Below are 144,179 nucleotides of genomic sequence, written 5' to 3' on the forward strand. Positions count from 1 at the left end.
ACTTTTAATATATGGCTGCTAGAAAATTTTCTCTAAGAACAATAGCCAAGAGAGTGAAGGTGTAGGGCCAGTTCAACTACTACTCCCTATATGACTGCCCTATTTTCAAAGCATCAGAAAATGAGCATAAGGTAGGGAAGAAGGATTTTTTTTAATGTACAGGAAAACATTCACAATATAAAAATATGAAATTATTAAAAAATGGAGCTGCTTCAAACATGCAAGTTATTCAAATTTAGTTTTATAATATGAAAGAAAAATACCAGTTCCTCTAAATGGCAAGCACCTCCTTCAGTAAACCTGACTCTACTGTCTCATCCGTCAGCCTCAGCTCCTGCATGTTTCTCAAGGGTTAACAGCTCACTGCACAGCTGTTCAGTGCACAGGATGATGTCAATCAGGTATTTTGAAATCTATCTACATGTATAAAAAATGTGAGGGAAAGGCATCAAATTATTAGTACAGGGTATTTCTGAATGGTAGAACTATAGATTTCCCTCCTTTTTATTTATTCTATATTCTTCCATTTTTTTCTATTGTAGAGTTTATCTTTTATAATAAAAGTTCTTAACATTTTAAAGATGTGCAGTATAATAGATAACATCAAACTCCACTTCAAATCTGCAACCAAAATGGGCAGCGAATCAGAGGGAAGTTACTATGTACAGTAGGACTCTTTCTACAGACAGCTAGTCCATGAAAATCCAGACCACATAGTCCCACAAGTGATAAGTAGAGAGAAGGTCAGCACTAAAGAGGCTGCAAAGTCCTACAGGATATTGAGCCCTTTACAAAGAACACAAAACATGTCCTTTTCTGGATGACAAGAATTGTTAGACCTCTGGAATGCAAAACTAACAGGACTGCATTTATACAGGTTGCATTTATACCAGGATTCAAATTTTACTTGCAAATGTTTAATTTTTTTAAAAAAGTAAAATAAAATCTAAGTTGATAATTAAAGTTCCACTCCCTAAATTAGGAGCTACTGCATTTGACAAAAAGCTGGTGCTGTTGATGGCGCAATTTACATATTTACTGATGCTATCATTCCACAAGCTGCATTTGTATGGAAAGAAGTATATAGGAAACTATTTCAACTTGCCCTTACACCACACAGAAGAAAAGAGGCTATCAAGGTACAGGTTTCTCTCCTCCCCTTCCTGTTACTTTTAAATTATACTAAAACACTCCTTAAATCTAGAAACCAAAATCCTCTTTTAACTTCAGGACCAACAGTTGAATCGAGACCTGGCAGTCTACCTGAAATATTTAGTTGTGAGGTTTAACATTATAAATGTTGCCAGTCCTCTCAAATGGCAAATGGTAAAAACTCTAGACATATTATTGCAAAAATAATGTTTCCAAGTAAAGAAGAGAACCAGCATTAGGAAAATACTTTTTATTGCTTCTCCAATGCCTTAAATTTTCTTTCACACAAACTCCCACAATTACTCCTACTTCATACCCAAATAAAATTTATAAAAACTGTTGCACACCTAGGAATAAGGCAGTGCTCTCAGCATTTGGAAAATTCAACTCATCATTCCAAAATAATTAAAAAAGCAAGTAAATTATGGCATTTTCCCTTGTAATAACAAAAAAAAAAGTGACTCTACTAATTTTCTACTGAAAATTAGGAGGGAATCCTAACTTTAAACAATGAAAAGTTCTCCTGTCACATAAAGGATTTAAGAGGAAACAATTTTCCTGCTCCTCCATTAACAGAACCAAAGCAGCTCATGGAGCTAGTGGTAGGAGAGTAAGAGGGCAACTTTTCTCTAAAAACTAGAAAAAGAATCTAGTTATTTCAGATGAACCTGTACAAATACACTGGAAAGCTAAAGTCCTTCATCAATATTTAAATGTAGTATTTCTACCACTCTTTACTCATTCTTTTCAACAAACAGGTGACAGTTACTGTGCCTCAGGCATTATTTTAAGTTCCTTTCAAATATTACCTCATTAAAAACCTTCTGAGTTAGGTAGTATCATCCCCACATTACAGGTAAGAAAATGAAGGCCTAAGGGGACAAATTTCCCCACCATCACATAGCTAGTACGTGGCAAAGAAGAGATTCAATCCCGGCAGTCTAAGTCTAGAATCCATGTTAACTGCAACACAACGCTGTCTCAAAAATAAGCTTCGTGAAAGCCTACTGTCTGACTTACAGTTAAGTATTTAATAAAAGTCTGCAAAACAACCAAGAAGGAAAATGGGGATAAGAAAAAGCAGGAAACCTATCATCCACAGTTCCATCACATTCCTGTGCGTGTGATGTGTGAATACACTGGAACACTTCCCATGGATCTTTTCACCTTGTTAACTTAGGGTTTTTTCTCTATCACTCAGTATACATGATTTTCCAGAAAACTAAAAACATCTGAGCTACCAGTCTGTGAGCATTTTTACAGTAACTATTAAAACTGAGTATTTACTTTACATCAAACACTTAAGCGTCATTCCTATAGATTCTCATTTACCTCGCAACCCTAGAAAGTAACCACAAATATTATCACGGTTTATTAGGTTACGTAACGTGTTTAAGTTATTTTTAAAGATTTATAATTACATTTTGTGTATAAATTTAATAACCAAATGAGAGACACGAGTATCTAAGACTACCCTTGAAAAAAGCAGTTTCACGTAAGGAAAAAAGAAAACATGGTCACAGAAGATGGTAAAGTTACTGCTACTTGATTTTATAGGAAACATTTTATTTTAATCCATCTTGAGTCCAATCCCACTCATTGTGAAAAAGTGGCAGTGTTAAAAGTTAAAAGGCCAAGTGCAGCAAAAACCTTCAAGTTCGTTGTGTAGCTTAATAAATAGCCAATGACTATTGTGTAGCTTAATAAATAGCCATTCCCAAGATTTTGCAATGGTGGGGGGCCAAGAGCAGAAGCAACCTGAGAAACATGTCTTTTTGAATAATTTACTAGCGTGGGCATGAAACCGTTACAAATTTCTTAGGGGTTTACATGTAGCTGGCGCATATCTGCTAATAAGCTTCTATAGTATGTTCTGCTGCTGCCATTATCAGGCATTTGCCTTCCACTGCTTCTCGTGTTTTTTTTTTTTTGTTTGTTTGTTTGTTTGTTTGTTTGTTTATACAAGCACTGGGTACAGTCAGAAGCACGGGAGGGTGAGAGAATTCACCAGAGCCAGAGCGGGGAACAGAACAGGCAGACTGAGGAAATACACTGCTGAGGGGAGCAGCGGGTGCGGCAGGAGAGGTCTGCCCGCCATGTGGGACCCTCTCCAGGGGCCGGGGATGGAACCGGCACTGCAGAGGCTGCAGGCAGCTTCGCAGCCCAGAGCTCAACCGCAGCGCCACCAGAGGAGGCCCTGCTTCTCTTGTTAAGACTATAATTTGTCTTATTTGTAAAATTATGGAGGGAGCTTGGCATCTTGCAAACAACAGGAATTGGATAAGTGCATTAAAAATGGATAAGAACGCCACCCATATCTCATTCTCAGCATTCTAGAGAAGGGCTCCTTCTCATCTTTCTGTCTAAAGTGTCCCAGGAGTCAGTCCTTGAGCCTCTTCTCTCACCACACTTGCTCTGCCGCAGTCTTCCCGTGTCAGTTAACGACAACGCCATCCTGCGAGATGCTCAAGCCAAAAACCTTCAAGTCATCCTCGACTCTTCCCACACCCCATCAGCAAACAGAGCAGGATCAAAACACACCCTGTTAAAATCAGAAGTCATCAGGGCCTCCCCGGTGGCGCAGCGGTTGAGCGCTGGGTTGCAAAGCTGCCGGCGACCTCTGCGGCGCCGGTTCGATCCCCGGCTGCTCCCCGGCCACCGAAGGAGGGTCCCACATGGCGCGCAGACCTCTCCTGCCGCCCGCTGCTCCCCTCAGCAGTGTACTTCGGTCCTTCTGCCTGCTCTGCTCCCCACTCTGGCTCTGGTGAATTCTCTCACCCTCCCGCGCTTCTGACTGTACCCAGTGCATGTATAAACAAAGAAACAAAGAAACAAACAAATAAATAAAACATGCCTCTATAAAAAAAAAAAAAAATCAGAAGTCATCTATAGGAATGCATGCCTGTTTTTATACATAGAAATAAATATAGGTGCATCTGGCAACTATATGAATATACATACATCTATTTCCTAGTTCTGTCCACGGAGAACATGCAGAAGCAGTAATACCCCAACTAGCAATGACTTCACCTGCTATCCAGATCTTGGCCTCAAAATACCATTCTCTAAAGAAAGAATCAGGGCGTTTTGGAGAAGTGAGTCTAAGGCTGGGACAAAAAAAAAATACAAAATGAGCCTGAATAGTGCCAGAGACTAAATATACACAAACACAAAAAATACAGAAGATCCCATGAAAGAACAAAGAAATAAACCTAAAAGAGCTCCCAATGACCAAACCTGGAATAATTTGAGCAATAAAATAATGATAGTACTGAATTATCATCCTCAGAATAACATAAATGCCTATCATTGATAGACATTTATGTTATTCTGAGGATGATAATTCAGTACTATCATATAAATACTTCAATAAATATGTTAAAAGACATTAGAAGAGATAAACCTTCCTTAAAGGATTCCATATTAATAAACATAGAGAGGGAAATAAAAATGAAACTTTAGAACATCATAACAATAAATACTAAACGCAAGATTTATTGATGAATGCTGGAATAAGTGAGCAGAAACAAGACACTGGCAAAACCTAAACATATCTTCCTCCAAATACTTATCATTTATTATCCTGGTTTCAACATATGTCCACAAATTCTTTGATACTCCTCCCTCCAGGAAATGGAGTTTAATCTCACCACACTTTAAATGTGGGCTGGACTTAGTAACTTGTTTCTTATAGAACATGGCAAGGGAAAAATAGTAACTTTCCAGTGGAGAAACCTGGCAGCAACCATGTTAACAAGCTGATCACCAGTGAAAAGTCCTGTTTATATCAGTATTTCCTATACAATGTTCTAAGAACATTTCACTTCTTTGGAATTCTGCCCCCCAAATCCATTAACTCCAGTCTAATAAAGAGAAAACCTCAGACAAGCACAAACTGAGGAACATTCTAGAAAATACCCGGCCAGGGCCTCCCTGGTAGCGCAGGGTTTAAAGTCTCAGCGCTATCAAGTTATCGCCCGCCACTGCAACATGAGTTCAATCCCCAGCCAAGGAGCAACCCAAGTGGCGCGGCAGACCTCTCCTGACCTGCCCACTGCTCCCCTCAGCAGTGGAATTCAGCCAGTCTGTTCTGCTCCCCACTCTGTCTCTGGTGAATCCTCTCACCCCCTGCATCTCTGGTCTACACCCCAGTTCTCATATCTTTACATAAAATATACAATATATATAAAGCTTTATATAAGCACTCCAGCTCTAAATCTTAAAAAAAAAAAAAAAAGATCGCTGACCCCTGACCAGTACCCTCTTAAAATAGCAAGGTCATAGAAGAGAGGACCAAGGAACTGTCATACTTTGGAAGAGCTAGAGAAGACCTGACAACTAAAATCAGCATAGTGTTCTGGTTTGGCTGGAATGGTGGGAAGGACATGAATGGAAAAACTGGAACTACACTTAAAATCTGGAGTTTGGTGGAAGCATTACAATAACGTTAGCTTCTGAATGTCATAATGTCAATATACCAGTTATGGAAGATTTTAACCCTGAGGAAATGTATAAAGGGTATGTGACAGTGTCATAGCAGGAACAATTTTGCCCCAGAGGGCACATCTGGCAACGTCTGGAGGACATTTCTGATTGCTACAACTTGGGGGGATGGCACTGACATCTAGTAGATAAGAGGCTACCTGCTTCGTATTGTTGTGGGCAACCGCCCACGGCACTGCCTATGGAACTTCTCTGTAAATCTGAATTTATTTCAAAATTGAAAGTTAAAAATATAAATCCAGAGCCAATCAATTCTCATCAATTCCCTGATCAAAGACACCATCTCTCTCACTGGATCTTTAAAGAGACTCTCCCAAGTTATCCTCCTGCTTTTATTCTTTCCCTCCTCAGAATACTTTCAATGCAGCAGCCAATGGGAAGGTTTTAAAGCATAAATTCAACCATGCCAGTCTTTTGTTCAAAACAGGTAATGGTTTCCATGTCCCAAAGCACACACTCCAGTCCTTAGAATGGCCCGCAGGCTCTATGTGACCCAGCCCCGTCCAGGCATAACTGCACCAGGCACAATCGGGAATGCACCTGCCACACCTCTGTTTGGGGGTCAATGGGAAAATGCTTCCCCTACTGACATGCCCCCCTCCCTCTTTCAAATCCTTGCTTACTTCCCACCAAGACCTTCCCAGACAACCCCTTTAAAAGTTCACAGGCCCCTTGACATTCCCACTCCTCTTGCCTGCTGTAATTCTCCCTAGGGCATTTACCTATTAATACTCTGCAGCAGTAGTGTATTAGACGTTGTTAAGAGACGTTGACTCTTTATGTCAACGTCTGTCTTACTCTCTGGAGAATGTAAGATCCAAGAGGGCAAGGCTTTTTGCCTATTTGGTTCATGACTGTAACTTCCGCACCTAGAACAATGTCTGGCACGCAGTGTTTCACACACACTCGTTAAATGAAATCTTAAGTAATCGGTGTCATTTACCACTTTTCATCATTAGTGTATTTTCCTTTTTCTCTTTAGTTAGAAAAAATGGGTTGGAAAAGAAAGAACACCCTTGGATCCTGTTTCTATGACTTGCTACTGTGTCTCTAGACATGCTGTTTAACAAAACTCTCTAATCCTGTTTCTTCGTGTAAAGAATGACAAAGGGACAAATATGAGGCTAATACTATACTGTAGAGTTTGTATTAGAATTAGAAATAAGGGCCCCCCCCCCCGGTACTGCAAGGGGTTAAGATGCAACCTATGAAGCTCTCCGAAGCTCTTCGCAGCCACTGCAGCAGGAATTTGATCCCTGGCCAGGGAGCTACCCACATGGCACAGCAGACCTCACGGGTCTCGCCTGCTGCTCCCCTCAGCAGTGTATCTCAGTCCCCACTGTGTCTTTGGTGAATCCTCTCAACCCCTGGACCTCTGGCCTACACCCCAGTTCTTGCATGCATAAATAAATCTTTAAAAAAAAATTAGAAATAAGATACTAAAGTGTCCAGCACACAGCAGATAAGCTTAAATAAAAGCCACTATTATAGCTCCCTCCTTACTATCTCTTCAATTTCACACTGATCTCTAGATTTTCATACCCTTCATTTTCTCCCAACCAAATCACCCCTTCCAGGTCTCCTGCTCATGATCGAGCATGGAGCCTACAATTCTTCACTTCAGTCAGTATCATTAATTCCCTCAATAACTGTCCTTCGGGAATCTTTACCAAGCATCTCCAAAGTAGTGGGTAGCTGCCTGGTCTCTGGAACTGAACCACAAGGATTTGAGGCCCAGCTGTTCATACAACAATCAAGGAGAATAACAAGTGCCACTTTATGAGGCACTACTTTTTCATTAACTCTATTTCTTATAACATTAAATAGTTTCTTCAAATGCACTGAGGAATCACTGCAGGGGGGGGATGGTGAATCACACCATATGAATTGTTACCTCTACAAATCCAAAATCTATACCCTCAAATGATTCCTCTAGGCTGTTTAACAGTCCTTCATTTTCCTAGTCAAGTGTCCATCTCAATGTCGGCCCCTCCCCCCAAGCTATTATAAATACACGTAACATTTTAAGAACCCCTTATTTCCCCCTCACTTTTAGCAGGTACTCAAAAATGATAGCTATGTCACCAACTCATTCTCCTACCTGCTCCTGTCAGTCATGAACTTATTTACACTGCCTCCAACTTTACCTCCTTTTCTGCACCCTGGAAAAGGAAAACCACCTCCCACTCAAGGTCAATCTCTCTATCTATGCCTTGGATCCCACCCGCTCCAAATTCTTGCCTCCATCAATCACCTTTCTCCCCCCATTCCCTCGCCCCATCCGATTCCTTCAATTTTCCCCTCCACTGAACACCCAATACTGCCTCAATTTTTAAAGGGAGGAGGGGAGGAGGAAGGGGATAAACTTATAAATTCCCTGAATCTCTCTCCACCTATAATCTTGCCTCTGTCCTTTGTTGAAAGCACTGTATCCTTCTTAATCGGTTATGCTTCTGTCATTCACTCCTCAATCCCCTCAATGCATCGCAATGTAACTACCTACTCTACTTAGTTACAAGTGACATCTTAATCGCCACACCCCAAGTCTCTGAAACCTTATTCTGTCCTTATTTTATTTGGCCTTTCAAGGCAAGATACAGTGTGGGCCATTCTGAGTAAATCCTAGAAATATTCTACTCCCGTCATTTCCCGGAGAAATCTCACTTCCTTTTTTCATTTTTGGTCTGTCTGGCACAGATGGTCCTTCAGTTTCCTGCCCCATTCAGACATCATAAATGTGGAACTCATCCTAAATCTTCAATCTTGCTCAACTCCATAATGCGATGATTTACCCTGTCCCGCTGATAATACTTCCTGACTCTCCTACATGCAGCCCGTGTTCCACAGACCTCCTCATTCTCACCAGGAAAGACTTCCTGGCTGGCCTTGCTTCCACTTTTTGCCCTCCTCTATCCAACATTCACTTCACAGCCAACATGATAGAATCAGATTTGCTTTAGGCCTATCGCAACATACTTTTTTCCCAATAATCTTCACAGTCTTCAGGAAAAAGCTATAGCTCCTGGGCTTGATTAAAAGGCATTCAGAGATTTGGTTTCCTACCATGTCACTGGCCTATGTTCTAAAACTGTGCTGCTGTCCATCTAAGGCTACTGAGTACTTGAATGTGACTAGTCCATGTTGAGATGGCAATAAAAATAAAAAACAGATTCGGAAGATTTAGTATGGAAAAGGGAATGTCAAATATCTCGACACCTTTTTAAGGCTGATTACTTGATCAAATGATAACATTTTGGGTACATCAGGTTACATAAATACATTGATATACTTAACCTCACTTTTTACTTCTTTAATGTGGTTACCAGGAAAATTTACATCTATGTGACTTACATTTGTGCGTTGTATTAGATTTTTATAAGACAATGCCAGTCTAAAAGGATCTTTGCCTCTTTGAACATAGTCAATCCTATCTATTTTTGAAGATTAGTTCAGGTTACCAACTAAGATACATTTCAAGAATCCTCCCCGCCAACCCTCCTCCTCTCTGCTTCCATCCCTAGGAATCTGCTTATACCTCTGTCATACATTACATCACTTTGTAATTATTGGTTATCAACTACGTCTCCTGAACTGTATGTTCCTTACAAAAAGGGAGATCCTTCTACGTACACGCAAGGCCTAGCACCATGCCTTCGACTTAAAAAGCACTCAAAATATTTGTCAAATAAATGTGAACTATTTCTGGCCTGAAAGTTACTAGAATTTCTAGTTCTCCAAGGAAAACAAACCAGCAGTGAAGGAGCCTAGACTTTCCCAGGAACTCTACTAATGAAAGTGAAGGGGTGGGGGGTAAAAATTATAGCAAAGAGAACAGCAATGAAAAGATAAAGCTCGTCACAAACACCTGCCTCTTAGAGTAAAAAACAGGGATCTACTGCAGTGATGGGGATAGCCTACTTGGTATGCTAGGGGCCACAGTTTGGTTCCTAAATTACTTAAACAACCTATCCAACAAGAGTATCATTTGGCAGGTTTCAACACACACAGCTAGAGCCCAGCACCTGTTCCCCTTAAACAGTGCATCGTTACGGTTAAAAACAACAACAAATCTCCCTCACGAAGCAAATGCTAATCTCATGATGCTTCACCATGGAGCAATTTAGAAGAATTATTATATGCAATGTGCCAAAGCATGAATTTATGGTTGATGCTTATTTGGCAAATATGGCTGGCACTGCTAGATGTTGAAAACATGTATGCAAATAAAAGTTTTTAAGCTCTCAGACTTAAATATTTACATTACCATAAATGTACAAAGATAAATGTTTATATGAATATATAAATATAACGCATTCCAGGAACACATTTTTTTTAATGGGATTGTCAGGAACTGTTTTGAAGTTGGCATTACTTCTTTATGGGCCTCAGGGTAGACTCAAAAATAAATCCTGACAGAATGTTAATGGGGTACAAACATATCGAGGAAATTTCTCTGCACTATCACTGAGTAAAAGGAATTGTCACAGAACCATAATAGTTCAAAGCAATCTTATCTTTTCCTCGCACCAAAATACTTTTCCTCTCATGCTGGAACGCAGCCAAACAGAAATGTCAGCCTTGACTGGGGGGCAGGGGTGGGCAGAGGACCACAAATTAAAAAAAAAAAAAACTTAAAATAACGTGGCTTTCCCCCCCCATGTAACAGAATCGTGTTACCAGCTTCCAAAGTAAAGATGTGATAAAATATTTCCCCTTCTTCCCCTCTGACAGGCATGGAAAGATGTTTGTCTTTGCACATAGTTTGCGCGTTGGTCACCGCCAAAGCTCCCAGCGGCGGCATGAATTCCCCTTCCATTGTCGACGGCGGGTCTCGGGGCCAAGGCTGCGCCCCAGGTCCCGGGCGCCCGGAAAGCGGCCTCGACCTGCCAGCGCGGCTCGCCCCCCGGTCCCCGCGGGAGGCGCGGCGCCCCGGCAGGTAGTCGGGCCGGGCGGGGCGCCGCGCCGCGGGGAACACGCCGGCGCCCGGGGACGCCGCGGGGAGCGCGCCCCGAGACCGCTCCCGGAAAGTTGCGCCCTGCGGGCATCAGGAGGCGGCCCCCGGCCACGCACGGCCCCAGCTCGTCCCGCTCCCCGGGGGAGGCGCGGCGGACCCTCAGCAGCAGGAAAGCCCGCGCGGAGCCTTCCCGGCAATGTCACCTCAGGTGCGGAGCGGCGACGCGCACCCCGTCACCTCAAAACCGCCCCTGAGCCGTCTCCGAACATTTCACGTTCCCCCGGGGCCGGCTTCCCGCGCGAGGCCGGGGATGGGTCACAGCCGCGAGCCCCGCTACCCCGGAGCGCCCCGCGCGGCTCCCGAACTCCTGAACTTGGCTCCGAACGCGCCGGGTCGCAGCAGAGCAGCGTCCGGAGGCGGGGGGCGGGGGGCGGGGGGCTCCCTCCCCGGGGCGCCCGCAGCCGCCCCCCGCGCCGCCGGGGAGCCCGGGGAGGACGCCCCGGCCGGTGCCGCGCGGGAGGTCCGGGCCACCGGGGGCAGGAGTCAAGGGGCGACGCGAGGCCGGCCCCGCGAGCGAGCCGGGGTGCCCCGGCCCCCGCGAGCGAGGGGAGGCGCGCGGGTCCCCGGGGTGCGGCGGGGGGACCCGGACCCGGCGCCAGCCGAGCGCGCCCCCCGCAGCCCCCGCGCGCCCGGGCGCCCCGCGCGGGTCCCAACTTTCCCTCCTCCGGGGGGCGCCGGCGGCCGCGCCGCGGGAAGTGGGGGCGCCCGGGGCGCGGCGCCGGCGGAGCCCGGGGGCGGCGGGGCGCCGGGTCGGGCAGCCCGCGCCGGACGCCCGAGCCCCGGCAGGCGCCGCCCAGCCCGGCCCGCCCGGTCCCGCCGCCGCCGCGGGGAGCAGGGCCCGAGGGCCGCGGGGCGCCGGCCCGTTTACCTGAGGGGCGCGCCCGCCGCCGCGGGCACCACCATCGCCGTCGGCCCGTCCCCTCCGGTGACCGCGGCCGCCGCCGCCGCCGAGCCCTGGCGCGGACTGAACAACTCGCGAACTCCTCGCCGCCGCGGCCAGCGCGCGCCCGCCGCCGCCCGGCCCACCCGCCGCCGCCGCCTCCGGCCCGCGCCGCCCGCGCGCCCCCGGACAGCGAGCGCGCGCGCCCGGCCTCGCCTCAGCCGCCGCGGCCGCCTCAGCCGGCGCGGGCCCGCCCCCCGCGCTCCCCGCGGAGGCACCCGGAGGGCGACGGGCCGCCGCGGGGGCGGGGCCGCGCCAGGGGCGGCGCGAGGGGAAAGGGGTTCGCTTAAGCCCCTGAGAGCGAGAGGAATGAAGCGTCGGCCCAGGGGCCGCCGCAGCCCCGAGCCAGCCGGGCCCCCGGAGCATGTTCCCGCGGCCGCGGGCCGCGCTCGGCCGACCTCGGCGCCCGAGCTCGGGCGGCCGCCGGCGCCGGAACTACATCTCCCAGAAGCCCCCGCGCGGCTCACCTTGCGTGACCACGTCGCCCTTCGCCACATTTGAACAAAGTAATCCCCTCATTTTCTGAAGGTATCGGGAATAAAGCGCGTTCTCCCCGCGCCGGGGCGGGGTGACTGTCCCCGAGGCGAGGCCCGCGCCCTGGCGCGAGGGGAGGCGGCGGCTCGAGCCCGGAGGAGCGCGGCCGCCAGACCCGAGCTGCGGAGGAATTCTCGCCCCGCGCGGCGACGGGCGAGCAGCGCGCGGGCGCCCGGGAGGCTCGCGGCTCGCGCTCCGCCGAGGCCCCCGCAGGCGCGGCCCGCCCTGGCCCGCGGCCGGCAGGTCAGTGAGCGGGGCGCCGAGGGTGCGGCGGGGCGCCCTGCGGCCCTCGCGGCCGCCCCCCGCCCCCCGCCCCCGGGTCGTCGCGGTTCGCGGCCTCGGAGCGGGGGGCCGCACTTCCGGCTGGGGGAGGGGAGGCCGCGCGGGGGGCCGGGCAGCACCCACTTCCTGTGGGGGCGGGAGCCCGGGCGCGTCCCGCCCGCGGAGCCGGCCGGCCCGGCGTCGCCGAGGGAGCCCTGCGCCCGGCCGGCCGCGCGCCCCGCGGGCAGGTGTGACGCGAGCAGTGGGGCGGGTCCCCGCGCCGCGCGCCTCGGCGCCCCGCTCTGTGCTGCGTGCGGGGCGGACGGTCTGGCCCCGACGAGGCTCTCCTGACGCGCTCTGGAGAGCGCCTGAGCGCGCGCCGGCCCTCCTGCCTCCCAATTCTGCCCCGCCTGACCGGGGGCGGTGGCGGCTGCCCCCCGACTCCGGATTCCGCGGCGCCTGGCCGCGCGGGAGAGGTGTCGTCGGGGCTTCGACCTGTTGCTGGCAGGCTGCGGGCCGCCCTGCGCCCGAGAGCAGCATTCTCAGCCTTAAGCATCCTTTACCTATGGCTTACCTGTAGCACCTGTGAGTTATGCTTTAGTACATCCGCCCCCCTCCACATCCACACCCCTTTGCAATTTGATGAAATTCAGCATCGATCGAAAAAAATGGTATCAGGTTGTTTTGTGGTTTTTTAAAGCATGCGGCAAGGAACGGAAGATTCAGCTTAAAGATTTATTTATTTTGCATGGAAGAGCCGGGGTACAGGCCAAGGCGCGGGAGGGTGAGAGGATTCACCAGAAACAGAGTGGGAGCAGAACAGGCAGACTGACTGAAATACACTGCTGAGGGGAGCAGCAGCCGAGACAGAAGAGGTCTGCCGTGCCGTGTGGGTAGCTCCCTGGCCGCCCTGGTGGGCCTCCCTCCCTGGTGGAGCAAGGGGTTAAGACACACCCATGAAGCTGTCTGCAGCCTCTGCAACATGAGTTCAATCCTCAGCCAGTCAGTTCAGATTTTAAGAGAGGAAATTGACTCACACACAACAAAGGATGAGTAAGAACCTTGTTTTTCCCATATTGTCAGTGTTGTATAAGAAACTATATGCGTGTAGGTAATAAATACCCAACTATGTTGCCTACCTGACTTCTGTTTTCAAATACCACAGTACTTGAGTGTGACTGTGCACACTGAAGGAACCAATCTATTTGGAACTTAGAAAATCTCAGCAACTTTAACAATTTTAGAATAAATTTTAGAATAATAAGTGAGCTGTAATATCCTCCAATACTTTTATAAAGAATAAAAACCTGTGTGATTTTCCCTTTGGGATTGTTGCCTAATCTCAGAATTTGCTATTTTTTTAAATTTGCAATTATTTTAGTTGTAGTTCTTTTTTAGAGTTTATTATTATATAAAATGTTTTTTAAACTAAAATGTTACAGTAAGGAAAAATGCTTAAACTTATGTAGTCATTAAAAAAAAACTAAGGGCCTCCCTGGTGGTGCAGGGTGTTAAGACGCAACCTATGAAGCTGTCTGCAGCCTCTGCAGCGCAAGTTCCATCCCCGGCCAGGGAGCTACCTACATGGCGCAGCAGACCTCTCCTGACTTGCCCACTGCTCCCCTCAGCTGTGTACTTCGGTCAATCTGCCTGTTCTGTTTCCCACTCTGTCTCTGGTGAATCCTCTCACCCTCCACACCTCTGGCCTGTACCCCAGCTCTTATATGTATAAATAAAATAAATCTTTTTTAAAAAATCTGAGACCCTAAAATGAATGAGTTATCTCTTAAAAGACTAGAGTTTAGGCAGTAGTCAAAAAGGCAAGAAAAAAAATGTTGTTTTCATTAATAGAAGATTAAGGATGCGTAGACTGCCTCAAGCAAGTCTTATTAATTGATTAGAGAGAGAAAGTGTTCTGTATTACTGTAATATAGAACAAAATATGATCACCCTTGCAAATTATTGTGTTAGGAATTATTGAAGTAAGTAAAGAGGTAAGATAGTTACAATATTGATTGTGCTACAGTAACAGTGCCTTTTAAAAGTTGTCTTTGGGAAGCAAAGGAATTTATTACATTGGTCTTTGTGCTGTTCCATGCAAGAAATGTAGTATAGTAGAAATAAAAATTCCTAAAAAAGTCCTCCAGCTGAAGGACTTGAGCAGCTTAAAAAACTATCTGCTCAGAAGAAAATATATAGAGCACATATCAGAAAGATCTTTTATGATAAGTGGCAGTTATTCATTGGTTCCATCAAAGAAAAAATTTTAGAAATGCTTGTGAAAAATAGAGCAAAGTTCCATGGAACCTTCTTTTATTCTCTTTAAAAGTGTTTATGTGGAAAGACTTGCTCATCTCCCAAGATTTTTTTTCTTCTCAGTTCTCTTTGTTGTAGTTTTCTTTGTTCCAATAGAAGTATGCACTCAAACTAGAAAAATAAAAGACTTTTTAAGTATACTTTGTTATTTTGAGTTTAAGATTTTGTTCCATTACTTGCCATCTATAAGAAATTGTCGATTTTTAGAGTGTTTAGATTAAATACCCATTTTCTTTTTCCAAAACGTTCATTGGAGACTCTGCGCAGACCCATTTGTAATATTAAAACAGGAGATCAAAATCCTGGGTTCCACCTCACTGAAATTTTATTATACACAGAGTGCTAGTGCTATGCATAATGCAAAAGTGTCTTTTCACTCTTTTGTTTACCTTGTCTTTGTAAAATCATGCTAATGTTTTATAACTTGATTTTTTTTATATGCTTATGTTTTGGTGGTTGTTTTTGCCAGGTATTGAGTGTTAAGGAGCGTGTCCTAACGTTTGGATGGTTTTTAAACTTACTACTCTGCAGTCTTTACCTCTATTTCAGGGCCTTCAAGAGTGTTCAAATAAGACTTACATGACTGTTCATTGAGTACATCAGGGTGTTTACTCTCTTGTTTTCTAATCAAAACTGGAATTTTGCTCCCTTTGTAGTCTGAAACAAGACCTATGATATGATCATAGTTAAAACTGGGTCAAGAAGGAGCTCTAAACATGATCTTTTTCGGTGTTGATTGGAAACCAAATTTTGATTATTTCAGCTAAATTTTGCTCCAGACCATACAAACCTCTCTGAAATATTCAGCCCTCTTCATTGATGCATTATAACCATCCTGTGATTCTAGCCTTCTTCATATGATAAAACCCAAAATGAACATGGGATCAGTCAGACTGGGTTTTAAACTGGACGTCTGCATTTTATCGGCTGAGCTTATTAGCTGGGTAATTTTCAACAATTTAATTTAACATCTCTGAGCCTCAGTTGCCATAAACCTAAATGGGGTTGTATGAATACTGCATGTAAATTACTTGACACAGGGCCTCCCTGGTGGCGCAGCGGTTGAGTGCGGTGCTGCAAAGCTGTCTGCAGCCTCTGCAGCGCTGGTTCGATTCCCCGCCGGCCAGGGAGAACCCCATATGACACAGCAGACCTCGCCTGCCTCGCCCTCTGTTCCCCTCAGCAGTGTCTTTGGTCCGTCTGCCTGTTCTGCTCCCCGCTCTGGCTCTGGTGAATTCTCTCACCCTCCTGCGCCTCTGACCTGCACCCCAGTCCTTGTATAAAATAAATAAATAAATCTTTAAATTACTTGACACAGTGCCTAATGTTAGGAGCTTAGTGAATGCTATTTATTTTACTCCCAGTCTTGTTTTTGCTATTCTGGCTATTGGGATTTGCATATATGTCTGTTTTTAGTCTTCCACAGACCCAGAAGTATGGGGATACAGCCCTATGTTTACAGAAATTCTGCCTTCCCCCATCTACTTGCTCACTTAGTGGTCAACATTTACATTTTCTTCCTTGTGGGTAAGAGGAATCACTAATTTCCATGCTCTTGCTAGAAAATAGAAAGTTTCAAAAAGAGGTTATAGAATCAGTTCAGTAATTTCAATTGCTATTGGTAGACTTTTGAATCATTTTTCTGAACCCATTTAAATCTAAGATTAACATTCAGGATCCTTCTTCCAATATCCATTTACATTTTCTTAACTGGATTGAAAAAAATTCCTAAGTGTGTTCTCCAGCCTTTCTATATTTGTTCTTGTTATCTTCTGCCCAGAACACTTTCTCTTTCCCTAGGCATCCTTTTAATCAAAATACCACCTTCTTTCAAGACTTGTCTCAAGTAACATCTTTAACTTAACGCAAGTATTCTCTAGTGTCTGTCTCACTTTCCACTCTCCTAACCATATTTTGTTCTGTCCGTTGACCCTCCAGGACATTTTGTATTATTCCTATGGCATTTAATATCCAATGCTGCTGCTGCTGTTGTCATTGTTACATCTTGAGTTTATGTATTGCCTCTTGAAAAGCTAGCCTATATCTTGTTCCTATCTCTGTCTGCTGTCATATCTGGCACAGTGCCATTCACATTGTAAGTATTCAGTAAATATTTGCCGGGTTGAATAGGTCCTTGGCGTATGATGGAACTGTTGATGGATTATTTTTGTCCACTGTTCATACCTAGCATTCAGCACTACAGTCAGTACACAACATTCAAATATCTGCCAAATGAAAGTCATTCTCTCATATGTAGTTATATACCCAAGAAAACTGAAAATATGTTCATACAAAAACTTTGCACAAATGTTCATAGCATTGTTCCTAAGAGCCAAAAAATAGAGACCCAAATACTCATCACTTGATCATTGAATAAATAAAATTAGTACAGCCATACAATGGGATATTATTCAGCAATAAAAAATGAATAAAATATGTAATGTGGATCAACCTTGAAAATAGCACACTAAAGTGAAAGAATTCAGGAACAAAACAACATACTATATGATTCCACTTATGTGTCTGGGATAGACAAATCCATAGAAACAAAGTATGTTAGCAATTGCCAGGGAGATGGGAATGAGAAGTGAATGTGAATGGGTATGGAATGTCTTTGGGCAGTAATGAAACTGTTAGGGTATTAGTGATCATAGCTGCACAATCTTGATGTTAAAATACCTGTATACCAGGAAGCTAAAAACCATTGAGTTGTATACTAAAGAGGTGAATTTTGTGATGTGTAAATACATCAAAAAGGGAAAGATACTTAAACTTGAGTTTAGATTGGATGGGGCTAGAAAAAGGAAGTAAGAGATATGAAACCAAAGAAGAAGTAATTGTTCCTTAGATCCCAGAGGGAAATACAAGTACCTAGTACAAGACTGGAGCTTGAGAATTAGTTGAGGATAGATGTGAAGGTTTCTGGATTATTTTGTCTGAGTAAAGCAAGCAGTGAGATGATGGTTAGACTAGATGGATGTTGACAAAAGAGAAAGACACCTTAGGATCTTAAAGATGCTTCAGATTTCTTTCTGATTAGGTCAAGGATACAGTATTTGATGAACTTTCTTTGTCCTCTGAGTTCAAAGGTGAAAATATCATAGGGTAAGGTAGACTGATAATCAACAGTGAAGTTAGTGGAGAACGTGTGAGAACAGGGACTTGACAATTCTGAAGGTATCCCCAGATGATGAAAATAGATAAATCTTAATGGGAAGGAACCAAGAGCAATGATTTGGAGAAGTAGAAGTAAAGGTTTGCATTTGAGTACCTTTTATGTACCAGGCACTATTAAATAAAACTAAAGCTATTTTCCTTATTTGAGTTATTTTCTTAGAATAGAGTCTTAAAGTGGGATTATTGAGTCTAAGAATGTGAACATTTTACAGTCCTTAACACAATAGCTGTATTTCCCTAAAAGACAGTACTAAATTTTGATGCCACCACCAATATATGAATGTCATTTTCACAGTTTGACCAGTGTTTTTTGGCTAATTAAATAGGCATAAAATTATTCTTCACTTTGGTTATTACTTTTAACTTGACAAGTGTTCCTACGCTATGGAAATGAACAGAAGGAATTCAAAGCCTTTATGTTTGCCCTCTCATCTGGAATGGCTTCTTTGAGGGATATGCATTTTTCAAGACCCTAGAAATCAAATCAGCCTAATTTCAATCAGCTCCAAAACTACCTTTGTACAATGGTGCTTTCCTCATTTTTAATGATACTCACATGCAAGCCACATTGAATCACAATTCCTATTCTATTTGATTAATTCTAAAAATTTGATGTTGTAGGTATTACTAACTTTATTTTACATGTGAGAAATTGAGGCTTAGAGGGTTAGGTCACTATTTTTATGTACATAATGAAGTAGTTAGCAGCGAAGCTGTTGTTTTATTTCGGGGTTTTTGTAGTGGGTTTTTTTTGCATTTTTAAAAACTTGAAATTTTTCTAATTTTAATTTTTTTAAAATATATTGGTTTATAACATTTTATAAGAGTCGTGAATATACCATTGTAATTCAACCCTGTACATATTACATCATGGTTACCAACAAAAGTCTAGTTTCCTTCCACCACCATACAGTTAATCCTCTGCACTCATTTCGCTCACCCCACCCCCAGTACACTTCCCCCTAGTAACCATGGGTTTTTGTCACTAAGCGTTTGTTTTGTTTTTTTGTTCATTTGCTTTGTTTCTGTATATTCCACATGAATGAAATCATACATTTTTTCCTCTTTCTCTTTTTGATTTATTTTAGTTAGCATAATACCCATATATAAGGTTCATCCAGTTTGTAAAAAATGGCAAGTTTTTATCTTTTGTTTATACTCAGTGTGTGTGTGTACAGCATCTTGTTTATCCATTCATCCACTGATTATTTCCTTATCTTGGCTATTATAAATAATGCTGTGTAAATAAGGGTATGGATGTCTTTTTGAATTGATATTTTCGTCTTCCTCAGATAAATACCAAGAAGTTATATGACTGCATTATACCATATTTTTTTTTTTTTTAATACTAAGGGATTTTTTTTTTCCTGGAACTTTTTTTTTTAATTTTATTTTTATATTCCCCATACAATTGCAACCCCCTTATTTTGACCACAGTCCCTCCTTTCCCCGCCCCCCCACCCCCCATAGTGTGTCTCTGGTTCATAGATGTTTGTTGATTTTGATTTTTCCTTTGTTATAGTTATTCTTTTTCCTGCTCCCTTATTTAGGTTTTCTAGATTCCTGCTGTGAGTGAGACCATCCGGTATTTTTCTTTTTCTTTCTGACTTATTTCGCTGAGCATGATCCCTTCCAGCTCCATCCATGTTGCTGCAAACTGCATGTGTTTATCTTTTTTGAATGCTGAGTAATATTCCATGGTGTATATGTACCACATCTTCTTGATCCAGTCATCTATTTTTGGGCATTTGGGTTGTTTCCAAAGCTTAGCTATTGTAAATAGTGCTGCTATAAACATAGGGGTGCAGGTGCTCTTTGGAATTAATATTTCTGTGTCCTTTGGGTAAATACCTAGGAGTGGAATTGCTGCATCATATGGAAGCTCTATCTTTAGTAGGTTGAGGAATCCACGCAGCTCTCCATAGTGGCTGGACCAGTTTGCACTCCCACCAGCAGTGCAGGAGAGTTCCTTTTTCTCCACTTCCTCGCCAACACTTGTTGCTGCTAGTTTTTTTTAATATGTGCCATTCTCACTGGTGTAAGATCCAAAAATAGATGACTGGATGAAGAAGATGTGGTACATATACACAGTGGAATATTACTCAGCAATCAAAAAAGATAAACTCATGCAGTTTGCAGCAACATGGATGGAGCTAGAAGGGATCATGCTCAGCGAAATAAGCCAGAAAGAAAAAAAATACCGGATGGTCTCACTCATAGCAGGAATCTAGAAAACCTAAATAAGGGACCAGGAAAAAGAATAACTATAACAAAGGAAAAATCGAAATCAACAAACAACTATGAACCAGAGACACACTATGGTAGGGGAAAGGAGAGATTGGGGCCAAAATAAGGGGGGTGCAATTTTATGGGAAATATAAAAATTTTTTTAAAAAGTTGCTAACATTAGGGGAAGCTGGGTGGAGGATTTATGGGTACTATCTTTGCAATGCTTCTAAAAGTTAAAGTCATACAAAATAAAAATTTCAGAAATGGTGAAAAAAATAATGTCCGTTTGGCAACGTTAATTCTATTTCTTTGTCCTTCAATTTTTTTCACTTAATACTTTTCAGTGTACAAGTCTTTCATTTCCTTGGTTAATGTATTCCTAGGTATTTTATTCTTTTTTCTGCAGTTGTAAATGGAATTGTGTTGATGTCTCTTTGCTAGCTCGTTGTTTGCATTTAGAAATACAACAGATTTTTGTGTATTGATTTTGATTATTTTTCAAGCAGAAAAAAGATGATCTTGGAAGGAAACTTGAAAGTTCAAAGGGAGGAATATAGAACAACAGAAAAGATAAACACATGGATATGGCTTATTTAATATTAACTGTACAAAATAAAAATGTCTTTAGGGGGGTTAAATATAGAGAGAGAATTAAAATGTGTTATAACAGTAACGCTAAAGGTAGAGTCAGTATAAATTGAGATTAAAAAAAAATAGCAAAGGTCCTAGCCTTGTCTGGGAAGTATTAGAATTACTGAATGCTTTATTAGACTATGCGCCCTGTGGGTCAGCTCCCTGGCCAGCCAGGGATTGAGCTCATGCTGCAGTGGCTATGGATAGCTTTATAGTGCTGCATCTTAACCCCTTGCACCACCAGGGAAGCCCCTGAATCTAAATGTATTTCTAGGGAATGTAGAAACTCTGTCTACAGACAAGTTACTAGAATTAATAAATGAATTAGCAAGACTACTTGATGCAGGGTCAAAATACAGAATCAACTTACGTTTGTATACAACAAAAAAAATAGAAAATGAAATTTCATAAACAATACCATTTCCAAAACCAAATTTATGCTTGTAAGATCTAAGACAGAAGGGGCCTCCAGCATAGGGGTTAAGTCTGAGCACTATCATGCAATTGCCACTGCCACCTGAGGTTGATCCCTGGCCAGGGAGCTCACCTACATGGCATATCACACCTCTCCTGTCTCGCCTGCTGCAGTGTATTTCAGTAAATCTGCCTGTTCTGCTCCCTACTCTGTCTCTGGTGCATCCTCTTACCTTGCTCCCCCTGCACCTCTGGCCTGTATCCTAGTTCTTCTATGCATAAATAAATAAAATCTTTACCAAAAAAAAAAAAAGACCTAAGACAGACAACTGTAAAAAACAATGAGAGAAATTAAGAATTAATAAGTTAGTCATAGATCCAAAGAGTCAATGCTAAAAAGATATCACTTCTACCCAAATCGGTCTGTAGGTTAAATGGAATCCTAATAAAATCTTAGATGGTTGTATGTAGGGTAGAAAAGGGGAAAACAATTTGATTCTAAAATCCATCTGGACTTGTAAAGAACTAAGAACAGTCAAGACAACCTTGATGAAGAACAAAGCTGGGGAACTTTCATTAGCAGATGACTAGGTTTATTAAAAGCTACAGCAATTAACATCATATTCCCACAAGGGTAGACAAATGGATCTGTGGAAAAGAATATAAAACCCAGAAACAGTCCCATGCATGTGAGGTTACTTGATTTATGACCTCGGTGGCAACTACAGTATGGGAAGGGATGGAATTTTCAGTCAGTAGTGCCGTCAAGTAATTCATGTATCCAGTAAAGGACTTGTTGAACTCCTAAAAATCAGTAAGGGAAAGACAAACAAATTTAAAAAGGACAAAAATACTTGAAAAGGTGTTCCACAAAAGAAGCTGTCCAAAGGCTAACAGACATCCAATAATCATTAATTTTCAAATAAATGCAAATTAAAGCCAGAGTGAGATACCACTACGTACCCAATGAAGTGACTTTAAAAAAAAGGACCACCAATAATAAGGATTTGATGGTGTGAAACAGCTAAAATTCTCCTTTGCTAATAGCAGGTTTACAAATTGTTACCACCTTTTTGGAAATCAGTTTGACTATTTTCTAAAGGTGATTGCTGAGATGTTCGTAGGCATACACCCAGTAGAAATCTATGCATGTGTTCACCAAAGCAAAATTGAAGAGGATTCATAGTTGCATTATTTTTAATTGTCTAAATATTCATGAAAGTGAACTGGATAAAGAATTGCTTCTTGTGACAATGTGAATAATCAAGCATAAACCTGAGCAAAAGAAATTAAACACAAGTGAGTACCTGCTATATGAATCATGTTGATAAATCAGTGGCGTGAGAGGTCACACTGGTTGCTGCCATGAGAAGAAGGAATGGGAACAGGGCCTACGGTGGGGAGTTCCTGCCTTGTAATCCTCTTGTTTCCGGGCAGGAGGGAGGGTGACAAATGTATGTACATTTTGTACAAAGTCATACACTTTTTGCAAGCTCTGTATTTTGTGTAACTTTCTTTGTTATAGTTAAGTTTCCTTAATCCTGCCCCCACTCACCAAGTGGCTCTAAAGGCTATTTTTCTAGACATCTCTTCACATGCAAACCACGTAGATGCAATTCTTCTACCCCTACCATTCTGTCGAAAAGACACGTGCTAAATCACTAATATCAGAAAACGTGGATATCTTTCTATATCTTTCTGTATTGTCTGCAATCTCAGCAACATTTGTGTTTACCTTTTTTCTTGAAGTACTTTAACACCACCCACTTCCAGTTCTCTACCTACTTCTGGTCATGTCTTCTGGACATCTTTGCATGAGTTCCTTGCGACTTATCTTAACTCTTCTTTCTATACTCTTCCAAGTCTCCCCTGATGATATCTTATATTCATGACTTAAAATACCAGCTTATCATATATCCTGAAAACTCCTAAATTCCTGTTTGTACCTCAGGCTTCTTTTGTGAGCTCTACACTTAAATATCCAGCTACCAATTTGAAATTTTATCTCAAAGGCATCTTATAATAAAGATGTTCAGTCTTAAACTCTTACTTTTCCCCCTATTTCTTCATATCCAGAATCCCTTCTCTCTATACATCTTACCTCCATGAATCTTATCTCCATAAATCACTATAAAATCTCTTAGACATTTTGGGGTACTTCCTGAGACCTCTCACTACCACACACAAATGTGCATACGTGCGTGTGCGCACACACACACCCATCCTGAGCACTACGAGACTAATGTTCCTACCCTCTAAATTTATCTCCAGCCAAATTTAGATGCCCACATGCGAGGCAGACCTCTCCTGTCTCGCCCGCTGCTCCCCTCAGCAGTGTATTTTCACTCAGTCTGCCTGTTCCTTTCCCGCTCTGTCTCTGGTGAATCCTCTCACCCTCCCGAATATCTGGCCTGTACCCAGTTCTTGTATAAATAAATAAAATCTTTTAAAAAAAAATCACTTTCACGGTAGACTACTGCACTAACTTCCCAACTGGTCTTTCTGGATCCATCCTGCCAATCTATTCTTTCCACTGAAGTTAGAACAATCCTTTAAAATGCATAAGTATCGGATCATGCCCCTCTTTACAGTTCTTCAAAAATTTTTCTCACACTTTGAACAAAACCCAAATCTTTCACCCAAACCCAGGCCCCAAGTCTGCAGAATTGATTCCTGCCAACATCATCTCTTTGCAGCTCTCTCCTGCTCATTTTTTTCTCCCGCCCACTCTAGCCTTCTTTCACATCCTCCAAAGCACCAGATTCTCTCTCACTTCAGTACTTAATAAGCTTAGTACCTCAGCTGTAATGCTCTCACCTCTGAGCTGTCTCATGTCTAAATGATATCTGTTACTCTATAATGTTCTATGATGTTCATAGCATTTTTCACAATTTAAAAATTTTTTGGGTATATTTGCTTAATATCTTTCATCCAAATCATAATTTTCATGAGACTATTAGTTCACCATCATAGTCCTGGTGTCTTCACTAAGTGCCTGGCACATACTTTGTGTTTAGTAGATACATGATGAATGAGAAAATACAGAATGCCTCCTTGATAAACTCTAAACTGGGAACTATTTCAAAGGTATGTCCTGTACCTGGGAGCATGGAGGGATTATTTCCTCTAGTTTCATCCTTTATTCAATAAGAAATTTCTCTCTGAGAAAAGCACCAAGTTATCATTGTAATGAATGGAGACAGTTTTCATGATTAGCCAGTCTTTTCAGTGATGTATATTTTATGTGCTCAGTTAAACTGTCAGTTGTGGGCAGTTTTTGTTTAAGCCCCCACAGAGAAATATACCAATATACCTGCCCAAATTTCTTAGAATGGAGCTTAAGAACTAGAAGGGAGAGCATTCGCAGTGGCAATTTGGGGTAAACAGCTTGGCTTTTCTATAATTTCTCTTTTTTAATATTGGGCCCTACGGAGGAAAGGTAGTTTAATTGCATGTGCTTGCTACTGAGATTGACAGTATTAAGATTATTAACTATTTTAGGCATATAAGTGTAATGCTTCTACATACGTTTATTATATGCCATTTAATCTTAACAAGGCAAAAATGGCCATGTTTCATAATACCATCTTCATATGTTTTATGAGATGAGATATACAGAGCTGTTAAGATTTGATACAAAATATTCTGCATTTTCTTACCTTGTATTCACTTTTCCTTAGACCTAGTTTTTTTAATATATATATTTTTTACATCATTGTTCATTTTTAAACAATGTTTGCTTTTTTAGTTCCTCAGGTGTAGTCCCCATAGAATTTCCTCCACCAGTGCACCCATGCACCATCACCACAGTCCCCTGTGCTCCTCCCTCTCTCCTTCCGATCCCTTTCCCTCCCCTGCAGGATGTCTCTGGTTTATAATTGTCTGGGCTTTTTTGTTGTGTTTTGTATTGTTACTATTTTTTTTCCCCTGATGTTTTATTTGGTTCCCCTACATTCCTCCTATAAGTGAAGCCATTGGATACTTTTCTTTTTCCTTCTCACTTTTCTTTCCTTCACTGAGAATAATTCCTTCTAGCTCCATCCATGTTGCTGCGAATGGCATGAGTTTGTCTTTTGTGATTGCTGAATAGTATTCCACTGTGTATATGTACCACATCTTCTTGACCCACTAATCTATTTTTGGGCATTTGGGTTCTTTCCAGGTTTTACCTATTATAAATAGTGCTTCAATAAACCGGGGTACAGGTATTCTTTTGAATCAATGTTTTTGTGTCCTTTGGGTAAATACCTAGGAGTGGAATTGCTGGATCATATGGAAGCTCCCTCTGTAACAGGTTGAGGAATGTCCACACAGCTCTCCATAGTGGTTGGACCAGTTTGCTCCCCCACCAGCCATGCAGGAGAGTTCCTTTTTCACCACATCCTCACCAACATTTGTTGTTGCTAGTTTTTTTGATACGTGCCATTCACACTGGTGTAAGGTGGTATCTCATTGTGGTTTTGGTTTGCATTTCCCTGATTATAAGGGATTTGAACATTTTTTCATATGTGTGTTGGCCATTTGCATTTCCACTTTGGAGAAGTGTCTTTTAAGTTTCTGCCCATTTCTTGACTGGATTGTTTACTTTGTTTTTGTTGAGTAGTGTGAGTTCTTTGTATGTCTTGTGATCAGTCCCTTATCAGTTGTATGAAGTACAAAGATTTTTTTTTCCCTATCAGTGGGGTATCTCATTGTTTTGGTTAATGTCTCTTGCCATGCAGAAGCTTTTCAGTTTGATATAATCCCAGGTGTTTATCTTTTCCTTCCCCTTCTTTGCTTTGGGTGATGAGTCTGATTTAAAGATGTTACTGAGATGTATGTCCGGTAGTGTTTTTACCTATATTTTCTTCTGTATATTTTATGGTTTCAGGTTAGACCTAGTTTTTAACTTAAACTTTGATTTTTAGCTAATTTCAGCAAAATGAGGTGCTTAATTTAGTAGAAAGTGTAAGTCCTAAAATTTGAAACTGCTTTCAGACCATTAGTATATCCCAAACCCCATGAAAGAAATACCTGTCTGCTACCAATTTTGGACCAAATTTCATTTTGAAGGTGTTGTGGCAAGCATGGGGCCTGGAGGAGGTAGGCAACCAGTACCCCGGAATTCTCCCTACTTTCTGGTTCTCCTCAGTCTTATAGCGTCCTGTCCTCGCTGAGTCCCCACCCTTTTAGCCTCTGCCTCTCAGCACTGGTGTCTGCACTTACGCATGAACCGCCCCTGTTTTCTGGGCCTGGGACATCCTAGGCACATATGCCCCTCCCCCACACCTCCCATCCCCTGGCAGACACCAGGAGGATTGCAAGAGCAAGGGCTGTAGTGGTAAAGACCAACCTTGGGAGAGAGGAAAAGCCTGACATACTTCATTTACCCTACAAAGGGGAATGTTTTAGGAGTTTAAATATAGTATAGTAAATGAGGTATTTTCATTTATTACTTTAGTCTAGATGCCATACTTTGAATTTTCCCACAAACTGGAAAAATATGTGAAATGTTCATTATGCATATTGATAGATTCAGACCACTGTGGGATAAGTGTGCAGGGTAGAATCAAAAGAATGAGAATTTTAACCACATCGAAGAGGCCACATTTCTGATCATTCTATTTTCAGCAAGTGTTAATTCTCTCAGTGAATTTTTTTTAGCTTCATCTATTTATTCATATTTGCAGATTTACCAGACATTGATCGCTGTTCTCAGGTCCATGAAATTGGGAACTTATACGAGTTTATAAATTTTGCCACCATACACCATAGGGCCTCCCCAGTGGCGCAGCAGTTGAGCGCTGGCCTGCGAAGCTGCCCTCAGGCTCTGCAGCGCTGGTTCGATCCCAGGCTGCTGGCAAGGGTCCCACATGGCATGCAGACCTCTCCTGCCACGCCCGTTGCTCCCCTGAGCAGTGTATTTCATCATTCTGCCTGTTCTACTTCCCGCCTGGCTCTGGTGAATTCTCTCATCCTCCCGCGCTTCTGACTGTACCCAGTGTTTGTATAAATAAATAAATAAATCTTAAAAAAAAAATTTGCCACCATATATGACTAAGTTTCTGAATTTCTTAATCCTCTGGGTGCTAATCTAACCTTCTTTTCGCTTTTAAATTGTAAATCATGACTCTAGAGCTAGTGGAAGCCTAAGGAATATTGAAGTTCTACAGGACTGTACAAATGTGATGCATTGTGGTTATAGTCAAGGTAATAAAGACTTAAATTACAGGGAACTCTGCCATATGTAGAAAGTTTTCCTGAGCTATTACTCAGTGTAGAACTATATTTTAAAAACATGGTAGAGTGGTTTTTATGTGTTTCTAAGGAGGGGAAAGAAGCAGTTTTTTTGGAAAGACAATGTCAGCTGCTAGTCATTTATTTCCTAGCCAAGCAAACTACTTAGAAAATTCTAATTGTCAGATTTCTTCTCCCTGGCATTTAATTGAAATCTTCCTCTGGTCATGTGTGATACTGAGGATAGTGTAAGAAATTCATTTATTGTACCAGGAAAGACTTCAAGTCAGCTGTATCTTTCTAGCTTTCAGCCTTTAATTATGTGTTGTCTCTTACTTGTTTAGCAGTTTTATCAAGTATCACCATCATTGGTAAAGAGTAAATGTATTGCTTATAATCTTTCCCTTCTGTGCCTCTACCACCATCATAGAATTATAATTAAGAGTTTAATTTTTATATAGATGAGTAAACCTTATCACACCATAAATTACAACTCAATTTTTGTAGCTTAATATATGTTATGTATTAAAATAATTATGGTACATAGGATTGGAATTGATCTCTCTTTGCATCTGTTATTCCAGCATGCACAGGGCAGATTCACTATCGATTCGGGCAGATGGATAAAGGAGAGCGCTGGAGCCCTCTGTGGCTTTTTCAGGCTTTAATGCTCTTTCTATGACAGTTGTTATGGGGCAAGCCCACAGGCTGGCAAGGCGGGGGGAGGGGGGAGCAGGAGGCTGGTAGACCTCCGAACCTCCCTCTCATCTTTACTCTTTGTCCTTTCTCTGGCATTCTCATGGGCCTGCCTCTCTGTAGTCACTAGTTTTCTCATAACATTTCCACCTTCACTGTGGTTTTCCTCCGTACTTACAGTGTCAGCTTCCAAGCTCAGCTGTGCTCACTCACCCCTGCCCATACTATGCACCATCAGGCAGGCATGTCCTGGGCCCACCTCCCAAGCGCCTCCTGCATGAGCACAATCAAGGCCGCAGGTGATAACCACAGAGGCCACTGGCGTAAAAGCCTGACCAATCTTCATTTACTCTACAATTGCTTTTTTTTATTTCAGACTATCCCCTCTAAAAGGGTAAAGAAAACATGTTAAACTGAGTGTATTCAACTCTAAGCTGGGCTTTAATGATTATTGTTTCAGTACTTAGTAAATATGCATAATGAAAAATAAATTGTAGCTGTAGCTATGAACTTACTTTGCTATGGTCTATAATTATCTGTTCTACACTCTGATCTCTTGGTCTTTGAAGCAAATCACATCACCCAAAACTTACAATCCACTTTACTATGATAGTGCTGGCATGTTTGGGGGCTGGAAGGAAAATTAAATTTTTTTTTTAAGATTGATTTATTTTTATACAAGAACCAGGGTACAGGCCAGATGCGTGGGAGGGTGAGAGGATTCACCAGAGACAGAGAGGGGAGCAGAACAGGCGGAGTGACAAAATACATTGCTGAGGATAGCAGCAGGTGAGACAGGAGAGGTCTGCTTCGCCATGTGGGATTCTCGCAGCTGGCCAGTACCGAACCCGCACTGTAGAGGCTGCAGACAGCTTCACAGTGCGGCACTCAACTGCCTGCGCCACCACAGAGGCCCTGAAGGGAGGTTAAAATTTATTTATTTTATTTTTTTTTACAAACGGATTCTTTTATTGGGTATCAGTGGTATTTGACAAGTAGTAGAGGTTACAAAATGAGTATCTCAGAAAAAGACAAAATCTCATTCTGTGACCTTAAAAATACACATTGAATTGTGCCAGTATTTTTAATAGTTGACTAATGTCCTTTTCACCCACATCAGCAGGATGTGTTACATCTGTCCGTCTATTTTGTACTAATGTTTTTTTTACAGGTTTTTTTTACAGGCTAATATTTTTAATTAGTACTTTTTTTAAAAGTTTTTTAATTAATATTTTATATAATTCTTACATCATTTTTCATTTTTGTGCAACGTATGCATTTTCATTTTGGTTATATTTCCCCATACATTTGCACACACACCCCTTATTTTGACTCTAGTCCTTCCTCTCCCCTTCCCTCCCCCCTCCCCCCATAGTGTGTCTCTGGTTCATAGTTGCTTGTTGATATTGATTTTCACTATGTATTAATTAGTCTTTTTCCTGGTCCCTTATTTAGGTTTTCTAAATTCCTGCTATGAGTGAGACCATCCGGTATTTTCCTTTTTCTTTCTGACTTATTTCGCTGAGCATGATCTCTTCCAGCTCCATCCATGTTGCTGCAAACTGCATGTGTTTATCTTTTTTGGTTGCTGAGCAATATTCCATTGTGTATATGCACCTCATCTTCTTGATCCAGTCATCTATTTTGGGGCATTTGGGTTGTTTCCATAGCTTAGTTATTGCAAATAGTGCTGCTATAAACATAGGCGTGCAGGTGCCCTTTGGAATTAATGTTTCTGTGTCCTTTGGGTAAATACCTAGGAGTGGAATTGCTGGATCGTATGGAAGCTCTATGTTTAGTAGGTCAAGAAATCTCCACACAGCTCTCCATAGTGGTTGGACCAGTTTGCACTCCCACCAACAGTGCAGGAGAGTTCCTTTTTCTCCACATCCTCGCCAACATTTGTTGTTGCTGGTTTTTTTAATATGTGCCATTCTCACTGGTGTGAGATGGTGTCTCATTGTAGTTTTGATTTGCATTTCCCTGATTACAAGTGATGTTGAAGATTTTTTCATGTCTGTTGGCCATTTGCATTTCCTCTTTGGAGAAGCTCTTCTGCCCATTTTTTGACTGGATTATTTACTTTGTTTTTGTTGAGTCTCATCAGCTCTTTGTAGATTTTTGTGATCAGTCCTTTATCATTAGTGTTGTGTGCAAAAATTTTCAGGGAGATTAAAATTTAACTGGCATCGTGGATCTCAGTTTAACTTCTACCTTACTTGATAATGCATATGTAATAATACTTTAGGGCACTCACTCAAGAGGTTTTGGAATTGGTTGCAACAGAAATGAATTGCAGAAGGAAAGATAGATAATGTAATTAAGAGTTATGGAAAAGACTAGAAATTACTCTAATAACCTGCTAATTTGAAGACCTAAACCATGCATTTAAATGTGTACTGTGGGGCCTCCCCGGTGGCGCAGTGGTTGAGCACTGGGTTGCGAAGCTGCACGAGGCCTCTGCGGCGCCGGTTCGATCCCCGGCTGCTCCCCGGCCACCGAAGGAGGGTCCCACATGGCACGCAGACCTCTCCTGCCGCCCGCTGCTCCCCTCAGCAATGTACTTTGGTTCTTCTGCCTGCTCTGCTCCCCGCTCTGGCTCTGGTGAATTCTCTCACCCTCCCGCGCTTCTGACTGTACCCAGTGCATGTATAAACAAAACAAACAAACAAATAAATAAATAAAGCATGCCTCTATTAAAAAAAAAATAAAATTTAAAAAATAAAAAAATAAAAAATAAATGTGTACTGTGGAAAATCATCTTCTGTCTTTGAAAACTAAGACATACATAATTAGTGTTTTACTTTAGACTGATCACTGGCAGCTGTGTTGTGGCGGCAGGAAGGACCAGTAGGAGGCTACTACAGCAGTCAGGTCAAGAAAAATGAAGACTTTAACTGAGATCATAATAACAGGAACACAGAATTAACTGGGCTTGGTAAAGGGTTGAATCTAATGAGAAGGGAAGGCAGGGCAAATGCAAAGAGGACTACCAGGTTTATAGCCTGAGTGAGTTGATTACCCTCAACTGAAATAGAAAACAAGGGAGGTGGAACAGATTTTGAGGGATGATTACATGTCTGGTTTTGTATGTGTTGGGGATATGTATGTTGCACCGAAAAAAAAGATACCTCTTGGTGATTTGAGATGCAAGGCTGGTATTCAGAGTTGGATATAGATGTCATTGATAACCATAGTTGTTAAGCAGAGGGACTGAGCAGTCACTAGGAACACATTTCGAGAAGAGGGCTGAAGGCTGAAAGGGTACTAAAGAGCTAAGGAGAAACACAAGGGTGATTATATAGAAAATTTTGCAAGAAGAGGAATATTTGCAGCATCAACTGCAAGTTAGAAACCAATTGAAATAGGCAATGTAGAAATCACTTGTATCTGGGGATAGTTAGATTGAGTTAGGGACAGAAAAGTAGGTTACTGGGGGTTTCCGATTGAGTGGGTAACCCCAGTTACTAGACTAATCCTTCAAGCAGTTTGATCACAAAGAAAAGGTAAGTGAACAGGCAATGGTTAGAAGGAAAGTAGTAGAAATTGAGGGTTTTGTTATGAATATTGTTTGTTTTCTATTTTAGAAATAGTATATTGGAAGGAAAAAGAAATAGTCATTGTTGCAAAAGAGGTTAAAATGGTAGTAAACCACAGTCAAAGAATGAGGCGGCTATGCAGGGCACATGTCTTCCGTGGAGAAAACAAATACTTACATAAGAAATTGCAGCATGAAGTGGTGAGATTGCTGAGAGCAGAGTTTAAGTGCCTAATGTAAAATGAATAAAAAGAGGGCTCGTAGCTCTAAAGAAGTTGAGAAAAGTTTGATATCAAAAGCTAAACCTCAGTCGACATCCTCCTGCATTTATGTCTCTACTGTGTGAATCAGTGCATCACTGAGAAGTGAAACCTAACAAGCCTTGAGTTCATTATTACTTTCATTGTCTGTAGGATTTCCCTTGTCCAGGCTGATGACCTTGCTGTAGGCGTTTAACCCATCCGTGTTTCTATGCCAACGCCACAGAAATACCAGCTTCATGGCACCTTTTCTCTTAGCACAACCATACAAGAATTTCTCAGATTACAGTAAAACTGCTGTAAATTTTATACTCCTTTACATTCATTTTGTTCTGCCTCAAAACTTCCACATTATTATGAAATAAATGCATTTTAACTTTCATAATTCGTTTTGCAGGTAGTCTAGCTCCAAATAATACTGAGTCTGTCTTGATTATTTTTGTAGTCTTTGAGGCTGTAACAGTATAAGGGCAGTCATAGATACAACTTGATCGTATAGGCAAATGATTAGTGTTTGCCTTATTAAACAGAAGGCCTGAATACTATTAAAATATACTCACATTGCATGTGACCAAAAGAACTCATTCTGGTTTTATATTTATCTCCTAAACTTTGATTCCATCACACTTTTAAATACTTTAAAATACACAATTCCACGAATTCTTCACTTAGCCCTTTGAGGTTAGGGAAATGCTTTTACATTTGTTCATGAAATCCCTTATGAATCATTGCTTTAGGCATAAGCAGTACTTTTCCATGTATTCATCCTTATTCCCAGTGTACAGGTCAGAATGATCACATTTGATTTATTTTTTTGTCTAAGAATACACTTTTCATCTTCCAAAGTCTAAACATCTAGCAGTAAGCATTCTTCAAGTGTGAGTATCTTTCATGAGGAACTCTGGTATTCTAAGGTGTATTGAGAGGTATCCCTTCCTGTTCTCATAAGCATACAGATGTGGCCAGTTGTATTCTGTAAGTATTGGCACACATTTAAAATTCATATCTTGAGTACAAGCTGGATATCCACTCACATTAAAGCATAACTTTAGAAAACTTAAGTTGAAAAAAAGTTCAGCAGAGGTGTAGAGAAAGAGGCCAATGAAAGAAATATGGGCTATTAAAACTTTAGAATCTTATTTTTTTAAAGAGTTGAAAGGAATCTCAGCAGTCATCAGATACATTTTGGGATAACTTAGGCGATATGATATAGAAAAGGAAGCACAGCTGTCCTATATGCCCCCAAAAGAATAGAATAAAATCTAATGGAAGCTTCTTGATCTGTGGTTTGTGATAAAGAAAAATCTTCTAAATGGCCAGAGCTGTTCAGAAATAGGAGTAGACATCCGCCCAGAGACATTCAGGGGCTGAGTCAGATATATAGTTGGACCCAGTAACTTTGGGGGATTTTCCAGTCCTGGCATTCTGATCTTTTAACTTTTTAAAACTGCAGTATAGACAGTGAAGTGCACAGTCTTAAATGTACAGTCAGTGAGTCTTTACATGTGCACCTGTGCTCATTTCCAGCACTTCAGGAGGCTCTCTAGTTCATACCCTCTCACCCCAGCACAGATAACCACGATTCTGATTTCTGTCACCAAAGAGTAGTTCTGCTTGTTCTTAAACGTCACAAAAAGTAGATTCACAGAATATTGACTTTCATGGGTCTGGCTTTTTTTGTTCACCATTATGTCTATGAGATGCATCTGTGTTGCATGCAACAGTAGCCCAATATGTGTAGTAGCCCACTGGTTTCATTGTAGGGCTCTATCATAGTATATCCATGCCACTGTTCATGGACACATGGCTCGGTTCCACTTTGCAGCTGTTATTAAAGGTTCTATGGACATTCTTATATGTGTCTTTTCATGGACATCTGCATTCATTTCTCTAAGATACATTGTTAGGATGTAATGGTATTCCTGGTATTCTTGGGTCATTTGAAAGACTTACTGATATTTTAGCAGTTACTGCGTGAGTGATTGTGCCCATTAAATTTCCACTACCAACATACAAGAATTTCATTTCCTCCTTCCTTGCCAACATTTTGTATAGTCAGGTGGGTTGTTTTGTTTTGTTTTAGCCCTTTAGTATTTTTCTGTGGTTATTGATCATTTGGATAGTTTCCTTTTGTGTAGTAATTGTGTTATTTTTAGCCCTTTAAAAAAATTGGAGTTAACTTACTGGTTTCTAGGAGTTCTTTACATACTCTGAGTATGAGTCTTCAGGGGACTTACTAATTACAAATATAATTTCCCTTTCTATGACTTACTTTTCCAATATTTTAACAGAGCCTTGATGAACAAGATGTTCTTAATTTTAGTGAGCCCCAGTTTATCATTTTTTGCACTGTGGTTTAGTGCTTTTTATATCCTCTTAAGGTTCTTTTTATTTCCTAGCCCTCAATCATGAAAACATTTGGATTAATATTTAAATTGCGATACTAAGTTAGATAATGATAAACTTTCATTGGTTTACACAAACAAAAAGAAATAAATGGATAAAATTCTACTGTTTTCTCCTATAATTTAATTCTTAAATGTTCACCCTTGCCTGTGGATAAGTAGATGGTCGTAATGACACTAAATCTGAAGTTTACTCACTGTGAAGGTGTCGCGATACACTTGGTTATTGCTATGGCAATGTCCGTGGCTTTATTTTTTCCCTAATTCATGCTGCTTGTCTAGAGTAAGTTGACCAGGGGACTATGCTTATTTTTATCGCTTAGGCGACCAGGCTGACCTCAACGTCATTGTAATATATACTTTAATGATCACTGTAGTAGTGGGAGGGGAATGTGGAAAATTTCTTATGCACTCACTCTTAAACTTTCTGTTTAGAAGTGTTATATCTGCCATGAGTTCACTTATGAATTCCATGGGCCTTACCTAATTTTTGTTTGTTTGTTTGTTTGTTTTTAAGATTTATTTATTTATTTATACAAGCACTGGGTACAATCAGAAGCGCAGGAAGGTGAGAGAATTCACCAGAGCCAGAGGGGAGAGCAGAGCAGGCAGAAGGACCGAAGCACACTGCTGAGGGGAGCAGCGGGCGGCAGGAGAGGTCTGCGCACCATGTGGGACCCTCGCTGGTGGCCGGGGATCAAACCAGCGCTGTAGAGGCTGCGGGCTGCTGCACCACCGGGGAGGCCCAAGATTTTTTTTTTTTTTTTAAGATTTATTTATTTTTGCATACAAGAACTGGGGCGTAGACCAGAGGTGCAGGGTGTGAGAGGATTCACCAGAGACAGAGAGGGGAGCAGAACAGGCACACTGACTGAAATACACTGCTGAGGGCAAAGCAGACGAGACAGGAGAGGTCTGCTGCACTGTGTGGGTAGGTCCCTGGCAGGGGATCACATTAGTGCTGCAGTGGCTGAGGATAACTTCATAGTGCTGAGACTTAACCCTTTGCGCCACCAGGGAGGCCCCCCAGCCTTGCCTAATTTTAGAGGCCATGCGGAAATATAATCTTACCATTCCTAAAAGGAGAACTGAAAATATATGTAATGACTGAATGAAAAGAACTGTAATGACTATCACAGTTTACTTAGGCTACTTACCCTCTCCGTGGATCTTTGTTCACTAAAAAATAGAGGCTAATGGTAGCATCTACCTCATCTTGGAAATTAAAGGGGAGACTACATGTAAAACTCGCTACCTGGTACCTAGTAAACCGAACAAGCATTTGCTGCCATTACTGCTATCATTATTGTTATAGGTTCTTACTATATGACTATATGATTAATTCTTCAACTCCTGCAGTAGATACTACTATTATTATTTTGTACAAATGTGAAAACTTGGGTTCAGAGATATGAGCTAACTTGCCCATGCTCCACAACTAAATAATAAAAAGTGGGATTTGAATCCAGGCAGACTGGTTTCAAAACCTTCAGTATTAACCATGACTCCCTCCCAGATAGCAAAGAAATATTAACAAAAGAATCAAGAAATGCAGATAGTATTTAGAGAACTCTCTGCGTGTACATATATGTTAATGGTTATGATCTTATATTGAATTTCTAATATATTCCTGTTTACTTCTAATTTGTAAAAATATTTCTAGTTCATATCCTTTAATTAATTGTACTATTTCATGGTGTTCTGTCATCATCTGACAGCTAAACAGAGTTAGAATTGATTTTGTCCCTATTAACAGATGAAGAAACTTGGGCTAGAGCGATTTAGTGATCCTAGAAGACACAGCTAGTTGCAGAGGAGGCATAGACTGAACTTACAGTCATGCTTTCTACCGTCAGTTCAGAGCACTTCCTGTTACCTCAAATAAGCTGAAGTGCCCTGAAGCTAATTTGAGCTTTATCAAATTCCTTTATCAGAAATTTGAAGTGCTTTAGTGTTTTCCCAAAAATTTTTGAGTGAATTTGTTAAAAAAAAAAAAAAACAAACCTGTAATTGTATTTTTTTCCTCACATTGGTACCTCTTGATTTTAACTTCAACTTTATCTTTTAAATATTCTAACGTTATTAAATGCCCGGAAACAAATTATAATATTTGGAGAGACTTTGTAATAAGAATAAATGCCTCCAGAGAAGACAGAGATGTTTTTACAAATTAGGAAAAATATTGTAGTGATGAGCCTTTTCATCTGAAACCATATTTCTGAAGGGAAACCATATTTCCGTGGAATTAGAAATGGATCAAATATCTTACTTTTGAGATATATCTCAAGATTTATTAACAAAAAAGTAAAATGACAACTTATAAAAAGCTTGTTACTTTCCTACTGGTGACACAAATGTACATTTATAAACCTCAGATATATTATAATTTTCAGAATTAAACCTTTTAAGGAAATGACAAACCATATTAAGCTCTTAGTCATGGTCTGTTTTCCCATAATTAAATGGGGTTTGTGTATGATAATTGCAGTATATTGTCATTTAATTCCATCTGGGGGGGGGGAAAGGATATTAAATTGAATTAACCACATATTTCTAACCAATAATAGGTATTTCTCATTTTCCTGCTTTATAGGAGAGAAGGAACAGGAAGTCACAACACTCCTTTTTCTCTCAGTATCAAAATTTTGTCAGTTTTCTGTCAGAAAGATGAACCTAATTTGGGCTGTGTGGTATTGCACTCAGAAGGAAATATATTATTGTATTGAGAACATATCATACTTCCCCTGGTTGCCTCTAGTCTCAAATGTTCATTTATGTGTTAAAATAAATGTTGTTTTATAAAACCAAATGTGGAATTTAAATTAATTTTTAATATAAAGCACAAAATTTATAAACCATTGCTCTCATACTGTTCCTGCTAGACATGTTACTCTGCTCTGCCTTATAGAGCTAATTCTGATTTGAGAGAGAATAGAATTTATCATTGAAAATTATCTCTAAGCTCCCTTTCAGCAATAAATCAGAAACTCCTCTAATGATGTACTTTCTCTAGAGGGGAAAAGCTTTATGTGGAGTCAAAATATTTAAGAAGAAAATATATTCGTGTGCTGCATGTGCAATTAAAATTTTATTTTACAAAGTATGATTCTTGATGGTTCTGTTAAGTGGTGTGACCATGTTACTGAACATTGGGTTGTTAAAACAAAGTTTATAGAGTAATTACTTATAATTCCACCACCCTAACATAATTTGAAAGTTTGGTGTGTTTCCCTCCAATTTTTTTGTCTAATGTGTCTGTTGTTTTGATATAATCTATGTACTTTCCTGTAGGTATATTTCATTGAAAACATTGCAACATAATTAGCAAAAATAGCCTTCACATTCTTTCATTTTGTTTGCAGTGCATACAGAGAAACATTTATTTAATCCTTCAATACCTTTTTAAGTTAAGTATAAAGGGCATTAGCCCCATTATACATATGAGGGTGTAGAAAGCAGACAAGCATATAATGCCCTTACTTGATGCTGTAGTGTATTTCTGCTCTCTACAGAAGTACTTACTAACTGGGGCAAGTGGGTCTATTTAATGTAGAAAGAAGAGCAAAATAAATCATTCTGCAAATTATTTTTCCTGGTACCTAGTCCTGCCACTGGACAGTGAGTCTTTGAACAGCAATAGAGTTTTAATAAATAAACACCAAGAGTCTTAGGTGATTTAATCTGTTTATTCCTCCGAGTTACAGCTAATAAGGTTTTAAGCTTATTTTTTGTTTCACTGAAAACAAAGAAAACATAAAATCAGTAGTTTATAAACCAGGAAGATTACATCTAACTGCTTGGTCTAAATTGTCTTGGTAGGATGAGAGCCTGGAGGCTCTGTGTATGAGGGAGGGAGCCTTATCACATTGAGTGGGGTATTTAAAAGGAAATGTGTTCCTAGGAAATTGGTCTTCTGGAGCTTTAAATAGGTCAAATTTTAATTCTGTGGCTGTCTGGTTTATTTTCTGCAGTCCTGAGCTTTGTCAGCTTTAGGATCAAGAGCAGAATATAACTAAGTCATTCTGAATTTTAAGTTTTCTCTCAATTTTTTTTTAAAGATTTATTTATTTATTTATTTGTACAAGCACTGGGTACTGTCAGAAGCGCGGGAGGGTGAGAGAATTCACCTGAGCCAGAACGGGGAGCAGAGCAGGCAGAAGGACCGAAGTACACTGCTGAGGGGAGCAGCGGGCGGCAGGGGAGGTCTGCGTGCCATGTGGGACCCTCCTCCGGTGGCCAGGGAACAGCCGGGGATCGAACTGGCGCCGCAGAGGCTGCGGGCAGCTTCGCAACCCAGCGCTCAACCGCTGCGCCACCAGGGAGGCCCTTCTCTCAATTTAAACTGTTCTGTTAAACACATTGAAATGTGCCTATTTGTTTTGTGAGGAAAACTGAATTTCTTTTTCCTGTAGAGAAAACCATTTATTGCTTTGCCTCCCTGTAACTTTTGGCTGAAGAAATTTCCCTGCTACTCAAAGCTGTCGTTTTCTTTTAGAAATTCTTCCATGGAAGAGAATTTAATTTTTAAGTCAGTTGATTGAAATGAAAAAGACTCTGATGGGATCTTTTTCCTTTTATTACACTGTAGTTTTTAGAAATTATCTCCACTTTTCCTTCTTGTGCATGTCATCCTTTACTTTCAGTACTCTTTGCCTTTTGAAAGGTAAAAGGCTTGGAAGTTATTACCCATCACTGAAGTGAACGTTCTTTCCATATCTTCATTGTTTCATAGCTGCAGGTTTGACTGAAGAGAGCAGTGTGAAATCTAAGGAAATGGATGAAACCAGTGAGGACCCTTGTCTTGCAACTGTTAGCTACTAAGTTTTTGTTTGGGTGGGGATTCTAGAGATCTCTGTTGCTCTGCTTTCTCACCTGTTGCTTTCCTCAGACTCTGGGTTTGAATCATGTTGCTCTAGAGCTAACTTAGAAAGGAATTCTGTAACTTCCTAAGGTGAGCCTGGATTCCAAACCTGTGAGTATCTGAACTAAGCATTCTTTCTCAGCTGTTTACTCAGCTGGTGTGTTCTTATTTTCTTCAGATCTCAATTGCATCTGTGAATTTATTATTTTAATTAGTGGTTATCTTAGTTTGCCACCCCATCAGGCCAACTCATCTCACTCTCTTCCCCCTTTTTCTCTTAGATTTATATAAGTAAATAAATACTTTATACACATTAGCCACCTCCACCTTTACATTCTTTTTTTCCATTTGTCCTTCTGATGTCTACTGCAGTGTGACTATAAAAGGATAGGAATTTTGGTTAAATTTATTTACCCTGTGTCTTTGATGTCTAACACAGTGACATATAAGCTGTGAAAAGCATTGTTTTTTTGCTTTTTAAAAGCCTCATTTCCCCTTAATAAGTATAAAGTTACTCTGTTCTGTCCTGCCCTCCATGAGAATCACCAAGGAACAGTTATAAAGTATACATATGTATCTTCATCAGGCAAAAATATTGACTCTCTGTACTTTGTATAATTAATTGCTTCTTTTTTCCCCAAATGTTAAGCTAAATTTTAAGATTGAATATCACTGAAAGTACCTTTTCATTTATCATATGGCCTCCCAGACAGAGTGTGCCCATCTGGCATCTCTCACACCCTCCTGCCTCACACACGCCCACCTTTTTACTGCTTCATAGTACACCAGTGTCCCAGGAAATTGTTTGGGAACGTACACTAAGGAAGTCATGCCAAGTTTTATTTGACTCTTAGTTCAAATGCTGATCTAGAAGTTGTCTTACTTGGGCAGTTATCACCTTGTTTACTAATAATAAAAGTAGTGCTTGAATAGACTGTGAGGAGGGGCAACTTGGGACCCACTGGCACCATGAAAGAGTCAAATAGGTGGACTCTGACCTCAAAAGTCAACACCCACCTTGTAAAATAACAAATTTTGCTTCAGTAGAGAAAAGTGCTTACTATTTTTCCTGTGTTCTCACTGTGCTGCACTACCTGATACAAAACACCATTTCTGGGTATCTGAGGGTTTCCCCACCTCAGAACACACGGTGTGTCCTAGTGATAACAAGTTTCCGTCAGAGGATTCCGTTGAGGGAGAGATGCATATACAGTGGTCACATGATCTAGAAAGATATCTGAACTATGCCCAGTTTCTTTTGATGATACAGTACCTCTGTATTTCTTAGAAAATGACTCGAAGTTTGTAAAACTTTCCCAGAAATCATAAACAAAGATGAACGATATATGTTTGCATCTAACTCGGGCCATTTTTCATTGTTCTTTGAGTACAAGGTCCCTAGACCAGGGAAGCGAACAGTCTTTCAGATTCTGTACAGCAAAGCTACACGCCACTGAACACCAACACAGTCTTGGTCACACAGTAAAGGTGCTCAACAGATGTTTGTTGTTGAAATATAAACTCCATAAATACAAACTGGATTATTTCTTTCTTTGGTTTCTCTCTCAACTCTCTCTCTCTGTCTGTCTGTCTCTCTCTCGTACACACACACATACACACACGGGGTGAGGGGGGATACACACACAAACTTCCAAAACTTAGAAGTATATTGTCAGTATAGCCTACCCTTTATGAAAGCGTTAAACAAGTTCTGAGCCTACAAGTGAAATATATGCAGGCCATGGTTTACAGAGTCCATTCCTGACTTTCTTTTTTTACTTGTTTTTGAAGTTAGAAATTGGCTCCATGTTCAGACCACTGCACACCACCTCCACTGCTACCCTGTGATCCAAGCTGCCATAATCTTTCAGATGGATTTCAGATCCCAGATGTTCTCCTTACTTGCTCCCTGCTTTCCAAACAGCAACCAGAGTAATCCTATAAAAATGTTAGATCTGTGCCATATCTGCTGAAAACCTTCAAGTGGATTCTCATCACAGAGTAAAAGCAAAATCTCTCACTATGACTTACCAAAGCACATATGCTCTGGACTTCATGTACTATTTTGTGAAGCCTTTCCTGACCTCTATTTAAAATGCCCCTGCCCCCACTTCAACCCCAAACCACACAATAGCCCTCCTCTCATACATAACCACCATTTTACTGGTTTTTACTACAGTGTCCCAGGAAATCATTTGGGAAGATACACTAAAGAAGTAATGCCAAGTTTTATTGGATTGCTTTAACTCAGTTCGGGCACTGATCCAGAGCCTGTCTTACTTAAGCAGTTATCTCCTTATTCTTCTTCCCTTGAATGCTTCCATCTCTTTCCTTGCTGGTTTTTTTTTCCCCCTTAGTACTTATCACTATGTAACATTATTCATTTTACTTATTTTATCTTGCTTTTTGTCTGCCCCAGTACCCTGTGAGCTCTATGAGGGCAGGGATTTTTGCCTATTTTGATTATTATCTATATCCCCAGTGCATGGAAAGTACCTAGAAGTTTAGATACTTAGTTTTTATTGAATAAATAAATCAGTTTCCCCATTGTTTAATACCTAGATTAGCCTACCAACATTTTAAAAAATCAGTAACTCATAATTTTAGAAGCCTGGGTTCTATATTCTAGGAATAGAGAGCCAAGTTTTCTGCCCACCCTGTCCAGCAACAGCTAAACACACACCTCCTGTCTTTCTTGTAAAGCACCCTTAAGCCTTATATTCTAATTATCCCCCTCACCCAAATCCCACCCCTTCTAAGTACATAATCACTCCAGAATCACCTATCCTTATTTTTACCTTCTTATCTCCCATATCAAAACATACTGTGTACCAGTTCTTAACTGAATTTTGTTTAAACCCCAGGTAATTTCCTGGAGGGATTAGCTGGTGTTCCTGTTCCTCTGTAAAACATTGATTAATTCCCATATCCTACTGAATGCTTTGAGCTACGTGTTTCAGCTGCTAAGTTTGTGTGACTTTACTTGCTTCGTTTAGATTGTATGTATATCAAAATCAGTTGTATTTATTACTAAACATGTCTGTATTGATTCTGTCTTATAATGAATTATCACCTACTTTTTAAATTAATAAACTTCATTTTTTAAAGCAGTTTTAGGTTCACAGGAAAATCCAGTGGAAAGTACACAGTTTTCTCAATATATCCTTGTTCCCAAACTTGTACAACCTGCCCCACTGTCAGCATCCCCCAGCAGAGTGGTACATTTATTACAGTGAGTGAGCCTACATTGTCTCATCATCCTCTCCTAAAGCTGTAGTTTACATTAGAGTTCTCGCTCAGTGGTGTGCCTTCATGGGATTTGACAAATGTATAATGACACATGTCTACCCGTCTAGTATTGTACAGAGTATTTACATTGCACTAAAAAGCTTTTGTGTTCTGCCTGTTTTCTAACCCCCCCCAACCACTTACCTTTTTACTATCCCAATAATTTTACCATATTCAGATTTTGTAGAATTGGAATCATACAGTGTGTAGCCTTTTCAGATTGACTTCATTCTTTTACTGTTTGCCTCTAAGTTTCTTCCATGTCTCTCCATGTCTTTTTGTTTTTTTCTTTAAAAATTTATTTATTGGGCCTCCCTGGTGGCACAGGAGTTAAAGAAAGTGCTATCAAGCTATCAGCAGCCACTGTAGTTTGAGTTCTATCCTCTGCCCACCAGGAAGTAACCCACATGGCGCAGCAGACCTCTCCTGTCTGGCCCGCTGCTCCCCTTGGCAGTGTATTTCAGTGGATATGCCTGTTCTGCTCTGGTGAGGTGCAGGGGTGGGTGAGAGGATTCACCAGAGAGAGTGGGTTGCTCCCTGGCTGTCCGGGGATCCAAGTCGTGCTGCAGTGGCTGCTAACAGCTTGATAGCCCTTTCTTTAGCCCCTGCACCACCAGGGAGCCCCCCCCCCACGTCTTAATAACTAAATTATTTTAGCTTGAAAAGTATTCCACCATCTAGAGATACCACAATTTATCCACTCAACCTACTAAAGGGCATCTTGGCTGAATCTGACTTTTGACGTTATGAATAAAGCTGCTATAAACACCATGTGCAGGACACCTTGTGTGGACAGAAGTTTTCAACTCCTTTGGGTAAATATTGAAGGACTAGGATCGCTGGTAAGAATATGAATGGTTTCCTAAGAACTTTTCTTTATGTGCAACTATAGTAGCTATGCCATTTTTGCATTTCTTCCCACCAACAGTGAGTGAGAATTATTCCTGTTGTTCCCATATTATGCCAGCATTTGGTGCTTCAGTATTTTGGATTTTAATCATCCGAATAACTGCGTAGTGGTGTCTCATTGTTTTAAATTTTAGTCCCCTAATGACGTTTGGTGCTGAATTATCTTTTCATGTATATTATTTGATGTCTGTATATTATTTGGTGATGTGTCTGTTCAGGTCCTTTACCCATTTTTAAATGGGTAAAATTCATGTTTCATGTTGCATATTTCCACAGGTGCATATTTCCACATGTACCTTTTCTTCACTCACCCTCCACTAAAGTTCCAGCCCAATACCCTATCACCTTCCTCTCCCCATTCTCTTCTCCCTTCCCCCATGCCCTCTAGTAACTAGTATATTTTTTCAGAATATGAGAATTATTTTTGTTGTGTTTTCCTTGGTTATTTAAATTCCCTAAGTGAAACTATCAGTAACTATCTTTCACTTTCTGGCTTATTCCACTTAGTATAATCACCCAAAGAGCCACCCATTTTGTCCCAAAGGGCACTATTGCATCTTGTAGAAACACTAAATAGTATTCCATTGAGTATATGATTCACAATTTCTTTATCCAGTCGTCTGTCATTGAGCACTTAGGTTGGTTCCATGTCTTGGCCATTGTGAATAATGCTAGTATAAACATAAATGTGCATAAATGCTTTCTTATTAATCCTTTTGGTTCATTTGCCAATAGCTATCATTTTTTAGATCTAACTGACACACCTTCAGTTAAATTTCCACTAAAAAATTTCAGGAAGACATCTTCAAAATTGGATTAGGTGGAGGTTAAGTAGGCACAAAAAGGCTAGGGTGGGGCCTCCCCAGTGGCACAGTGGTTGAGCGCTGGGTTGCAAAGCTGCCCGCAGCCTCAGCAGCGCCGGTTCGATCCCTGGCTGCCGGGTGAAGGTCCCACATGGCGCATAGACCTCTCCTGCCGCCCGCTGCTCCCCTCAGCAGTGTACTCCGGTCCTTCTGCCTGCTCTGCTCCCCGCTCTGGCTCTGGTGAATTCTCTCACCCTCCCGCCCTTCTGACTGTACCCAGTGCTTGTATAAATAAATAAATAAATCTTTAAAAAAATAAATTAAAGCATAATTTAAAAAAAAAAAAAAAAGGCTAGGGTGGTGATGGGAGGATGGGAACTGAGCCCCTTCAGGAGTGACTGCCTGGCCCTTGCAGGGGAGATGATGGAGACTGAAGTGTCATTCCCAGAAACCAATTTCTTGCGGGAGAGATGGCAACCATGGTTTCTGGGGATACTCGGGGCCCTCAGGCCCATAGCTTGGGCCAGAACCATGTACTTCCTGGAGTCATTGGACTCACAGACCGTCAGCACCCTGTCCATTGTGGCTGCGACCTCAGTCACTGGTGACATCCTGTAGTCCATCCATTCCTGAGACTCACACTCATCCAGGCAGTGCCCATACCACATCAGGGCATACGCTTGCATCTCAAGGAAACAGAAGAGGAAGGACTTGGTGAGCAAGGTAGAACTGCAGGTCTCCCGAGCCCCAGGTCACCCCAGTGGTGGCTGTCATGCAAACTTTTTTGCCCTCCCCACAGAGGAATCCTGAGATCCTCTAGCTCTCTCTTTTGGTAGGTTCTTGCTGCTGGCCAGCAACTGGTTGTGTTGCCATGGGAATGGATCCCACTCTGAGAAAATTGTTACCAGACATTCATGTTTTCATCCTGACACAGCATCCTCTGCTCTAGCACCTTGGGCTACACTAAATGACTAAAGACACTGGTCCCAGGGTAAATTCCTGGGAGCCTCCTAGGTGTGCCATGTTTTAGTATACTGCCTTCCATAAATCTTTTTGTCTTGGTTTTCATTTTCTTTGGGTAGCTACCTAGCAGTGATATTGCTGGATCATATGGTATTCACTTTTTTTTTTTTTTTAACAATTCTCCATACTGTCTTCCATAGAAGCTGCATCAAGTTACATTTTCACCAATACTGAATGAGTATTCCCCTTTCTCCATGTCCTCACCAACACTTCTTGTTTGCATTCTTCTTGATATAGGCTGTTCTCCCAAGGGTGAAGTGATACGTCATTGTGGATTTGATTTGCATTTCCCTTATAATAAATGACGTTGAACATTTTTTTCATGTGCCTGTATATCATCTGTGTATCTTCTTTGAAGAAATATCTGTGTGCGCCTTTTACCTCTTTTTTATTTGAGTTGTTTGCTTTTTGTTGTTGTTGAGTTGTGAGTTCTTTTTGAATTTTGGAAATCAGCCTTTTGTCACATGCTCAGCTCTCTTCTCCCAGTCCGTGGGTTACCTTTTTTGTTTTTGTAATGGATTCTTTCATGGCACAAAAGCTTTTTAGTTTGATGTAGTGCCATTTTTTTTTTAACTTTTGCTTTATTTGCCATTACACCTGCATCCCCAAATACATGTGGTTGATGTCTAGGAGTGTGTACCTATGTGTATGTAGTTAAGTAATGGTCTAGTTTCATTACTTGGGATGTCACTGTCCTAGTTTCCTCATACCACTTGTTGAAAAGGCTTTCTTTACCCCTTGTACAGTCATGCCTACTTTGTCAAAGACTGTCTATATTTGTCTGAGTTTATTTCTGGGTTCTGTTCTATTCCATTGGTCTGTTTTTCTGGTTTTGTTCCTATGCCATACTGTTTTGATTACTCCTGCTGTTTAGTGTAGTTTAAAGTCCGTGTGATACCACCATTTTCTTCTTTTCTCTCAGGATTTTTTTTATATTAAAAGTCTTTTATGGTTTTATAACTGTTCTATTTCCTTTAAAAATGTCATTGAGATTTTAATAGATACTGTGTTAAATCTGTAACACAGGATATCTTTTCATAGCTTTGTGTTTTGTTTTGACACTGTCTTATACATTTTAGTATATAGATACTTCACCTCCTTTGTTAAATTTACTGACAGGTATTTTATCCTTTCGTCTATGATTGTAAATGGGATTATTTTCTTAATTTTTCTTTATTCTAATTCATTATTTGCATATAGAAATGCAACAGGATTTTGTTTATTGATTTTGCAACTTACCACTTTCCTGTATTTGTTTTTGTTTTGTTGTTGTGTCTTTTATTTATGGAATCTTTTGGGTTTTCTGTATATATTATTATATTATCTGTGAATAGTGGCAGTACTTTTCCAACTAGGATTCCTTTTATGTTCTTTTTTTTCCTACTTGTTCTGACTAGGACTTCCAATATTATGTTGAACAGTAGGGATGAAAGTGGGCATCCTTGTCTTGTTCCTAATCTTAGAGAAAATGCTTTCAATTTTTTATCATTGAGTATGATGTTGGCTGCAGGTTTGTCTTAAGGCCTTTATTATGTTGAGATCTATTCCTTTTACTTCCATTTTATTCAGAGTTGTTATGATAAATGATTGTTGAATCTTGTCAAATGCTTTTCTAGAGTCTAGACTTTTACTAGGGTCTGTTGAAATGATCATATAATTTTCATCTTTTTATTGGTGTGGTGATAGTACATTAATTGATTTGTGTATTTTCTTTTTTTTTTTAAACATTGCTTTTTTTTTTTAATTTTTTTTTTTTAAAGATTTGTTTTTATTTATTTATTTATACAAGCACTGTGTACAGTCAGAAGCACGGGAGGGTGAGAGAATTCTCAGCGCTCAACCGCTGCGCCACCAGGGAGGCCCGATTTGTGTATTTTCAACCAGCCTTGCATCCCTGGAATGAACGCCACTTGATCATGATGGAAGTTCTCTTATTATAAAATCTCTTCAAGATTTTATTGAAGATTTTTGCATCTGTGTTCATCGGCAGTACTGGTCTATTGTTTTCCTTTTTTGTGCTGTCTTTGTTTGGTTTTGGGATCAAGGATAATAATGTTGGCCTTGTAACCTGTGTTTGGAATTTTTCCACCTCTTCAATTTTTTTTTTTTTTCAAGATTTTGAGAGGGAGGCCCTGCCCTGGTGGCGCAGCGGTTGAGCGCTGGGTTGCGAAGCTGCCCGCAGCCTCTGCAGCGCCGGTTCGATCCCTGGCTGCTCCCCGGCCACCAGAGGAGGGTCCCACATGGCGCGCAGACCTCTCCTGCCGCCCGCTGCTCCCCTCAGCAGTGTACATCAGTCTGCCTTTTCTGCTCCCCGCTCTGGCTCTGGTGAATTCTCTCACCCTCCTGCACTTCTGACTGTACCCAGTGCTTGTATAAATGAATAAAAATAAATCTTTAAAAAAAAAAAGATTTTGAGAGGGATAAGCATTAGATCTTGTTTAACATTTTGGTATGATTCTCTAGTAAAGCCATCTGGACCTGGACTTTCATTCTTAGGGAAACTTTTGATTACCCTTTCAATTTTTGTGCTTGTGATTGGACTGATGAAGCTGTCTTATTTCATCTTGGTTCAGTCTTGGAAGTTGTGATTCTACAATTTCGTCCATGTTGTCCAGCTTGTTTGTGTGTAGATGTTCATAGTAGTCTTTTCTGATCCTTTGTATTTCTGCAGTATTTGCTCTGATTTCACATTCTGCTTATTTGGGTTTTCTCACAGTGAACTTATGTAAGGTTTTATCAATTTTGATTATCCTTCAAAAAGAAAACCTCCATTTGGTTTCATTGATCTTTTTGGTTTCTGTTTCATTTATTCCCTCTTTATTATTTTCTACCTTCTACTGACCTATTGTTTCATTTGTTCTTTTTCTGGTTGCTCCAAATGTAGAGTTAGATTGTTTATTTGAGATTTTTCTTGTATATTGTATTTTTCTTGTATATTGCATTTTTGAAAATTGTATTGCTAAAGTACTTCCCTCTTAATACCACCTTTAATGCATCCCATAAAATCTTATGCTTGTATCTTCATTTTCATTGGTCTCCAGATAATTTTTTTTATTTCTCCATTGGTTTCTTCATTGACCCAGGTATTATTCAAAAATATTTTGTTTAGTCTCCATATTTGGATTGCTTCCAGCTTTGTTTCTGTGATTGATTTCTATCTTTATACTGTTGTGATCAGAAAAGATGATTGATATTTCGATTTACGTGTGTTTTGAGACATGTTTGTGTCATAGAACATGATCAATCTATCCTTGAGAATGTTCTGTGTCCACTTGAAAAGAATTTCTTTATTTCATACATTCTGGAAGGCTCTGTAATGTCTATTTAAAGTGCATCTGACCTGTTGCTTCATTGAAGGCTATTATTTCCTTGTTTACTTTCTCTTACATCTATCCATTGATGTATGTGGGGTGATGAAATCCCCTACTATTTTTGTATTACTGTCAGTGTGTTGCTTTATGTCTGTTGATAGTTGTTTTATATATTTGGGTGCTCTTGTGTTGGATGCACAGACACTGATGACAGCTATATATTCTTGATTAATTACTCCATTCATCATTTATGTCTTTGTTTATCACTACCTATTTGCTCTGAATGTCTAATATATCAGATATAAGAATATCAGTTCCTCTTTAATTCAGTGTTTGTCTTTAGATGTGATATGGGACTCTAGTATGCTTTTTTATCTAACTTTGAGTGTTCAACCTGCTGGACATCCATGTTTCATCCTTTCCTTAGGTTTGGGAAGTTCTAAGCTGTAATTTTTTTTTTTAAATAAAGTCTCTGTTCCCAATTCTCTTCACCTCTAGAATACCCATTATCCTTGTTCCTCTTTTTATGAAGTCTGGTATTCCTCGTAGAGTTTCTTCATTTTTCTTAAATCTTATCTCTCTCCTTCAACTTGGGTCATTTGTACATTTGTAACTTCAGTTTACAAAATTCTCTCGTCTGCCAGCTTTTCATTTTTGTTCTTCTCCCATACAGTATCTTTTTGTGTTTTTTTCAATATACTCAGTCTCTGCTGAAAAACTTTTTGTTTTTGTTTTTTAATTTTTTTTTTTATGCATACAAGAACTGGTGTACAGGCCAGAAATGCTGGGGAGGTTAGAGGATTCACCAGAGATAGAGTGGGAAGCAGAACAGGCAGAACCACTGAAATACACTTCTGAGGGGAGCAGCGGGTGAGACAGGAAAGGTCTGCTGCGCCATGTGGGTAGCTCCCTGACCGGTCAGGGATTGAATTCGTGCTGCAGAGGCTGTGGATTGCTTCATAGTGCTGTGCTTAGCCCCTTGCACCACCAGGGAGTCTCCGCAAAAACAGGTCTGCCTGTTCTGTGCCCCACTCTGTCTCTGGTGAATCCGCTCACCACCACCCCTCACCCCCCACACCTCTGGCCTGTACCCCAGCTCTTGTATACATAAATAAATAAATCTTTAAAATAAAATAAAGAGTGTTTTTGCATTCTTCAGGTAGATACTTAGGAGTTGTGGTCATATGGTATGTTCATTTTGAAAAATGTTTTTGTTCCTGAATCTTTTTCCTGAGACTCTGGACCTGCCTTTGTGTTTGACCTCTTTGTCTATTATGGCTTCAAATTCTGTGTCCTTTATATAGGTCTCTGGAATTCTGTTCTCCTTCAGCTGTGCCATCTTGTGTCCTCGTGCTGCTTTTTTCCAGGCATGTGTATTTCATGTGCTTATTCCATGTGGAGCATGGTGGCTTTAATTTTGTTTATCTTCTTTGCTTAATGTGGTAACGTGTGAGGGAGGGGATGCTAAAGTCTACATGTGAGGGAGGGGATGCTAAAGTGTGAGGTAACATGTGAGGGAGGGGATGCTAAAGTCTACAGACCCTGTCTCAGTCTTAATGGAGAGAGATGGTTTTTCCAGGCAGATTTACACCACCTCTTCTTCCCTTGCTCTTCAGAGCAAACTGTTCGCTGCTTTACAAAGTCCAAATACTGGGCCTCCCCGGTGGTGCAGCGGTTGAGCGCTGGGTTGCGAAGCTGCCCGCAGCCTCTGCAGCACTGATTTGATCCCCGGGTGCAACCGGGCAACAGGAGGAGGGTCCCACATGGCGCGCAGACCTCTCCTGCCGCCCGCTGCTCCCCTCAGCAGTGTACTTCGGTCCTTCTCCCTGCTCTGCTCCCCGCTCTAGCTCTGGTGAATTCTCTCACCCTCCCGTGCTTCTGACTGTACCCAGTGCTTGTATAAATAAATAAATAAATCTTTAAAATAAATAAATAAATAAAATGTTTAAGAAAAAAAAAACAAAGTCCAAACACTAGGGCCTGGCCTCATTGCTGTTCTTTCCTTGACACAGCGGGTCTCTCCCATCACCTACATCACCTAGCACTGGGGGAAGGAGGCAGAAGGGTGAATGGGATGGGATGGGACTGTGCCGCCCACGCTCCCAGCAACCAGACTGTCCGCGACTGAATCAACAGTACCATTGCCCGTGTGCATGTAGGTCTCCATTCCCCTATAATGAAAAGATTTGCTGCATACGTTCCTTGTGTCCATCATCTGTGCCCAGACCCAAACTTCTTTGGCTATTTATTAATTGTGGCACTAAGGCTCCTTTTCCCTCTCTCTTTTCCCAGCCCCACAGCAAACCACCAGCCTCAGAGCAAAATATCTGTGGGCTGGTTCCCTGCCACCGGCAGTGATAACCAAAATTTAGTTTTTCCCGCTTGTACTTAAGGGACAGTTTTATCACAGTCCTTATTTTGCCATGGCTTTTCCTTTCATATTGAATTGACTGTTCCGCGTCCTTTGCCATCTGTAAACTTCGAGATCAGTTTATTGATATCCACAAAACGACTTACTTTGATTTATACAGAATTTGAGTTGAATCTGTAGATCAAGTTAGGAAGAACTGACATCATGACAATATTGAGCATTCCTATCCATCAATATAGACCATGTCTCCATTTATTTAGTTCTTTTATTTATCTCTTTCTTTAGAGTTTTGTGGTGTTTGTCATACAGGTTTTGTTGTTAGATTAATGAGTATTTGTATTTGGGGAGTGTTATTCAGTAACATAAATGGTAGTGGATTTTTAATATCAAATTCCCCTTGTTCATTGCTGGTATCTAGGAAAACAATTGACTTTTGCATATTAACCTTGTTTCCTGCAACATTGCTGTACTCACTTATTAGTTCCAGGAGTTGTTTTGTCAGTTCTTTCAGATTTTCCACATAAACAATCTTCACATCTGTAAACATTATTTTTATTTCTTCCTTCCCAATCTATATGCCTTTTTTTTTTTTTCCTTTGTCTTGCAGTGAATTATCTGGGACTCCACTATGGTGTTGAAAAGCAGTGGTACAGGGGTTATACTTGCCTGCTTTGTTTCTAATCTTGGAGGGGACGTTTTGATTTTCTCACCATGAAGTGAGAGGCTCTCAGCACTGTAAATTTATCTCTAAGCACTGTTTTCACTGTGTCCAACAAACTTGCATAAGTTGTATTTCATTATCTTTCAAAATATTTTTAACTTTCTCTTGATTTCTTCTTTAACTTGTGTTATAAAGAAGTTGTATTTAATCTCTAAGTATTTGGGGATTTTCCAACATTCTTTCTGCTACTGAATTCTAGTTTTTTATAGCCCAGAGTTTGGTCTGTCCTGGTAAATGTTCTGGGTGAACTTGAAAGGAGTGCTTGATCTGCTTTTGAGTGAAGTAGTTCTATAGGTGTCAATTATATCCAGTTTATTAACTGTGCTGTTGAGTTCAGCTGTGTCCTTCCTGATTTTCTGCTTTTTGCATCTTTTCATTTCTGACAGTGTTGAAGTCTCCAACTGTAAGAGTAGATTGATCTGTTTGTCATGTCTTCTTGAGTATTGACTTCTATGGTCATGTAATGATACATAATTTTAAGTATATCCCTCTTTATCCCTGATAACTTTCCTTGCTCTGAAGTCTGCTATATCTGAAACTAGTATTGCTGCTCTTGCTTTCTTTTGATTGATTGTTGGAGTTGTATCATTCTCTATTACTTCCTTTTAAATCTTTGTGTTTTATATTTAAAGTGGGTTCTTACTGACAGCACATAGGTGAAACTTTTTTGAACCACTCTGACTATCTCTGTGTAATTCTTATATTTAGACTATTGACATTGAAGGTGATAACTGATACAGATGGATTAATGTCTGCCACATTTGTTACTGTTTTCTATTTGTTGCCATTGTTTTTGTTCCTGTTTTTGTCTTCCACCATTTTTCTATCTTTTATAGCTTTGAGAATTTTATATAATTCCATTTACTCTCCTGTCTTACCATATCAATTTTTTTCTTTAATGGTTGTTTTTCGGTTTACAGTACAGATTTACAGCTAATCAATTCCATTTTCAAATAACACTACCACTTCATACATAGTTTAAGTTCCTTATAATAGCAAATATTCATAATTGCTTCCTCTCATTTCTCATACCATTGCTGTCATTCATTTCCTTATACATAAGCGTGTGTATGTGTATAAGCATACATAATCAAGTGCATTGTTATTACTTTAAATACCTGTTGTCCTCAGGAATAAGAAACAAAAGTGTTTATGTTGCCTTTACTTTTTTATTCTCCACTGAGCTTCCTTTATGTAGATCTGAGTTGTTGTTTTTTTTTTAAGACTTATTTATGCATACAAGAACTGGGGTACAGGCCAGATGTGCGGTGGGTGAGAGGATCCACCAGAGACAGAGCGGGGAGCAGAACAAGCAGCTGACTGAAATACACTGCTGAGGGGAGCAGCAGGAGAGGCAGGAGAAGTCTGCTGCGCCATGTGGGTAGCTCCCTGGCCAGCCAGGGCTCGAACTCATGCTGCAGAGGCTGTGGGTTGCTTCATAGTGCTTAACCCCTTGCGCCACCAGGGAGGTCCTAGATCTGAGTTTCTGACCTGTATCATTGCCCTGCTCTGTGAAGAACTTATTTTAAACACTAATTGTGCAAAGCAGGTCTACTGGAAACAAATTCCTCAAATTTTGGTTGGCTAAGGAAATATTTCTCCCTCACTTTTGTAAGATATTGTCATAGAGTACATAATTCTAGGTTGTTAAGTCTTTTCTCTCAACTCTTAAAATATCTAACTCCACTCTCTTCATGTATGCATGATTTTTGAAAAGAGGTCAGAAGTAATTCTTATCTTTGTAATATATTTTTTGGTCTCACTTTTGAAAATTTTTTTTCTCTATTTTTTATTTTCCTGAAATCTGAATGTGATATTCTTAGATGTGGGTGAGGGGGAACAGTTGTCCTTTTTTCAGCTTTATTGAGGCATAACTGACAAAAAAAATTGCAAAATATTTTCAGTGTACAATTTCATGATTTGATATCTTGACAGAAATAAAGGTCTCAATAATCATTAGAGTTTATTAGATCATCAGAGTGAGGATTGGAACCCAGGAAACAATCCAACAATTGTTTTTAAATTATAAAAAGTCTTTAATGTTTTAGTTATTAGGGGTCTCCCTGGTGGCACAAGGGGTTAAGTCTCAGCACTATGAAGCTATCACCAGTCACTGCCACATGGGTTCGATCCCCAACCAGGTTGCTGGCCCACATGGTACAGCAAACCTCTCCTGTCTCTTCCACTGCTCCCCGTCAGTGTATTTCAGTCAATCCACCTGTTCTGCTCCCCACTCTGTCTCTGCTGAATACACACACACACACACACACCCCTCTGGCCTATACCCCAGCTCTTGTATGTATAAATAAATAAATCTTTTAAAAAATACATTTTAGTTATTAAAAATTGCTAATTCATATTCCAGAAAGTATTTTGTTAGGTTTTGATATATGGATAGTAGTGATTTTTTTTTTTAATGAAGTACCATTGTTTTACATCTTTGTTAATTTTTTTTTGAAAATACAGGATTTCTCCCCTCAGATAAGGTCACCATAGTACTACTACCACCAAAGTGCCCATAATCCTCCACCACACAAGTGTTATTTTCTTGACATTTATCCTGTTTGGTGTAATCTGAACTTCTTAGATCTATGGTTTGATATCTGACAATTTGGAGACATTCTTAGTCATTAGAATTTCAAATACAGCTTTTGTGCTTCCTCCTAGTATTCCCATTACACAAATATTATAACTTTTATAGTGTCCCAGTTTTTGTGTATTCTGTTTTTTTTCCTTCTCTGCTTTTTTTTTTTTTTAAGATTTATTTATTTATTTATACAAACGCTGGGTACAGTCAGAAGTGTGGGAGGGTGAGAGAATTCACCAGAGCCAGAGTGGGGAACACAACAGGCAGACCGACGAAGTACACTGCTGAGTGGAGCATCAGGCAGCAGAAGAGGGCTGTGCGCCATGTGGGACCCTCGCCCAGAGGCCAGGGATCGAACCGGCGGTGCAGATTCTGCGGGCAGCATTGCAACCCAGAGCTCAACCGCTGCACCACCAGGGAGGCCCTTCCTTCTCTGCTTTTGAATTTAGAAATTTCTGTATCAATTTCATGAAGCTCAGAGAGTCTTTTCTCAGCCACCTGTAATCTAGTAATGAGCCCTTCAAAATCATTCATTTCTATTACACTGTTTCTAGTCTCCAGAATTTCCTTTTCGATTCATTCTTAGAATTTCTATCTTTCCACGTATAGTATGTATATATTCTTGCATCTTGTGCTTACAATTTTTATCTGTTCCTGCATGTTGTCTGCTTTTTACATTAAAGCCCTTAACACTTTAATCATAATTTTAAAAGTTCCTGGTCTGGTAATTCCAACATCCCTCCCATAGCTGACTTTGAGTTCTGATACTTGTTCAATCTCTTCAAACCATATTTCTTTTACCTTTTAATATGCCTTGTAATTTTTTGTTGAAAGGTATATATGATATCCTGGGTATAAGGAACTATATACTACATAGGCCTTCAGATAAGGTGTGGGGAGAAGAGAAGCAAACTATGGTCCTATGATTTGTCTCGATCTTTTGGTGAACCTGATTTCTGGCCTGTGAACTGTACCCATGCTTTTTAGGTTATTTTTCCCCCTGTAGGTGGGACAGGATGATTGGAAGGTGCATATTTCCCTTGCCCTGTGTGGAAAGCTAAGTAGAGCCGGAGTTGATATTTACCTAGCACTCCTAAAAAGTGCGGTTAAGGATTTGGAGAATTTAGAAGCCTCATTCATTGCTGATGGGATTATAAAACAGTACAGTGCTTTAGAAAATAGTTTAGCAGTTCCTCAAAATGATAAACATGGAGCTACCATATAACCTAGCAATTTCATTGCTAGGCAAATACTCAAGAGATCTGAAAGCATGCTTACTGAAAAAGTTGTACACAGGTGTTAATAATCCCCATTGTTCACAATAACCAGAAAGTGGAAACAGTCCAAGTCTGACAGTTGATGAATGGATAATAAAATATTACAGAGCCATACAATGAAATATTACTCATCCATAAAAATGAAATAAAATGTAGATGCAGGGCCTCCCCGGTAGCGCAGCGTTTGAGCGCTGGGTTGCAAAGCTGCCCGCAGCCTCTGCGGCGCCGGTTCAATCCCCGGCTGCTCCCCGGCCACCAGAGGAGGGTCCCACATGACACGCAGACCTCTCCTGCTGCCCGCTGCTCCCCTCAGCAGTGTACTTCGGTCCTTCTGCCTGCTCTGCTCCCCGCTCTGGCTCTGGTGAATTCTCTAACCTTCCCACATTCTGACTGTACCCAGTGCTTGTATAAATAATAAATAAATAAATCTTTAAAAAAAAAATGTGGATGCAAATGCTACAATATGATGGACTTGGAAAACTTTTTGCTAAGTGAAAGAACCAGACACAAAAAGCCACACCTTGTGTGATTCCACTTATATGAAATCCTAGGCTAGGTGTACCCATAAAGCAGAAAACAAATCAGAGGTTACTGAGAGACCAGTGAGAGGGGAGAATGAGCAGTGAATACCAAGTTTCTTGCAGGGGAGGAGTTGGGAAGGTGATAAAAATGTTATAAAATCAATTGTGGTGTTAGTTGCATAATGTTGTAAATATATGAAATTCACTGAATTGTATACTTCTAAGGGGTATGGTATGTGAAATACATGCTTTAAGAAAATAAAGCAAAATAGGATGACTTTTAATATAAATGAGGACTGGGGTATGTGAATAGGTGGGTTTGGCAAGTTAGGTTTGAGTGGGTTGGAAATGTTTCACAGAGCTGATGTGGGGATTGGGAAATATCTAAAGAACATAGAGTGACTGCTGAGAACACTGAGGGCCCAGCTGTGGTTGAATAAATTTATATAGCACCCTATGTTTTGTGATTTTTTTTCTCTGACACCATCTTGAGCTAACAGAATTTATCTACATATAGGATATGAGGGAATAACAAGGGAAAGGAATTGCAATGTTGGCAAAAGAATATTTCAAATGTAGTCTTGGAATCTAAGACAGTACAGGGAAAATTAAGGGTCAAAGACTAGAGGTTTGGTTTAAGATAAAATTGTAGTAGAAGTAATTGAGAGAGCTGAAATGGTAGGAGATACTGGTCAGAGACTTTTGAAGTGGAGGTTGATATAGCCAAGTAACATGATTTTTAAAAGAACTGGGAGTTGTGCATAAGGCTACTAGCATGAAAAATGAGAGCAGAACCTTACCTCCCAGCTCTGATATGTATGGCTGGAGAGGGAATATGCTGTATCTCAGGACTTCAGGGAATAGGATAACATATGTAAAGTAAGGGCCAACCCCAGAGAACAGAAATTACAAATAATGCTTTCAGCACTATCCAACACATTTGGAATAATGTATTTTTTTTAAGATTTATTTTATTTGTCTAAAAACCTAAGGTGAGATATTTTATGAATGCTTTTGTTTTTTTTTAAATATATTTGTAATGAAGAAGAATTGTTTCTGAAAAACTTAAGGCAGTGCCAAATATCTTTGTTCTGAGAGTTTTAATAGAAGGCAAATATTTATTATTTGGCTACATTTAGAGCATGTTTACTATTAATTTGTAGGACATTTGATCCTCTGATTAAAAGAAATGAAGCTGGTTCTAGTGAGTAAAATAGTTTTGAGTGGATTTTCCCATTGTTTTTTACATGCAAAGATGGAGTTGCTGTTTTCTCATACACTCTTGATGGATATATTGATACTCTTTTTTTAAAAAGATTTATTTATTTATGTATACAAGAACTGGGGTGCAGGCCAGAGATGTGGGGAGTGAGAGGATTCACCAGGGACAGTGGGGAGCAGAACAGGCAGATCAACTGAAATACACTGCTGAGGGGAGCAGCGGGCGAGGCAGGAGAGGTCTGCTGCGCCATGTGGGTTGCTCCCTAGCCAGGTATCAAACGCATGCTGCAGTGGCTGACAGTAACTTGATAGCGCTGAGATTTTAATCCCTGCGCCATCAGGGAGGCCTTAACATAGTCTTAACTGTTGAGGTTATCCCTTTTGTTGGGAAAGGTTTCTAGAACAATCTTAGTTAAGGGACATTTCTGTAACTCCACTTAATGTTCCCCTTTTGGACCCTATATTGACTAAAGCAATGTTCTAATTGTGATTTGGCTCCCCGTATTACAACAAGGGGAAAATGTGTTGATTGGCCAATAATTATTTAGTGTGCTTGTTATAATTCTCATTACAGCTTTTATAATCATCATTAAAATATCTTACATAGGCACTTTGTTTTATATATCAATTTTATGTTCATGACTGGTTAAAAGAAATTTTTAGGTTTCCAAAACTAAAGTCCAGACCCTGTGTAGGGTAAGGAAAAATGTCAGGCTTTTCTGCCCTCCCGCCATCAGGATAGATGATGGATCCTTGCCGTCCTAAATGCATGCCTGATGGCAGCACCTGGAATAGGATGTGGGCATAGGTAGATGGGATTCACCTGGGCTGAGACTGGGCTTTTTTTTTTTTTTTATATAGAGGCATGTTTTCTTTCTTTCTTTCTTTATTTGTTTGTTTTTCTTTATACATGACTGGGCGCGGGAGGGTGAGAGAATTCACCAGAGCCAGAGCGGGGAGCAGAGCAGGCAGAAGGACCGAAGGACACTGCTGAGGGGAGCAGCGGGCGGCAGGAGAGGTCTGCGCGCCATGTGGGACCCTCCCCCGGTGGCCGGGGAGCAGCCGGGGATCGAACCGGCGCCGCAGAGGCCGCGGGCAGCTTCGCAACCCAGCGCTCAACCGCTGCGCCACCGGGGAGGCCCGAGACTGGGCTTTTAAGGGCGGCGTCATGAGGACGCCAGTAGAAGCCAAAAAAGAAGCTGAGAGAGAAGCAAGAGAAGCAGAAGCTGAGAGAAGGCCATAGAGCCCAGATGGAATGAAGACTTGCTGGGGGCTGGGAGGCCTGCCAGCCTCCCGGCTCCCCAGCACGCTTACCTGCTCTGTACCGGGTAAATCCCAATAAAAAGTCCTGCAAAAAGCCACTAAGGACTCTGACTCCTCCTTTACCCAGTTTGCATGGGATCAGAAAACCTGCACTATGCCCGGTCCTGACTCTACATATGTAAACTGCAGTGGAGAACCAAACTTGTATATAGCTTTGCCTTTATACTTCTCTTCTTTCTGCTTCCAGAGCAGCATTCATTACATTGCTTAAGTGCGTTGCATGGAATTTCAGAGTTCGGCGTGACCTCTGTACTGACACGTAATCAGGCATGCATGCTATGCTGAAGGGCTTTTGGCACTCGGTGCCTTGGTAGCCACGATTCCGTTTGAATCTCCCCTCCACCCCCACAGGCCTATGAGCGCAGATCCCGCAGGATCCCAGCCATATCTTGGGAATCATTTTATTTTCCAACTAATTGGACTGGTTTTAGAGGCCTTGGGTTTCACTGAACTTTTTCCTCATTTCCTTCTTTTGTTGATCTTGGCCCCTTAGCCTTCCACCCACTTATTACTCATTTCTTAGGGACCTGACTACTCAGTAACACTAGAGAAAATAGATCTGAAGTCATATGGGTTCAGTAAAACAAACTTAAGAGGGGGAGAAAAGCAAGATGTGAGCGTTCTCTGAACTTCCTTTGTTTATATGATCTGTTTATATGTTGTTAAGGGGGTGGTGTCCAGCTGCCTCCCATATTTCACAATGACTAAAGATATCTGGAAACACTCGTAAGAGGGTCATGCTGGCATAGTGAGGGAAAAGACACTTCATTTGTCCCCCACCAGATACTGTCATCTCTTGAGATGTGGGCGGGATGCCAGAAGCTTCAGGTTCTGATTCTTGAGGTTCCTGAAAGGCCACTTACTTCTAGGGAGGCTTTTCGTTAAAAAACACCAGTTCACAAATCCTCTTAAGGCTTGGGTGTGCATGCCTGCCTCTTTAAATGTTTGCTTGTTGTATATAGTTAGGCTGTGTAGAATCTAATCATTGCATTTTCTTTGGGGGTAAGGTGGTGTCAGCAGCCCTTAAAATCCCAGATTCTAATCTGGTTTGTGTGTCATGTGTACTAAAATGTAAGTACACTTGTGTCAGTATTATTCTGGAAAATGTCTAGAATGGAGTTTTGGGGTATTTGTTAGAGCCCCTTGTAAGCCCTCTGATCTTGAAGGGATTGAAAAGAGTGGCAAACACACCTGCATGGAGAATAAACTACCTGCGGCTGCGTAGGAGGCGCCTCTCTGCTCTCCGTGCTCTACCTGCTTGATGGCCACTGGGTACACAGACATGCGTTTTTTTCACATGGAGCTATTTATGGAAGTTGGTGTGCTAAACAACAGATTTAGAAGCAAAAACAAGAAAATAAACATCAGTCTTATCATTTGGGAAGTAAATTACTGTCTAAATTATTGTCTTCAACATTTAGAAGATGTCCGTGTCATCTGCGTTTTCTGCATATTTCCACCTCAGTGGGGTGGAGCCTCTCTGGGTTGCTGTGCTTTCCTCTTAATTGCTGTTTCACGAGGTCTCCTTAGCAGCAGCACCTGAAATAACTGCTGAGGGAGCGCCTAACTGAATGCTCATAATTTGCTTTTCAGTTCTCCCAGTTGATTGAGGCACTTTTCTTTTCTTGAGTGGTTTGCAGTTCCACTTAAGTGGCTGGTGTTTGGGGTCACTGGCGAGTGTTGTGTTTGACGATCACTTTCATGATGAATGGAGGGCTGCTGCTTTTAGCTCTGGGGGGCGAAGAGAAACCCGTGGTGGGAAACCTTGCATGGGAAAAATATTTCTTTGCAATGATGTGCTAAATGAAATCACTCTTATTGTCACGTTTTCCTTTATCCTTTCCGTCTGATGGCCATGAGTTCTTGTGATTTATTTGTTTCTTCACTTAAGCTTAGTTGTTTTCCTGTCCCAGGTGCATGCTGTTTCCGCAGTTGGTCATCAGTGATGCGGCGCATTTCTGACCTGGAAATGTGGTTTCTTTATCTCTGCGCCTCATCGGTCTGCTCTCCAGCCTTGCTTCCTTTGCATTACTCCCTTTTGGGGGACTCAGTTTGTTACCAGTTAGGCTAAGGATGATTCACCTGGGACTCAGAATTGGCACTGCTACAATAACAGTGCCTTTCTTTATATAATAATAGTCAAAGCACCTACCACCAAAGCTTTTCCCTGCTTATGAAGCACTGTCATTTTAATCCTTCACAGTGACCCTTTGGTTCAGCAGTTTCGTCTGTGTCCGGGGCTGTGAAATTGTATTGCAAGGAGGTTGAATTAACTTGCTCAGGTTTGCAATGCATCAAGTTACTCTGCTTAACAATTTTTATAGAAAATGAAGGCTACTGTTAAAGATACTGAGTGAACAGAAAGGAATTTTCCAAATATGTCCTGGTTGTTAAAATTTATTTTTAGTCTACTTAGTTGCGAAGACCGGGGGAGTTAAAAGCCCATTAACCATAGGGTTTAAATTAATGTATCAAGTCAAGAAAATAAATAATTCGCTCAGTTTGTATTCTGCTGCTCATGCGATAAAGTGAAGGAAGGTTGTCGTTTAAATTAGTGGAACTTCAGCTGGAAGTAATTAAGTCATTATTTTTTATTCTCTCTTCCCTTCAGAGAGATGGAAACCTTGATGACTAGTTCAGCCCTGCCTCCCCTTTTTGCAGATGAGGATGGCTCCAAGGAGAGTAATGATCTGGCTACAACTGGGTAAGCAGCTGCTTTGGGACCCTGGGCCTCTGCCTAGGCTTCAGAACAAAGCTTTCGGCAATGTATGAGATGCCAGAGAGGCAGTTTTAAATCATGAGACTAGAAGATACGGTTTTGTTGGGCAAAGAAAGTGTAACCATTGATTGTGAGCTGCTCTGTAATCTGCAGTTAGCTGTCGTTTGCGCTGGTTCCTGTGAACTGGAACAGCAAACGTTGGTCACTCCTGGTGAAGTGAACCACATGATCACCATTAAGGAAATACCTGCCAAGGGGCATGCTCTGAAAATCAAATGCATTTTCTGTTTGAATTGCCACTGATATTAAAATAATTTTTCCCCATAAGTCTTTTTTTAAGGTCATATTTTTTAGAATATGGTTCTTTATTCAAGATGCCTAGGAGCTCTTGCTGATTTGTGTTACTTTTTTCTGCCCCCGTCTCTTTTCTTTGGCATTTTTGGACAGATGTGTAAAGAATATAGGAAAGGGCTAATAGCGATAGCCCCTCTTTCCTTGAAAATCTGCTTCATTTGAATTTTTATCTTTTCTAAATTTAGAAGTTATTTGCCAAGGAAGAATTGTATTCACTAATAGATTGAAGTGCTAGCTAATCCTTAAGATGAATTATTTTAATATTCTTTAGAGCACTTTAAAAATAGACTACACTTTGTAATTGTTTCCTTCCCTCACATTCATTTCTTGCCTCATTAGTATTTGCCTTCTGACCTTAGTATTCAGGTGTCTTACTTAATCTTCAAGAGTTTTCCACAGGCTGCCTACTTGCAAAATCCAATTCATTCACTACAAATTTTCCAACTGTCTACTATGTGCCAAGCACTCTTTTAGGCGCTAGATTTTTAAGGAGTGACTAAAACAGACAAAACTTGTAGTCCCTACAGAATTCAGATTCTGCCAGGGAAGTCAAACAATAAAAAAGATAGATAAATAACATACTCAACTGATAGGAACTGTCAGTTAAAAAAATGAAGTAGAGAAGAAAGATCAGGAAGGTTTGGGGGTACAATTTTAGAAAAGATGACCCAGAAAGACTTGATAGACAAAGTGGCTTAAATCCAGATCTGAAAGAAATAGGTAGCCAGCATACAATTATTTAGGAAGATTATTCTAGACAGAGGGGGAAGTAATGCAGAAATCCCAAGGCAGGGGTGTCTCTACCTTTTAGAAATAGACAGGAGGTCGACATAACTGGAGCAGAGTATACCAGGGGAGAGGAAAAAGAGGGCCCTATTGGTGCTTTTCAGATTGTAGTCTACATAGAAATTGCCCAAAGAGCTTACTAAAATGCAGATTCTTTGTTAGAAAGTCTGAGCTAGGGCCAGAGACTCTACATGTAAAAAACTTCCCGGTGATGGCAGTGCTATTGGTATGAGACCCATATTTTAGCAAGGACTAGCTCGTGTAGGATATCATGAGTCAGATAAGCACTTACAGATAACTATTACTGTAAGTGAGATCTGAAGGCACTGGAGGATTTGGAACAGAATAAGATCTGACTTACATTTTAACAGGTTCCCTATGACTGTTATATTGAGAATAGAGTGAAGGGAGCAGGAGCTGAAGCAAGGAGACCAGTTAGACTCCTGAAATAGTTCAGGTGAGAAATGATGACCTGGAGAACATCACTAATGGCTTTGACAAGAGTATGCTGATAGAGCAGAGGAGCAAAAACCTAATTGGAGTGGGTTTCAAAGTAACAGGAATGAGGGTATGCTGTGAAGTATAGAATTCTAGATACATTTTGATGGCAAATCAAACAGGATTTGCCTAAAGACCAGATAAGATGTGAGAGGGAGGGAGAAGGCAAAGACAACCTTGAAGTTGTCTTTGGCCTAGGAGACCTAAGGGATGGAATTGCCGTTAATTTAAATGGGGAAAATGAACAGGTAGGGGAAGAATGTTAGGATCTCAGCTTTGGAGATTTTTAATTTGAAGTGATTATTAGCTATCCAAGCAGAGGTGTCAAATAGGTAGCTTGGTACCGGGTTCTGAGCTTAAGGGAGGTCCAGACTAGAAAGAGAAACTTGAGAGCCATTGGTATATAACTTCTATTTAAAGCCACACAATGAGATCACTGAAGAAATAAGCACTGTTTACAGACCAAGGAGAAGAGATCTACTGCCTGAGCTCTGGCATAGTTCAGCGTTTCCAAGTCAGGCAGAAGAGGCGGAGTCCACAAAGACAGCTAGAGGATAGCAGGAAAACTAGAGAAGTGCAAGTCCTGGAAACCAGATAAAAGGGATTCCAGGGGAATGGAAGGAGCCAGTTATCTAAGGTACATCTGGAAGTTCAGGTGAGATCAGTTCTGGGAAATGATACTGCATTTACCATGGAAGTCAGTGGTAACTTGACAAGACTTGTCAGCATGTCTTTAGAAAGAAATTGTGGAGAAATTGAATTAAAATCAATAAATAGCAACAGTTCTTTAAAGGAAAAGAGAAAAATGAAGCGGGTCCAAGAGAGTGAGTTTGTTTTTTTTTTTTTTAATTTGTTTTCTTTTTAAGAGTAATAATGCCACATTTGTGTGCTGATTAGACTAAGACAGTAGGGAAGAAGAATTGGTGATGGGCAAAATTGAGGAATAGCTATCTGTTTTGAGTAAGCTAGAGGATGTGGGACCCAGAGCACAAATGGAAGCGTTGTTGGACAGTTCGTTCATAGGAACAAAAAAAAATCTTTGTGTTTTTCAGTCTTTATCCAACTTACTACCTTCAAGGCTTTTGACTCCTTCCTGCACTCTCTGCTGGTTTCTGTCCATTTTACTCGCAGAGTCATAAGACTGGTACTTCTTCCCTGGTTTAGTTCTTATATTTCATTGAAATGAGAATGGGTAAGAGTTAGTAACTTAAAATTGATGGCACAATTGAAATGAGAATGTTCCAGAGAAAAGACAGTTGCCAAAGACATCCAAAATGATTGAAATATTTGGAAAAACAGCTGCTGAGGTCAACCTGGCTCAGAGAACATGACTGGCATTGAATTTATACATTCTCTTATCCTTTTTCAAAGAATCTCAAAAATATAGAGACCTTCTCTGGAAATCATCCATTACGTTTTCTAAAAAGTGTCAGAGAAGTATAAACTCTTTCATTTCCAGCACAGTCTATATCTGCTTTAATTCATTTCTCAGTTCACTATAATCTGGTTATTATGCCCATAATTCCACTAAACTGTATATTCTTAAATTGCCAGCATCCTTCTGCTGAAAAATATCTTTGTTTTATTAAACATCTGCAACGTTTTATTTGGTTAATACCCCCTTCTTCAAAGTCTTTCCACCTTGGCCTCTAAATTAATGCCTTTCTAACTCTTGATCCTAAAATGTTACTGCTCCAACAGTTTTCTATCCTGACTTTTCTTCTCACCATCTTTCTGGAGACTATTTAGCACTTCTCACTGTTCCTATGGTCTGGTGCCTCTCAAATCTGTCTCTGTGGGACAGCTATATTTAGTTGTGCCATGAGTGTTTGAAACTTTCTTGTACACACACACACTCCAGTAGTTACCTTGTTTAAGGGCACATAGTCCCAAAATCTGGAACCTCAGAAGTACCTTTGACTCATTTTTTTCCTTCGCTGTTTATATTCAAATTTGTTATTGAGTTTCCTCCATTTTCCTCCATTTTACCTCTCTCTTAGCTTTTTCTTCCCTGTCCTCCATCCTGCCCACCCTTCTCTCTCACTTCACTTTATTGCAGTAGCCTCCTTGTAGGTTTCCCTATTATGCCTTGTTCTTTCTGCCTGTAATGATGTGGTCTACCTGACGCGTTCCTATTTATCTTTTAGGTCCTTATCTCTAAAATCTTTCATAATATCCTCACCATACATATAAAATCATCATACTCTTTACTGTGCCCTTATGGCACATTTTACAAATCTGTTTTAGTACTCTGTTTTATAAATCTCTGTTTTGGTACTTATATTGCATTGTAATTGTTTGCCTATAACACGAGGGAGTATACATTCTTCCAAAATAACCACCGATGGCTACTCTCTTACAGTTTCCTCCCTCCAAACTGCCTAGCACATGGTGTTGTCTTTTCCTCCATTCCTTTATCCACATATGATAGGATGAGTCAGTCTAAGACCCAACCACCATCCATAAGTTCTTGTGTTCACTTTTCAGAAGAGTAAGAACTGGTTTGCTGAGCTCATCTACAACAGAATAATGGAAACAAAAAAAGAAATATATCTTGTCTGATTTATTATCATTTATACCTGAACTTAATAATATTGACAGTAAGATGGTCTGGTTGTCTATAATCCAAAAAAAGAATAGCCTTCAAGAGCTCTTTTTTGATGGGGCAGCCTACCTCCACAACTTTAATTCCTGTGCTCCTTTTCCATTAATAGTATTTTCCCTTTACGTGGAGATCCAGGAAAGGAAGCATATGAAATTCTGTTACATACTCAAAACTAAGATATGAAGTCTATTGTGAGGGATGAGGTAATTTGGGGAGAAAAGATTATAGCTGTTTTTGGTAGGAGACTTCTTCATGTTACTGACTTCTTCAAGTACTGAAACCATTTTTTAAATACTCTGTAGCTATTGTGGAGACATTATTGTGTACATTTACACAGAATGAAGCAGGGGAATTAATTCAAGGACTGGTAGGTGTTTTTGCTGGCAGTGAAATTTGTCTTGAACCTAGGCTGAATAGGAGTTTTTGATGCTGTTGATACTGAACTTTTACACTTCTGCCTATTATTCTTCAGTTTAACACACCCAGAAGTTCCATATAGTGGTGGAGTCACATCATCCACTAACAACTCAGAATTCGTGGAGGATCTCTCTCAAGGGCAGTTGCTTCAGAATGAGCCTTCTAATATAGCAGAAGGCAATGAGCAAAGGCATGAAGATGAGGTGAGCCCCCAAGCATCTCCCATTTACTGGTCTGTGAAGCTTCTGAAAAAGCAGTTGCCAAGGGATTTGATCAAGGGCTCCTCATCTGGCCTTCTTATATTTTATTTCACATAGAGCCATATATTAATGGCTTTAACTACATAGACACAAACTCTTTTTATCCCCTTTCTAAGAAATGTATACCTATATCATATTAGAAGCTCAACAAATGCATATAGAAGGAGCGAGTGATTTAATTAAATAATTGATGAGAAGTCCACATTCCCTTGTTCTAGGCCCCACACTGCTCACACACCCTGAGTGTGGACTCACGGGTGCCCAAAAGAGTCCCAGCATTTGCCAAATCCTCACTCTCTCCTCACTCTCGCATTTTCTGTAATTCACACAGAGACTCCATATGCTTTGGCAGTCGTGCCCTTGGTGGACTCTCAGCATTCCTCCCCAATGACTGATTCCATTGTCTATTTAAGGCACTTTTTTCCTGCCATAAAACAAATCAATACTGCTATTGATTTTTTTGTCTTTTTTCTTATTGTAAAAAAGGTGATTTTTTTTTTTTTCATGTTGGCATTCTTAAAGTTTGTGATGAATGCTTAAAGCTTCTTAGACACCTTAAAAACTTTTGTAGTTTTAATGCTACTAGATTTGCAAAACAAAAACAAGGGAGAAAATGAATACAAAATACATTATTATCCCAATGGTGAATTATTGCACTGCTTTATGTATATCTGGAGGATTGCATGCTTTAATCACTGTTTAGATAATTTTGTTCATTTTGCTCATCTTTTTCTTTTCTGTAATAAGAATTTTTATATCCATAAAATGTTATTAACTGCTAGACTCTATGTAATTGTAAAATTATAAAGCAAAAAATTGATGCACTTACATCTCATCTAAAAGGGCTGTGGTCAAACATCAGTGGTAACATCAGTTCTTTTCCGAAACTTTTTAGAGATGATTTCATCTTTTGATTTAATTAATAACGCAAAGACCTCTAGTTTCTTGAAAAAATCTCAAGGAACAAATCATCAAGCTGAAGAACTCATCTTTATTTTGGGTATATTATACTCAAATGAAATTTTTCTAAGAGTTAGATATTAATTTTAAAATTGATATGCTATCTGCTGTGGGAAATGGAAGCTGATTCTGAATAGTATCAGTCAGAAATACCCTTCATGAATGATTTTGTATCCCTATACTACAACTTTTCTCTTCATTTCCCCTGTTCATGTGACAGCATCTTATTCAGATCTACTGTGACAATGTCTCCATTTCCCACCTAGCATATTCCTCTCTCAGAAGTCAAGACTTGTTAAGGGCAAGTGAAGGCCAAAGCTTTGCATTACCATGGCACCACTGCTTCTCATCTGTTAGGGTCAGCAGTAAATCAGCCCTCTAGTGCAACAGTTTATGTAATGTGGTACCTAGAAGGGTCTGCAAGTGAACATCTTAGCGGCCCTTCTTGAATTGTTTCCCTGACAAATTTGGACCCTGTTTTGTTTGTTGGTATTGATTGTTGTATTTGGGGCAGGGGCATTTTGTTGTTGTAATTTGGTTTTTGGATTTTTATTTTGTCTTGTTTTCTAGCAAAGAAGTAAACGAGGAGGTTGGTCCAAAGGAAGGAAGAGGAAGAAACCTCTGCGAGACAGCAATGCACCCAAATCCCCCCTTACAGGATATGTTCGATTCATGAATGAGCGTCGAGAACAGCTTCGAGCTAAAAGACCAGAAGTCCCGTTTCCAGAAATCACCAGGATGTTGGGCAATGAATGGAGTAAACTGCCTCCTGAGGAAAAGCAGGTAACTGTTCCTATTATTGATCCTTTGCTTGATTTTGGTATCTCAAAACAACTTTTATCAGAAAAACAAAGAGGATAGGGCCTGATAGCCTAGAGGTTAAAGGTTAAGTGTCAGTGCTAGCACCTCGATGGCCTGAGTTCGATCTCCAGCCAAGAATCTGACCCACATGGTGCAGCAGACCTCTCCTGTCTCGTCCACTGCTCCCCACTCTCTCTGGTGAATCCTCTCACCCCCCGCACCACTGGCTTACATCCCAGTTCTATGCATATATAATAAATCTTTAAAAAGAGAGAGAGAGAGAAACAAAGAGGATAATGGTTGATTTTTCAATTTTGTCACATGCTTAGGAGGTCAGAATGTCAGGGTCCCCATGGCTCCTTTCTGTAGCTCAGTGGTTTTTACACTCCTTCACAGTCCACGGCAAGGGTGTGAGCAGGAGCAGCTCCACTTTTCTGTGCTGAGAGTCCAAAATTTTTAAAGTAGTCAAATATTAAGAAATTTATCAGCGTAATTTATTCTACCAAGCTAAATGGAAAAGTCTTGAATTAAATGAGAAAAGGTCATTTGATAAAATTCTGCTACATAAGATTTACATTTAAGAAAAAGATTTTGCTGCTTTAGTAATTTTTTTTTCGTAACTAGAATTCTGGCAAATTTGACCTACTATAGAAAATAAAGTAAGAACTACTTGAATGCATTCTTCTCTAAGACAAAAACTAACCCTCCTGCAAAACTGAAACCTATACAACCTATACAATTTGTTGGAGAAATTTGAGAGGAAATCAGGACAAGATAGCCATGAACTGGTTGAAATGCAGCAAAAGCAGAGTGGTAGTAATGATTGTGGGAGTGTCTTTCAGTTAAAAATTTCTGGCATTTTCAACATCAGGATGATAGCTATATTTCTTTTATGTCTTTTACTCAATTATGACGTACACTCTTTTTTTGTTAACTTTGTGATTATTATTTTAGAGGTGGAAAGAAGTCGTTTGTCTTCCTTCTCTTTCTACAGAAGTACGGGGTAGTAAATGTTGGATGAAATAATAAATACAACTTTTGTCACTCTTATGGTTAAGAAAAAATTAATATATCCTCTTTAAAAAGGATTCCACACAGATTAAAACCAACTTGAAAAATACTCTCAGGAATTAACTGAATTCAAAAAAGTTCAAACAAATGAGATTAAGTTGCAACGTGAAGTTCTGTGTACTGTGCTAACAAGCGGTGGAAGGCAGTGTGTATTGCCCATTATTTTAGTTTTAATGTATAAAGGAATTGTGAGGTGTACAGGCTATGTGACTCTTATTTTTCAAATGTAATACTTGCTCATTGCTTAAAGTTTTTTCAGACAATACAGAAATGAGTAGAGAAAAAAATAAAAGTAATTATCTCTAGGGATAGTCCTGTTAGGTAGTACAAAGGTTTTTGTTTTTTGAACCTTTTATTTGAAAATAATTTCAAATGTACAAAAGTTGCAAACAGAATACTATAAAGGACACCCAAATAGAAATACCCTGCTCACTGTTAACACCTTTTATTCCTTTTTCCACGTGGATATGCACTCAGACTCTCCAGTGCTTGCTCATTGATTCCTGTGGATAAGCCTAGATTCTCGCTCATCTTGCCCTCTCCTCTTACACACACACACACAGTATGTGCTTTTCTGAATCATCTGGGAGCAAATTACAAATATCATGGCCCTTTACCCATAAATATGTCAGTATGTATTTCCCAAGGATAAACACAAGTTTTCTTATATAACCACAGTATAGTTATCAATTCATAATTTTAAATTAACGCAATATATTGCTCTAACCTATCTCTAACCTATCATCCATATTCTAGTTTTGTCAGTTGACCAAGCATCATTCCTCTATAACATTTTTCCCCAGTCTGGGGTCAGGTTTTGAAATTGGTATTTAATTCTCTAGATTCATTTAATTGGGCTATTTCCACAGTCTTTGTCTTTATTACACTGATGTTTTTTAACAATGTAACGAACTCCCCCCCCCCTTTGTTTACCGTTATCAGAACATTCCTCACTTTGTATTTGTCTGATGTTTCCTCTGATTAGATTGAGGTTATGCATTCTTGGTCAGAATGCGGCCTAAATGGTAATGTCCTTCTCTGGCCGTAGCATATGCAGGCACAAAATGTCCTTTTATTCCTCACCAATAGTGTTAATTTTGTTCACCCAGCAAAGTTGTCTATGGAGAGACATTTTAAGAACATGCAAATAGCATGTTCTAAATTTCCCCCTGGATTTAGCATTGGTTGGTGACTTTTGCCTGATCTAATCCCTACCATGATCGTTGCAAAACAATAATTTTTTAGTTCCAACACTCCTTCCACATTCACCAGTCAGCCTTCCGCATTCCTCTTCCTTCCCCTCCCCATTTATGTGTGTTTCTTACCTATTAATAAGTGGTGTGCGTGTATAGTTTCCTTTTTTTTCTCTAATGGTCATTCACCCGTTGGATGTTCCCTACATTTGGCTCTTGTAGGAGACAAGGTTTTTACCATGATGTCTATCTCCAGTTTATGTTCACATAGTATTTTTATATTTTGTATATCTAATTGACGAATGAAAAGGACAAGGCATTAAACAAAATTATCCTGGTAGATCAATGAACTTTGTTTAAATAATTAATAGCTCAAAGCATGTAGATATAGTTCTCTCGAAGTGGTCCATTTTAGGTCCATTGGATGAGGTCATTCTTTTTTATGTTCTTTGCGTTTCTGGGCTTTAGTTTCCCACTCTTCTGGCTTTTAAAAGGCCAGTTGATGTATGAGATCATGCCCTCAGAATGGTTTAGGGATGGAGAAACAAAGCAATATTCCATCCCTTCCCCTGGGAAGATTAAGTGTGCGTATATGGTATTTAACCCTCCTGAGAATGCTAGTAGCCATGTGGAGCTCTGTTTGTAGGTTTAGAGAAATAACTATAATTGTCTTTATGAATTTTTAAGAGAATGTTCTCATTAGGACGTGTCTTCATTAAATTAGAAAAGGCAGTAAATAGCCTAAAAAGTCATAATCACCTGTTTCATAAGAGGGATTATATTATTGTATTCATATAACTTGTTATTTTTTTCTCCCATAAAGCTTATTCCCTGTATACATTATTTTTCATATTCTAATTGTCCTGTTTTCTTCAAATAGGTAATTGATATTTTACCTAAATAACATCTCTTTCTTGAAAGTAATTCCACATTTCTTTCCTAGCGCTACCTTGATGAAGCAGACAGAGATAAGGAGCGTTACATGAAAGAACTGGAGCAGTATCAGAAGACTGAGGCCTACAAGGTCTTCAGCAGGAAAACCCAGGACCGTCAGAAAGGCAAATCTCATAGGCAAGGTATCAGAAACAGACCAAGCTGGACTAGTAGTTTGCTGTGCTTGGAGTGTCACAAAATCTCCTCTTAGAGTGCTAAATATCATAGCAAGGCTTCTCTCATTTCTCTGTCCCCTACATTTACTTACAAGCATTATCTTAGAATTTTACTACAAACACATTGCTCTCAGAAATTTCCATTGGGTTTCCATATCCAGCATCAACAATTTGGCCTGTGCTCCAAGATCCCTTGTAGATAGCTGTGTTTTGTTTTGTTTTGTTTTTTCCTAATTCCCAATGTAGATAGAGTTCTCTGCCCCTAAACAAGTCTGTCTGCTAAACTATGTAACTATCTTGCTTTAACACCTCTAAGCCTTTCATGTGCCATTTCTCTTTGCCTCCAGTGATCATCCTTTTTATGTATCCATGCATGCATGCATGCATTCAAAATATATGAAGCAAGCACCTCCTGTTACCTGTCAGGCTTTTATCTAGGCATTATGGATACCACAGTGAATGAACAAGATAGACAAGATCCCACTCCTCGTGGAGCTTTTGTTCCCCATTAAAATTATTTATCAGTGCTGCAAGTTCCCCTTCTTCAGGAAACACTGCCAAAGAAGCCCCACCCATAACCAGTCAGTCATTCCTTAGCCATTGCATCTTCTCCACACTTGGGCATTTGCCTTGTTAAACTCTCTTGCTGTGCAAGGAGCCTTGGTGTGTGTTTCCCATCCGGTACCCAACCCTGTTCTCCCCAAGGTAAGAACTGTCCTGCTGTTTCTCTGGTGTCTAATTTTACAGCCTGTGAGTATGGGGCTCCCTTTAACTTTTGTTGATTGAATGATTAAAAAAGCATGAATGGCTTCTTGGCTTTTGGCTAAGAGCAAGTGATAAATAAAGCATGAGAGAAAATAGATGTGAGAATCTACCTATTCCAGCGGTTTTCATAGCTTGACATAGTCATATGCTTGGGTTTTATTGTTGTTTTGTTTTTCAACTTCATGTTCTCTTATTCTTTCATATTTCAGATGCAGCCCGACAGGCCACTCATGACCATGAGGTAAATTAGTTTTTAATCTATATGTAATATCGATTTACAATACTGTGGTTTGATTTTTTGATTGTTTGAAATGCTGGGGTTTTTTTAATGGATAGCAGATTATTTCAAATACCAAATTTAGATTGACTTGCTTTAGCTCAAGGATTCTTTGCATGTAGTCATTAATCTGTCCTTGAATTACAACCCTTGCTCCAGTCATTTCTTGTGATCCAAGACAGACAGAATGGGAAGTATAGAAATGAGGACCAAACGAAAACTGTAATTTGTAGTTTATCATCATCAAATATCTTTTTTTTTTATTTATTTATTTATTTATAGAAGAACCAGGGTACAGGCCAGATGTGTGGGAGGGTGAGAAGATTCACCAGAGACAGAGTGGGGAACAGAACAGGCTGACTGACGAAATACATTGCTGAGGGGAGTAGTGGGCACGACAGGTCTGCCTTGCCATATGGGACCCTCGCTACCCAGCAGGGATTGAACCGGCGCTGCAGAGGCTGTGGATAGCTTCACAGCACGGTGCTCAACCGCCTGCACCACCAGGGGAGGCCCTTCATCAAATATCTTATTTGACTCTCAAAAAATTATTTAGGGTTCCAGAATGTGGTTAATGAACGATTCAACTACAGTGTGGACAAAGCACAAATAATAATATCTTGTTCCCTGTGCCTCCTTTCCTCATTGATACATTTGTTTACTGGCCTTTTTCCCTCTATTTGGTTTAACCTCATTTCCAATATTTAGGCTAGAGAGAGAGAAAGTAGAGAGGAGAGAGAGAGCACCAGGCTATGGGTAATGTATGGTTGTGAAAAAATAAAATTTGTATTATTTCCTGCTTTAAAATGCTCAGACTCATCATTGCTTACCAGATCACATTCAAATTCAACAATCAAGTGTCTTCTGTAATGAAGTCCCATCTTAGCTTATATATTAAAAGCCTTTACTATTCGCTGTCATCTGGGAACCCCATCTTTCATGCCGGTGCCCATATTCTTTCTTTCACAAGAATACTTTTTCTCCCTCGCTCATTTTTCCACCTCCCCATCATCCCATCCCATTCAAAAATCCTACTCATCCTTCAAATCCTATTGCAAGTTTTATTTTCTCCCTCAATCTTTTCCTGTTTCTTCCAACCCCTTTAACCCTCATAGCTTACTGTATTTCTCTTTGTTGATCTGACCTGGTATCGGGGGTTTTCTAGTGCTTCTATTATTCGTACTCATGTATTATTATCTCTTTTAAGACACACAATCTAGTTTTCACCTTGAACTAGTGCTAGCACGGGTACCACCTAACATGCTGCCCTTGCCTGGAGGAGGTTTTCCATAAATACTTTTACACAAACTCCACTTGCTGAAATGACAGTGGGACTTTTCATTGAAAGAGTTATTTTTGATGTACTGTTTTGCATGTATTTAGTTGTTTATTAAATCAAGGGAATCATTTCTTCAAAACAATCACTTATCTTGGTGCTATAGTTCTCATACTTAATTTGGTATTGGTGACCATCAAAACATCAAGAAAAGATTTTGACTCTCAGGGCCTCCCTGGTGGCACAGGGGTTAAAGTCTCAGCGCTATCAAGCTATGGTCAGCCACTGTGGCATGAGTTTGATCTCTGGCTGGGGAGCTAACCCACATGGCACAGCAGACCTCTCCTGTCTCACCCGCTGCTCCCCTCAGCACTGTATTTCAGTAGATATACCTGTTCTGTTCCCCACACTGTCTCTGGTGAATCCTCTCACCCCCTGCACCTCTGGCCTACACCACTTCTTATATGCATAAACAAATAAGAATAACTCCTTTTTCAAAAAAAAAGATTTAGACTCTCAGGTCAAATAGATTTATTATCATCCATGAATCATTAAGTGAGGTAGATAGTAAATATTAAAATTTTATTCTTCATATAAATTCTATGTAAGTGTTTATATGACATTTCTGTACTCTAATTTAAATGAATATCTTTTGCTTGAGAAACCACATTCTTTATAAATTGTAATTGAACTGTATTGCAAAGTTTCCATTTTGCTATATACTTGTAAAATTACATATTTCTCCATTTTGTCTATGTGCCCACCCACCACTATCATGAAATTTCCATACTTCTCTTTCCCTATTAAGCATCCTTTATAACTTCTCTGTTCTTTATGGTTGCAAAAGAAAATTTGGACAGTAACCTAAAATATTAGATTGCACACTTTCATCTCAATTTAACTGACTCACTTCGTCACTATAAGATTTCGCTGGCCAAAACGTAGGTGACATTTTTATCTTCAGCAAAGTCAATAGCCGTAGTCAGAAAAGATTTAGCAGATTTAGTCATTCATAAAAACTGCTGCTGATTTGAGAAATGAAGTATTTTCTTAAAATACATTATTTAGTATAATGTAAGTTTGTTATTTGTGAAAAGAAATATGTCTCTTTGATTTCCATCTCAGCATTGGAAGCATGTTACATAACCCCCAGAAGGGAAGGAATAGGTGGAGGCAGCAGTCGTTTCTCAAATATACATACAGTTGGCTCTATAAATCTGCCTACAGGCATGGCCACATAAGAATGAAGCTCTCTAATGTTAAGATTACTGACTTGATTAATGTCCCTCAATGTATCAGTTTTTATCTTTCATTGAATAATATCTTTCCTAAACCAGGTAATTTCAAAACAATTGTAGTCAAAAATAACTGGCTTGACAGTTTTTTAAACGTAGTTACACAGGGATTTCCTTACATATAACTTCTTAGTATAATAGGAGTTAATCAAAATAAGAAAGTTCTATGGGTGAAAAGCAGCCACAGAAACCCGAGGGAACGGAGGCGATGAATTAAACCTGAAGGATGACCCAGGATTTGTTGGGGCACCTCAGAGCAGGTGACTAGTTAGCGGCAGAAGTGTGGCCAAAGCCCAGCCTCTGCAGCCCAGGTGAGCATGGCTGCACCTGCCCCGCTGGAGGAAATAAACAGTGTTGAGAGTTAAAATGGGCCTGATTTCCTGATAGCGGCACAAGTTGTTGCCAGTTAAGACAGAAATGATTTCGTTTGCATATAGTAAAGAACCCGTTTGTATTCTTAAATGGAAATTAGATGTCTGAGAAAGCAAGGCCAACGCCGTTACGTGTGGCAGCAGGGCCCTGTAGCCTGGTGCACCGTATCACCGTATTCCCTGAAGTTGAGGCCTGAAGCCTAGATCACAGCAAAACAAGTTCAGCTCAAAAGTGCCTCTGTTTGCTTGGCCTCTACTCAATATATAGAATGAAAAATCAAAGTGAAGAGTATTCTTGCTCCTCTCACACCAAAGGCCAGCCCACTAGACCCAAGAGTCAGCTAGTGTTACTTTCAAGAAAGTGTCCACATTTCATATGAGGACTAAGATAGAAACAATAATTTTGTTTCTCCTTTAATTTATGAGAAATGACAAAATGACACTCAGTCTGAACAAATTAGACCCTTTCAATGAAGAGGTAATGAAATCCTTATGATTTTAATCCCTTGAGCCATCCTTAGAGCTGCTTAAGTATATCCGAGCCCCCAGGAGGATCCTCTTCATGCCTCGTAATGTACTCAGTAATGGAGGAGAGCTGATGGTTTTGATTACCACTCTTCCGTTAAGTAGAATTTCTCTGTTGCTTTTCAGAGACTGAACAGTTTCGCTTAATTGCTTTGGTGTTTCTTATTTTGCACTCCAAAGTCTGTACCAAGGGGCGGGCAGCGTGTTACTCATTACGGGGTGCTCTCCTGTGCCCTAACGTAGTTAGCTTGCTCTGAATTGATCCTATGAAGAGGAGATCAAGTCCTTGGAGAGGGCTCTTGGTACCATGGTGATGGGAGCCAAACATCCTCACCTACCCACCTGATGGGCAGGCATTTAGACTTGTGGCTAGCTAACTGATGCAATACGAGGAGGGCTGAGCAAGGGTAAGGCGAGCAAGTTGTAAGACTTGATACTCGTGGTCAGTGGATTTTTGTTTGTGCCTTGAATGTGCTGGGGTTGTGTGTCATAGGGTTTCTGTCCTGCAGCAGCCTAGTAACGGGGTAAAAGCTCGTGATGAGCCAGTAGAGAGAAAGCCACTTCCAAGATTTCTAAGATCCCTTCCAGAACCAGATTTGTTTGTTTATACATCATTTCTCTTTGAAATCCACAAAGAACTGGTTCGAGGTAGAACTTTGAATGTTAGAACTGGGGTTTTCAGTGATAATTTTGTTTAATTTTAACAACTTAATTTTAAGTTGTTCTGGGAAACTTTACTTTCAGAGATTAAAGATGGGGTAAAAATTCAGTGTTCTGAGAGTTTCCACGGGTTAATACATAGTTTTTCAGACTTCCGTCTTAGATGTCTCCCTCAATCAGCTGCCATTAGCAGGCAGTTCACACAGCCTCCCCTTACAAGGCATACACTGATAAGAAAACAGGAGCTTGGCCATCAGAAGTTCCTCATTTATTGTTCATTGCTTAGCACCGGACCGTCTGGGCACCGGACCGTCACGTCGTAGTGTTCAAAGATAAAAGACACCACTGGTGCAAGAGTAGGAAAGATCCATTCTGTCACCTTAACGTGTTTGTATAAAAATGGTTTCTAGATTTGCTTTTAACTGTTCTTTATGTTACAAAAGTTTTGGAACCTTCACGTTTCACTAGCATTTTCCTCAATACTCATTTCTAACTGTTCTCTTTACCATCTTGCATTATGCAAAATTTTAAACACTGTGCCAAGATGTTTATAGTTTATATTCATAACGGTTTCAACTCCAAATTCATTGTAAAAATTGCAGCCAAAGCATCTTGAAATATTGACTTTATTCATAAGGATCATTGTGAAATATATTTTGCAGTGGCTTTGTAAGACTTTTAATGACTTGTTGGTGAATGAATTTTAGGTTTTGTTGTTCTTTTCTGTTTCACGTAGCCTTGACTTTTTCTTTTTTGGAACCAAGTTATTTCTGACTTCTTAGATTTTTTTCTTTGTTCCCGTGTCTGAAGAAAATCTGAAAGATTCCCAATTAGGTTGTCCCTTGTAGAAATAGAAATAGGAATATAAGTGGTGTGCCATTATTACTCTCATGGCTGGTGGCTCTCTGCTTAAAATTATTACTGATCACTATGCACATTTAGACTGCATAGTTCTATCTCAGAAAGCATTGTGTATGCATAAGCAATAGAAGCAACTGAAGAAGCACACCCAGGGGCCTCCCTGATGGCCTAGTGTCTAAGTCTTAGCTCTGTCACCGTGTTGGCCTGAATTTCATCCCCAGCCAAGGAACTAACCCATAAATGACAGAGCAGGCCTTTCCTATCTCTCCCGCTGCCCCCCTTAGCAATATATTGCAGTGGATCTATCTGTTCTGCTCCCCTCTCTGTCTCTGGTGAATCCTCTCACCCCCTACACTTCTGGCCTACAGCACCTCAGTTCTATATAAAAGAAAAAAACACCTAGAAGGTTCCTTTCTCTGTTTCTACCTCACCACTTTCACAACTGTGTTCTCTTGATTTCAAAGCACAGAACTAAGCAGTGGCTTCCAAATTCTCCAATAGGGAAATTTACAGAGGTTTGTTTCAAGGTTTCTCATTGCACAGCAATGGTACACCTTAGAGATCTGAATGCTTAACCCACTTGAGCTCCATAAAGATTGAGTTCCAGTGAAAAGGTACTTTCCCTCCTGGCACATGCACTCATTCCTGCTCACCCTGCTATTTACCTGCAGAGGATGTGACCATTGTGCCTTCAGGCACTGCTATTTAATTATTAAGATTTAACTGTTTTGTTACTTTCGATTTACAGAAAGAAGCAGAGGTAAAGGAACGGTCTGTTTTTGACATCCCTATATTTACAGAGGAATTCCTGAACCACAGCAAAGGTGATTACCAGAGTGTCATTTTCTGTTCCTCAGATCTGTGAAAGGAGATGTAAATGTCAGAAGGAAGTGATTGTTCAAAAGCAGTATTAGTGCTATTCCAGACCATAGGACTGGTCTAGAAGAAGAAAACTGTTTCTGTTTTGCTCTCTAATAAAGGTAACTACTCAAAAGATCAGTGAAAAAAGCTGTCCGTTTTGTCAAAGCTGCTTTAGTCTCCAGATCCAAGAAAATAAATTATCTCACTAATTCACTTGTGTTCAGATGCTTAGCCCTGAACCCTTTGTACAAATGGACGCTTAGGTGCACATCCAGGATCTAAGAAAGAGCAAAGTTGACCCTACTGCAGTAAGGAAGAGGACCCACAACTGTTCTTGCCTGGTCTCCTAGGGTCCCCCTGATAAGTCTAAGAACAAAACAAACAAAATTTTTGGAATTGCAGCTGTTCCTGGCAATCTTAAGAATATAGAATATGACCATCTTTAAGCCTTAAAATAGCCCTAGGGAGCAGGCGCTTCATTGCTGAAGGCAATATTGAAATAAGGTGGGGTAGCTAATTAGAGACAGCTAAGGAGAACTTCGATTGAGAGTCATTAGACTCCCCGGAGACTGCTGGTGCTGTATGTGTTCTGTGTGGGGTGTGCTCCTCAGCTCGGGAGGCAGAGCTCCGCCAGCTTCGGAAATCCAACATGGAGTTCGAGGAGCGGAACGCAGCCCTGCAGAAGCACGTGGAGAGCATGCGCACGGCCGTGGAGAAGCTGGAGGTAGACGTGATCCAAGAGCGGAGCCGCAACACCGTCTTACAGCAGCACCTGGAGACCCTGCGGCAGGTGTTGACCAGCAGCTTCGCCAGCATGCCTTTGCCTGGTAATGCCATCCCCCGCTGAGCGCGTGGATGGGGAGCCCAGGGAAGGGGCAGTTTATGTGGGCATCATGTGGTGAAGCCAGGTCTCCTTCATGAGGAAAATCCATGAAATAAGTTTATATTTTTCCCTCAGAGTTGTCTGTAGCTCATGTAATCTCAGTATTGGCTAAAATCATTCAGAATTTCAGGGTGTCTGGTCATGTAAATTTTTCTTCAGTTATATTTTAATATAATTGGTTTCCTTTCTATTCACTTTAATTTGATATTCAGAACAATAGAAGCTGAGTAATAATCCTGAATAGCACTTATGTATTTTTTGCTTGCTTTGAGATGTTCTAATGGGATAAAAGAGGAAATAAGTATTAGTATTTCTATATACAGTTTCATGTTGACTCTGCACAAAGCTGGCAGAGTCTCTGACTTTTTGTTTTATGTAGCTGCTGTACAGCAACGCTATAGCCTATCTGTTTATTTAGAATGTGCAGACTCATTTCATTTCCTTGAGGTTTACAAGTATCTCCTGAAATTAAAATCTTGTTTGTGCAGAACAAGTAGAATCACGATTTCTTTTGGTGTGGATTCACTTAACTGTGTTAGGACAGAACTGAGTAAGGAGGAGTTTCTTACTCTTTCCTCTTATTTCACTTCAGGAAGTGGAGAGACCCCTACAGTGGACACCATTGACTCATATATGAACAGACTGCACAGTATTATTTTAGCTAATCCCCAAGACAATGAAAACTTCATAGCTACAGTTCGAGAAGTTGTGAACAGACTTGATCGTTAGGGAATGGTGAGTGTTCACTGATGTGGTACTTCTGTGCCAACACATCATCAGAGATAAGATGGTATTTGACTGTTCATACTACTCAAACCCTGAAATTACATGGAATAAATGAGCTGCAGACTCGATTCAGATTCCTTTTGCATGGTTGCTGAGTGTAGTAAATCATGTGAGAAAACAGAATCAGGATAGTTTTTTTCCATGCATGCCTCAGCATGGGTTGATGGACAGAAAGAGCATCGTTGTGGTGGTTGGTCCTGGCTGCTAGCTCTGTCACTCTCCTGTTAGTTGTATTCTCAAGTGTTTCCCAAATGGCCTTTGAGGAACAGGTGAGAAATTTCAAGGAAATCAGCCCCAACATGGCAATTAAAGTATCACTTCACTGTTAATCTTCCATTTCTCTAGAAAATGTTAATGATAATTTATAATAATAGTCAGCAAGACGTTGTAAGTCAGCAAGTAAGTCTGCGTAAGTCAGGAGCCTTACCCCCACCACTCAACAGTAACTGTTGTATGCTGAATGTTAATGTGGACTAACCTTACAGGGACACACTTAATGCCCTGATGGAACAAATTAAAAAATAAACTCTCAAGACATAATAAAGGAGAGAAAAAAATAGGCTTTTAAAAAATATATTCAACAAATGACTTGTTGTTACATCCTTTCAGAAGGAAAAAAGGCACATTTCCAGAGGGATGTGATCATATAAATTTTTTGGTACTAGTGGTCAGTCATCAGTGTCATTCCTTAAATGGAATCGGCATTTGTTCACTCAAATTCCTAGAGCTAGGGTGTCCTTTAGTGTGCCGTCCCACGGAATTGATAGCCCTTTGGTCTATAGATTAAATTACATCCTCCCTGCAAATACACTGACTGTGGAAAGCTTAGTGTGGGCCCTGTGGAAAGTAGACCCCTGGTGGGTGCTAAACCAAGAGTAGGTAGCAGGATCTGCTCCTTAGAATGGCAGGTTTGAGTCTTTATCTGTGTGTCCTGCAGGAACATGAAGACGCTCATCACACATTCATGTTCTCATATGGTTTGGATCTTGAGTAACGTAACATGTAAATAAAAAGCATGCTTCTTTATCTAATGAGGCATCTGCTAGCCGAGACAGAAGCAGTCGTCTTTATCCTTCTTGGTCATGCCCTGGGATGGTAACTGTACAAGGCAATTCATTATACTTTAGCCTCAGCCGTGCTCAGATGGGGAGAGGATTATCATCCTTCTAGTGAGTGACCAGATGGAACGGACTGTGCTTCTAAGAGATGGCTGGACTCCCTGCAGAATAAAGAAGTGGCATTATTGCTGCTGCTTATGAAGGGAACAGCTTGTAAATCTAGGCCTGGGGTTTTCAGGAGCTCACCAGCCTTCTCATTTTCACACGGTGTTTTCAATTAGCGCTCTTGGAGGCTTGAAAAGAGAGAGCTGGGAGAAATAGTGTGGAAGATCGTGAAAGAACATAGTAATTGATAACATGGTGTTTCCTCACATAGGTATAGGGCAGTTATTGCACATTTTGAGCCAAAAGTGGTTTCCATTTTGAGCATTTTGTCAGTAAGGCAGAAGAGCTTTACCCGTCTTAAGGCTAAGAGCGATACTGTCTGCTTTCTGGGGTGCCTTTCAAAACCTACACTGTTATAGTCCTGATTTTAAACCTATAAGTGTTTTGCCCTTGAAAAAATAATACCTGAAAATGTGAACCATTTTATTATTATTGATTCTTACACTCTAGCTGTGCAAACACAACTAAGAATGGATAGTTCCCCACACCCCCCAAAACTGTTAAATGAAGCAGTTAGAAAAACTATGATTAATACTAGCTTGGCCTCATTATACAAATATGTACAAATAGCTAGGCCTGATATCCCAGGATTTATGGTGCAATTAATTACTTTGACATGAGCTTGGCATAGCTTTCATCCACTGTCAGGACCCAGTGAGTGAAGGCAAGCTAATGGTCTTCAGGTTTTAGAGGAGCACATTAGAGCTGGCAGGGACCTGTGGAAATCCCAACATTTTACATGTGAAGAAACTGAGTCCCAAAAGGTTGAAATGTCTTCCCTGAAAAATGCCTGACTAGATGAGTACAAACTCCAGGACGAGGAGAAATATATCTAAACTCTGGTTCAGTGGGGTCTCTAAAACATTGCTCTAAAGAAATGGGGGTTGGGGGGTAAGTGTAAGAGAAAAACACTAAAACTCTTTGGCATGAGACCATTCAGATACATAGGGAGTAGATGGGAAAGAATTACAATCCAGTGGTTATAATGGTATAAAATTTTGATCAACTCATTAAAAATTATATTTTTGTCATTTTTATAAAATTAAACTTGGAGAGACAGATAGTGTGAGAATTACCCCAGCTTGTCACTTTCTTTGTGGCTAACTAGTAACTCAAGGAAAATGAAGCTATAGACAGAAGCCGTAGGGGAGATTTCCTGTTGAGAGGTGAATGCTTTATATAAACTATCAAAATTCATATGCTGCTTCACTTCAGTTGGACCAGTTGATAGATGTCTGGCGGAGGATTGGGGGTTAAAAAAAAAACCCTTTCTTATGTGATTGCATTGGTATCATTGTGAGAAAATGTATTGTTTGTATGCACAAAGGGCATTCTTACACTTGAAGAGATCCTTACACTTACATTGGAAGACAATTGGTTTTGATTGACCACATATTCTTTGGACTCAAGTACAGTACTAATTTTCCATCATCAGATTTGTCCCTGGTGGTTGCCACACTGTTCAGCCGACGGATTTTCCTGCCGCTCCATTGTTGCTTAACTGGAGCAGGGCCATGTTTCCCATTGAAATGTTATCTCAGACATCTCAATGAGTTTGCCTGCGTGCAGCACTATGCTCTGTAGTTTACACACGCCCTGCGCCTCGCCTTAACTCCTCTGAAGATAGAACAAAGCATGTTTTTACCCAGAGCCCTAATTCTTTCAGATCAGCACTTACCTTTTTTGGCATCTTCTTCACCCCACTACTACCCCTTCCCCAATTCTACAGGTATAGAGCTCCAGGATGTTCTGTAAATGGTTTTACTTGTGAGGAATGAGAAGCCATCCATGGAAATCTGAACTGAGTGGAGGCAGAGTGGGCGTGCACATTACTCTGCTTGTGAAAGAACTGCCAGTTATGAGCTAAATGCCTTCACCCCAGGAAGCCATATGCGGGAGCAGCAGAAGGAACACATACATGAACTTCCTCTGGAATCGTTCTTGTGGACTTTGAAAGTGTACAGCCTCTCCCCTGGGTCTTCAGTTTCCTGTCTTCTCCATTTCTGTTGAAGTGGACCTGCATATATTCTGCTGACCAGGCAACCTGAGACTGACATGGCAGCAGTGAAGCTTCTCGTTGTTCCCATTCATAGAGGACCCTTTTGTCAGTAGCTCCAGTTTTCATACCTAGATGTCACTCTTTTTTATATGCCCTTGGGGGGGGGGGCATTCTTTATTCCCTCCCCACCCCCACCAAGTTATACCTCTCCATTGTCTGACCTGAGCTGCTGGCTCAGCAGGATTCTGAAGGAGAGCTGCTCTCATTGGACACACACAGTCTTCTCCCATCATTGCCCTGCTGTGACTCCAGAGAAAGGGACTCACTGTGGCAGTGTCCTGTGGAGGGGTGGGGGGAAGCCCTCCCTCATGGAGGCTTTGTGCTTGCTGCCCAGGAGCAGAATTCTCTCCTTCCACCTTGGTGCTGCCTGCTGTTTGCTCAGCATGGCTGCTGTCCATGCACTGTGTCGCAGCCCCAGGGAGGCGCCTCTGTTCCCATCTATTGGCAATATCTTGTGGAGCATTTTGTTGAGGAAAAGGTCATTAGTAAATGGGAGAGAACGGGAAAAGTAGTTTCTCATTTGATGTGGGAGGAAAGAAAAAACAAGTTTATCATAAGTGAAAACTGAGGGAGTCCCTGTCTGCTTTAAATACTCAATTCATGGCGATCGACAGGTAGAAATCTCATTCAAAATTGTCTCTTGAGCTCATAGAAAGGATTTCTCCTGTCTTTTATCTTCCTTCTGTGACCATAACCACAGAATTCATGTCAAAAGGACCGGGTTGCCTTCCTGCTCTCTTCTTAGGAAGTGATTTTTTCAAACACCAAAGGGATGAAGGGTTTCTGATTCTCACCTCAGGGTTCAGTTTGATTTGGTGTTGATGCTCTAGAGGACAAGGCTGCCAGTTACAGCTGAGATCTTTGGAACACAAGCAGGGCGTGCTGAGCCCATTGTCTAGGCACTGCGCCACTGAAGCAGGTGGCAGCACACCCCCTCACAATACGCTCCAAAGTCAGGGTGCAAGCCAGAAACCATGTCATGTGGCTGCACATCATGTCTTCTCAGCATCTCCTTACCTGATTTCTCAGCCCAGAGGAAATAAAACAGCAGCAAAACCACCTTTTGTAAATGTCTTACGTTGAACACCCATCAAATTTCCATACACTGAAGCCCACCTACAGCTGTCGGGCAGTGTTTCAAAGTTAAGAGCCCACATTATTGCTGTAAACCTACCCAACTCACCTGCTTTTCTGTCTTCCTGTTGTCCCCTGCTGTTCCTGTCACTTCCCTCAGAGGCCTCACCTGCTTAAGCCCAATCTAGAATGCGCTGTCTCTGGCAGAAGGACTTCCATATGCCAGTTCTGTAACTTCATGTCTGCCTCCTGCCAGATGCTTCCTCTCCTTCCTTCCTCCTAATATTTCTGTTTCTCCTTTGTGTTAGTTTTGTGTGACATTTTTAGTTCTCTTGACCAGGAAAGGCTGTAACTAGGTCCAAAGATCATCATTCTCCCGACTCAAGGTTGAACAACTAGCAGTGACATAAAACAAGCCTGTTCAGAAATGTGAGGGATCTCCAGAGAGCCCACATTCTGAGGACATTTTTCACCTAATAAGCAGCCTGCTTTTGAAGTGCTCTCCCAGCTACACACCTGAGTCACTGGTGCCTGGGATTCAGCTGCCACAAAACTGTCAGGTTCTGTTAAGGAAATCAGTGTCACCTCCTCTCTTCCCTGTGCCCAACTAGGAGGTGGTAAATGAGGTTATAGGCTAACACAATACCCAATTCATGTTTCCCAGTACACTTGTAGATATTACTGAACTTACATGCTCTTCTCAAGAAATAAGTTGTTGCCTATTCAGTGTTACAGGTTTCTTTCTTTTTATTAAAAAACAAGGAGCAGTTGAGGAAACTGAGACAAAGTGTTTTGTTTCTGACAAATTTTAGAAAAAAATGTGTACATGTGTTTGGAACTGTTGAAATGCCAAGTTTTCTGTACAAGTGTTTTTGTAATTAAACTTTTAGATTTTCTTTGTTTTTTTTTTAAGAAGTCGATATGCTTGCTTGACATTTGCCTCATTAAAACTTTTCTATGTTGAGTCCACCCGATTCACTTTTACCTGCATCGTAAGGAAAAAAAAAGTCCTACCTCTGCCTTTTCATGTTAAAGACTTTGTCAACTCTACATTAATCATCAAGTCTGTTATGCTTTTAAAACAGTAACACATTCATTTCACTAATTGCTTATTCAAAATGTGTCTTAGCCTGTTTGAGAATTCAGCTCTTTTAATGTATGCTATAACAATGCAATGAGTTGTAATTCATTTTAATGTAGCTGTAGTATTCTGGTGGCAACTTGAAAGAAGTCTGATGTTTTTAAAGCCGGTGACTTCAGTCCCCTTGATAATCTGACTGAAGATAGTCTTCTGTTTGACAGGATCTGAGTTCTCCTTAAATGATTGCGTATAAAAAATAACCATTACTTAACCAATCAAAATCATTTTTAAGGGGAATTTGTCACCTACGCCTTTAAAATCCGAGGGGTGAGGTGACCTGGCTTCCAAAACCTGCTGCTCTCCACGTTACCCCTGGTGCGGCATCACGAGAGACTTGGCTTGTTCCATCTCCAGCAACTCTTTGACATGACATACACGTTGGCTCTCTCACACTGTGTTGTTTGGACAGGCGGAATTAGGTAGCAGAATTGATCTTTGGAAATCTGAAATCTGTTACATAAATGCCAAGAATAACTTAGGTGACTCGGTTAGGATTGGCCCTGACTAAATTTAACAGACACCCAAATCAGCAAAAACTTCAAAAATGTCTCATAGAAAAACATTCCAAGGGTAGAGTGTGCCACAGCACAGTTCCTTTCTCAAGGTCACCTCATGGTCCAAAATAGCCATTTGACCGTCAGCTGTCATCTGGAATTCCTGGCAGCGTGAAAAAGAGAGCAAGAGAGAACAGGCTAAGGCAGCTGAGAGAGCACCCTTAGAGACTTCCTGGAAACCACACTCAGCACTTCCAGAAAGCCCGATCACATGACAAGGGAGGCAGAGAAATGTCATCTTTCCTTGGACATTACTGTCTCCAGTAACATACAGGGTTTAGTCAGAAAGAGAATGAGCATGGAGTACACAACTATCAGCTAATCTCATGACTCCAGTGACTCCACCCGTGCCCCGAAGCTGGCCCTGCCACAACAGTGAATGGGACACATCATCTTGCCTTTGCTGCTGGGTCATCTGAGATTGGCCATGTTCTTCCTTATCATCCTTCCCCTGCCTCCCCTCGCCCCCCCCCCCCCCCCCACCCGCAAAAGCAGCCAGAAAGTTGAAAACTGACTTCTGGGTTAGCATTTCCTGTTCCCACCTTAGCTCCTCCCCAACCCCTCAGCAGCTGGTGGCCAGTTTGGTTTGGTAGAATCAACATACATAAACAGGTGGTAATATTCCCTCCGGTTGTTTGTTCCTTTTCTCTAACTGCTCAGCATCTGCTGGATTTCCACAACCCCAGGATAATCTAAGGGTGGAGAAATGGAAGTATTTCTCCACAGAAAAGCACATAGCCACTTCCTGCCCTCTGAAAGAATTTCCTGCCTGGCAACTGAGAGTTCCAAGTCAAGGACTTTTGCTTTGTTATATTTATTTACCTTTTGACAGATAGTCTGCACTCAGAAGTAAACTTTACAATATCTATAGAAATAAACACTAGTTCATATGCCAATTCATAAAGAGATCAGGGTTGAGAGTGAAAAAGAGCAGATGAAAATGTTAATGTCCGTCCACTCATCCAAAACCATTTCAGTTTAGTTTTCATGGGAATGTATGTCTGCAGGGAAGAACTTTTGCCAGAGGTAAAAATGCAAGTTCTCTCACCCTAGAAAAATGCAAAAGGGAGAAGGAGGCAAGATTTATACCCAGATAGGAGTGGATTTGGGAGGTTAAGAGGCAGACCGATGCCAATTGTCCAGATGGAAGGATTTTTGTAAACCACCTACAACACTGGATTGAAAAGATGCCTTTAATGTCCAGGGAGGAATGTGAAAGACGCGGGGCTAGAGGTGGCTTCTTTTGAGTCTGAATTACCCTTACCTGACACTTAAGAGTCAGAGCTCTCTATAATCAGATCTTCTGTTCTCCATTTCCCTCCAATTCACTATTTGGGACTACAAAGATATTTATAAAACATGGTTTCCCCTTCAGGGGATGACAGTCTAGTTGGACAGAGAGACAAGTGCATAGATAGCTCAGCTATGCTGGGAACTGTAATTGAGGTAAGTAATTTTGGGAAAGTAAAAAAATTGCTGAAATCTACAAGAAATGGTTTTTCTGCAATCACGAAACAGTTTGCAATGGAGAATAGCTCTAAATTTAACAGACTTGGTGGATCAGCATTGTAACTAATAAGAACTTTGTCTGAAAGGTCAATGAAATACGAAAGTCTAGACCGGTAGCCATCAGAGTATTTCTAGTAGAGGTGAAGGGAGCTGGAAAAAAAAGTAAGTCATTGGATTAGTTGTAACTTAGGCAAGTTTCTCAAAGTTTTTGGAAGTTTTGACTCATTAGTAGGTCATTAAGTCAGTATGTTAGTTTAGAACATTTCTTTAAGATTAAATTGAAGAGAATCAAAATGCACTACATAGAGTAAGAGCAAGTATTATGTGGTGAAACTTGGGTTTCAAGTTCACACACTTACATATGGATGCTTGCTGGGGTACAATGTAGAAGAGATTGCTTACCCCTTCCCCTGGCAGTACAGTCAAGACAGTCGACGACTTTTTCGCTACCCCCGAAATTGGATGGCACTGGGTTCCATCCCAGCTGAGTTCTAGTTTGGTGTGGTTTTCTACATGTGTGACCTTAAGCACGGTGCTCAGACTACCCTGCTGCTCAGTTTTCTCATCTGTGATATTTGAATCATGGATATTAGATATTAGAATAGTTTCCATTGTGCAGAGATTTTATGTGCATTAGATTAGTTAACCATGTAAAACACTTAATAGTACCCACCACAGAATAGACCCGTATCAGCTAGTATAATTTGTGAAAGACTTCAGGGAAAGGCGAAATTAGATACATACTCCAGGCCAGGCACTCTGCTCTTTTTAATAAATTATGTCCTATCACAACCTCATAGCCTAGGGCTACTGTATCCATTTTACGATTCAGTGACTAAGGACTCGAAGATGATAAGCAGCTTGCAGTTATGCAACTGGGAGCGGGCAAAGAAAGCATTCTACCCAGATAGTCACTCCACTTTCCACCATGAGTATGTGCCACACTGTCTTCTGGAGATTTCCTGAGACATGAGTTCAAAGCAGCATCGAAGTAGGATCTGGAAACCAGAATGACATCTACTCATCCAGGGATACTTGTTGACTTTCTTGCGTTGGGAGCTTTCCTTGGTCCCTGTCCACCCGGAGCTTACAGCCTGCTATGGGCAGGGGCGGGGGACTGAAAACAGCTATCCTAGCAAACTCAGCTTTGTCGCCAAAACAAGATGAAATGATATAAACTAACCAGGGTAGAAGAAACACTTCTCCAAAAAAGTGACCTTTGAAGAAAGACTGCATCGAGTCAAAGGAGCCAGCCCAGGAAGGACTGAGTGGGGATAGAAAGGCCACAGTCCCAAGGCAACAATGAGCTCTGGGATTTCAAGGAAGAGAAAAAGCCAGTGAGCCTGGAGCAAAGCAAGTGAAAGGGGGAGTGGCTTTGAGGTTGCAAAGTAGGCAATAAGGACGTCCTGTGGCGCCTTGTCAGATGTGGTAGAATTTACATCATGCATAATGTGAAGAGAGTTCTACACAAGTAAGTGACTAGATCGGATTAATATTTTTCAATATCTACTCTCCTGAACATTGAGTAGTGGGGAAGCAAAAGAGGAACCAGAAAAACCCATTAAAAGTTCGGACAGGACAGCACCTTGGCCTAGACTGGTGGCAGTAGGGGCAGAAAAGAGAAGTGAATTCAGGATTTTTTAAAAAGATTTATTTATGCATACAAGAGCTGGGGTACAGGCCAGAGGTGTGGGGGTGGGTGGTGAGAGGATTCACCAGAGACAATGGGGAACAGAACAGGCAGACTGACTGAAATACACTGCTGAGGGGAGCAGCGGGCGAGACAGCAGAGGTCTGCCACACCATGTGGGTAGCTCCCTGGCCACTGGGGATTGAACTCATGCTGCAGAGGCTGCAGATTGCTTCATAGTGCTGTGCTTAACCCCTTGCGCCACCTGGGATGCCCAATTCATGATATGTTGCTAAGGGATTAGATGTGCAGAGTGAAAGAAAAAGAATCAAGGCTGGCTCCCAGATTTTTTTGATTTGCACAACTATGTAGTGGATGGAGTAGCCTGAGATAACATAGACTTGCTAAATTTGAGATTTCGCCAGCTGTTTAACCCCTGGGCAAGACACCTGTATCTCTCTGCTATTCCTTCCAGCTCTTAAATACTGTGGTTCCATGGGATCCTACATCAGGGCAATATATGCTAACACTCCTGCCATCCTCAGCACGTAAGCACACACACACATAGACCCAGTGACTCAAGCTGTTCACTGAACTATGAAATTAAGGAATGGTCTCCTTTTTAATCATTCAAGCTCCTTAGGAAAAGAATTTTTTAAAACCTGAACCTGCATTTGGTTAAGATTGGCATAAAGCAGCCAAGTCTTGGAGGATATAAAAATTATACCAGTACCTGATGGTTAGAAAATCTTGGTCAAATAATAGAAAGCATCTGCTTGAAGGAGACTGGCCAAAAACATATTTTGCATCATTCAATGACGGGAAATGTGAGAAGACATCACTGATGCAGCCAAGAGGTTTCTGGACTCAGCAAGTGGGCTCCTGCTCTGCTGCTTCTGCTCTCTCCAAGGAGAGAAACGAAAGGCAGCTGGGCCCAGGCACTGGCGTGTAAGATGAACCTTGTATTTTCCTGGGGGCTGATGGATTTTTTTTAAGTGGACATATATTTATCAAAAGAAGTTCTTTTTTAATTAAGGACAAGCTAAATGTGGTCATTATGGATTTTACTCATTCCTCAGAAGAATGAATATTTTCAAATCTGTGCATTCATTCAGACGTTGTCCAAATACTCTGTGTTTTGGGTATAAAGTAAAGGATGTCCCTCTCCTCAAGAAGCAGTATCACAAAGACTAGACACAAAAGCTAACTACAATAGGAGCCAAAACATTATCCAACACCTGGAAGCAAAGTATTCTAGAAAATACCAAGGAAGGATTCAGTGGTTGTTCTTGGGGAGGTCAAGAGAGCTGTCCAGGATAACATTTCTTTTCGACCTCAGGATAGTTCTTTTATGAGAAGCTGGAAATAAACCTGGTGCTAGAAGCACATTCCTGATGTACTCAAGTAATTCAGCATGACCGGAACACAGGTTGTATCCCAGGTACTAATAAAAAAATAGAGATGTTTTGAAAATGGATTATAAATGGGCCTTGAATAGCTTCACAGCACTGTGCTTAACCCCTTGAGCCACCAGGGAGGCCCAAGAATGTTTTCATATGTAGAAAATAAAATACATAGCAGCCTCTCCGGTGGCGCAGGGGTTGTCCGCAGCCACTGCAGCACGAGTTCGATCCCCAGCCAGCCAGGGAACAACCCACATGACGCAGCAGACCTCTCCTGCCTGCCCACTGCTCCCCTCAGCAGTGTCTTTTAGTCAGTCTGCCTGTTCTGTTCCCCACTCTGTCTCTGGTGAATCCTCTCACCCCCCACACCTCTGGCCTGTACCCCAGTTCTTGTATGCATAAATAAATAAATCTTTTTTAAAAATTCAAAAAAGAAAATAAAATACATAGGATTACCAAGGAAATCAACAACATTGAAATATAACTATCAAAATATGTAAAATGAGTTAGAGAGGAGTATTTGTGCCTTCTAGTAAAGGATTAAATAACGGGCTTGTTGCAACTCTGCTAACTATCGTAATTTTAAAGTTACAGGGTTCATAAATGATATTTCAACATCTGCAACAGCTGTCATGTGAAAATAGCTGTGATTCTATTGGGGGCAAAGTCACAGATCCTGCCAATACCAGTAAGACTTGTTACCAACATTTATAATCAAAGGAAGTGCAATAACTCAATGAAAGGTTTAGGAAGCTCCAGATGTCATCATTTGTCCTGTCCATGCTTGTCCTGAGTCCTCACCAGACTTCTGAATTCAAGACTGTGTATAAGATAGACTATTTCGGAGACGTTAAAATAGTCAGGACAAGAGGTAAGAAGAAACCGTAAGGAGGTGGGTGCAAAGCAGCAGATTGGAGAAACAATCTCTGAGGAGGAATTTGGGGTAACACCGGCCTGGGGAGCGTTCCCAGGAAGGCAATGAAAACCCTTTACACAGCTGTCCCTGTTGCAGTAGTTTCATTCCTTTGATCCACTAGTGCTCGTTCCCCTCTGTGACAGGCTGGAGGATACAGCAAAACAGACATGGTCTTGCCTTCATGGCTCTTGCTGTCTAGTCAGAGAAGCAAGGTTAAACAAAGGTAAGTGGGGATAATGTTACTGTTTGGGATCAGACAGGGAAAGCCTGTGGTGCTTATTCCTGAGCATGCTGTCAGGGATGAAGACCTATTTTAGATGGTGGGTCAGGGAAGGCTCTCCAAAGAAATGACACTTAAGATATGCCTTGAATGAGCGGGACTAAGGTGGAGAGCGAGGGGGGAAAACACAAAGACTAGCTTTTGTTGGTGCTTAGAGGACTCCAGGGAAAATGTGGGGATCAGGGCAGAGAAAAAGAAGGCAAGAGTGGCAAGGGGCAGAGAGGAGGTGGACCACAGGGGACCTTATCACCACCCGAAGGATTTGGGACATTAAGTACAGGGGAAGCAATGAAGGTTTCAAGAGGCGGAGTCATAAAATCCAAGTCAGGTCTTCAAAACTTCTCTTGGTGAGCAAGTACAGACGTAGGGAGGCAAGGTGTGGCTGAGGCTGTGATCCCGGTGAGAGACGGTGTGAGCTGGGACTAAGCAGAGAACAAAGTAGGGGAGAAGAGGATGAAAGGAAGCCATTTGGGTGGTAAATGAACATGAGTGATGGACTATAGGAGGGAGGGAGGGAGAGCAGCTGCCCATGTATCTCAGGCTTCAAAGGGATTCTTGACAGCTTCTTGGGGTGACATTTAGTAAAGACCCCAAGGAAGCCTTCATGTTAACCCTTTCCTCTCATATCTCTCCACTGCTCTGCAGGCAAAGAATCAGATCCCACCAAATGCTGTCTCCTGACTGGAGATTTCACTCTGAGATCATTGGCCTTCCTGCCGGCTCTGACTAGCCTTTTGTTATGCTCTTGACACCAGAACAGCATCTGAACCCAGGTGCCACTTTTCTGCTGTGGCAGAAACATCAGACAGAAGATGTTCAGAGCACTTAACCTGGGTTTCTTGGCTGGGATTTCTGCAGGGGGAGCTTTGTATCTGTAAAGGATGCTGAGCATCCTTGTGGCTCCTAGTGAAATAGTATCTATTTATCACCGGTAGATTTTATAGCAAACATGATTGGGGGATTTACTGATTGTCTCTTAGAACTGGATGAAAATAATAGGAAGACCCAGTGGATTGTAGCAATTAAACATGCTAACAAAGTAGAAGGAAAGGCTATAGATTACAGAAACTGTACACTGTAATCGTTCAAAGAAAGGCCTGTAACCTGAAGACCCGATCCACAGCTAAATGGGGCCAAGATAAATCATGTCTTGATTTTAGACATAAGCCCAAGGACCTCTGCTAAAGACTGTGCCTGTTAGAGGAATAAAGACTTTACTGCAGGTTACACCAAAATGCACTCCAGGCTCTTGGTGAGAGACCAGTGCTATTACTGAAAGCGGTAACCTTCAGCATCCAAGCTGAAAACGCAGTGGGGTGGGCCTGCTTGTTTGCTAGATGAGACCCCAGTTCAGTGGATGCAATGAAGGGGGTGCTCACATTTCCTAGCTGATCTGGTGCAGGCAGAACTTAAGTCATCTGAAAAAGGCTTGATTTGTTTTTTTTTTTTGTAATTAGGTAAGGATTTTACGTGCAAGGAGCAAGTTGCCTACTCCAGGCTGCAGGCCCAGAAGCTTCTAAAGACAGTAAAATAAAAACAGTATTAAGGAACAAACCAGCCTAGGGAGCTTGAGGTGTTTCCCCAAAGCCTCTAGAGGCATATGCAGCATGGAGAGGGGTGGGGGCTGAGAGTGGGGACTCGGCCTCCATCTCTGTCTCAACACTTCCTTCAGAGGAGGGTGAGCTCTTGGCCAAAAAATATCATCAGCATGAACAATCACCCCAGCCCTCAGGAGTCTCTCATCTAAGGGTCTGTGCTAAGTGGTGTTGTTAGGGGGAAAAGGCTGTCCTAAAGCTAATTCCATACAGGCTTTGTGGACTCCACCCCCACCCCACGCCAAAGCCAAAGACACTGGGAACTCCAAATCCCATCACCACCAAAGGGAAGGTGGCTGGGACCTGAGGGTGGGGTTAAGCAGCCAAAATGGTATAAAGGCAGACATGTGGGCTTTGCGGGGGTCCCCCATTTTGGCTCTCCACAAGCTCGCAGCGTCCGGCCAGCTCTGAGAGTGACTTTGGGTTTCCAGGTCGGCGGATCGGGTAGGACGCATTAAAGACTTTATTTCCCTATTTTCTCCCTGAGTTGTACATTTTCCTTATTTCCTTTTCCCTTGTAAATAAACCTTTTATTAACCTTTTGTGTGTGCCTGTAGTGGAGTATTCATAAGTCCCTTTTAAGCGCACGGGTGAGGACCCACAGCCAGGCGACCCGTTCAATATCGGGGCTGTCCTATAACAGTGTCACCTCCTACTTTGCAGGGGGAGGTGCCAGGATGCAGGCCGGCACTTCCTTCCCCTTCACAGCCCTCACCCCCACAGCCTTGCCAACCAGTCACTGCGAATCCCTGCCCGCTGGCGGCTGCTGGCTTCCTCTTGCAACCCCAGGAGACAGAGGGACAGGGGCAGGAAGGGAGCAAGCACTGTTTCCCAAGCGGAACCCTCCAGATGCCTGAGCCCCAGCTGGCGGGCCTGGCTTTGTGGGTAGGAGGGGGCTCCCTCCAAATGCCCTTTTCCTCAGCCTGCGCCAGGCAGCACACTACAAGCCAGATCATTGTGTTCTTGGGTATAAATATTGATTCTAGGTGGTGTTAACATTCTGTTCATAAAAGAATGTAACCTATTTCTCCCACACCACATTAGACTGATGTGTTGTTTGGCCAAGAGAAGTGCCTGTCGCTGGTCTCTGCAGGGAAATGTGGACATTTAAATGCACGCAGCTTTCGGAGGTCCAGGGGGCGGCCTGCAGGAGCCACGAGGCCCGCGCCCTGGTTCCAGCTCCCCCACCCTCCAGCCGGCTCTCCTCTCCCAGCTCCTCCCGATGGATGTCCAACCGCTTGGCCTTGGGAAGAGGCAGTCCTGGAGCTGCTTCTCAGGGGCCTGGAAAGGGGCGTGTGCTCCTCCAGAGGCCGGGAGGGCGGGCCCGGGCATCTCGGCCTTCTTCCCGGGGAAGGCCCGGGAGGTCTTGCGCTCTGTCTCCTCGGGCCCTCCACGTGGGAGGCGGGCAGAGGCTTCAGAGCCGAGGTGGTCCTGGAGCAGCGCACCCAGCCGACCGCGCAGACCCAGGGCCGCTGGCTGCCGGGCAGGCGCATTCCCCGCGTTCCGCCCGCGCTCCCGGGGGCAGAGCTCGGCGGTGGAATTCCTCCCGTGCGCGCTCGGCGGGCGCCCGCGCAGCGCACCCGGCACATCTCGTCCAGCGTTTCACAAGAGGAGGGGGCCTGCGTCCAGATGTGTGGGCGAGCTGCCGGCGCCTGCGGGGACAGCCAGCGCCCTCTGCTGCCCGGCCGGGCGCGTGGGGGACAGCCCGGGCTCCCCCAGGCTCCCCCAGGCTCCCCCAGGCTCCCCCAGGCCCGGGGCGCCCCCAGGCAGACAGCTGTCAAAACTCACCCCAGACCTGGCCGCCGGGGAGTGGGCTGCAGCTGCTCTTTGTTCAAAGGCTGGGTCTGCCGGATGGGGAGCTGGACATGCGCGTGCGCGCGCACACACACACACACACACACACACACACACACCACCCCCGTCCGCTGCCCCTCTTTGGGTTGCATGGTCCTTAGGTTGTGTGGTCTTTGGGTTGCATGGTCTTTAGGTTGTGTGGTCTTTGGGTTGCATGGTCTTTGGGTTGCATGGTCTTTAGGTTGTGTGGTCTTTGGGTTGTGTGGTCTTTAGGTTGTGTGGTCTTTAGATTGTATGGTCTTTAGGTTGTGCGGTTGTGAACAGGATTTGGTAATAAAACCCCAGCCTCCCGCAGTAGCCTCTGGGCCTGGAGGGCAGACGTGGGGGAAGAGCTGCGCCCTCCTGTCTGAACATGGCCGTCCGGCTGGAGGCCAGAGGCTGGGGGCTCTGCCTGAGAGACCTCCCGCTGCTAGCCCCGCTCCTGCCACACCCTGACTGCCCTGGAATGTACTTCTAGAGGCCCTGCTGGTTCCCGGGCTTCCGGCCCAGGGGAAGTTGCAATTGCTTCAACTCCTCGGACTGGCATTTCGAGGGACCTCTAGAGCTGGCACAGCCAGGCGACGGGCTCAGCTTACAAGCTGAGACAGAGCTGCCGCCCCCTCAGCCCCACTGCCTGCCAAGACAGCAGCTCAGCAGAGGCGGGGCCAGGGCAGGGCTTGCTGCTGCAGGAGTGTGTGCATGTGGTTGCTCCCTGTGTGTGTATGCGTGATGCTCATGCAGGCATGTATGGCTGTGTGCATGTGCCCCTGTGTATGTGTGCATGCGTGCATATGGGCAGGTGTGTACACACACATGCATGTGTGTGCAGGTGTGTCTGTGTGTGTGCCCCTGTGTGTGTGTTGGTAAAGATGGGGCTGCCTATGCTGGTGAGCCAATTGCTTGGACAACCCTGCAGTTTTGCAAAATGTACAACATAATCGGGTTTTGTTTCTTGAAAGAGTTTAAATTTTTTTGGTAAAACAATCTCCCCGCTGAGAAAAGAAAAACCCAGCCCAGCACAACAATGCCCTTCTTTCTCTGGGACCAATTTCCAGACTGCACAGCAGTCCTGACAAGGTCAACAAGCTGGAGCTAGAAGCGGAAGATCTTTATCTATGTGGGAAATAGGAAAATCATTTGACTGATAAAAGGAAATACAATAAATAGCATCTAAATTCCTGCCTGCATTCCCCCCCGGGCCCCTCCTCTGCTGGAGAAGGAACACGGGGCAGGAATACATGTGCTGCTCCAGCAGGTTTAAAAATAGCACACAGCACACAGCCCTTTCTTACCTTCCAGAAAGACTTCATTACAGCAGCCTCAGCCCCAAGCCTGCAGAGAGACTGCTGGCGCTTTCGGGCTTTCTTCTCTTTTTTTCTTTTTTGGAAGCAGCAAGGCAGTGCGTGTGATACATTTTACTCAGGGCCAGCTCCTGCTCGGCTAGTTTCAACCCAGGCACGTCTGGCGCTCATGTTGAAAGTCCATTGTATTTAATGGGGTGTTAACTCTGTTTATTCTCTGGGACTTGTGCAGGAATTTTACACTCTGCAAAACTAGCAACTTGAACCCGAAGTATAAGCCTGTCCTCCCCAGCCCCAATGAACGGGCCTCAGGCCCCGGGCACCTCTGGCCCTGACTGCCAGCTCAGGTGGTCCTGATTGGAGCTGGGGCACCTGGAGCTCACACCTGCTGCTGCCACATGTCAGCACTGGTGCAACCCAGGGCAGGTGGCTTCATCTTTGGAGACTCATTTCCCTCATCTGTAAAATGGGTATTTCGATCGGCCTCATGTGTGTGAAAGGCTGTTGCTATATCCCAACCTCAGAGTGGAAAAACAGTCAGCCGGGTTCTACAAAGACACTTGCTGTACTGTTCCCAACAGAGCCACTTCTTTATCACCTCGTAAACCATTTAGCGCCTCCAGACCTGTCTCTAAACCTGGGGCATTTGGATTGGGTTGTGCTGCCCACTGATAAGACTGTGGCTTCACTATGCTGCTGTGAATTTCTAATTCCATTATCCCTTCTGCATTTATTAGTTGGCACTCTGTTCTCAGGAAGAGGCTTTCTCTTCTCTCCACCTATTTAGTCACAGCGCCTGACCCTAAAATGTGCTGAATAAAGAAGAGACTGGATGGCCCCTTCTGACTCTGAATGCTGGGCCTGGATTGAGACCACGAAGCACATTCAGTTCTAATAAACGATTAAGTTCTGTGTGAACTCTGTCTTGGATGATTCCCGCCTGGTTTACAGACAGGATTCTTAGGGACCTTCCAGAGTCCCCGCCGCTCCACAGCCATCTGGAACTCTGCGCTGTCTCTGCAGGAGCCAGGTTTTCTCTCCTGTGTGTAGACAGCTTGGATCAGAGTCTCCAGGCCCTCCCCTCTGAGTCCCTGATCTCCATTTCCAGTTCCCTCTGGCTTTCTCCAGCTGGCATTCTGCAGAATCCTCAAACTCAATTTGTCCAAAATTAAATACATAGTCTCCCCAAACCCACATTTTCTCCCGTATCTGCCAGCTCGGTTCAGAACGGCACTGTCCGCTGGAGCCAGAGAACCTGAAATCTCTCCACATGCCCTCCTCTTGATCCTCACCCTGCTCCTTCCTTTCTTCCCGCACCCCCTGCTTCTCACATTCCCTTCTCCCCATGCAGCCCACCATCCCGGACCAGGTCCTTTCTCAGGCCCTCAGCACATAGCTCTCCTCTGTGCTCCTACAATAGCTCTCTCAGCTTTGCTTTAGTTCTACAGTCGCTCTTGACCTACCTTAGTAGCTCCTGTGTCCAGTTTGCCCCTCCCCAGCAACCTCACCAATCGTCCTGCACACCACAGGAACAACCCTTCTAAAACACAAGGCTAATCTTAAAGTAATTGTCTGGTGGTCGCTCTTATTTTTATGATCTCACTTAAGCTTTGTGATGATTCTATGATACACATTAGCCCCATTTTACAGGTGAAACTGAGACTCGCTCAGGGAAAGGCTGTGGGCCCACCTGGCTAGCACAACTTGCAAAGCCAGGACTTGACCTCCAGTCTGTCTGACACAGGAAATCCCGTGTTCAAAAGCAGCTAAGGCAAACAGCTCAGTGCCTGGCATCTAGCAGGTGAGCCAATGTTTTTTCCCTTCCGTTCCCCCTTTGAAAAACTTTTTTCTCTTCAGCAAGGGACAAAGGCCTCTTCCATTATGCAGCTTGTGTTTCCAAGAGTGTCTCCCCTCACTGCCACCATCGTCACCCCCCTATCAGGCCACTTCCATCCCTTGCTGTTCCCCAAACTCTCTCTGTTCTTTCTTCACTCTGCCTTTTTGGATTCCTCTCTCCCACTGCTTGGCAAGTCTTTCTCCTTAGCATTCTTTGTCTGCAAGCATCAGGCCAGATAACACCCACTCTGGGATGCTTTTTCTGATCCCCAAACACAGAATTTCTGCCTTCAACATCCCTTTTTGCCAACAACACTTGTTATTTACACCTATTTGGATGCCATTGGTGTTGCAGTGAGGTTATTCAGGCCTGTCTCTTCCCATCTTGTATCCTTGGTGCCTGGCGCCATGCCCGGATGGAGTAGGCCCTCAATGGAAGTTTGCTGAATCTGGTTCAATTCCTTATCCTTCTCTATGACTGAGGCTCAACCACATCTCACCTTTGCAAAGGTGAGACTATCCCCAAAGAATTGTGAGCATCACCTCCATTCTCTCCACCTTCCACATCCATTGACAAATCTACTCAGGTCAGGATCACAGAGGCTCCCCAGGTCCCCAGGCGCCTTCTTTTTTTTTTTTTTTTTTAAGATTTATTTATTTGTACAAGAATCAGGGTATAGCCCAGATGCACGCGAAGGTGAGAGTATTCACCAGAGACAGAGCGGGGAACAGAACAGGCAGACTGACTGAAATACACTGCTGAGGGGAGCAGTGGGCGAGACAGGAGAGGTCTGCTGTGCCATGTGGGATTCTCACCAGCCAGCCAGGATCAAACACGCGCTGCAGAGGCTGTGGACAGCTTCACAGTGCAGCGCTCAACCTCCTGAGCCACCAGGGAGATCCAACCCCAAGCCCCTTCTTTTCCTCACCCTCCTGAGCTCCTGCAGCATTGGGTGCTGCACTTCTTTTTTTTTTAAAAGATTTATTCATTCATACAAGCACTTGGTACAATCAGAAGCGCAGGAGGGTGAGAGAATTCACCAGAGCCAGAGCGGGGAGCAGAGCAGGCAGAAGGACCGAAATACACCGCTGAGGGGAGCAGCGGGCGGCAGGAGAGGTCTGCGCGCCATGTGGGACCCTCGCCAGGCGGCCGGAGATCTAACTGGTGCTGCAGAGGCTGCAGGCAGCTTCGCAGCCCAGCACTCAACCGCTGCACCACCGGGGAGGCCCGGGTGCTGCACTTCTTCAGTGGCTCTCGCCTCTGGGCTTTTGGGTGTGTGGGCGCCAGTGGTCCTCCTGCTCTCCAGGCCCTCCTAGTCTTCCCATACGCTCCCCCAGGGTGCCGCCATGGCCCTTCTTCCCTCCCTGCATTCCTTTCCTGGATGGGCTTTTTATAATCTAAAAATAATACCTGCACCTTCAGCTCTCAGCTACACTTTCAAATATTTAATAACCTGGTTGATATCTCACTTAGGTGATTCTTTGGTAGCTCAGGCCTTCAAAGCCCAAGATTGGGCTCTCAGCCTTAAGCCCCAAGTCTTTCCTCCCTTAGTCTTGCGCCCTCCTCCTTGGAATCACTGGTCTGGGAAGAGGAGCTTAATCTAGGGAGGCCTGAAGATCACTGATTTCTGTGGCTGGCTTGAGCTTGGGCAATAGACCTGATTCTTTAACTGATATTCAATGAAAAGTATGATCTGGCCCAGCCCACCTTTCCTGCCTCATCTTGCATCCTGCTCCCAGATCAGACATGGGCTGACTATGGTCCTCCGAAGCCAAATGTAGGCTACCACGTGCATTTGTACAGCCTGGAAGCAAAGAATGATTTTTATATTTTCAAATGGCTGGAAAAAATTAAGAGAGAATAATATTTTGACACATGAAAAATTATATGAAATTCAAATTTCAGTGTTTGTAAGTAAAGTATTGGAATGGCTTTGCTCATTTGTGTATTTATTGAATGGGTTGCTCTTCACCTGCAATGGTAGAATCGAGTAGTTGTTTGGTTTTTTTTTTTAAAGGTTTATTTATTTATTTATGTATACAAGAGCTGGGGTACAGGCCAGAGGTGCAGGGGTGAGAGGATTCACCAGAGACAGAGTGGGGAACAGAACAGGAGGATTGACTGAAGTATACTGCTGAGGGGAGCAGCAGCAGGTGAGACAGGAGAGGCCTGCTGCACAATGTGGGTCAGCTCCCTGGCCAGGGATCGAACTCATGCTGCAGTGGCTACGGACTGCTTCAAAGTGCTGATGCTTAACCCCTTGTACCATCAGGGATGCCCCAGAACTGAGTAGTTGTAACAGGAAACTTAGAGCCTGCAAAGCCTTAAATATTTACTATCTGGCCTTCTACAGAAAACGCTTGCTAACCTCTTACTATGACCTGAATATTTATGTTCCTGCAATATTCATATGTTGAATCCTAACCCCCAATGTGATGGTGTTTGGAGGTGAGGTCTTGGGGAGGGGGGTTGGTTCATGAGAGTGGAGTCCTCATAAATGAATTCAGCTGTCTTATAAAAGATACCCCAGAGGCTACTGCCCTGCTTCTGCCATGTGAGGACACAGCAAAGAGATGGTATCTATGACCAGGACAGGGCCCTCTCCAGACACCACATCTTCCAGTGTTGGCTTGGGCTTCCCAGCATCCACAGCTGTGAGAGAGATTGCTGTTCTTTACACCAGCCAGACTCTCTACTGTGTTCGAGTAGCCTGGACGGACTTAGCTTCCCTCTAGGTGAGTCAAGCCATTCCCTTTCCCTTAAATATACCTCACCAATTTGCATGTCTGCACTCTGCTTTGTTCCTCTTACTCAGTCCCACATTTCCAATCCAGCATCTCTGGAATCTTCCGTGTGTGCTCCACTCAGTGATTTCTCAGCCTCCCTGAGACCCTTCTGGTAACCCAGGAGGTCTGTGGACTTCACACTGTCTGTTAGCTCAGCTAGTGCAGAAGCCACATGTCCTTTCCAGACAGGGAGCCACGTAGGCTTAGACTGTGCTTCTTGCTGACCTTGTTTCCGAGGGCCCAACACAACGCCCAGTAGTGCCATGAATGCTGAAAAGTAGTGTCCACACTTTCTTCTGAGTGGCCTGCTCCATCTTGACATCCCCCCATCTAAGTCAGAAAGAACTGTCCCTTGATTGACTCAGGTATTCGATTTAAGGAAGACGCAAAATCTGTCCAAGCTTCCTCCGGCTTATCTACATGAGGTGCCGGGATAGCAGCTTTTCCAGGCTGCCTGGGCTTACAGGGGGCAGTGAGGTGGAACAGGCCTCACTCCCATTCCAGCCTGACCACTGAACCATCACTTTATGATTTCACCTCTCCTTCCTCAGTGTCATGTCTGTAAAACTGTTGCGTGAAATTGGATATCTGCTTAAGCAAGTGATTCCCTCAAGTCTTTCCTAGCTCCAAGGATCCTGTTTTTCCTAAAAATCATCAGTGTGAGGAAAATCCCCAAGCTCACCTCCCAGGAGAGGTGGCAGGCCCTATGGGCCTTCTGTGCTGCTTCCTTGAGAGTGCACACTAACTCAGAGGGAGTGGCCTCATTGTCTCCATTTGGCAGACTGGGAAATGACACCCAAAGAGGATTTGCTGGAGCAGAACTTGCATATCAGATTCACACCACTCACGGGGGGCGCTCACACCATGGCCTGTGTGAGCCTTGCTCCTTGAGATTGTTACACATCAGCCACTCTCAAGCTATTGTTTGAATCACGTGGGGATCTGGTTAAGACAGATTTTGATGCAGTTACTTAAACTTGGGGCCCAAGATTCTGCGTTTCTAGCAGGTTCCCAGGTGATACGGATGCTGCTGGTCTCTGAACCCCACTTTGAATGGTGAGATAGCGCACAGCCTGTACAACTGTACATGGCAGCCCCTCTGTGTGCACAGCTCAAAAACTGCAGAGCCCGAGCTTAAGTTTAGGTCTTGTGACTTAAAGACTCAAAGTCCAGCATCTTCGATGCCGAGTGAGGTCTTTTCCAAGCTCGCGTGGACACATGGGGCCCTGAGGATCTACGGAAAGTTTGCTAAGGAAAGGCTGACTAAAGAGAAAGGGAGTCCTGCCCTTTTGGTCAGAATTTCTCAGCAGGATGCCCCTATGGAGCAGACACAGGTAGGTGGGAGCGCTGTGGGAATAAGGAGCCGAGAGACTGCACTATTGCCTGATGGCTTCCTGAGGCCAGAGAGAAGGAGAGGCAGCTGGTCTCCAGGCCTCCAGCTCCCAGGGTGGCTAATGAGCAGGGTGTGTTTTTGTGCAGTGCTGGGGAACAAACAGGAGGCTGCCTGCCAGGAGAGAGAGGCGCCAAGCCGCAGCCTATGAGGCCTTCTTGCCTGGATCCTCCTGCTACAGCTGAGCTGGCCCAAGCTGTTTGTGTTTGCTCGGAACAACCTGACATTTTACAAGGAACCCTTTGCACATGGGTCTCCTTCTGGCCTCTCCAGAAAGCACAAGTGCTCCCCACTGGGACAGGAATCTCCGTTAGGGAAATCAACATGACATAATACATGGGGAAAAGCTTTGTACACTACAGAGCGCTGCGCCAACACCAGGAGCCAGGGCTGTAAAGTCAGTCTGCAGGAAGGTCAGTGCTGGAGGGACTTTAGAGGGAGCCATGGGGAAGAAGGGCTTCTGTCGGAGAAACCTGGGAGAACTGGCAGCAGTGCCTGGTGTGCAGAGGAGGGGACAGGAGGAGCTGCAAATTCCCAGGGGGGCACCTGGGGTTAGACGCAAGCCCTGCCACTCCCAAGCTGCGGGCCAGCGTCTACAGTCCCATGAGCCTGTGTTGTCTTGTTCATGTGTACGTGCCAGTGCGTGGGGCGGGGAACTTGTCTGCTGGCATATGGTGGGGTTCAAGTGTGCCTGGGGGTAGCTAGCACAGTATGTGTGAGCTGACTCTCTGAAGCTTGGAGTCACAAGTGGCAGGCCACTGAGCACTGCACAGTGTGAGCCCTGCTTGGCCACGGTCTTAAGCAAATGGGTCTTGGGGAGGGGTTGGAGAGAGTGGCCCAAAGTGCCTGTCCAGGCTATGGTCTGTGGGTTCTGGCCAACTGGATCTGGATTGAGAAGTCTACTCTGAGGCTTCGCCCTCTGTGACAAGGCTAAAGCTGACAGAGCCTTCTAGGGCGGAGATGAAAGACTCTGTGGGGGTGGTAGGCTCCCCAGTCTCCAGACACCTGGCTGGTCGCAAAAACCTTGTAGAGCGAACGTGGACATCACCGGAGAGCATGGGCCCAGGGCTCTGCTTCGCCCTGGCTGAATAGGACAGGAAAACCAGACACACCGGCCCCTGCATCCTTTCTAGGACACCTTCCAGAAACTCAGGGTAGAAAGGCAAGGGGAGCTAGGATACAAAGCAGGCTAGTATGACCTACAGAACCGTGGGGTCAGAGGGCATGAGCAGGGAGGAGAGCCGAGAGCGGGGACTGAGGCTGGGACAGAACTTACCCAGGACCGCACAGGAGTGGGTGGCACTCCCGGGACTGTGTCTTCTTTCTGTTCTTTCTTCTAGAACAGACCAAATAGCTGCTATTTCAAAATGCAGTCATTTGCGTTCTGGTTCTAACTCTCTCCCAGGAATTGAGAACTCTGTCCCCAGGAGCCTGTTGTTTGCTGGGATAAGCACCCCCAATTCCTTCAACCGTCTTGTCCCTTTTGTTCTAGGTTTAGCAAAAGATGTTAATTGATTAACTCACTCATCAATTAATTAATATAGAACACATACTTAAATTTGAATTTCAGATAAATCATGAAAAGTTTTTTAGTGTAAGTCCATCCGATATGATACTGAAGGTATACTTACACTAGAGGATGATTTGTTTATCTGAGAAGCAAATTTAATGAGATGGCCTACATTTTACACAGTAGCCCTGTCCAACCCTGTCCCCCTTCCTGACCAACCCCTCTCTGGGCAATGCTAGAGAAGGTTCAAGAAAGGCATGGGGTCTTATGGTTCGGTCAAGAAGTCCCTCTGGGCAGCCCCTGAGGACTCCACGGCCTGCCTCCACCTGCTGTAGGCCGCCTCCGCTGGGCCAGCCGTTGGGTCTGTGGTTGGTTTGTGACTCTCCCCCAGGGAGCTACTGTTTCTCCACCAGCCACTTCCACCCCAACAGGAACACACCGCGCCCGCCCTCTGACTCCCTGTTCTCACTATTCATTACCACCACTTTGCCTTTGTTGCTGGGCATCTAGAACACAATTTATTCTTTCCTTTCCCCCAAAAGTGGGAGTTCTGGGAAGGAAGCCAAGGATTTGAGGAGGCTGCTGAAAGCTCCTTGCCCAGGCACCCCACTTACTACACCAGCTCCACCCCTGTAGAAGGGTGGGGCCTGCGGCTCCCAGACTCAGCGGAAGGGGCCTGCCGAAGAAGGAAGTGCTCTAGAATTCCAGTCTTAGTCTCTTGGGCATTGGTTCAGGGCCTACTTTATTCCTGCAGAGAATTCAGTCAGCACTTCCGTCCAGGGCTGCAGAGGCTAAGCGGGGAGACATCCCCTCCACCTCATCCTGTGCCCCCTGTAAGAACAGAGGCCACCACATATGCACACATGCACCCACCTACACACACACACACACACATACACACACACAGAGTCCCCCAAAACAGGCAGGTCTCTCCTAGACACCTCCCTCCTCTAGGCCTGGTTCTGTGTTCTCTGAGACCCATTCAAAGAAGGATTTGTGTGAAGGAGGTTTATTAAGAAGCCTCCAAGGGGAACAGCAAAGGAAGAGGGAAGTGGGCCTTGAAGCTAAGAGAAGCCAGGCCCTCCTTCTAAATGCCCTTCCTGATTTATAACGCCATCAGCTTCTCCTTAATTTGTGCTCACTTTTCCTTTTTTGTCTTTGATTTCAAAAACGTTTGATTTTCTAATCATTTGTTTAAAAAAAAAAAAAAAGTGAGGCATCCAGTGAAATTGCACAGGGGGTGGCCTTAAACTGGTCCCAGGGGCAGACCTGGAGGCACCACCCAATCAGAGCAGGGGCACGAAAGCTGGAGTGATCATACCTGGCATTGCCAGTTCCTGGGGGATGTAACTTTCCAGTCTCGTCCTGTTCCGAGTGGGTGCAGTGCAGAGAGAGGGGTACAGACAGAGAAGTGTCCTCCAACAGAGACAGGATGTGAAGGCTGGGGGAAGGGATGAGGAAGCAGGTGTGTGGACGGGGCCAAGGGTAGAGGCAGAGGCCAAGAGAGAGTTAGGGGATACAGCTTGGGGAGGGCCTCTGGGTGGCCCACACGGGGCACACCTCTGTGAGTCTACATGTCCCTCAGAAAAAATCTCCATAAAGATGTGGATAACCCACAGCTCTCACGCCCCCCCCTTGCATCCTCCTGTTCCAAAGCTATTTCAGTTTTCCGCCAACAACAATAAACCCATTGTGCATACTTCCTGACTAACCCTGTTGGTGTGGCCCAGAGAAGAGGGGGTAGGTCCAGAAATAAGGGCCCATTTCAAGTCAGGTCAGGTGTGGGAAAGACCCCACTCCCAGGTTCCGTCCCCGCTGTGTCAACCCTAGTCCCACCTTCCCTTCCCACCTGCTTCCCATGCTCCCTTGCCTGCCTCCCCCCGCCACCTCTGTACCCTGGAAGGGCCTGGCTTCTCCAGCCTCCCCTTCCTGCCTGACACCCACAGAGGGAAAGAGCTGGGCTCTGGAGTCTGTCAGGCCAGACTCAAGTCCAGACTCACCAACTGTGTGCATCAGACAAGTATTTCCCCTCCCTGAGCCTCAGTTTCCTTCTCTGTAAATGGGTCTGTGGGTTGTGGGATTATTAGAACACAATAATGCATGAAAGCAGCCTAGAATGTAATTAACACTTAAAATAGCTTTCCCCTAGCAAAACCTTGTTACTTCTTCCCTTTTCTTCTATTTGTTCAATTAATGTGCATTAAGCACTTGATTTCTACAGAGGGATGTGAGGAAGTCATTATACCTGCCCTTAAGAACTCTAGAAAGGGGGCTCCCTGGTGGTGCAAGGGGTTAAGATGCAACCTATGAAGCTGTCTGCAGCCACTGCAACACAAGTTCGATCCCTGGCCAGGGAGCTACCCACATGGTACAGCAGACCTCTCCTGTCTCCCCACTTCTCCCCTCAGCAGTGTATTTCAGTCAGTCTGCCTGTTCTGCTCCCCACTCTGTCGCTGGTGAGTCCTCTCACCCCCTGCATCTTTGGCCTGTACCCCGGTTCTTGTATGCATAAATAAATAAATCTAAAAAAAAAAGAAGAGTAAATGGCAAGCAGATCTGCTTGCTCTGGAACAGAGAGGTGTGTCCTTAGCCAGCTCTGAAGGACTTCCTGGAAGGTGAGGCCTGAGGAGCCAGGTGAGGCCAGGATTCCCGGGCAGGAAGGAACAGTGGAGACAGGGAGGTTTCCAAGTCAGCTCATGAAGCTCTAGCTTCAGGACATCTTCCAAGGTACTAGACCTCATTTTGGGTTATAATTTTATATTATTTTTCTTAAAGAGACTCCCACATTATTTAAGCTTCAGGCCTTCTTAAGCCTGAATGTACTTGGGCAGCCTGTCGAAAGTCTGCCTTTCTGGGGAATTTTATGCTTACCTCCCCTATTTCCATCACCCACAGGGCACCTGCTCCATCAGCCTGGGCCCCAGCAGGGCCAGCTCTAGCTGGGTGTAAGGGGCAGGGTTTCTGATTCCTGCTTGTGTGGGACTCTGTGACCCCAGAGAGCTGTGAGCTCCCTGAGGTGTGGACTCCTCCTCACATAGCAGGTCTAGTGAGCTCTCAGGCCTAAGGCCCCCTGGCAGGAAGGTAGGCTGGGCACTGGTCGTCATACTGCCAAGGAGGGTGGAAGCTTGGTGGGGGGTCCCAGCCAGGGCTCCTTTCGGACAGGGGACACCCCCTCTTCCAGCTGTCCCTGTGGGAGTGGAAAGGGGCCTGGCAGCTACAGTGGCTAGCAAAACCTTTCCTATTCCAGTGGCTGGGATAAAAGGCAAACCTCGAAACCATTTGGATTTTAAAGTGCAGCTGAAATGTGCCCGGGGTGAGGTATTTGTACTCAGCTAAGAGCTTTGGCATCAATTATGAATTTCTTCCAATTTCTGGCCTGGCCTCCTAGGGGAGTCCTGCCTACGTTCCCCTGGCTGGAGTAGCACGCCTGACCCTGCCCAGCCCAGGGTCTCTCTGTGCCTCCGCAGCTGCAGTGGCGGTCCAGCCAGAAGAGCACAACTCCCAAGCCAACGGGCTTACCATGGTCTGGGGGCAGCTCTGCACCAGGGGCTGGCCCAGGAGCTTCTCAGGGTCACTGACGAGGCAGAAGCCACAGCCTGGAGGCCTCCTGAGCTTTTAGCTGATGACACAGGGCATGACCCCACACAAGCTGTATACTTCCAAGCCCACCACTGTCCTTGCTTTCTTGCTTCCTGATAATTCACTCAAAGAGCCTTTAAGACCCCTCCCCCAGTACTTTCCAAAGGCAGCAGGGGGTTGGGCCTAGTAAGGAGATGGCCAGACAAGCAGCAGAGACAGCCGACAGAGGCAGAGACTGGCTACTTGCAGAGGGAATGAATCACAGGAAATCTATGGAGGAGACTGGGAGCTAGGGTCTCTGGGAGAAGGAAGTTGCAAAGATGGAAACGAAAGATGCCAGAATAAATCTCGTGTTAGTGCACTGGAAATAGAAGTATTGACATTACTTATATTTTTGAATATACACAGAGATGTACGCACACATTCCTCAGGCAGTGCCCACTGGGAGGGCCTGGGACCTGCGACCCCAAGAGCTGCCCCCCAGAACTGGCTCTAAACGCTTTTCGCCACTGCAGGGCATCAGGGCTCCTTAGAGAAATGGATGACTCCAGAGTTGGGGTCAGGTAAGTTGAACCTCTGAAACATCCTATTGTGTCAGTTGGTTAGAAAGCACTCAGAGAATGATAGGGACATGTCAGAAGAAAACAAGATAATATCTAGAATTTCTAAAGAACTCCTACACTCAACAACAACAACAAAACAAACAACCCAATTAAAATACTGGCAAAGAACTTGAATAGATGTTACTCCAAAAAAGATAAACAAATGGCCAATCAGCACATGAAAAGATGCTCACATCATTAGTCATGAGGGAAATGCAAATCAAAACCACTATATGATATCATCTCGTACCCACGAGGATGGCTGCTATCAAGAAGCAGAAAATAACTGTGTTGGCCAGAATGTGGAGAACTGGAAACCGAGTACATTTTGGGTGTGGCCTCTATAGAAAGCAAAATGGCAATCAACAAAAGAGGAAAAGCAGAATTACCATGTGACCCAGCAATTTCACTTCTGGGCAAAGCAATGCGTGAAAGCAGGGACTCAAAGAAACATCTGTACCCCCATGTTAATAGCAACATTATTTACATTACAATAGCCAAAAGGCGGTAGTAACCCAAGTATCCCTCACTGATGGATGGATAAGCAAAATGTGGCCTATACACATCCTGGGGTGGTGTTGAGCCTCAAAGAGCAAGGACATTCCGAGTCAAGGTGGGGATGAATCCTGAGGACAACATGCAGAGTGAAATAAGTTAGTTACAAAAGGACAAATTCTGTAACTAACCGTCAGATTCTGCAACAAGATGGCCTCCAGGAGAAGGGGAGGTTCCAGGTTCCCTGCCCCGCCCAAGGAGCAGAGAGGGGAAGACAGGGGGAAGGGAGAAGAGCAAGAAGGAGACTTGGAGGAGGCACATGGAGCAGAGAGACATGAGAAGAAGCTGCGCTTGCTTCTCAGCCTTGGACTGGTACGAGGGACTTGGGGGACATGGAAGGAGACACTTGAAAGAGACAGAGACATGGATGAAAGACCCGGGGAGGCTGACAATGGCGGCCTTCATCTTGACTTGAAGTTTGATTTTGCTCTTTTCCTTCCAGACTTGACTAGTCCTTCTGCCGCTTTCCTGTGGGTCCCCACCAGGAGGTGCCTGAGACTTGTGGCAGGCTTCTGGGACTCAGCAGTCCTGCTTTGGGCCAACTCTGTTTGGCTGGGCTTTTACCCATGAGGGGATGGGTAACTTTTGGTGCTTTATGTGAAAACTATTTTATCTACTTTCCCCTTTTCTTTATTGCGCATTAATTGTATTAATTTCCTTTCCATTAAAGGTCTTACACTCCAGTATGTTTTGTCTTTTTTTTTTTTTTAAGATTTATTTATTTATTTATACAAGCACTGGGTACAGTCAGAAGCGCGGGAGGGTGAGAGAATTCACCAGAGCCAGAGCGGGGAGCAGAGCAGGCAGAAGGACCGAAGTACACTGCTGAGGGGAGCAGCGGGCGGCAGGAGAGGTCTGCACGCCATGTGGGACCCTCACCCGGCAGCCAGGGATCGAACCGGCACTGCAGAGGCTGCAGGCAGCTTCGCAACCCAGAACTCAACCGCTGTGCCACTGGGGAGGCCCAGTATGTGTTGTCTTGATGTGGTGGATGGCAGAACCTATTTAGAGCGGGCAAGTATTAGAGTCCTGATATGTCCCTCCTCCTGCCCGATAATGATTCCATTTGATACCGGAATTGTCAGGCCTAGTCTCCCAGCCAGGAACAGATTCCAGGCTGCAGGGCAGCGCTGAGTCCCAGCCACTAGACCCCCCACGGGTTGGTGTCTCACGAAGCCGCAGCAGGAACTTCGCAGACGCTCAGGCAAGCAAGCGAGCAAAGGCAGGTTTGTTTAGAAGAAGAAAAAGTTTATTGAGGAGGAAAAGAGCAGAAATAAAGTGGGACTCCCAGGCCAGGGAACCAGGCCTGGGAGGGGCAAGGAAGCCAAAGTAGAGTCGTGTCTTAGGGAATATAGACCTTTTTTCCCTCATTATTCTAAAGCTGCCCCAGTCTCTCTGTGATTGGTCAGTTCTCGGCTGTCTCACTCAATTTGCTACTGAGTGGGGATCTTCACATTCCTTATCTAACAGCTTCCTCTTTCCCCATTTGTTGCATCTTTAAATTTATGGCCCAGTCCTCTGGATGGGCATCCCTGCGTTGAAGTTAAACAGCTGCCCTTCTAATGTGACCATAAATTAAACCACTCTCCATTTCTCCAATCTCCGCCTCCCTTTACCACCTGAAGGAAACCAGGACCAGCGTTAACAATGTTGTCCTTGGTCCTGGCATGTTTGTTTTCCTAGTGGAATGGGTTACTTTCCCTTGCTTGTCCTTATCTCTGAAGCCTCCCTAAATTTTTCAGAGGTCCCCTCCTGCACTATCCCTAAAACTGCCTAATAACCCTAGCTTGCCCTGTGTCTCACATTTATGGGAAGTACCTAGAGCAGATGTGGGAGAGAGGAGTCATTGTTTGGTGGGTACAGAGCTGCCATTTTACAAGATGACAAGTTCTGGAAATGGAGGAGGTGATGGCTGGCTGCAGGGCTACATTGATGTCCCTCGTCCCACTGAACTAAATGGTTTAAGACGATAAACTCTCTTTTATGTGTATTTTACTATTAGTTCTTTTCTTTTTTAAAGGACAAAAGTCAGTTGAAGGGGCTCCCAATGATCAAATCTGGCACAGTTTGAACATCAAAATAAATAATGATAAAATCCCCAAATCCATATTAATATAAATAAACAAGTGGGAGAAGAGGCAGCCTCTCCTGCAGCAGAATACCAACGCATAAATGGAGACATAATCATAAAATTAGAAAACTACTATTTTGCAATTGTCTGACTCAGACAAGAATCATCATGGATGCTGTAAATATGGGGTGAAATTTTCATGAGGAACAGGAACTTTGTCTCAAACTCTCTCTCCACAAATATTTATGATTTCTATACATTAATAAATCCATTGAATTTATTAACCTCCAGTGGAGAAAACTGTGGCAGACACTCTCTTAACCATGCGATAAAAATTCTATCCCTGATAATGGGGCAATTGACTGTCCTGTTGGGATGCGTCCCTCAGATTCATTCAGGTTGGGGCACAGTCTACGAATCACCAGCCTGTAATCTTCACAACCGTGACGGACGTGAAGGTGAAGACTGAGGCACTGTCCAAGATTGAAGAAAACGAAAGAGATCTGCCAACTACGTGCAGCACGTGATCATGGCGTGCACCCTTCTATAGAAGAACGTGATTGGGATAATTGGAGAAGCTGAAACTGGGTCTACATGATGTGGTGTCCCGACTTCCCTGTTGCGAGGTGATTTTGTGAGAGAGTGTATCTGCTTTAACTTATTCCCAAATGATTCAGAAATAAAAGATTCTTATATGTGTTTCTCCTCCCTCTCTCCTCCCAACTTCCTTCCTTCCCTCTTTCTCCTCTCTTTCTTTTTCACAATACCTCTACTCCGTGGCCCACTCCTAGAGAAATACCCAAAAGAAGTAAGGGTTATGTCTCTCCAAAGTCATGCAGGAAAAACACAGAGCAACTTTTTTGTAATAGCTCCCAACTAGAAACCCGTAGTGGTGTAATCAGGCTGTCATAACAGAACACCAGCGACTGAGTGACTTAAGCAGCAGAAATTTATGTTGTCATAGTTCTGGGACCTGGAAGTCCAAGTTCAAGGTGCTAGTGGGACTGGTTTCTGATGATGCCTCTCTCCTTGGCTTGCAAATGGCTGTGTCCTCACAAGGCCTTTCCTTAGGGCACTCCTGGTGTCTCTTCTTATATGGACACCAGTTTTATTGGTGGCTCCAACCTTGTGACCTTATTTAGCCTTAATCACCTCCTTGAAGCCTTTATATCCAAATAGTCACATTGGAGATGAGGGCTTTAATCTACGAATTTTGGGGGGGCATGATATTGTCCACGACACTCTCCAAATCCTCATTAACCATAAAATACGATGGACTACTACTCACTAACAAGACTGAATGAACTACCAATTTGGGCAACAGCATGGATGAACTTCACACATAGAACATTGAACAAAAGTATCTAGACAAAAGAATACATACGATATGAGTTCATTTATATGAAGATTGTAGAACAAGCAAAACTAAGCTATCTTTAAAAAAAAAAGATTTATTTTATTTATTTATGCATACAAGAGCGGGGATGTAGGCCAGAGGTGTACGTGGGGGTGAGAAGATTCACCAGAGACAGAGTAGGGAGCAGAACAGGCAGATCTACTGAAATGCACTGCTGAGGGGAACAGCGGGTGAGACAGGAGAGGTCTGCTGCTGGGTAGCTCCCTGGCTGCAGATCGAACTCATGCTGCAGTGGCTGGTGATAGCTTACTAGAACCACCAGGGAGGCCCCCAAAACTAAGCTACTTTGAGTTGATTGAATGATGGGGGCAGTAAGTAGTAACTGAGGGGAACATGAGGGAGATTTCTGGGTTACTGAAATATGCTGTATCTCAGCCTGAGTAGTGTTACCTGGGTATTTGCATTGTAAAAATCAACCAAGCTGAAAATTAGAAGTAATCCATGTGTCCATTGAGAAATGAACGGACAAAGATAATGTAGTCTATAAATGCGATGGAATATTATTCGGCCTTCAAAAGGAAGGGAATTCTCACATAGGCTACAACGTGGACGGACCTTGGGGCATTAAACTCAGTGAAATAAACGAGGCACAAGAAGACGAATATGGTGTGATTTCACTTGTCTGAGGTACCTGGAGTAGCCACATTCACAGAGACAGAAAGGAGACGGATGTTTGTCAGGGGGTGGGGGGGGAACTGAGGGTTATTTTTTAATGGGTATTGAGTTTCACTTTTACAGCAGAGTTATGGAGATGGTTAGTTGTGATGGTGCCACTGCATAATGAATGCACTTAAGACTACCAAACGGTTCACAAATAATGACTAATATAGTAAATTTTATGTTAACTTTACCACAATAAAGCAATGGGAGAAAAAAAATCAATCAAGTTTATGCATATGATGCATGCACTTTACAATATAAAAACGACACCTCCTGATTTACAAAGGGAGATATGTGGAGGGCCATGAACTGAAATACAGTGATAGCAAACGCTTGGATTGAGACTAAGGGACTTCATGGGAAGCGCCTGGAGAGGGAGGCCATGGTACCAGACGCTTGTAAGGAATTCGGATTGTTTTCCTTGTAAGGAGTTTGGATTTTCCTCCAAGCGTCATGGGAAGCCATCAAAAGGGAGAACGCAGGAAGTGAACTGTCATGTTGCATTTTAAAGAACTTCCTGGCTGCAGAGGGGGTCTTAAGTCTCCTGGGAAGGAGGCGGTTGGTAGCCAAAGCTCATTTAGAATAATAAATGAGCAGTGCAGGTCTCCCCTGCGTTCAAAAGAAGACGGAAAGCTAGATTTTGATATGAAATTTACAGTTTTAAAAGAATATTTTTGATTGAAGTATAGGATAGAAAAGTGCATAAATTCTAACAGCTTGAAAAATTGTCACAAAATAAACTCAGTCAGAAATCTGCTGATTTTTCAAATGTGAAGTAATGAATTAAAATTCTGTTAAAAGCACTGTAAGTCAAACAGAACACATCCGCGTGACGCCGGGGCCTCTGCTCTTGGAAATGGACATGAAAGTCAGAGAGGAATGTCTGGCTTGTGTGTGGGGTGAGGGTTGCAGGTGAGAGGAAGCTAGGGCAAGTGCAGAGAGGAGAGGCCTGGGAGTGGGGGGGGGGGCATGTAAAGGTGTGGGGAGGAAAGGGGCCCAAGATGGTCCCATGAGGGCCTCCAGGCCACCGGCTTCCATGAGGCCACTGGCTGTGGGTGGGAGCTCGGTGGCTGGCCTGTCCAAGTGGGCTTCAAAGAAGGGGTGGCCTTACATGCTGAGGGGGGAATCTGAAGGGTCATGGTCACGTCAGACCCTCAAAGCACTGGGGGCAAAGTATAAATGTAGCTTGAGGGGTATGGGTTAGAGAAATCAATTTCATTTTCTTTCCTGATGAAAACTATCATCAGATTTGAGCTGTGTTGGTCAAACCAGCACCAGTGTGGCCATAGCTGCAGATTCCGTGGCGCTTCCACATTCCTGATACCTCCAATTTCTTTCCCCTTCAGGGAGTTATGGAGCCACAGGCATCCCTTTCTCTGTACTGTCCTATTCACGACTCAGTGCTGGCTCAACACCCAGTCCTTTCCCCAAAGTTGTGCATGGACCAGAAAGAAAAGGGGGTGCATGGGGCAGGGAGGCAGAGATAAGGAGGACAGAGCATCAAACATGTCTACCGAGGGCAGGGGTGCAGAGGGAGGGCACTGCATGAGGCGGAAAAGGCAAGAGCCAAGGCCTAGAGGTGAGAAGCAGCTTGGGTGTGGGGAAGCAGCAAGCACATTAGCAAAAGTTGTGGGTGAGGCTTGGCTGAGGGAACCAAGGTCGGTTGGGGCAGGCTTCTGCGAAGCCCAGCACCCCCTCCTGCATAGGCCAGACCTTTTCCTCTCCTTTGCTCAAGTCAGTCTTTGTAGCTGGAATTCCAGTCCCCATGTCATCTTCTACCTCAGTCCTAGAAGACAGTGCTCCTGTGGGCCTGGCCCCAGCCTACTTACCTGTCTGAATCCCCCATGAGTCTTGTCTCCTGTGCTCCCACCTCACCCCTCTGTCACCACAGAGCTAATCTCTGCTCAGCCAAGCCTCCGAGCATGTCTCTCCCTGTGGCCACTGAGCATCTGGTGTGTTTCACTGGCCTGTGTGTTCCCAGCGCCCTGCACGGTGCTGGGCCCGCAGCAGATAGACAGTGTTTGCTGACAGCATGGCACGCACACCTGACCTCTGCATGAAATGATATCCAGTGCCGTGACTGGAAGTTAGTGATGAGAATATTGTTTCACCAACTTGGCAGATGGAGAAATTATAGGGCAGCATTTTTTAAAAGCACAGACGCTGCAGAATGGATGCTGGGCTTGCTCCCCTGGGGGAGAAATCCAGAGGCTTCGATATTATTGTGTCTAATTTGAGCACAAGTTTCCCTCTCCCTGTTGATATGGTGTGCTTGGAAAAGACTACAGCTTGGGCCGGGAACACCCAGTGGGAAAGATGGCCCAGGGCAGCTCTGTGGGGAAGGACACATGAAGGGAAGGCTATTTGGAAGTTTAAGCCTCAGAGCCGCATCTCATGGACAAAGTGGGCTCAGACAGGCCTCCCCTTCTCTCAGACTCCTGGAGACAGCCACACACTCAGCCTGGGGCAGGAGAAAAGGCCCAAGCTGTGCAGACTCCATCTATACAATGGGGCTAATAGTTTTCTAATAGGGTGGTTAAAAATGGCAAATGAGGGGCCTCCCAAATGAGGGGCCTCCCTGGTGGTACAAGGGGTTAAGACACAACCTATGAAGCTGTCCGCAGCTACTGCAGCACGAGATACCCACATAGCTCAGCAGACATTTCCTGACTTGCCCGCTACTCCTCTCAGCAGTGCATTTCATTAGATCTGCCTGTTCTGCTCCCCACTCTGTCTCTGGTGGATCCTTTCACCCTCCCATACCTCTGGCCTGTACCCCAGCTCTTACAAGAATAAATAAATAAATAAATAAATAGATAGATAGATAGATAGATAAATAAATAAATAAATCTTTAAAAAATGGTAAATGAGATATTGAATGTAGAACATTTAGTCATGCCTGGGACAAGTGGATGTATCTCAAGTATTTTCTTCAGACCCATCATTACACCCACCCTCCCACACGTACTCTAGCCCTTGCCTCTGAAGCCCAGTCTTTCTAAAGATCTCAGGCTGAGCAGCTGATCCCTCTGAGGTTTGAGACTTTGGCAGGGTCTCTCTCTGGGAGCTGGAACACTCTTTGCCTTAAGAAAGGGAATTTGTGACCCCGGGGTCATCCTCAAGTGGTATCCGTGATGAACTCTGCTTATATCACCTTTATTCTTACCGCTCTCAAAAGTGCTCCCCAGTAGTTATCAATGGGGTATAATCCCACCTGTCCCCCAGGTGTTCACTCCTTGGGGCCCAAGCCCCTGCTTGTCTTCATTCATTTGTTCCGGGCATACGGCCCAGGTCTTTAGTTCTGCGGCTGCACCCAGCCTGTTACCCAGGCCTGCAAGCTCATCCCTCACTCTCAGTTTCCCCCGCTGTGAGGGCCTGGCATCTTGAGGACAAGGCCCTGCCTAGCCGCTGCAAGGACACACAGAGTAGATCAGGCCCAGAGGCCTACACAGGGCCATAGATCAACCTCTTCTTGGAGAAAATGAGGGGCGGGTTTCTAAATCCAAGCCAGATTTAGGCAGTGCCAGGGTGCTGAGGATGGAAGGGAGCGAGGATGCACCCCTCCCAGGGCTATCTGAAGGGTTCCAGGGTCTCACAGCCCGGGACAGTCTCTGTGCTTGCTTCTTTGGCACGTGGGCTTGGCGGCTGCTACTTGCATTTCTCTTAGGCAGTCTAAATACACAAAGATAATCTGTCTATCTCCCATCTGCTCAACTGCGTAGATAATCTGCCCTCGCACTGCATGAAAGTGGTGGAAGCAAACTTAGCCATGGTGCCTCAGAGATGCTGCAGGCAATGCCCACACCTACTTTCTAGAAACCAGCCTCAGATCATTGGGCAACAGTGTGATTCAAATGCCAAGAGAGGCGCTCCAGGTCCAGCCCCTGCCTAGTGATATGGGAGGAATAAGGAGGTGATCAGGCAAAGTTTTCTGATGAAGGAATACTTAAGATACTGTTGAAGAGAGAAAAAGATTGAGGACAGAAGCCAGGAGAAGCCCGGCATGGGGTGAATGCATTCCTGCCTGAGGTTCACACCCGCGCCATGACGTGGAGAAACAGGCTTGGAAGACAGCCTCCCCCACCGCCAGCGCCGGCGCGTGACTGCTGCAGGAGCAGGACAGGGCCGTCGCTGTCACTGGACAGTTAAGGAAACTGACTTAAGCAGGTTAAATGTGCCTGCTTTAGTCGGGCAGGGCGGGCAGAGCCAGGTCTTCTGATTCCTAAGTCGGAATCCCTTCTTATACCAGGCTGTTTCCCACAAGAAGCTCAGTTTGGTGGAAATACTGGGGATAAGTGCTATTAGCTCATCAAGAAAATACATTAAATCTTCAACCCAACATGTGTGTGCAAACACACACATACACACACACACATACACACACACACACACACACACACGAGGCCAGTCTAGCTACAATGAGTAAGACAGACACAAAATCTAATGTCACTGCAAATTTAAAAAAAAAACATCGGTTTGGTAAGTAAACCAATGATCCTCCACTAAGTACCAACAATATTCAAGGTACTGGAATATTCATAGTGGCACTACCCACAAAGTCAAGAAAATAAAAAATGCCTATAATGATATAATGTGTAAAAATATGGTGATCTATTTATACAATGGAAAACCAAATAGCAAGTATGAATGAACAGGATACAACCAAGTAAATAAATGATATGAACAGGAGGAGCAAAAGAAGCAGACACTGAAGAGTAATTGTTATGTGAACTTGTTTATACAACAGTTTAACCAGGCAAAGCGAATGAACTGAAAACCACCAGGTAAACTGGGAGAGTTTAAGTGATAGGAATGAATTACAGCCCATTGAATAGACCGAAAATCTGTAAGTCCATACAGACATAATAGGTTGAATATCATTAAATGCCTGAGGGAAAGGGAAAGCCCCTTAGAGTGGAAATATGGGATTAGAATTAGGAGCCCCTAATTCTCCCACTATTTTCTTGGCTGTTCTTCAAAAACAAAAACAAAAACAAAAGTAAGCTTAGAAAAATAATGAGAACAATCTCTATGAACTGATATAGAGTGATTCTAGAATGTATTTTTAAGAGAAAAAAAAATCAAAGCACAAAAATTTATCTCTAGCAGGCTATTTGCTGCGGAAAGAAGAAAGGGAAATGAGATTTATATGATGGTTTTGCAAAATGAAATACCAGAAGGATGAATCTACGAGATCAGTTACCCACAGGGTTTGGGCGGGAACGGGGTGAAAGGGATGTACTTCTCCCTAAGGACTGACTTTCAGAACCACGTTAATGTTTTACATACTTAAGTCATAACAGCCATAGTAAAAGATGGGGGAGAGCCCTAAAATGGAATCTAAACAAACCAACCTAACTGTATTTCAAACCAACGACATAGCCACCCCAAAAAGCGGGGGAAGCACAATCACATGGAGATTTGAACACGGTGTTTTGACATATACACCCCGATGAAGGACGAAACAGAGCTGCCAAAATATCAAACTCTAGTTAAAAGGTTCGCTTTTTGTAAGGTACAGGTTAGCAACTCTGGAACTACTTTCTGTGTGTCCTAGACCTGAGCAAATAAGTAAGTGCGAGGATGCTCATGAATGCAGGCTTCTCATTGTTGGAGAAGTAAATTGCATATGTGGGGGGTAGGGCGGGAAGAGGGGAACCGACCTTTAGGTATTGGACAGACAGAGGTAAGAGTAGGAGCTCAGGGTTTATAAATAGATATATTTTTTTAATTTTTAATTTTTTAAAGATTTATTTATTTATGCATACAAGAGCTGGGGTGTAGGCCAGAGATGTGGGGAGTGGGGAGGAGGGGGTGAGAAGATTCACTAGAGACAAAGTAGGGAGCGGAACAGGCAGATCTACTGAAATACACTGCTGAGGGCCTCCCTGGTGGCGCAAGGGGTTAAGATGCAACCTATGAAGCTGTCCACAGTGTATTTCAGTCAGTCTGCCTGTTCTGTTCCTCATCTGTCTCTGGTGAATCCTCTCACCCCCCCTCACCCACCCCGCACCTCTGGCCTGTACCCAGTTCTTGTATGCATAAATAAATAAATCTTTAAAAACAAAAAGAAAAATACACGGCTGAGGGGAGCAGCGGGCGAGACAGGAGAGGTCTGCTGCGCGGCGTGGGTCACCTCTCTCGCTGGGGATCCAACTCGTGCTGCAGTGGCTTCCTAGTGCTGAGGCTTAACCCCTTGCGCCACCAGTGAAGTCCTGTAATAGATATTATTATAGATATGATTTTAGATATTCTATCTCCTAACTCATTGTCTACTAAAATAAGCAAATGCTCAGGAAATAGTGGGGAAACGTTCAAAGGACACAGGGACCAGCTTGAAGGGATTCCCACCGGCCAAGCCTGGGACAGTTTAAGTGATAGGAATGAATTACAGCCCATTGAATAGACCCAAAATCCATCTGTATGGACAGACATAATAGGTTGATATCATTAAATGCCTGGGGGAAAGGGAAAGCCCTTTAGGGTGGAAATAAGGGATTAGAAAATGTACCTTAGGTATCGTGGCCACCATTGTAGCAATCATTCATTCAGGCAAGAATCATCACTGTGTGATAAGATTAGTGGGTGAAAAGTTTGAAGACTAGGTTGTTTACGCAGTCTTCAGGTGAGGCCCCACACTGAGTAGCACAGATGGAAGATACAGCAGCTCTGCTGCGCTAGGCCTCGGGCTCCCCAGAGAGCCAAGCCAGTACAGGCAGTCTTGGGACAAAGAGCCATCGTGTCCCCCCCCCCCCCCCGAGAGGATGTGCCAAGGAGGACACATGTCGCTCCTGTGATAATCCTGCCAAAAACCAATAGCCTGACTCTAATCATAAGGAAACAGACAAACCCAAGCTGAGGAACATTCATCAAAATAATCGTCCTGTACTCTTCAAAAATGTCAAGCTCGTGAAAGACAAAGAAAGGCTGGTTACTATTCCAAATTAAATGAGGCTAAAAAGACAGGAAACTGAATGCAACTTGTGATCCTAGTTCAGATGCCAGACCAGGAAAAAAATTAAAGAGAGGATATTATTGAAACAATTGGCAACATTTGAGTAAGGAGTTCTATAGATCTGATATTTTATCAATATTAATAACTTGATAAGAAAGATAATAAAATATGTTTGCTCTTAGGAAACATACACGAAAATATTCAGTGGTAAAAGCTGTGATGTCTGTAATTTACTTGAAATGGCTTAGGAATAAACCCATAAGTGTATGGAATTTTATATATACACACACACACACACCACACGTATAAAATTTATATGTTAATATACCCACAGAGGGAGAGAGAATTGTAAAACAAATGTGGTAAAATGCTAATTGTTGGAGGATTTGGGTGAAGGGAAAATGGGAGTTCTTGCTGCTGGTCTTGCAACACTCCTTTACAGTTACTACAATTAGCTGACTGACAAAAGAAGCACATTTGCCCTGCTTCTATTATTTACTTACTGATTTTTTCGAGGTAAGGATTTCTGAGCCTTGAATATACAGCACGATGGGTTTTCACCACTGTTCACACACCACTCACCCAAATCAGGGTCCAGAACTCTTCTGTCAAGTCATTCCGGAAAGCTCTCCCTCGCCTCCTTCCTCCCAGTGGAGACAACCTCCTCCCAATGGAGACAACCATGATTTTCGACGGCTGTCGTTAAGATGAGTTGCCTGCTCTGGATTTTCATACAGATGGAATCATTCTTTCGTGTCTGCTTGCTTCCCCTCCACATCACTGCCTGGAGGTTCACCTGTGATGTTTTGGGTATGAGCAGCTCAATGGCATTTCATTGCCCCCACGGACCACAGCTTACCCAGTCACCTTTTAATGGACGTTGGGTTGTTTCCGGCTTTGTGGAGACCTGGGCTTTCACGGCACCACCTGTCTCCCTCTAGAGACACCTTCTCCGTCCGCCCTTGACCTCATGCGCATGTGTAGGTGGACACAGAGTCATGTGCTTTTAAGAATAACAAGAAAGCATCTTGACCCAAATTATCTCTTCTGCAAACGCCTTGAGTTCCACACTGACTTTCTCTTCTTTTGAGGCTACCGTAGCTCTGGCTGGTCTGAAATTTTATTGGGAAGGAGTTTACTAAATATTTTTCTTCTGGCCAAGAAGCTCCCTTTAGGGCCATGGTGAGTGGGTGAAGGGGATGCAGAGATATTAACCTCGTTTCACCATCTTCTGAGCAACACATACTCTCTCGACCTCTCTGCAAACTCTGGAGCCTTTCATATGTGGGGTCAGACACCTCCTCCCAAGTTAAACCATCTGATCGAATTAGAAACTTGGCACCCCTAACCTGTCTACTCCCAGCCAGTCAGCAGTTCCCAGGAAGGAGGCAGGGAGGCCTATAGTGAAGGCTACAAATCCCTGACTGTGCAGAGGTCCTGGGGGTAGGGTCCAAGGTGCGTGTTTGCTGGCAAAAGCAAGTTGGCTGCTGCATGGGGAAGGAGCTGCAGGTCCTCATGGGAGAAGCCTCTGTCTGGAGCAGTGGAATAAGCCAATTTGTGCCCCTACTGCCTTTCCCAGGAAGGGTTCCCTGGGCTTTGTGTAAGGGGATTAAGGCTTTAGCCTGCTTAGCGGGAAGAAGAGTGCCCAGCTCCAGGTTCTGTGGCTCTGTGGCCCTGCTTCCATGGGTGTCCATGGCCATGCTGACTGCCGTAGGCCTGGAAATGGGAGCTGCTCTCAGCAGCCCCCTATGGAGGTAGGCATGTGGATCTACATCTTTTAAGGGCCCTTTTGGGGTATGGAAGGTGTGTGGGGAGGGGGAGGTGGGTAGTATGAGATGCTTGGGAAAGAGCTGAGCCCAGATGGGCTGGTGGAGATCTTACAGCCCCAGGAGGATCATTCACACTCCCCTGTCCCAACAGGAGCCTGGAGCTCAGAGCACAGACCTCTTGCTGCTGTCACAGAGCAAGTCAGCTGAAGAGCTGAGATGAGAACTAGCCTCTTGGTCCAGGGTTCAGCCCCTCCTTGCAATGCCTTCCCCCTGCCTCCCAGCTGCTGGAGAAGGTCCTGATGAGGGGGGCCCTGGGGTACAAACGTTCCCAAGAAACTTTTGCTTTGGGTCTGGGATGGGTGGGTTGGGAGGTCTCAGTTAAAGTCCAAAGGGGAATGCTGACATGGGTCACCCAGACCATCGACAGAGGTTGGCATGAGAGTTTTTTGCTACAGAAGTGAGGTGTTTTACAGTCCTAGAGAGCACCATCTGGCACAGGGAGTGGGGTATCTACTTCCTTGTGGGGTGTGATGGGCCCTTGAGCAGCCTGAAGGACATTGGGTGCTGGGCAGAGAGGGACCATGGATAGAAGGAACCAGAACCTTGGGACCCAGCTAAGGGAGCTTTGAGTCCTGGGTGGGAAGGTGGGTCGCAGTGGGAGAGGGTATCACAGATTATCAGGAACAAGCACAGGTTTAACTGAGGGAGCTGACAGGGAATCTGCTCTGTAACTTCAGGGCTGGGGGAAAGCAAGGCCTTTTGGGCAAAGGAATCTGAAGGGGCTGAGGAGGAATTCAAGGCGGTGCTAACAGACTGATTTGTGGGCTCCTGCATTATGGAAGGGAACAGAGAAGACGACAGGCCCTGCAGCCCCGTAGGTCCTAACAGCATCAGTGTCGCTCCCACCGCTAGGGGAACCATTCCTGTGCCTGCTGGGCCTGGACAGGGAGCTGGAGTGCACCCGTCCCCCACCAAAACAGACTGGAGAGGGCAATACTTCACCCTTTAAAAGGAGCTGCTAATGAGGGGCCTCCCTTGGTTTTGCAGGAGTTAAAATCTCAGCGCTATCAAGCTCTCACCAGCCACTACAATATGGGTGCATGAATTCCTTCCCCCGCCTCTGCCCCCGCACAGGGCGCAGCAGACCTCTCCTGTCTCCCCGCTGCTCCCCTCAGCAGTGTATTTCAGTGGATCCACCTGTTTTGCTCCCCGCTCTGTCTCTGGTGAATCCTCTCACCGCTCCCCCTGCACCTCTGGCCCGTACCCCAGTTTTTGTATGCATAAAGACATAAATATTTTTTTAAAAAAAATTCTATCAGTGGGGCCTCCCTGGTGGCCTAGGGGTTAAGTTTCAGCGCTATGACCGCTGAGGCCTGAGTTCCATCCCTGGCTGTCCAGGTAGCTACCCATGTGGCGCGGCACACCTCTCCTGACTCCCTGCTGCTCCCCTCAGCAGTGTATTTCGTCAGTCTGCCTGTTCTGCTCCCCACTCTGTCCCTGGTGAATCCTCTCACTCCCCACACCTCTGGCCTACACCTTAGTTCTTGTATGCGTAAATAAATATTATTTTTTTTTTAAAGGAGCTGCTAATGTGCTAGGGGGCGGGGCAGGAGAGAGTGGGGCCCTGACACAGTTCAGTCCTGAATTTGCAATGGAAGGTCCGAGTCAGAACCCTGGCTCTACTCACTAGCTCCATGAAATGGCCAGTCTGGTTCTCGTGTGGTCAGGTGGGATGCTGGCCAGCACAGGAGAATGCCGCGAGGTGCTGTCCACCTGGGCGCTGAAACCATGTGGTCCAAAGTTGGGCCCTGGGCATTTCTCAGGGGCTTACACCAGAGACATGAAGGTGGGCAGAGACTCTGCAGGGCTCCCCTCACCTTCTGCTTATCTCCCCATCCCTAGGACAAAGCCTGCAGGCACCCAGCACCCTGTCCCCTTCACTTCCTCCTCTTCCTGACAGGAGCCCCAAGTCAGAGGCCTGCTAGGCCCTGGGAGAAAAGCGGGGAGTCGGAGAGGAAAAGGCTCTGGAGCATGGCTCCCACCCTCAGCCTGGCTGGCACTTGCTGGGGCCTGCCCGAGCCTCCTCAGGTGCACAGACATGGAACCTTGGAGCACGACTCCTTGTCTCTGTGGGCTGACCTCGGAAGGGCCTCTGTCTCCTACAAAGGGTATGAGGAGGGAGAGATCTGGACCAAATGCTTGTGTGGGGTTCCTTCTCCCTTCTTCAGCACATCTCTTATTCTAGGGTCAAATTCTCAGTACTGGGGAGAACTTGGAAAGCAACTGACATGCTTCGGCCCCTGTTCAAGTGAGGGCAGTGAGGCTGGGAGCTGGTGTTTGCCCTGCAGGTGAGCCAGCAGCAGCCAAGACCACCTCCAGGTGCCCAGCCTGCTCACCCTGCCCCAGGGCACTTCTTAGCAGGTAACAGAGCTCCTCACCTACCCCCCCAACCCCCCTCTCTCCCCCACCTCCACCCCAAGCCCCAACCCCACTGCAAACCCCACCCAGACTGAGCTGAAGGACTGGGAGGCAGCTGGAGCTTCCTGTCCCTCCAGGCCCCAGGCTCGTCCAGACAGGCACTACAGGAATCTGCTCTGGTCAGAGTTGCCTTCCACAGGGCCACCTCTGGCTGGGCCCAGGGCCTCGAGGTCCTGGGGACTTTGTTTCTGTTTACGTCCTGCCTGGCTTTTGCACGCATTGTGGTTTCCACTTGGAAGACTGCAGTGGGAACTGTGGGGCCTGTTCGGGGGACCGGGATACATCTGTGGGAAAGTTTGGGTCCTGCAGACAATTTGCTGCCACTGCCAAGACGGAAGTTCCCATCAAAAAAGGAAAAAAAGACCCTAGCCCCCAAATCACCACATTGTGTGGGGGGCTGAGCTCCGGTTCCTGCAGTCACTGCCTCTACCCGAGCTGGTCTAGAGTGAACCAAAGGCCAGAGCCTCCAGGATGTGAACCAGAGGGAATCTTCTGGTCCTGACTCCTCGCCTCCTGTTATACAGATGGGGAAACTGAGGCCAGGGATGGTGAGAGCTTGTCCTAGCCCCTGACAGAACTGGGGCTGAAACAGGCAGCCTATTTCCCAGTTCTGGGAGCTGTCCAGGGCACTTGAAGTCCCCTCATCCCTTTGGGCTTCGCCTCAATGGGTGGCCACCCTTGGATCCCAGAACTGAGTTTCCCATGACTTCTCGAGGGAAGGGGTCTGGTGCTCCTGCCCCAGTGCCCTAGCCATGGCTCGGGCTCTGGGAAGAGGGGAAGTGGGGCGGGGACTGCCCCTACTCTTGCCCTTCCAAATGTCCCCTCGGTGGCCTAAGTGCTGGGGGAGCCCAGCCAGTCCCTGAGAACTGGCCTGCTGCCCAGAGGCGCTTGGGCTTCTCTGGGGTGATTGCTGAGCTGGCGTCTGGGAACCAGCCCTGTGATTTGAATTCCTGCTCCTTTCTCCCAGCCCGGCTGAGCAATCCCAGCCAGGCCCCGCCAGTTCCTGGTGCCTGGGTTTCCTTGTCGGTAAAATGAATATTCCCCACCTAACCGAGGATAATGGCAGCAAAAGCGCAGTGTGAGCCGGGATGCGAGGGCACACACGTGAGGCTTGAGGCCTCTGGCCACCAACAGCTCAAAATAGCAGCTGGTAAGAGGCCCTGGGTGCTTGATGCCACCACAGGCCTGCTGCGGGGCCCCAGGGAGCACGGAGAGGACGCTGAGCCCTCTAGGGAGAATCCCCGCCCTCTCTAAGGCATGCTGAGAAGTGTGTTAGGGAGTGTGTGGCCTGGCGGGCGCCCCACTTTGAAAGCCCACCCATTCCTGCCACCTTGCCCCTGCCCCCAGCCAGAGCAGCTGGTAATTGAGCTCTCTCTCAGGGAGCCGACCCTGATTTTCATTAATCTGCAGGAAAAAGGAAGCAGAGCTGGCCTGCTGAGGAGACTGTGAGGAGGAGAGGAGATGAAGGGGAAGTCATTTATCTTCCCAGCTTCTGCTTGCAGGGAATTTTTTTTTTTTTTTTTTTTTTTTTGGCATGTGATGAAGAAGAGGAGGAGGCCTCTGGGCCTCTCTCCCTGGCGGGGACCTGGCCACCTGCCTCTTCTTGGCTGTTTTCTTCATACTTTTGCTCAGTTCAGGCCCTCAGTCCTCCTTGAGGAATGAGAAACTTGCTGGGTCCCAGTCATGCAGCCCCTGGAGCTGGCTGGGCTTTTCCCCAGGAGGAGGCCAGGCTTCAAGGTCAGGCTGATGCTGGCTGACCTTGAAAGCTTCCCTCCCCTGACATGCTTCCAACTCTCCACACTCAGTGAGCTCCAGCACTGAGCTGCTAAAATCCCGGGTTTGGTTTGCCTCCTCTGGGCTCTTCCCTCGTGGCCTAGAGGTGTCTCTGAGAAGGTCTGCCCTTGGGACCCCAGCTGGTGGGGCTGCCTGGCAGCTTCCAGCCATCACCTTAGAGGGCTGGCCGTGGGAGGATACAACAGTTTGGGGGTGGGGGCTGAGAGGGTGGGACAAGGTACATGCTGGGCTTGCAAGGCGCCCCCTGGAGATGTGCTGTGACCTGGATTACTAATACCCTGTGCCGGACCTTAACCCAAGTACTTAAGGGAAATGAACTCATTTAATCATCACACCAAGCCTTGCAATAAGACTGTGATTAACCCCATATCTCAGCTTGGAAAATGAGGCACAAAGAGGTTAAGTAATTTGCCTAAGACCACCCAGCTGTCAGCGGCCAGGCTAAAATGGACCTGAGGAATTCTGGCCCAGAACTTGCAGCATCTGGCCCTGGCTGGTAGGGGACCGGCGCGTCTTTCCCTGACCCCTCGTGGCAATCCCGAGAGAGAAGTGTATTCATGCTCCCGTTGCAATTAAAACCACAGGGGCTCAGGAGCCTCAAGACGCTTCTCCGGGTCACACAGCCAAGCACTCAAGAGCAGACCCGCAGCCAATTCTCACCAGCTGCAATCTGAGCCGGTCCAGGTCAAGGAAGTGGCCACAGGCCTATTTGAACAGACGTTGCATCTGGACTAGCGAGCCCTGTCCACATAATCTGGCCACCACACTGACCACGAGGCACCATGAGAGACAGCAGGATTAAATCCTGACTAATGACTCTCTCACAGTCTCCTGGAGGGAGAAGGCAGAGAACCACATGTGTAGCTGGAATGGATCTCGTCTGCGCATGCCTGGGCCTAGCCCAGCCAGAACAAGCTCTGATGCTGCTCTCTTCCTGCTTTGCGGACTTCAGCCATTCCCTCCTGACTCCTGGCTTCCACATGCGTGAGTCTCTAATAAAGCCTTGCCTGGTCCAGCGACACCTACCCCTCTCTGATGAATTCTTTTCCTGGAGGGCAAAGGACCCACTCTTTGGGATTGAGGCCTGATAACAAATCCACTTGCAGGGTCTTTGGTGTCCACCTTCCCACTCTGGCACAGTGTCTGGGCTGCAGAGAGCAGCCTGCCCTCGTCTGTGATTTGCCCCCCACTTACCCTGCCTAAGCGGGGCCTCAGCTCTAGGCTTTGTGGCCTTGCTGTGCAGCCACAGATGAAACCTTTCCCTCCCTGGGCCTGGGTCTCCTAGGTGCAGGATCTGGGCACTGGTCATACAGGTTAGAAAGTCAGATGGTGGGGGGCAGGTGTGAAGAGGGGATGCAAACTCCTTGGTGGGCTTCAGTGGGTTCCAGCACTTTGCCTGCAGGACCTGGCAGCTTCAGACCTCTTCAAGCTTGGAGCCAGGTCCTGCAGGCTAAAGAGGGCCTCACAGGAGGCCCTGACCTTCCCGTGTGCCCCCAACCTGGCCTCCCTGGGGAAACATCACAGGGCTAGGGGCAGGAGAAGCTGGGACATGTTCCACACCCAACTCTAGGAGATGGTCGTTCTCCTACTGGTTCCCACATGTGGTTGTGATGAGCCCCACCATCTGTGAGATCTTCAGATGAAGCCATGAAGGCCAACCTTCCAATGATACTTTTATTTATTTATTTTTGAAAATTTATTTATTTATTCATAGAAGAACTGGGGTATAGGCCGGAGGGGTGGGGGGTCAGAGGATTCACCAGAGACAGAGTGGGGAGCAAAACAGGCAGACTGACTGAAATACATTGCTGAGGGGAGCAGGGGTGAGTCAGGAGAGGTCTGCCGCGCCATGTGGGGAGCTCCCTGGCCGGGATCGCACTTGTGCTGCAGTGGCTGCGGACAGCTTCATAGGTTGCGTCTCAACCCCTTGTGCCACCAGGGAGGCCCCAATGATACTTCTAATGATAAGCCTGTCTGAGCTGCTCTTCTCCTTCCACCACCTGTCCCACCTCCTTACCTCTCCAGCCACACTGGCCTCCCTGCTGCCTTCGGCACGCCGGGCAACCCCGGGGCCTTTGCACGGGCAAGACCTCTGCTGCCCTGCTTCTTCCCGGACACTGCGTGGCTGACCCATTTCTTCGGTCCCTTCAGGGCTCTGCTCTTGATGTTTACCTTTCTCAGAGGCCCACCCCGACCACTCAATCTCAAACTGCCTCCTTCTGGCTCTCCCCTCCCTCCTGACCCTGCTGTGTTGCACGCAGACTTACCACCTTCTGATGCTCTGTAATTGGCTGGTTTATATCGCCCTCTCTTTCTTCCCCATTAGCCTATAGGCTGTAGAAGGGCAGGGATTTTTTTGTTGGTCCCACTGAATCCCTCCCCAGACCTAGAGCAGCCCCTGACCACTGAGTAGGTGCTCAGTAAATACCTTCACAAGCGGGTGGTTGGATTCCAGCACCAAGCAGAGTGGCCAGCAAGTCTGGTGAAGGGCCAGCAACTGGGCCACAGAAGACACTGGCTGGCACATGCCCTCTGCCCTGTCCCTGCTGTGTGACCTTGTGAACTTGGGAGTCTCAGCTTGCTGGCTGCAGGCCCTCCCGGGCCTCTCACGGCACTGCGGCTCCGGGGGAGGAGATGGCTTCTGAGGAGGGGCCTGGCAGCTGGCACACCATCAGGCTACCTGCTGCTGCCTGCCCCCGTGGCCTCCACATCTTGGCTTTGTGACCTCGATGCTTGGCAGGACGCTTGCTCTCTGAGGCTCACTTTCTCCATCTATAAAATGGAGGGTGGCACACATTAAGCCTGGGAGTGGGGGGCAATGTGCCTGGGTGTGGGGAGCATTGAACTCATCTGGTGTTTGGTCAGTGGGAAGGAGCAACCTTCTCTGCTCAGCCCTGGGCTTGCCGTCAGCCTGTCCTTGGCCCTCCCCGATGAAGGAGGCAGGAGATAGAAGCAGAGGACAGCAGAGCTGGCAGGGACCACGGAGGTCAGGGGGGTGACTGCCAACCCCAGACAGGGAGAGGGGCTTATCTGGGGGCGCACCTGCTGAGAGCCTGTCCTTGACCAGGCACACCGTGGCTCTGCTATGTGCTGGAGGCTTCACTGCCTGCTCTCGAGGTGTCCCTGGCAGGGATGCCTCACTGTCCTGTCTGAGTCTGCTGGAAGGTCGGGTGCACCCACTTTTAGGTAGGTGTGCACCCACTTCCTACAGCTCCCCATCAGGTGGGGAGAGGGTATGGTGCGAGACAGATCCTGGCAGAGAAGTAAGCTTCTGGTTCTGAGCAATCTTGGGGGCTGGGAACCTCCAGGAAGCTGGAGAATGAGATGGACTGTCTCGGAGAGACACACAGGTCCACACTCAGAGGCGGAAACTACGGTCCTGTGAGACCCTGTGGATGAGTTAGTCATTGTCTGACTGCGCGGCCAGGGTCTGCGCTGGCCTTGATCTCCACTACCTGGCTCCGCCCGTCACGTGTCCAGCAGCATTACTGACTCTCCGGCTCCGGTGCTGAGTGTGAAACCAGCACAGTCACTGCCAGGATTGTTTCCAGGGGTCCATCTTCAGCAACTGGGTCTCTGCGGTGGCTCACTTCTCCCTGGACAAATGATGGGGCTAGTGCTGGGGGTGGGTAGCCCTCCTGGACTGCCAGAGTTCAGGAACCCCTGGAGTTCAGGCCTTGGGGCCTGAGAAAATCTCAGACTTGCCAGGTCAGAAGTGACAAGGCAGGCAGGGAAAGCAGAAAGAATACAAGGTTTAAAGATTATTCTCCAGTTCTAGTTCTAGCAACAGCCCTGAAAGAAAGGCAGGAAAGGGAGTCTTCACCCACTTCACAGATGAATAAATTAGGGTTCAGAGCATGCAGATCAAGGATGTGAGAACCAGGATCTGAGTCTGCTGGGATGGCCCCGAGTTCGTGTCTTGACCCAGCGGGTGGAACATTCTCAACTACTTAATTCAGCCTTGAATCCTGTGTCAGACAGACTGGGAGGACATAGAATCCCCTGGAAACTGGAAGCTGGGGTGCTAATAACAACAATAATAGCAAATGAATAATATTTGGGGAGTATTTACTGGGGGCAGCATTATACTAAACAGTTTTCAAGGATTATCTTATTTAAGCTCTCAAATACTTAGGTGTTAAATAGCAGTATACCCACTGTTTTACTTGGTTTAGGGGATCCAGAATTATATACCTATTTTTTAAACATTTATTTATTTATACAAGAACCAGGGTACAGGCCAGATGCGTGGGAGGGTGAGAGGATTGACCAGAGACAGAGTGGGGAACAGAACAGGCGGACTGACGAAACACACTGCTGAGGGGAGCAGCGGGGAGACAGGATAGGTCTGCCGTGCCTTATGGGATTCTCGCCGGCGGCAGGGATTGAACCCGCGCTACAGAGGCTGCAGACAGCTTCACAGTGCGGCGCTCAACCGCCTGCGCCACCAGGGAGGCCCTATATACCTATTTCTGAGAAGAAAGCTTCAGCAAGGCTAGAAGGCTGGCCCTCAGCCATGTGGCAAGCTTCATCCCCCACCATCAGGGCGTTCCCTAGCCTGCGTCAGCCTGGGCAGATGACCAGCAAGTTGACTGGGGTGGGGTGAGTGGGTAGCTCATGGGTAGGATTGCTCTGGAGTTGTTACCCTTGTGCCCCTTCTGGGCCTCAGTTTCCCCAACTTTGGAACTTCTGACCTCCATTGTCCTTGAGCCTGTGATCTGAGCCATTCTCCAGGCGCTTGAGCTGGAGTGAAAGGAGGGTGTCTCCGCAGAATACAAAATGAATGACTCTGGAGGAGTGGGGCTTTGGGTATGAGGGGCAGGGGCACGAGCTAGTGAGGAAACGACCCAGGCAGGAGCACAGCCTTCCCAAGGTGGGTCCTCTTGCAGAGGAGAGGCTTGGGGAAGAGGGCCAGCCTCCCTCCCAGTTCCTCCCTCAGTGGGTTCCAGGCAGCTGCAGACCCCCCCAAAAGCCAGCATGATATCAAATCAATCCAGACAACAAAGGAAGCAAAAACAGGAAAAGAGGCACCAGCGTCCTCTCACATCCCCCTCTTCCCGGGCCTGTTCCCCTTCTGTGAATGGAGGGACTTTGTCCTTTACCTACAGGGGAGTCGTCATCCCAGGCTGGGGCTGGAGAGGTGAGGTGAGGTGGTCCTTCCCTTCCCCATCCTGGGCCTGTGATTGGTCGGCCTCCTGCCGCCACCCTCCCTCCTCCCTTACCCTGCCTCCCCCCTACCCCCCACCCTGTCACAGCCTTCAGCGTGCTGTGCAGTTATTAGTTTAGGTTCATTTAGAATCGGCTTAGCAACCCCACACCCCTGGAACCTGGAAGCTTAAAGCACAAGATGTCTGGCAAATGGAAATTCAATTGCTTTAATATAGAGACTATTTTGCTGCAGTCGAACCGGAGCCTCTTATTAAGAATCTGATGGAATTTCTAAACAGGGAGAGAGGCCCCAAGGAGGGGGCATCGCCCATCACACACCAACATTGCTCTTGACATATTTATGGCTCCAATAAAATCTCCCATCTGGTATATTTTAAAATAAAATTGAAAATTTATCACTTTCCCTGAGCTGGTTTGTCGTTCTCCCGGGGAGGAGATAGCCAGCCTGAGATTGCAGGCGGCAGCACAGCAGCGGGCAGCAGTGGGGCCGGAGGTTAGGCCCCGCGCTGATTTAAATTTCAATACCTTCTCCATTATGGCTGTCTGGGCTAGGAAAATTACTAGGGGGAAGCTGGCCTCATGCTTTTCCTATTTCTGGGCACCCACTAAGCTTGGCTGTCCCCTCTGGAGCCCAAAGGCTGATTTATTCTCGCCTCTGGTTAGCAAGGTCTGGCCAGAACCCCAAGGTCTGGCTGACACATGGGAGAAGCCCTGTCCTCTGGGATGACAATGTTTCACACACAATGACCCTTTGAGAGCTTGGTGGACATCTCTGGGGACTTCTGGGTGGGTCTAAAGTCCCCCTTGTTATTAAGGTTCAGACATCAAGATGAAGGCTTAGACTCAGGAGGGGATCCAGATTTGGTCTATACCAGTATTAGGGTTCAGTCTAAAACTAGAATCAGACCTCAACTCAGGCAAGGATCAAGACTCAGTCTATAAGCAGGATTCAGGCTCAGACTCAGGCTGGGACCACAGCTCAGTCCCTTAACAAAAACAGGGCTCAGTCTGCATCGTTCTAGACATCAACTCACATCTCAGAGTTTCAGTTTCTCCTTCCTTCACATGGGGAGATAAACTTATTTCACAAGGCTATTTAGAGGAACAAATGAAAACAAGGAAATCTTCTACTTCTCCAGCATTTTATAAATTATAGAATGCTCGTACGCATACTTCATCTCATTTGGGCCTCGTAACAATCTCTGTTTTAAAGTCAAAAGTACAGGCTGAGAGAAGTTAAGAAGCTTGTCCAAGGTCACACAGCAGGCAAACATGTGAAAAGGAAGTAGGGGTTGGCCCAGCTCTTCCTAACTCCAACCAATTGCTAGAATACAGAATATATACAACGAAGCGTGACCAGTCCGGGCTTGCCCACCCAGTACTCATTTCCCCCGTTTTCTATGGTAACAAAACATTGATTCTGTTCTGGGGGCAATATGTCTACTTAAAAAACTGTATATCCCTTGCAGCCGGGAATGGCCAATGGGATGTGAGCAATTAAAATTGCTGGTGGGATCCCCAGGGAAGTTCTGTAACGGGAGGTCCACAGAGAGCAGGTACACTCTTGTTCCCACCTGGAATGCAGGATGGAGCCCAGCAGCCACCTTGGACCAGAAGGTGGCACAGAAGATAGACAGCGGTGCAGAGGATGGAGCCTAAATTGAGGAGGAGCCATGGTGGAGGAACCACATCAACTAGGGGCTGCTGACTCCACATAAGGGAGAGCGACAGAGCTAATTTGTTTAGGCTGGTTTGGTTGGGTCTCTGTTACCACCCGCAAATATAACTTCTACTTGGCTCAAAGATGTTACCAAAAAAAGAATATGGTCAAATAAGTTTAAGAAGTTTCAAGCTAAACAGTCTTTCTTGCAGGACTTCTCCGAGCCTTTAAATGCTAGCCAGTCTAGGAACCCATCAAGCCTGGGTGCAGCAGCCACACTTCCCAAGTTTGCTTGTCATGGAACCATTTTGTTGTGGCGCACTGAGTCTAGTGGTGAGGTGTGTGGGGGAGGTACATATGTGTATGAGGTGTGGTGTATGTGGAAGTAAGATATGTGTGCATGTGAGGTGTGATGTGTGTAAGGTGAGGTCTGGTGTATGTGTCTGTGAGTAGTGTGCGTGTATGTGTATGAGTGTGGTGTATGTGTATGAGGTGTGGTATGTGCTCAAGGTGTGTGTGTGTGAAATGAAGTATATATGTACCTGTGAGGAGTAGTGTGTGAGAGTGTGTGTGTGTATGTGTGTGTGGTATATGTGTGAGGTGTGTGTGTGAGGTGTATGAAGTGAGGGGTGCTGTATGTACCTGTGAGGAGTGGTGTGTGTGGTATATGTGTGAGGGGTGTGTGTGAGGTGTGTGAAGTGAGGGGTGGTGTGTGTACCTGTGAAGAGTGGTGTGTGTTTGTGGTATATGTGTGAGGTGTGTGTGTGAGGTGTGTGAAGTGAGGGGTGGTATACGTACCTGTGAGGAGTGATGTGTGTGGTATATGTGTGAGGTGTGTGTGTGAGGTGTATGAAGTGAGGGGTGGTGTATGTACCTGTGAGGAGTGATGTGTGTGGTATATGTGTGAGGTGTGTGTGTGAGGTGTGTGAAGTGAGGGGTGGTGTGTGTACCTGTGAAGAGTGGTGTGTGTGTGTGGTATGTGTGAGGTGTGTGTGAAGTGAGGGGTGACGTGTGTACCTGTGAGGAGTGATGTGTGTGGTATATGTGTGAGGTGTGTGTATGAGGTGTGTGAAGTGAGGGGTGGTGTATGTACCTGTGAGGAGTGATGTGTGTGGAATATGTGTGAGGTGTGTGTGTGAGGTATGTGAAGTGAGGGGTGGTATATGTACCTGTGAGGAGTGGAGGGTGTGTGGTATATGTGTGAGGTGTGTGTGTGAGGTGTGTGAAGTGAGGGGTGGTGTGTGTACCTGTGAAGAGTGGGGGGTGTGTGGTATATGTGTGAGGTGTGTGTGTGAGGTGTGTGAAGTGAGGGGCGGTGTGTGTACTTGTGAGGAGTGATGTGTGTGGTATATGTGTGAGGTGTGTGTGTGAGGTGTGTGAAGTAAAGGGCGGTGTGTGTACCTGTGAGGAGTGGTGTGTGTGTGTGGGGTGAAGTGTGTGTGTGACCGAGTGTCTGAAGTCAGAAAGGGGCTGGAGAGTGCTTGGCCCAACAGTCTCACTATGAAAATAGCTGAAGAGAGATTGTCGCCTTCTGGATGTCCCGGCGCCTCGGCCAGCACTCATGATTTCGGTTCCTCGGTGTCTGGGGAATGCAGGGCCATGCAGAGGAGAATTAACATGGGGACACACTGGGAGAGGCGTCCCTCCGGGCCAGGGGGCTCCTTGTGGCAACTGGCGCCTCACCGGTAGGGGCAGCTGTGGGAAGAAGAGAACCTGGGCACCCCTCCCGTCTTAGGTAGGGCGCTGGGGCCTGGGCCCTCTCCCGTGCAAGGCAGAGAGGGGCAGAGAAGCACAGAAGCGGGGAGGAGCCGCCTGGGCCCTGAGAGAGCGCGACTGATGGACTGGGGTCTGGAGTCTGCTGTCTTGGTTCCTGGCAGGTGCTCCCCACGCTCCTTGCCTGCTCCCCACCCCAGCCGGGCCCTCAGGGCTCCAGGAGGCTTTGACCCCGTCAGGTGCTGAGCTGCTCTGCTGGCTGCTTCACTCCTCTGTGGGAGTCCCACTGCCGGCAGCAGGTTCTTGACACGCCCTTTGAATGCCAGTTGAAGAGCCTCAGAACACAGCAGCACCACAGAGGAACCCACTGCCCAGCTCCGTGATTCCGTCCCTGTCGGGGACTGCGTGCCGCCCGGGAAAGAGGTGCGGTCTCCCGCCACTGGTGTCAGAAGTGTCCCCTGCCTGGAGAGCGCTGCCAGAGCCGGGCTAGGGAGTCCCTAGCCCGCGGCCAGGAGGGAGAGGTGGGGCGCCTCAGTTTGGCAGTCCACGCACCTCGAATCCCAGAGGTTGGTCACCTCCTCTTATCGGTTTGGCCACGGCCAAGTTCAGCCCATTCCTCAGATGCAGTCTCCCCATCTATGTCATGGCGCGTTGGATCAGGACTTTGAGAGCCGACCTGGCACCAGAATTCGCAAGTTCTGTTTTGAAGGTTTAGGGAACTGCGGGCAGAACAGAAGGACAGCTAGCCCCCTCTCTTGGCGGGGGGCTCCCCGAGGGCAGGAGCCGTGCCTGGGTCCTCTTCTAGTCCCACACCCGATTCCGGCCGCTAGCCGGGGGAAGCACCTGAGCCAGCGAAGAGGAGGGTAAGTAGGAGGCCCTGGGGTCGGAGGCACTTGGGGGAACACGGATGCCTGGGGCCCCGTCTGAAGAAAACCTAATATCGAAACTTGAATGAGAGCCCCAGAAAGCAAGAAATGAAGCTTGGGCTCAGGAGGTGAAGGATCATTTAAATGGCAAATTTCCCCGTGCCTGCAAGGCCTTGTTTATACAACACGGAGCTGAGAGTGCAGGTGGTCCCGCACAGAAAACTGGAAGCTTTTCTTTTTAAATTCCCTGAAGATTCATCTGCAATGCAGATGAAGCATCTCAGAAACAAGAATGAAAACAGGGTTTGATTTTCACAAAGGCCAATTCAGAGGCGCGCTTCCTGTCCAGCCCAGGGCACTGGCATCTGTGTGTGAGACAACTGTCTCCAGCGGAGTGGGAACCTGCCCACGTCCTGCCCAGGTCAGGTGGGTCTGCATATGCCTACATGTGACACACACACACACACACACACACACACACACACACACACACACTTCCTTAGCTCTACAACAAATTTTAGATTTGGTCTATATGTAAGGTCCAATCTGTGCCCAGATCTGGAGCCAAAAATTCATTCACTCTGCACTGTTATTGAGTACACGCAGAACCACAAGCTGGGGATATCATGACAAATAAGATACAGTCCCTCGGTGAACTCACAGACCAATGAGGGAGACATCAATTAACACCTTAGAGACCAGAGCACTGTGAGAGAATTACAGAGGGACATGTAGCCCAGACTTGGGAGGTCAGGGAGGGCTTCCTGGAAGAAAGAGCATCTTGGAAATGAACTCCAATACGATCGCCGCTACTCACATGTGACTATTTACGTTTACTTATAGTAAGTAAAATGTAAACAGAGCTCCTCAGTCTCACTGGCCACATTACACGTGGTAGAAGCTAGCTTACTGGACATTTCCATGATCACAGAAAGTTCTATTGGACTGTCCTGTGATGATGAGCAGACCCTCCCGGTGAAGGTCATAGAGAGGCCATCCAATTCCAGGGAACAACTTGTGCAAAGACCTGGAAGTGAAATGCATTGTGTCCAGGCCACTGGAGCCCTGAGAACAGGTGTGGAGGAGAGGGGACAGGGCAGGCTGGAGGAGGGAAGAACACAAACGCTAGCTGGAGGCTGCACATGTTGGGAAGGAGCTGGGATTTCACCCTGAGCCTTGGGGGAGTCTGGGGAGTGTTTCCTGCTGGGAGAACGAGGTCAGCTTCTCATGTTGGAAGAACTCACTTGGGTAGTGGGCTGGAGGGAGGGATCCTGGAGGCCAGGAACTGCAGGGAGGGAGCAGTCACCAGAGTCCAGATGACAGCCCAGACCTGGATTTCAGCTGAGAGCACCCGGAGGCGGATAGGCCATGGGCCCCAGATACAGCGGCTTGGCCTGCCCTCTGCGGACAGGAGAGGAACCTGGGAGGAGCTCAGTTTGTGCTGAACTGAGTATCAGGGGAGAGGACACCCCTGTGTCTGGCAGGTAGGTCAGGGTGCTGCTCCTTTGAGGAGAGCTGGAGCGGGAGCTCTTGACTAGACGGTTATCAGCAAATAGATGGGGGAGCCTGCCCTGTGAAGGGCTGAGATCCCACAAGAGTCCTCTGTGGGATAACCCTGGGGGCCTGGAAGCACTGGCAAGATAGTGGCAGAGAGAAGTCAGGGAGGCCAGAGTGCCAGGGGAGAGTGAGGGGGCTCGATGTCCCTTTGGAGGTGCCCACGCGTTGTGACCCAGTCCTTTGGGGGGCGTGGGAGGCAGCTCTCAGGCAGGGTTCCTAGAGGAGACGGCATCATCTGGGCACAGAAGGGACAGAGCTCGTGGCAGTAATGAAAAAGGCCACGGGGCTGTTTGTACCCCCCACCAAGATGGTGGCTATGGTCCCCTCTACCACGGAGGTCCTCTACAGTGAGCCTGAGATGTGACCCCTGGCCCTCCTCTTCATCCCCCGCTGGCCTGTGACTGTTATGACACAGGTGCACCGGGCGCTTCCACGGTGGCGTCACACAAGCAAAGCGGCGTCCACCGTATCTGCTGGGGACACTCATGGTCACTTGGTGCTCCCGGTTACCTTGTCAGAGGTCCCGCTGGGATGGAGGCCTCCATGCTATGAGGAAACCAGGACAGCCCCGGCCCACGGTCAGTGTCAATCACCATTTACCATGCTCTCTGACCATGGCATTTTGAGGGGGTTTGGTACAAAATAATAGGTTGTGGCATGTGGCAGAGCAGGGCTGGACGGGACCGGGAGAAACCTGCAGGCGGGTTCTGCAGAGGAGGCTGAGCAGGGCGGGGGCCGTGGGGGTTTGGAAAGGAGACATGAATGTCAGAGATCTTTCTGGCCTGAGGCGTTACCCCGAAGACATCATGAGGGAGGGCCTCGTGGCATCATAGCCGCTGATGGGGTGGGCTCTGCGGTCTTAGTTTTATGCTTAGTTCCAGCATTTTCACTAACCAGACTCAGTTTGCTCATCTGGAAAATGGGAGTCCGGCTTCCTCCCTGGCGTGCAGTGAGGGCAGGGTGATTGTGACGTCCTTCCTTTGCCCTGTTTTACCTCCGTTATTTCTTAGTCTCTTAACAAGGATGCTCATATTCGCTGGACTTGGCCGGTGATCAGCACATTCAAGGGCAAGGCTATTTACTGGATTTACTAGACAGAAAATGAAGTCCGGAGGGGTTGGTGTGTCCCAAGGCCTCGGAGGACCGCAGCCTTGTACTTTCTCTGCGACGCGCATCCTCCCCTGCACGGAGACGGGGAGAAGGGGCGGGCAGGCGGGTGTCCCGGGCCGCCCCAAGGGGCCTGGGCCAGGCTGCCTGTTGGATTAAGCATTCCTGCCCAGATCTGTTTTAGCCCCAGGCTTGGCAACTGCTTGAACTCTGGAGTCCCAGACAAATTGTAGCCCGGAGAGCAACTGTGGGGGAGCTTACAAATGCAGCAGGCCCAGGCCTACCCTCCAGGGCCTGTCTCTAGGCTCAGGTCAGAGCTGCACTGAGGAGCTCCCACACACACACCAGCCCCCTGGGGTCTCTGCTGTAAGGGCAACCCTAACACCAAGCCCTCAGATCCCTGGCTGTGCCTCCTGGACCCCAGCTCCCCTTCCCCTGCTGTGCTTCTCAGCATCTGGTTCCTGCACTGCTGTTGCCCCTAGCAACTGAGCTGCAGGCCCCATCCTGGTCCCCCTCCCTTCTCCCTCCCTTCTTTCCCTCCTCCTCCTTCTGCTTCCTCATGCCCATCCTCCCGTCCCGGTCCTCACTTGGTGAGACAGTGCCCAGGGTTGGAAGGCTCCCCTTAAACCCCATGCCAGGGTTGATCCTGCCAACTCCACCCCACCCCCCTTTTCTGGGTGGTTCATTGACTGGTGATCATGGTCCGTTCTCTGCCTGCCTGAGGGACAGGGTACTGCAGGTCAGGGACCCACGGATGTCCTGGGAGGACTGTTAGGCAGGGCACCCCAAGTGCAGAGCTTGCAACTACAGAGAAGAAAGGAGACCTGCCCGCAGGGCTGATAGAGGCGGTGAGAGTCCCAGGCTGGGGGCCATGCAAGGAGCCGCCTGTCCAGGGAAGAAGGTGCCGAGGCTGCTGCGGCACAGGGCAGAGAGGGGCCTGCAGCCCTGATGCAGGCAGGCTCAAGAAGGGGTCTGTCAGGGCTAGGCCCACTTCTTCTCTCACTGCCCTGTTTATCCTCGTCTCCTTGGCCCCAACCCCTGAATGCCCAGAGCCCGAGAGCAGCTGCTCCTCTCCCACCCTAACCCTCACAGAGGCTCCACCTTTCTCAGCTGGGCCCTAGAGAGGGAAACAGTACTACAGAGGGGTTTGGGGGTACACTGTCCACCCACATGGCCAATCTGGTGCTCAGCACAGCTGTGTTAGGGTGACCGTAAACAGGTCCAAAGGGACAGGGCAATAGGCACCTGACCCCCCTCTTTCCCCCTACCCTTTACTCCCAATCTCCCTCCCAACTCAACTCAACTCATGGTCAGCCCCCGGCCCCTCCAGCCCTTCCAGCCCCAGGCCTCTCATTCGCTGCCTAGTCTCCTGCCATGACCCAAGTGACCTGTGCTCCAGCCACGCACCACCTACTCGGCCTGTTCTGATTCTTCAGCTCTGCTCTGGAAGGCACGTCTCCTTGCCTTTCACCACAGTTCTGCTCAGAGCTCAACTCCTTCAGGAAGCCCTCCTTGCCTCTCCAGGCTGCTCTGTGCCTCTGCTCAGCTCCTAGCCCCCTGCCCGCCTGTCTGGCGTCACTCTCATCCCACTGAGGGTCACCATCTGTTCCCCAGCCTTTCCCCGGGTGCCCACCCTCCGCGGCAGGGATTCTGGGCTCCACGTTTGTGAGTAGAAGGTCGGTGTAGCAATACACCTCCATCTGTCTGGGCAACTGAGCTCGGTTCTGCCGCCCCGAAACATGAGGGGGACAGACCAATGGTCTTTGAGGACCCTTTCGAGGTGAGTGTGACTAGTTGTGGGCTTCAGAGACACAGGACGGCCGTGTCATCTTTGCCCTCCCACAAACCCCTCCACGTGCCCTCCAAGTTTCAGGACTGAGCCACGGGACCGGGTGAGGGCAAAGCAGGTTGCATGGCTCTAGGAAAGGCTTGCCGCTCCCTGAGGCCTCGGGGGCTCCCCATCTGCTAATGGGGAGAATAATGGCTGCTACCCGTCGCTTCAGGCTCAGAGGCAGAAATGGAGGCCAGGCCTGATTTCTCCATCCCAGTCAGAACCCAGAGCTCTGGCTTTGCCTCCCCCTTTAGACAGCCCGGCCCCGGCTCAGGGGTCCCTGGGGCTCTGCTGCCCTCCAGTGGCCGGATGCTCCCGGGCACTTGGAACCAGGGAGCCTCTGGTTCATTCCACCAGCCCAGAACCCGGAGGGACACGAAGATGCTGAGGCCGGGGGGTGGAAGAGACTTGTTGGGGGTCACCAGCAAGTCAGGGGCAATGCCTGGACCAGAGCCTGGGCCTCCTGGTTCACAGCCTTCCAAGTGCAGGGTGAGCTTGCCCTTCTGGCTCAGACTGCAGGAGAGGGACGGCCTTGCTGCGCCTCCCAGCTCACCAGGAGACCCTCTCTAGGGGGACTGACCGTTCTCAACACTGGCCTAGACCACCCCTCTGGGAAGCGTCCCGTGCCCGCCCAAGGTCAGCCCCGATTCGGGCCTGATACCTGGGGCTGGGTGGGTGCCTTCGCCCCCTCCCACCTTGATTAATCAAATACTTAAAACAATGGCCATGGCCATGATTGATGGACAGAGCATAGCTAATTACCCTAGAGATTAAAATGACTGTTTCTGTTTTAAAAGGCTGCAAATGAGTTAATTATTTCCTTTGCTCACCTCTCTAACCTCGTTACACTTCTAAATGAATAGCAATATTGATCTTGGAACTGATTTTGGTGTTACACTGCCCGAGCGGGTTTAATTAGGGTTTGAAAATGCTGCAGTGCCTCCTCCCCCTGACCGAGGAAATTAGCCTTGGGTTTTACTTACACTTCACAGCCGTGTCCTCCATGCAGCCAGAAGGCCCAGGACAAGGCGCAGCGATGCGCCCGGAGCTGCCAACCTAGCCCCGCCCCGGCTCCCTGCTCTTCCACCCCCTCCCCGTGCTGACCGCCTCCTCTCACCTCCCCAAGAGGTGGCAGGAAGGCCACGGGGACCAGCTAGTTTGGTCTCCTCTGCCCACCCCTGGAGGGCCCAGGGGCCTTGGAGATGACAGGGAAGAGCCCGGCGTCTCTTGAAGGGGTGGGGGCAGGTCTGGGACCAGACACTAAACCTTGATGCCCCTGACTAGACAAACATTAATTTTTCCGATCCCCACCTGCTCCTCCGCCCCACACACCTCCTCCCACCTCGCCTCTCCCGAGGCCTTGCACAACAAAGACCGGCCATGAAATCAAGGAGGTGGGGGAGACCCGCAGCCCTGGCCCGAGTCTGTGACTGACATTGGGTGACCTTGAGCTGGTCCTGCCTCCCTCAGGCTTGGACCTCTCTGAACCTGACAATCTGTTTTATGTCACTCCCTCCTGCCTCCCCCAGCAAGAGTGTTCAAGGGCAAGTGGATGTGAGCCCACGAGAGCGGGCCGGCGAGGAGAGCGGGCAAGCCAGGCACGGCCCAGGGCCCAGGACCGAGGCTGGGTCCGCGTCCTCTTATTCAAAACAAAACCTCGCCTCCACCTCGCCCTCCTCTGCCACGCCAGACCTGTCCCCTCCAGCTTCTTAAACAGCTGTCTACACCCGCCGGCGCGCTCCCTGCTTCCTCCCCACTCTTTTGACCTCGATTTGATTCCTCCCCAGTGAAGGGATTCTCCAGACCATCAGCAGCCTCTGAGCCACCACACAGAGCAAGCGCTGTTGGGAGGGCCCCCAAGGTGCGGGGCCCCCCTCTTCCCACCTCCACAGCGCTGGCTGCGGCTCCCCTCCTACCTCTCCGGCCACCCTCCTCACCCTCCTCGGCAGCTGTGTCCCTCCTGGCCCTTAAGGGTCCCCGGGTAGGCCTTTAGCTCTCCCCCTCTTCCTTCTCCCTCTGCTCCCCATCCTGGCGAGCCGCCTCTTCTCCCGGACTCCAGCAGCCCCAGCCAGGGCGTGACGCAGCCCAGCTGCTGAGCTGGGGTTTGGAGAACGGCAAGAGAGGGCCATGGTGGAAACCAGGGGACCAGGAGGTGCTGAGTAAGAAGCTATCCTGGCTGTGGCAGAAGGGGTTGGGAGGAAAGAGGGGGGCACAGAATGGGGAGGTTTGAGGATTGATTTCCTGGGGGAGGGGTTCCAGGATAACACCCCAGTTTCAAGTGGGGCCACCAGGAACCTTTGGCAGATGGCGGGGATAGAGAGAAGCAGACTAGCGGCGTGTCCGGGAGGTAAGGTTGACTTTGAGGTGCCCACAAAGGCCCATCAAGAGAAAGGGAGATTCACGGAAGGCGGGTGACTTGCCCCAACGCTCTGCAACCAGCTCCGGACACGGGGCCTCTGTGCTGCCGCAGCCTGCGTGACCGCGTGCCCGGAGCAGCGCTTCCCTCAGCCGTGATGTCCGGCGACGGGCCAGACAACCTGGGGTGCAGGCGAGAGGAAGGCACTGCACTCAGACACTGGGTGCACTGGGGACCCACACACATGCCTGACGTGCTCACAAAAATCGGGGAGCAGGGCACCTGCCCTGCCTGATCAACAAGGAGAGGGATGTGCAAGTGGCTGCAGACTAAAGGACCAGGTTAAAGACTGAGTACGGGCCCTTCTCGCACACTGAGCCCTGATCCTTGCCACACGCTGCTCCCTGGCCAGCTCATACGTGGAGCCCTGGCCCTGGCCGCAGACCGGAGAGGAGGTTTTACCAGCCTCTGCTGCGGAGCGGAGGGAGTTTTCTGTTCCAGTTCCCTTCCTCTCCCTGAGGAGCGGGGTGAAGAAGAGCAAGCGGAGGAGCGCCAAGGACAGGCCTGCAGTGAATGCAAGATAAACTCCTTGCAGTTTGGAGGCTCAGGGAATCTTAGGCCTCGGGGGTTCTTGGCTTATGTGTGAATACCGGAATGAGGGGTTCACAACTGCAGAAGGCGAAAGACTCCAAGTCACCTTCAAGGAAGCAGCAAGAACACTCTGCACTCACCACTGTGGTAGCAGCAGCCTCCCAGGCCTGTGAAACTCTCCAGGCAACATGGGGGTTCCCTGGGGCCTCGGGACAGTGCAGGATGGAGCAGTGTGAAGTCCTATTCTGCTGCTGTTCCGATCTCACTGTGTCCCGGGTCCCACTCAGCCCAACTTGGGCCACTGGACATAGAGGGACACCATCTTTTGGGTGAGTCCAGAGTAGGGATTAAGAGACCAGACTGGAACCAGATGGCCTGGAATTCACAACCTGGGGCTGCCCACCCAGCTGTGTGGTCACAGGCAACTTCCTTCACCTCTCTGTGCCTTAGTTTTTCCACCTGTCAAATGGAGGTGCTAATAGTACTGACCCATAAAGTGGTTCTGAGAATGAAATGAGTTTATTTCTGTCATGCACTTGGGCCTGGCACAGGTTAAATGCTGTTTGGGGGTTAGGTGTTGCTATCATTTTGCCCAGTGGTGCACACTTGGCTGATACTGTGAGATCACAGCGCTCTCCTCCTGGGGTGTATTCAGAGCCTCTATTAAGGCTCTGAGGAGCCAGTATAGTTCACTGACAGTTGGTGCCTACTTTGTGCTGGGCTCTGATGACACAGGAAGCATAAAAACCACAATCTGCTCTCGGGAGCTGATTGTGGAGATCATTTTAACAACATGCTGTGTGGGCTATGTGGGGGGAAGTGAGAGAGACAAACTCATGGGACGAGGGGGTTTTATTTATTTATTTATTTATACATGCACTGGGTACAGTCAGAAGCACAGGAGGGTGAGAGAATTCACCAGAGCCAGAGCGGGGTACAGACCAGGCAGACCCACAAAATACACTGCTGAGGGGAGCAGAGGGCGGCAGGAGAGGTCTGCACGCCCTGTGGGACCCTTGCCGGTGGCAGGGGATAGAACCAGCGCTGCAGAGGCTGCAGGCAGCTTCGCAGCCCAGCGCTCAACTGCTGCACCACCAGGGGAGGCCTGGGATGAGGGTGTTTTTAACAAATACCATTTACTGAGCACCTGCTGTGTACCAGGACCTGCTCTAGGGGGCTTTGCACACATGTCATTCCATCCTCACAAGAGGATGCTCTGTGACAATGTAACAGTTATCACCCCATCGTCTAGATAACTCTAAGACTCAGGGAGGGAAGGGTGTGAGCAGAGATGTGATCGCCCAAGGGCCCAGAGACTGAGGGTGCTGCCTGACTGAAGGCCCTAGAAGAGGTGTCTTGTGGCAAGGCCTGAAGGCCTGACTGAGGCGCTCCACTGTGTGAGCCCCACTAGGCCCAGGCAGGACAGGGCTCAGGACAGAGGGCACTGCTGGTTGGGAGGGAAGCCCAGCTCCATGGAGATGGGAGGGAGAGCACTGCAGGGGTAACGAGACCTGACTGCTGGGCCGTGGAAGGACCCAGAAGCCTGGGGAAATCTCCCTTCTGCCCTGTGG

General features: G+C 45.0%; 1 protein-coding gene across 4 annotated transcripts; it reads left to right on the forward strand.

Annotated features, from left to right (window-relative positions):
* The first annotated feature begins 12,024 nt into the window (after positions 1 to 12,024).
* On the forward strand, positions 12,025 to 85,527 carry HMG20A (high mobility group 20A). 4 transcript variants are annotated; one of them, XM_037502059.2, is made up of 10 exons: positions 12,025 to 12,137; positions 61,116 to 61,208; positions 65,939 to 66,086; positions 67,674 to 67,886; positions 71,112 to 71,244; positions 72,252 to 72,283; positions 78,056 to 78,131; positions 78,780 to 78,995; positions 79,644 to 79,786; positions 82,790 to 85,527. In XM_037502059.2, exons 2-9 carry the CDS (start codon positions 61,120 to 61,122, stop codon positions 79,778 to 79,780), a joined length of 1,044 nt encoding a protein of 347 aa, XP_037357956.1. In that variant the 5' UTR covers positions 12,025 to 12,137; positions 61,116 to 61,119; the 3' UTR covers positions 79,781 to 79,786; positions 82,790 to 85,527. The 4 variants fall into 4 exon arrangements, with proteins under 4 accessions (XP_037357956.1, XP_037357955.1, XP_037357954.1 ...); XM_037502058.2 differs by having other exon boundaries at positions 12,025 to 12,115; XM_037502057.2 differs by lacking the exon at positions 12,025 to 12,137 and adding an exon at positions 12,343 to 12,386.
* Positions 85,528 to 144,179: the final 58,652 nt, after the last annotated feature.

The sequence above is a fragment of the Talpa occidentalis genome, unplaced genomic scaffold (assembly GCF_014898055.3).
Source record: "Talpa occidentalis isolate TD23 unplaced genomic scaffold, MPIMG_talOcc4v2.1 talOcc4.11, whole genome shotgun sequence".
NCBI lineage: Eukaryota > Metazoa > Chordata > Mammalia > Eulipotyphla > Talpidae > Talpa > Talpa occidentalis.

What these genes read in the sequence shown, in the direction of transcription:
- HMG20A (XM_037502059.2), top strand. Translation starts at nt 61,120, where the DNA reads ATGGAAACCTTGATGACTAGTTCAGCCCTGCCTCCCCTTTTTGCAGAT. An exon ending in AGGCAAATCTCATAGGCAAG is followed by an intron (nt 71,245 to 72,251) that starts GTATCAGAAACA and finishes TTCATATTTCAG; the next exon opens with ATGCAGCCCGACAGGCCACT. An exon ending in CGCCAGCATGCCTTTGCCTG is followed by an intron (nt 78,996 to 79,643) that starts GTAATGCCATCC and finishes ATTTCACTTCAG; the next exon opens with GAAGTGGAGAGACCCCTACA.